Genomic DNA, 144,179 nt, shown 5'->3' with positions numbered 1-144,179 from the left:
ATTATGTAGAACATGACTGCCATTTCCGCTATGTTAGTCAGGAACAGACTCACAAAGACGACTTCTTCATATAATGAAGGCAGATGATTGCTGCAGGTCCGGCTTCTTTTTCCGGGGCGATCAGATGTTTTTGCAGGTTGGAGCATTAGCTGGGGACATAGAAATGGACCATTACATGGAGTGTAGAGATGAGGGAATCTCTCTAAATTCGTTTTCAGCAGATTTTCTTGAATTGGTTGACAGATTTGGCTCATCCCAAATCAAATTTGGACCAAATCAAAATGGTCCAGACCCTAAAGCATAAGGAAGAGAAGAAGGCCTTTCCTTAACCCTGAATCAACTAAAGTGCTAGTGCATGCCCTCATCATCTCCTGCCATAAAGTGCTAGTGCGCGCCCTCATCCTCTCCTGCCATAAAGTGCTAGTGCATGCCCTCATCATCTCCTGCCATAAAGTGCTAGTGCACGCCCTCATCATCTCCTGCCATAAAGTGCTAGTGCATGCCCTCATCCTCTCCTGCCATAAAGTGCTAGTGCACGCCCTCATCCTCTCCTGCCATAAAGTGCTAGTGCACGCCCTCATCATCTCCTGCAATAAAGTGCTAGTGCACGCCCTCATCATCTCCTGCTATAAAGTGCTAGTGTACGCCCTTGACGCGCCCAGGGGATGGGGATGACTCAGTACCCGGGCCTTTACCTGGTTTGGGGATGTCGCAGTGGTCGGCTCCCGGGCCCGTACCCTGGGGTCACTCTTGAAAAAGGGGATTGGAACTTGGATAAAATAAATAAACAGTTTGTGACGCCACCTGTGGTACCTGGTAATGATTACCAGCGCTGCTTCAGACCTCCGGAGGGTGTTGGGATGGCAGCTGAGGTGTTTCTGCTCCCCACAGGCAGAGCGGGCCCCCGGGGCAGGGATGGTGTGAAGGGATGCAGGAGAGAGGGGACCCAGCCAGGTCAGAGGAAGAACAGACACACACACCGGGGCTAGTTTCAGTACCTTTACTGCAGATGGTAGTCAGGTACGGTCCGGGGTACTTGTAGGTGGTGTGCACTTCTGGTCTTGCTTCCCAGTGAGCGGGTGTAAGGCCGCCTTTCCGTATCTTCCTGTCTCTCTCCCTGGAGCTTCTGACCTGCCTGGAACAGGGTCTAGCTCCCTTGATGTTTCTCTCACCCATCTTGCTTGGCAGCGAGGGCTTTCCCACTGGTTACCACGATCCCTGGACGCTGGGGCCTTCGTGGTACCTAGTCCTCTGAATGTGCGGTATTCACGGGTGGACTGAGGGATATGAAGTCCTCCTCAGTATGCCGGATTCCCTACTGGGCATAGAGATCCCAATAGGCTCGGGCCGGGTGCCCGGCTTGCAACAGGGGACGAACCCTCTGTGATTCCTCTGTCACTTATGGCTCTTCTCCTCTCCTTGTCTTCTGGCCCACTCTAGGCTCTCACTGGCCAGACTAGCCCGCAGCCTGGGGCCTAGCTTGGCCTTCAGCCACACAGACTTCTGCTTGTCTGGTGCTACAGCATCGTGTCACACTCACTGCTTCCCACTGACTGACTTCCTGAACTCCACCCCCCAGTATATATATACCTGACAGGGCTCCATCTAGTGGACTTGGGTGGAGGTGTCTGCATGTATTGAGGCCACTGGGGAGAATCCATCTGTGCAACACCCAGGAGTTCTGTGACAGCCTGCAGCCGCAGGGCATCACACCCTCATCATCTCCTGCCATGATTACTACAATATCCTCCTCTGTGGCCTCCCAGATAACAATCTCGCACCTCTCCAGTTCATCCTTAACTCTGCTGCCTGACTAATCCACTTCTCTCCTCGCTACTCCTCCACTTCTCCCCTCTACAAATCTTTTTATTGGCTCAATGTATCCAGTTCAAACTGCAAACATTGACCTACAAAGCCGTCCATAATCTGTCTCCTCCATATATCTCCGAACTAATCTCACAATATCTTCCAACACGTAATCTCCGGTATTCACAAGTCCTCCCTCTCTCCTCTACACTCATACGTTCCTCACCCAATCGCCTTCAAGACTTCTCCAAGATGTGCGTCTTGTAGTAAGTTTTTAAGCCATATATGACCTGCCCCCTTTTTGCTAAGCCCCACTTACTAATTATTGCGCAAATATGGTGATCGCTATAATTTGTATCTTTTTTATGCCAGAAAACTGGAATAGAGAAAATAATAAATTCCCTCTATTGGGTCTGTCAAAGAAGAGGTCATTCTTACAGAGTTGCTCTCTGTTCTGGTTTATAAAGGGGTGGTCTTAAATTAGGGGTCCACTCTATAAAATCCATTCATCTTAAAGTCTTTCTACAAGATTTTTGCATGTGTTAGTGTTTTCAGTATGCAATCTTCATTCAGTCATTCTTCAGACCCCCTTGATATGCAATTTGCAACCTAATTCAAGTTTCAGATTTTGTCTTGCTAGAGCGTTTTTCCCAATAATATAGGCTGGATCTGATCTCTGTGTGTCTATACGTGTATTATAGGCTGAATTTGAGCTCTCTGTCTCTCTTTCCCTGTAATATAGGCTAAATGTGAGCTAAGTGTGTCTCTTCCAGTACTGTGGGATGGATGTGAAGTGTGTATTCCTATAAGTGATATAGGCTGGATGTGATGTATGTGTGTCTCTCTCAGTAATATAGGCTGGATGTGAGCTCTATGTGTCTCTCCCAGTAATACAGGCTGGATGTGAGCTCTGTGTGTCTCTCCCAGTAATATAGGCTGGATGTGAGCTCTGTATGTCTGTCCCAGTAATGTAGGCTGGATGTGAGCTCTGTGGGTCTCTCCCAGTAATATAGGCTGGATAAGAGCTCTGTGTGTCTCTCCCAGTAATATAGGCTGGATGTGAGATATGTGTGTCTCTCCCAGTAATATAGGCTGGATGTGAGCTCTGTGTGTCTCTTCCGGTAATATCGACTGAATGTGAGGTCTGCGTGTCTCTCCCAGTAATATAGGCTGGATGTGAGCTCTGTGTGTCTCTCCCAGTAATGTAGGCTCGATGTGAGCTCTGTGTGTCTCTCCCAGTAATACAGGCTGGATATGAGCTCTGTGTGTCTCTCCCAGTGATATAGGATGGATGTAAGGTATGTGTGTCACTCCCAGTAATATAGACTGGATGTGTGCTCTGGGTGTCTCTCCCAGTAATATAGGTTGGATGTGAGATCTGTATACCACACCCAGTAATGTAGTCTGGTTGTGAGGTCCGTGTTTCTCTTCCAGTAATACAGCCTGAATGTGAGGTCTGTGTGTCACTCCCAGTAATATAGACTGAATGTGAGGTCTGTGTGTCTCTCCCAGTAATACAGTCTGGATGTGAAGTCCGTGTTTCTTTCCCACTAATACAGGCTGGATGTGAGCTCTGTGTGTCTCTCCTAGTTAAGTAGGATGGAAGTGAGGTCTATATCCCTTCAGTAATAAAGGTTTGATGTGATGTATGTGAGGCTCCCTCACTAATATACTCTAGATGTGAGGTCTGTTTGTCTCTCCCAGTAACATAAGCTGGATGCGAGCTCTGCATGTCTCTCCTAGTAATATAGGATGGATGTGAGGTCTGTGTGTCTCTCCCAGTAATATAGGCTAGATGTGAGCTCTGTGTGTCTCTCCCAGTAATACAGGCTGGATGTGAGGTATGTGTGTCTCTCCCAGTAATATAGGCTGGATATGAGCTCTGTGTGTCTCTCCCAGTAATATAGGCTGAATGTGAGCTCTGTGTGTCTCTTCCAGTAATATAGGATGGATGTGAGGTATGTGTGTCACTCCCAGTAATATAGACTGAATGTGAGCTCTGGGTGTCTCTCCCAGTAATATAGGTTGGATGTGAGATCTGTGTACCACACCCAGTAATGTAGTCTGGTTGTGAGGTCCATGTTTCTCTTCCAGTAATACAGGCTGAATGTGAGGTATGTGTGTCACTCCCAGTAATATAGACTGAATGTGAGGTCTAGAAGAAAAAAACACTGGAAAACTACACAGATATGAAAATGTATTGGAATCTAGTCTCCGGCATGAAATCCAAATTATGGAAGTCAGCACAAGGACCACGGAATGGCAGACCATTCGGTAAGGATACATAAAAAAAGAGAACAACCGAACATGCAGTCCCTAAATCAATAAAAAACAATTGAAAAGTAGCTAAAAATAAAATACCTTTATAAAATATGTAGAAACAATGGTACACCATACAAGAGAAGAGTACGTGTGCAGCACGTGACATGTGCTACATTAATAATTGGTAATGCATGTTCAACATTATGATATCACAGGGCAGGCAATTGATATAGTAATCTAAGCTATACCATAATGCCTAGATCTCACTCCACTACTCCACAAAAAAGGGGGGGTAATATGTGCTTGATATGGATCCGGATTAGTGTCACCAAACGCAGAGAAAAGAGGGGACAGGTAGATGCACCACAGGCTAATAAGATTTGAATGACCTCTAAATAAAGGACAACCTATATAAACCATAATATGTATGCCTAACAGATGTGTGCATAGCCCTTATCTCCAATTGTATCCATGCCGGATCAACAATCAAATGAGTATAAAAAGAGAGAGGGAATGGAATCAATAATAACCAGTATATCTAGATGTGCAATGACATACCTGTGTATCAGCAACCCACTGCGCAGCGTACACCCCGACGCGCGTTTCGGACCGCCGTCCTTCGTCAGGGGGTAGCGTCCATAGAATGTGCAATGTTTAAAAAGGAAATGGTGTGTAGCGTGGGAGAGGGGAGGGTCATGATGTCACATCCGGATCAAATCTCATTATGCGTTGCAAATACCGGAACACAGCGTTCCGGCTGGGCGGAAGGAGGTGTGTCAAAGTAGCAGTGCAATAGTATGTTGAATATGGGTAATGACCGCGCATGCGTCCTGCTATTAAGATGTCTAAGAGGTATCTATGGAACAGGGGTAGATGGCGCATGCACCGTCAGGAGAAACAGGGGGCTGCAACCCCAGCAAAGGGAGGTATGTCAATGATAACAGCGCATTTATATGCCGGTTAATTATTAGTGAAAGGCACATACTCGCAACAGACCTGAATGTCTAAACGATGATTCTGGAACGGGGAGAAAAGGCGCATGCGCCGTCAGGAGGGACCGGAGGCTGCAACCCCTGCGTCAAAGGACCGACGGCATCGGATGAACATCCGAGTGACCGGTCACCATGAGATACAGAGGCAGCAGCCAACCGGACCGCAGACGAGGCATGCGCACAACCCGATCCAGATCATCAGACATATATGTCAGTCAGGACCGATAGACAAAAAAAACCCCACAAAAATGGAGATAACATAAGTTAAGTATAATTAATATTAGCCATACAACAAGAGCCTAGTTAATAGACATAGAGATGCAGACAATTAAGATGAAATACCCATCATGGTACCATAAGGTGCAATGTGCTAAAATGATTGTGTCAATAAATGACACAAACATGCTTCAAAAAGAGACACCAAGTAAAGAAGAAATATATATTAAGAGGTATTAACAACCCTGAGAACATGTGTAAAGGTAAAGTGCTAGTGCGAAGTGCAAGGTGCAAAGCGCAAAAAAAGAAAGTGACACAATATATCAGATCATACAGAGGTGATTAGTGACAGGGAAAACAACATAATTAAATACATCTTAACAAATTATAGACATATATATATATCCATACCATAGCCAAAATTGCTGGTTAATCACAAGGATAGTATATATAGATATATAAAAATGCTATACAAAATCTATAAAAAAGAGGTGGATAAAAAAGATCCTGACTAGGTATAGGAGTTATATATTGTCATAGCATAACTAGAGATAATAATATGATAGTAATAAAATAAATTAAATTGTTCATCTTCCTCCAGGTCCTGAATCCAACTCTTCATCACCAATATGGAAACGCAATCACATTCATATCGTCAGAAATAGTCCGAAGAAGGCCCAACCCTCAGACCGACCACCAAAACAGTCGGTAAGTACTAAAAGAAACAAATTAACCAAACATTAAAAACAAATCTAAAAAGATTACAAAAACATAGGCTCAGTTGATTCAAAGAAAAGGCGCGAAACTCAAATTCTCATTTAGGCCTAAAGGGGAAACCGTCTTCAGAGTCCAAATCCATCTAGCCTCCAATTTAGCTAGAGGTATACTGACTTTACCACCCCTAATGTGTGGTGCGATCCTATCTATCCCTATCACATATAGAAGTGAAGCATCACAATTATGATGTACCTTAGAGTGACGGGGTATAGTTTTTAAAAGCGATACATCCACATTTTATTTCGCTGCAGAAATCCCCAATACGTGCTCTCGTACACGTATTTTCAACTGACGTGTCGTTAGCCCAACGTAAATAAGTCCACAAGGGCACGTGGCGAAGTAGATCACTGCATTTGTGTTACAATTAATAGCATGTTTGATCATAAATGTCTTTACACCATCAGAGCTGACAAATGAGTCGGCCCATCCAATGTTGGGGCCCTCGTCCCTGAGTGCAACGTCTTTGTGCTCACCCATGTGGCAGGCCGCTCGGGCCTTGATGATGCTTCGCTCCCATGTGGCGGTGCTGGGCCCTGTGGTGCTGCTGAGCCTCCGGGCGTCTGATGGGGCCAGGAGACCTGCAGTCTCCTGCCCTCCGGTTTCTGCTGCTGGGCCTTCAGTGCCCCACAGCCTCGGACTCCGGTGTCTGGTTACTCTGTGTTGGTTCCTTCTGTCGTGAACTGCCGCGCAGCTCCACTTCCCAGCTCCTCTCGTTGAGGTCCTCACTTCAACTCCTCACACTAAGTCTAACTAACCCTGCCCCCAGATCCCAGTTGCTAAGGGGAGGTGCTCCCCTTGCTGGTCTGGAGCCAGGAACGTGTTGCATGTTAGTATATCCTGATTAGGGGACCCTTCCTTGCTTCCAGGCATGGCATCACCTCTTGTAAGGGAGGCAATGCCACTGTGGCAACCAGACCCCTGGGGTGTCACATTCCCCCCTAGTTAACTTCAGTACTCCCGGACTGAGGATACCTTTTAAAATTAACAAATAATGTGGCGCCCCTGAGGGTTCAGTCGCCACAGGGGTACAGCACCTCAGTTTGAGGTGTGGTATCTCCTCTTCCAGGTAAGGATGGAGCATCTCTCAGGACACCACTTCACCATTCAACACTACACCACTCCTGTCCTGTAGGGGGCCTAAATGCACCAGGGTGCTGCCCCGGCCCGGGATAGAGGAGATGGGGGGAACCAAAGATAGGGGGAACCATGTAGTGGGTGAGGGTGGAGGACACACTTTTAGGAAACACCTATTCATTCATATTTAATCTGCGGCCATCTTAAGTTCAAGGTCTTTGATTGTGATCTTCGTCTGTGATTGTGGTCTCCGTCTCTGATTGTGGTCATCCGCCAGAGTCCAGCAAAAGGCTGCAGCCGACTGAAGATACACGGTCCTCGTTCTCTGGCCTTGAGACGAGGAGCGGGTCAGAGTTAACCACTGCCTCTACCCGGTCAAGGTCCTTACCTAAGAAGGCCTGGAGGGGAGCAGAGGAGATAGGCTCCACAGGCAAAAGGATCCCAGGGGGATGCGGACAGAGCGGCCTACGCCACCTGTATTCTTTACTCTGGCCTAGTCAGAGGGATTCCTGCTGCAAGAGGGGTGACCGGCCCCAGATATCTGACTTTGTTACTCCACGTCTCAGTCAGAAAAGCCCGGAGGCTTAGTGGATGCCAGGGGAATACGGACGGAGCGGCATACGCCACCTGTATCACCTACACTGCGTTTATCCAGTGGGACCCAGCCTTACTACACGTTCGTACCACACACAGTCAGGAGAAGACTTAGTGGGAGAACTTACCAAGGAGAGGAACACACACCAGCGGGGTCTCGACAGGTGCTCCTGATCTACCTGGAAAGTGCTGTACCCCCTTCCCGGTGGCCGCAGTACGCCGTGAGTAGCAGAGGGAAGCTTTGCGGCTAAAGTTCATCTGAATGTGAGTAAAAACCCTGGATGACTTCACACCCCGCTTCAGCCTGTTATTTCCTGCGCGGCACTGCACCCACCATCCATCCTCATACTGCCCTGAGGCCCGCTCTGCCTGTGGGGAGCCGTCCCATCTCAGCTGCCCGTGACACCGGCCTCAGTGGACTGAAGCAGCGCCGGTGCCCATCACCGGAAACCACAGGTGGCATAGTCGGAAAATACCACTCTTACTTGAAAGCCCATTATTTTTATGTGACAGCCCTGGGCACGGGACGGGTCCAGGCCACGACTGCATCCCCCCCTTACACCGACCCGGCTCCGAGTAACCCCATTTCCCAGGGAGGGCTAAGAGGTGTCACAATAACAATTCACATTACAAACAGGTTACAAATAGTGTTGAGCGAGCACTAAAATGCTCGGGTGCTCGAAGCTCGGGCCGAGCTCACCGTGATACTCGGGTGCTCGACCCGAGCAACGAGCCCAATGTTAGTCTATGGGAGACCCGAGCATTTTTGCGGCGGCACCCCCGGCAGTCTGTAGAAAGCCTAAAAAGTGCCCAAAACTATAGTGACAGTGCTCAAAAGACATGGGGGCAGCTTGGGCATCGCCCCAGGAAGCATTTCTGACTCCCAGGTCACTGCTGTCAACAACGTGGTCAGAGGTATTAAGCCACTTTTACGGGCTCACAATAAAACGTTCAAAAGCGAAACTGAAACGGTTTTCCTGTGAAATATGTTAAGGAACTTCCTTTCCAGGGTAAAGACTTGTGTATAAGGTAAAATAAATAACCAAAAACAAAAATACTCCTCCACACCTTGGGCTATGTTCACAAGTAGCATTTTTTATGCGTTTTTGCCCTTTTGTATTGCTTTCAACCGTGACAAATGCATTCACCGGGTAATGTCATTTTAACATTTTACAACCTTATCTGGCCATGTGCTGTGTGACACATGCATACAGTGCTGAAAAGACATGGGAACAGCATGGGGATGACCACTGGAAGCATTTCTGACACCCAGGTCACTGCCTAAAAGTGTGCCCATCAGAAGTGATCCTTGCCGCATCAGAAGATGCAGACTTGCAACTATCCCCGTGCAAGTCCTTGTCCCAGCGCAATGTTCAATTGTACCTTTCCCATTACTTGCAATGCAAGCGTAAGTAAGCAGCCTGCCACTCACCCACCCCCAGGCTGCAATATCATACTGCTAGCTTTCTTGCACTTGAAATTGGGCCTTTTAGGCATGTGGAGGCAGACGCCGGCCACCATGTCATGGCTGCGTCGGCGGCCGGGTGTCCACGCTCGGTCCATAGCTGCCAGGGGGCGGCCGGGTGTCCATACTCGGTCCCCAGCCTCCCCGCGGCGGGTGTCCACACACGGTCCCCAGCTGCCAGGGGGCGGCCGGGTGTCCATAAATGGTCCCCAGCCGCCCTGATTTCTCCTGGGAACTTCCCCTACACTTTTCTTAGCCTGGCCTGCTTTAGGGCAGCATTGGACGAGCCCACCAGAGAACCAGACTCCTCCGATGGGCCCTGGCTTCTCCATCAGGGGAGTTGAGAGTGCCAAGGTGAGGAGCATGATGATGATGACAGAAGTTAGCGTCTGCTTTGTTTTCTTGGAATGCAAGCGCATGTATGTAGTAGCGGCTAGGCCTGAGGTGGTCAGCGTTTTGACGCATATCCTACCTCCTCCGAGGATTGCTGGATGTTTTCCTGCTACTATCCCAGTTCTATAACTCTCGTTAAAACAAAGCTTCAGGTGATGAATGATGGATGAGGTGGTGGCAAAGGAGAAAGAGCAGGAGGAACAGGGACCATTCACATCAATATCAGGCCAGTCAACCACACATGTCTTGTAGGCAGGGCCGGCGTCAGCACCCGGCGCACCCGGGCAAATGCCGGGGCCCTGAGCAGGCAGAGGGGCCCACTGGCGGTCGTGCACCCCGCTGGGCTATGGGCGGAGGAGAGCGGTGTCAGCGCCCGCCCTTCACCGCCGCTTGCTCAGGGTCCCGGCAGCTGGATACTTACCTCTCCCCGTGCCTCCGCAGATCAGCTGTCTTCCTGCTCTGCGCTCCCGGTGACGTCTCAGGTCAGAGGGCGCGGTGACGTCTTTACACCGCGCCCTCCCCTGAGCCGTCACAGGGAGCGCTGAGCGGAAAGACGCCGACAACGCTGGAGTTCGGACCCGAGCAGCGGGCAGCAGGTAGCAGGTGAGGAGAAGGGAGGTGAGTATTTGATTTTTTTTTTTATGTATGGAGGCATGGGGCAGTATAAAGAGAAGGGGGGGGGCATCCGGCATGGGGCATTATAAAGAGAGGGGGGGACATCCTGCATGGGGCATTATAAAGAGAGGGGGGGACATCCTGCTTGGGGCATTATAAAGAGGGGGCGGTGACATCCTGCATGGGGCATTATAAGGTGGGGAACAGCCTGCATGGGGCATTATAAAGGGGGGGGGCAGCCTGCATAGTGCATTATGTGGGGGGGGAACAGCCTGCATGGAGCATTATAAGGGGGGGGCAGCCTGTATGGGGCATTATGTGGGGGGGGGACAGCCTGCATGGAGCATTAAAAGGGGGGGGGCCTGTATGGGGCATTATGTGGAGGGTAACAGCCTGCATGGAGCATTATAAGGGGGGGACAGCCTGTATGGGGCATTATGCTGGGGGTAACAGCCTGCATGCAGCATTATATGGGGGCCAGTATCCTGTATGGAGCGTTATAAGGGGACCGGTATCCTGTATGGAGCATTATATGGGGGCCAGTATCCTGTATGGAGTTTTATAAGGGGACCAGTATCCTGTATGGAGCGTTATATGGGGGCCAGTTTTCTGTATGGAGCCTTATATGGGGGCCAGTATTCCGTATGGGGCCTTATATGGGGGCCAGTATTCCGTATGGGGCCTTATATGGGGGCCAGTATTCCATATGGAGCCTTATATGGGGGCCAGTATTCCGTATGGAGCCTTATATGGGGGCCAGTATTCCGTATGGAGCCTTATATGGGGGCCAGTATTCCGTATGAAGCCTTATATGGGGGCCAGTATTCCGTATGGAGCCTTATATGGGGGCCAGTATTCCGTATGGAGCCTTATATGGGGGCCAGTATTCCGTATGGGGCCTTATATGGGGGCCAGTATTCCGTATGGGGCCTTATATGGGGGCCAGTATTCCGTATGGAGCCTTATATGGGGGCCAGTATTCCGTATGGGGCCTTATATGGGGGCCAGTATTCCGTATGGAGCCTTATATGGGGGCCAGTATTCCGTATGGAGCCTTATATGGGGGCCAGTATTCCGTATGGAGCCTTATATGGGGGCCAGTATTCCATATGGAGCCTTATATGGGGGCCAGTATTCCGTATGGAGCCTTATATGGGGGCCAGTATTCCGTATGGAGCCTTATATGGGGGCCAGTATTACGTATGGAGCCTTATATGGGGGTCAGTATTTCGCATGGAGCCTTATATGGGGGTCAGTATTCCGTATGGAGCCTTATATGGGGGCCAGTATTCCGTATGGGGCCTTATATGGGGGCCAGTATTCCTTATGGGGCCTTATATGGGGGCCAGTATTCCGTATGGGGCCTTACATGGGGGCCAGTATTCTGTGTGGAGCGATTCACCGGTTTCTGAGCTATTGTGGAATTTACAATAGATATCACTCATGTAATGTAAGAAGTGAAATCTTTGCATTGTACTATATATATATATATATATATATATATATATATATATATATATATTTCTATGCCGTATCTCTGCATCATGAATCGTGGTATGTGTTAAAGGGGCCCACTGAGACTCTTTCGCCCGGGGCCCAGAAAAACCTGGAGCCGGCCCTGCTTGTATGATATGTTTCTGTACCAAAAGGAGCGGTTCAGCTACACAGTTATAGGGCATGCAGTGAGTGCAATGCCTGCCAAAAATTTCGAGGCACTCGAATGCCCCTTGGAAGTGACATGGAGGTCAGAGGGCCTTAACTAAACCGTTTTTTCCATTTATAGCAACGGGGTCTCCTGTGCACTGTTGGCCTAAGCAGTGAATGGAAGGCTTTCCAAAAATTATAAGGAACTGCAATGCCCCTTCAAACAGACGTGGATTACAGCATACTAAAAACCTTCTACCCATTATTGGGGAGTGGGTCTCTCTTAGTGTTCGCCTATGCATTGAAAAGCAAAAGCTGACTAAAATTAGGAGGAAATGCAATGCCTGTTGGAAGAATGGTGGAGGTCGCAGTGGAACAAAAAGACAATATCAATGCCCCTTGGAAAAGTGGTGGAGGTCGCAGTAGCTTAACAAGATGGTTTTAATGCCCCTTGGAAGAGACAAGGAGGTCGCATTAGCTTAACAAGATGAATTTAATGCTCCTTGGAAGAGACGTGGAGGTCGCAGTAGCATAACAAGACGGTTTTAATACCCCTTGGAAGAATGGTGGAGGTCGCAGTGGAACAAAAAGACAATATCAATGCACCTTGGAAAAGTGGTGGAGGTCGCAGTAGCTTAACAAGACGGTTTTAATGCCCCTTAGAAGAGACGTGGATGTCACAGTAGCTTAACAAGACGGTTTTAATGCCCCTTGGAAGAGACGTGGAGGTCGCAGTAGCTTAACAAGACGGTTTTAATGCCCCTTGGAAGAGACGTGGAGGTTGCAGTAGCTTAACAAGACGGTTTTAATGCCCCTTTTAAGAATGGTGGAGGTCGCAGTGGAACAAAAAGACAATATCAATGCCCCTTGGAAGAGAAGTGGAGGTCGCAGTAGCTTAACAAGACAGCTTTAATGCCCCTCGGAAAAGTGGTTGGGGTCGCAGTAGCTTAACAAGACGGTTTTAATGCCCCTTGAAAAAGTGGTGGAGGTCGCAGTAGCTTAACAAGATGGTTTTAATGCCCCTTGGAAGAATGGTGGAGGTTGAAGTGCAATAAAAAGACAATATCAATGCCCCTGGGAAAAGTGGTGGAGGTCGCAGTAGCTTAACAAGACGGTTTTAATGCCCCTTGGAAGAGACGTGGAGGTCGCAGTAGCTTAACAAGAGGGTTTTAATGCCCCTTGGAAGAGTCGTGGAGGTCGCAGTAGCTTAACAAAATGGTTTTAATGCCCCTTGGTAGAGACGTGGAGGTCGCAGTAGCTTAACAAGACAGTTTTAATGCCCCTTGGAAGAATGGTGGAGGTCGCAGTGGAATAAAAAGACAATATCAATGCTACTTAGAAAAGTGGTGGAGGTCGCAGTAGCTTAACAAGACGGTTTTAATTCCCCTTGGAAAAGTGGTGGAGGTCGCAGTAGCTTAACAAGACACTTTTAATGCCCCTTGGAAGAGACGTGGAGGGCACAGTATCTTAACAAGAAGGTTTTAATGCCCCTTGGAAGAGACGAAGAGGTCGCAGTAGCTTAACAAGGTGGTTTTAATGCCCCTAGGAAGAGACGGGGAGGTCGCAGTAGCTTAACAAGATGGTTTTTATGCCCCTTGGAAAAGACGTGAAGGTAGCAGTAGCTTAACAAGACGGTTTTAATGCCCCTTGGAAGAATGGTGGAGGTCGCAGTGGAATAAAAAGACAATATCAATGCCCCTTGAAAAAGTGGTGGAGGTCACAGTAGCTTAACAAGACGGTTTTAATGCCCCTTGGAAGAGACGTGGAGGTCGCAGTAGCTTAACAAGATGGTTTTAATGCCCCTTGGAAGAGACGTGGAGGTCGCAGTAGCTTAACAAGACAGTTTTAATGCCCCTAGGAAGAATGGTGGAGGTCGCAGTGGAACAAAAAGACTATATCAATGCCCCTTGGAAAAGTGGTGGAGGTCGCAGCAGCTTAACAAGATGGTTTTAATGCCCCTTGGAAGAGACGTGGAGGTCGCAGTGTCTTAACAAGATGGTTTTAATGCTCCTTGGAAGAATGGTGGAGGTCGCAGTGGAACAAAAAGACAATATCAATGCCCCTTGGAAAAGTGGTGGAGGTCGCAGTAGTTTAACAAGACAGTTTTAATGCCCCTTGAAAGAGACGTGGAGGTCGCAGTAGCTTAACAAGACGGTTTTAATGCCCCTTGGAAAAGTGGTAGAGGTTGCAGTAGCTTAACAAGACGGTTTTAATGCCCCTTGGAAGAATGGTGGAGGTCGCAGTAGAATAAAAAGACAATATATATGCCCCTGGGAAAAGTGGTGGAGGTCGCAGTAGCTTAACAAGACGGTTTTAATGCCCTTGGAAGAATGGTGGAGGTCGCAGTGGAATAAAAAGACAATATCAATGCCCCTTGGAAAAGTGGTGGAGGTCACAGTAGCTTAACAAGACGGTTTTAATTCCCCTTGGAAGAGACGTGGAGGTCGCAGTAGCTTAACAAGATGGTTTTAGTGCCCCTTGAAAGAGACGTGGAGGTCGCAGTTGCTTAAGAAGATGGTTTTAATGCCCCTTGAAAGAATGGTGGAGGTCCCAGTGGAACAAAAAGACAATATCAATGCCCCTTGGAAAAGTGGTGGAGGTTGCAGTAGCTTAACAAGACGGTTTTAATGCCCCTTGGAAGAGACGTGGAGGTTGCAGTAGCTTAGCAAGATGGTTTTAATACCCCTTGGAAAAGTTGTGGAAGTCGCAGTAGCTTAACAAGACAGTTTTAATGCCCCTTGGAAAAATGGTCGAGGTCGCAGTGGACTAAAAAGACAATATCAATGCCCCTTGGAAAAGTGGTGGAGGTCGCAGTACCTTAACAAGACGTTTTTAATGCCCCTTGGAAGAGACGTGGAGGTCGCAGTAGCTTAACAAGACGGTTTTAATGCCCCTTGGAAGAGACGTGGAGGTCGCAGTAGCTTAAGAAGATGATTTTAATGCCCCTTGGAAGAGACGTGGAGGTTGCAGTAGCTCAACAAGACGGTTTTAATGCCCCTTGGAAGAGACTTGGAGTTCGCAGTTGCTTAACAAGACAGTTTTAATGCCCCTTGGAAGAATGGTGGAGGTCGCAGTGGAGTAAAAGGACAATATCAATGCCCCTTGGAAAAGTGGTCGAGGTCGCAGTAGCTTAACAAGATGGTTTTCATGCCCCTTACAAGAGCCATGCAGTACAACATATTAAAAACATTATTCCCATTAATCGGGAGTGGGTCTCCCATAGTCTTTGCCTATGCCTTCCAAGCAAAAGCTGCCAAAAATTAGGACAGAGGAACTTGCAATTAGTGTTGAGCCACCCCCGTAGTGTTCGAGTTCGGTTCGGTTCGTCGAACACCCGTGTGTTCGCCGAACTGTTCGTCGAACTGTTCGTCGAACACCTTCGAACACCGTTAAAACCAATGGCAGGCAAACAAAAACACATAGAAACACATAGAAAACACCTTCAAAGGTGTCCAAAAGCTGACAAACTGCTCAGAAGACACAACTAACACATGGAAAAGTGACAAGTACATATAGTCATGCGAAAAGAAAAGAGGTGGAGGAGTAAAAGGAGGGGGAGACACAGATATAGGCATGTCATGCCCTTCTAAAATCCAAAAAGTGAGAAGCCGAGACGGCCAGTCCGCTCCTGCCCGTGCCACCTCCGTGTCGCCGGGTTTGTGCCAGAGCCGCGGTGAACCCTGACGGCCAGCCCCCCTCTCCCAATACTGGTGCCTGTCCGCTGGTGGGTCGAGAGAGCCCCCCTGTGGTGGAGGCAGCTCTAAGCTTTTTAATTTAAATTGTCCCTCTAATTTGAATGAATACACTTTAAATCCATTTACAAGGATCTATTGGAGGGCAAGTCTCATGCCAGCAGCCGCGTAATTCCAGCTCCAGTAGCGTCCACTAAAGCTGCTGCAGTTAAAAAGCTTTTATAAGGATCGAGCTCGGCTGTCCACTGCAAGGCATCCTAGTGCCAGTCCCAGCCCCTATGCCTTGGGGTGCCTCCTGATGCTCTTCACTAAGTATCCCGTGGTCCCGAAGCATTTCCTTTGAAAAAATTAAGTGTTCAAACTACAGGTGGTGTAGCTTGCTTAACAGCCGGGATAATCCGCTGACTAGCAGACACTGCTACTAGGCACAAAGTATTTCCTGGGCTAGATGCAGTTAAAAATTTGTAAGTAGATACTCTCGTTGGATGCTGAGAAAGCATTCCATAGAGTCTCCTGGCACGCCATATATGATTCTCTTAAAAAGCTTGGGGTAGGGGTCTAGGGGACCCTTTTATAGCCAAAATCACGGCCCTGTATCACAATACGTCACCTAGGCTGAAGATAAATGGAACTGTAGCACCGAGGGCTCGGTTGCTACAGACGTATTGCACCTCACCCAGAGGTGTGATATCTCACTCTCAGATAAGGATGGAGTGTGGATCAGGACCCGACACCTGCATGCATTACACCACATTGCCGTGGGGCAGGGCGACCAATATGCCCCTGAGATGGGCACGACAGTCCCTGTCCCTGGCTGGAGTGGGGGGAGGGAACACTGAGGAAGGGGAACCCTGCAGTGCAGGAGCAGGGAGGAAGCAGTTCCTGGGTGCATTGAGAAGGGAGTATAAAAGGTGGGCACCATCTTAGTTCAGTGCAGAGAAGTCTGAGCAGAAGTGGCAGGGAGCAGGGGCTCTGCATGAGCTCTGCTCCGGAGGCGGGCCTAGTAACAGAGGCCCAGGCCTGCAAGAGGGAGAAGGAAGGAAGAGGAGCGGAGAAGGCTCCAGGAACGAGGAATGAAGGGATCCCAGGGGTGCGGACGGGCGAGTCGCCACCGCACGCCCGAATCCACCTGCGTGGAGGGGTCAGGCCAAAGGGGGAGACCGGTCCCCGAACTAGTGGAGGCAGGAAACGACCCTCAGCTAGAAACCGGAGGCTCTGACATTTTATGTGGCGCAGCCCCTCGCTACACCCGCTAGGAAGGCACCACATAGGGTCAGGGAAACTGGCGCCAAGTTTACCAAGAGGAGGCCCGAGGCAGCCGGACAGAAGTGTTGGTAAGAAAGGCCAGACAAAGGACACACAAAGGGGGTCCTGTGAAGCGCTCCAAAGTTATCTGGGAGTTGTCTGAGCCCCTCACCTGGTGAGCACAGTACGACGTGGGCAGCCGTTACCTGCAGACGTGGTCTGGATAATAAGAACTGTGAGTAAAGGCCCTGAACTGCATCACTGACTCCGTGTCGTTACTGCTGCTGCCCTGCATCATCACCCCCATCCTCCGCATACACTGCCCTGAGGCTATACTCCTCCCGTGGGGAGTTATGCTACGCTCTGCTGCACCCACAACACCAGCCTTAGCGGTCTGCCCTGTAGCGGCGGTTCACTCTGACCGCAATCCACGGGTGGCGTAGTCGGACATTTAAACATCAAAACCACATAAATAGTTCCGCCACTGGTTTGACCGCCCTGAGCCACGGAACCGGATCGCCGCCACGAAGACTACAACCACCAGCATCCACCAAAAAGGGTCCGGCTCCGGGTGTCCCAAGGCCCAGGGGGTGCGTCAGAACATTTTCATCACCTTTCACAATCACCAATGGGACAAGGCAGGGATGTCCTCTGTCCCCTCTCTTATACATCCTAGTGACGGAGCACCTGCTCTCATCAATTTGCCATAACCCCAATATTAGGTGGATTGAGGTGGGAGGCACCGAGTACAAGTGCTCTCTATTTGCTGATGATGTCCTAGTATATATCACTCAATCACATATATCCATCCCTGCTGTTATGGCTGAAATAGATCACTTTGTTACATGGTAAAATTTTAAAATCAATGCAGCGAAGTCTGAGGCCCTCGATGTCTCCCTCCCTAAATCCATATAGGATTCCATCCAGTCCAACTTTCCCTTTGCCTGGCCCTCACAGGGTATCAAATACTTAGGAATTCCTATTCATAGAGACCTCTCCCATCTATGTTATCTTAATTTTGGGCCCTTTATTGAACAATTCCATACAGACCACGGTTGGCAAGTTGGAACTGTGAGATTCACTATGTGCACCACTGGTATTTTGTGGAAAAGCACATGTAAGATTCTGCAACAGTCTCTGCTGATACTCCTGCATGCGTGCATCCCTTTCTATGGCAGGAATAATTTCTGCAAATTTACTTTTGTACCGGGGATCTAACAGTGTGGCAACCCAGTAGTCAGGATTATTTCTAATTCTCACAATTCGAGGGTCATGTTGCAGGTAGTGCAGCAAGAAGGCACTCATGTGTGTTGCGCATCCAGGAGCACCAAGTCCCTGTTGTGTTGGTGGCGAGGTAGCAATCATGCTTCCTTCCTCTGTCCTCTCCCCCCAACCTCGCACAACAGAAATGTGATCAAGGTCTCCCTCATCTGATGAGTCTTCCATCAGTTCGTCCTCCACTTCTTCCTGGACTCCTGCACCTTCCTCACTAGTTTGGCTGCTACCATGCGCCCTGGTAAAATCATCTCCCCCACCCTCACATGCCTGCCGCCCTGGTGCTGCCGACCGTCTGGACCTTGCAGATGTTAGCCCTTCCGCATACAACTCCTCCTCCTCTACTTCCTCCACCTCCTCTTGTGCCACCACCTGACTCCGAATTCTGTTTAACATGTGCTCCAGCATGTAAATCACCGGAATAGTCATGCTGATAATGGCATCGTCAGCACTAAACATCTTCGTCGCCATTTCAAAACTGTGCAGAAGGGTGCATAGGTCCCTGATCTGAGACCACTCCTCCAGCGTGATTTGCCCCACCTCTGAATCTCGTTGGCCCAGGCTATACGTCAGAACGTATTGCACCAGGGCTTGTCGGTGCTGCCACAGTCGCTGCAACATGTGCAGAGTTGAATTCCACCGGGTAGGCACATCGCATTTTAGCCGGTGAAGTGGCAGGCCCAACGACTTCTGTAGAGATGTAAGTCGCTGAGCTGCGGGATGCGAACGGCGGAAGTGAGCACACAGCGACCGTGCCCTCTGCAGAAGGCCATCTAGTCTGGGATAGTGGGCTAAAAATTGCTGGACAACCAGGTTCAACACGTGAGCCATACAAGGCACGTGTGTGACATTGCCCCGGCGAAGGGCCGCACCCAGGTTTGCAGCATTGTCGCACACGGCCTTCCCTGGTTTCAGGTCCAGTGGAGACAACCATTCATGAAATTGGTTCTCCAGAGCTGACCACAACTCCTCAGCTGTGTGACTCACATTTCCCAGACATTTCAATGTAAAAACCGCCTGATGACGTTGAGCCCTACTGCCAGCATAGTAAGGAGGTGTGCAGGATCCCTTCTGCGCAGTTAGAAAGCTTGTGGCATGACCAGACAGGCTTTGGGTGCAGGTGGAAGACCGAGAGGAGGTTGAGGAGGCAGAAGCAGTGGAGGAAAAATGACATAAAGAGGATTGACGCACAACTCGTGGGGACGGCAAGACTTGGACAGCAGCCCCTTGTCCTGCTGTCACCATAGTTACCCAGTGCCCAGTCAGCGACATGTAACGCCCCTGTCCATGCCTACTCGTCCAAGTGTCTGTGGTGAAATGCACCCTGTCACACACAGAGTTTCTCAAAGAAGCGGTGATGTTGTGTGCGACATGCTGGTGGAGCGCAGGCACACCTTTCTTTGAGAAGTAGTGCCGACTGGGCATCTGGTACTGGGGCACTGCGACGGACATAAGGTCTCGAAAATCCTCTGTGTCCACCAGGCGGAAAGGCAGCATTTCTGTAGCCAAGAGCTTGCAGATAGTGAAATTCAACCTCTTAGCTTTCTCATGGCTAGGAGGAAATGGTCTTTTACTTGTCCACATCTGAGGGACCGAGGGCTGGCTATTGTGCTTAGACGGGGTTGATAAGGGTGTCCCCGGCAAACTGCCGGTCTGTGAGGAAGATGCAGGCGGACATGTTAGGTTGCCTTGATCCAAAGGTGGTGCTATCGATGTCGGACAGCGCTCAAGACCAGCTGGTGTTACCACCTCCAAAGAAAATGATGACCTGCCAATCACGCTGGCTGTTGCGGGTAAAGAGGTGGCAGGTCTGCGCCCCAAAACAGGTGTGACTGCTGTCCCCCCAGTCACAGAGGATGAAGAGGCCGCGGATGCACAAGATATGGCAGACGGTGGTTGGCCCGGCCGGCTAGACCGCATTGTAGCACACTGAGCTTCCCACTGCAACTTATGCTTCATGTCCATGTGCCGGTTCATGCATGAAGTACTCAAACTATGTATTTTTTGGCCTCTACTTAGCTTTTGCTGACAAATGTTACAGATAACACGAGTTGGGTCATCTTTATCGATCTGAAAAAATGCCCAGGCTATGCAAGGCTTAGCACCCATGCGACCTGAAGAGCCACCACGACTTGTGGTGAGAGGCAGAGTTGTGTTTGAGGATGCAGTTGTTGACGTGCTTCCAGTACTACGTCTCTGTCCAGGAAGGCGCAACCTGACCTCGTCGTCACTAGCATCTTCCTCCACCTCCTCTGCTGACCTCATTTCTTGGCTGACTGTGGGTTGACAGTAAGTGGGATCTCCGACCTCATCATCATCACCCTGTGCGTTATCACACCCGTCGTCCTCAGAGCCAACCTGTTCCTGCCCTGACAAAAAACTAAAGTTGTCGCTCCAATCAGGTATTTGAGTCTTATCATCGTCTTCCTCATTGTCTCCACCAACAGGAGTTACAGTTTGGGAATGAGGGTCTACATTATGGTCAGAACCTTCTGCGTCTGGTCCTGGATCCGACTCATAAAGATTCTGGGCATCAGTGCAGATCATTTCCTCGTCTGGATTCACAGAAGCGCTGGAGTCGACCTCTGATTCCCAGGCTATAGTATGAGTAAACAGCTCTGCAGACTCAACCATCTGTTCTACCTCATACTCAGACGGGCAGCTGGAGATTTGGGAGCTGTGAGGAAGCAAGTGCGATTTGGGTGACACCTTTGAGGACTGGAGTATTTGTGATGTTGAAGTTGATGTGGAGGAGAGCCCACTTAAAGGAGCACTTGATATCCGTTGATATCCGTTTTTGTGCCTCATCTGGAATTTGTAGCGATTGGCGTGGCCGTAAGAAAGGGATCTTATCACATTGTCCGCTAAAAGAAGTAGACATTTTAGTTTGGCTGGAAGATGGTCTTTCTTCTGCACCTACCCCACGGACACAACCTTTTTTCCCCTTCCCAACACGCCTATTCCCCTTTCCACCAGCAGCAGGCCTTTTTCCACTCATTTTGGTGGTTAACTAATTCACAACTCTGGAGTTGTTTCCACAAAAAAACAATGGATGGTAACCGAGCAGAGCTGAGTGGCCAAACTGTGGTATTAGGCCAAAACTATTGGCTGGGTTAGATGCAGAAAAAAATTATATTCAATTTGCAACCTGATGGAGGTCAGTATAGATGGACTAATAGACCAAGTCCCACACACCGCTAGAAGCCCAAATATTTTTTCAGAGCTAGATGCAGAAAATTTTTTTATTCAATTTGCAACCTGATGGAGGTCAGTATAGATGGACTAATAGACCAAGTCCCACACACTGCTAGAAGCCCAAATATTTTTTCAGAGCTAGATGCAGAAAAAAATTATTTTTAATTTGCAACCTGATGGAGGTCAGTATAGATGGACTAATAGACCAAGTCCCACACACCGCTAGAAGCCCAAATATTTTTTCAGAGCTAGATGCAGAAAAAAATTATTTTTAATTTGCAACCTGATGGAGGTCAGTATAGATGGACTAATAGACCAAGTCCCACACACCGCTAGAAGCCCAAATATTTTTTCAGAGCTAGATGCAGAAAAAAATTATATTCAATTTGCAACCTGCTGGAGGTCAGTATAGAAGGACTAATAGAACAAGTCCCACACACTGCTAGAAGCCCAAATATTTTTTCAGAGCTAAATGAAGAAAAAAATTATTTTTAATTTGCAACCTGATGGAGGTCAGTATAGATGGACTAATAGACCAAGTCCCACACACTGCTAGAAGCCCAAATATTTTTTCAGAGCTAGATGCAGAAAAAAATTATTTTTAATTTGCAACCTGATGGAGGTCAGTATAGATGGACTAATAGTCCAAGTCCCACACACTGCTAGAAGCCCAAATATTTTTTCAGAGCTAGATGCAGAAAAAAATTATTTTTAATTTTCAACCTGATGGAGGTCAGTATAGATGGACTAATAGACCAAGTCCCACACACCGCTAGAAGCCCAAATATTTTTTCAGAGCTAGATGCAGAAAAAAATTATATTCAATTTGCAACCTGCTGGACGTCAGTATAGAAGGACTAATAGAACAAGTCCCACACACTGCTAGAAGCCCAAATATTTTTTCAGAGCTAAATGAAGAAAAAAATTATTTTTAATTTGCAACCTGATGGAGGTCAGTATAGATGGACTAATAGACCAAGTCCCACACACTGCTAGAAGCCCAAATATTTTTTCAGAGCTAGATGCAGAAAAAAATTATTTTTAATTTGCAACCTGATGGAGGTCAGTATAGATGGACTAATAGACCAAGTCCCACACACCGCTAGAAGCCCAAATATTTTTTCAGAGCTAGATGCAGAAAATTTTTTTATTCAATTTGCAACCTGATGGAGGTCAGTATAGATGGACTAATAGACCAAGTCCCACACACTGCTAGAAGCCCAAATATTTTTTCAGAGCTAGATGCAGAAAAAAAATATTTTTAATTTGCAACCTGATGGAGGTCAGTATAGATGGACTATTAGACCAAGTCCCACACACTGCTAGAAGCCCAAATATTTTTTCAGAGCTAGATGCAGAAAAAAATTATTTTTAATTTGCAACCTGATGGAGGTCAGTATAGATGGACTAATAGAACAAGTCCCACACGCTGCTAGAAGCCCAAATATTTTTTCAGAGATAAATGAAGAAAAAAATTATTTTTAATTTGCAACCTGATGGAGGTCAGTATAGATGGACTAATAGACCAAGTCCCACACACTGCTAGAAGCCCAAATATTTTTTCAGAGCTAGATGCAGAAAAAAATTATTTTTAATTTGCAACCTGATGGAGGTCAGTATAGATGGACTAATAGACCAAGTCCCACACACCGCTAGAAGCCCAAATATTTTTTCAGAGCTAGATGCAGAAAAAAATTATATTCAATTTGCAACCTGCTGGAGGTCAGTATAGAAGGACTAATAGAACAAGTCCCACACACTGCTAGAAGCCCAAATATTTTTTCAGAGCTAAATGAAGAAAAAAATTATTTTTAATTTGCAACCTGATGGAGGTCAGTATAGATGGACTAATAGACCAAGTCCCACACACTGCTAGAAGCCCAAATATTTTTTCAGAGCTAGATGCAGAAAAAAATTATATTCAGTTTGCAACCTGATGGAGGTCAGTATAGATGGACTAATAGAATGATGCTATGCCCAAAAGATTTTACTTCACTAGGTGCAGTAAAAAAATTGGTATTCTATACACAGGTGGTATATCTTGCAACACAGATAGGCTACTCCACTGACTAACACACTCTGCAATAGGCCAAAAAGGATTAGCTTTGCTAGATTCAGCCAAATGCTGTGAAAAAAACTTGCACAGCACTGGCACAGACCTGCCTGGCAAAAACTGATAGGAACTGATGTAACCTAGTCCTGAAAAGGACTCCAATTACAATTAGTCTTTACTCCCACAATCTATCTATTTAAGAGCACAGACCTGCCTGATAAAAGTCGTAGGAAATGCTGTAACCTAGTCCTTAAAAGGACTGCAATCACAACTATTCCCTACTCCCAAGCTATCTGTATATTTGTGCGAAAATTGGCTTGAAATTAACAAGGTATAGCGCACACAGCAACAGCGGTGCCGTCTAACACGCAGCTGCAGCAGTGAGAAAATGGTGGCGACGGGGAAAATGGCTTGGTCTTATAGGGCAAGGACATGTGACATACACTGCCAATCACACATGCCCTTGCTTGTGTGAAAAAAAGCACTTCGCTCCGTGTGTGCGCTGCTGATAGGCTGACAGATTGCACCTCCCCACTGCAAATGCGGGAAAGAGAAAAAAAAATGGAGATCTTCATTGTTCCTGCAGAGATCCATCCCCTGCCCCTCCCCCCGCCCCGCTGTACACTCAAACTGCGTATTAACATTAATTTTCATCATTACTGAGAAAAAATCCAGTTATGATTTTGGTGCACGAACAGTTATCGAACATAACCTCGAACAGCCGAATTTTTCTCAAATTGTTCGTGTTCGCCGACCGGCTCGAACACCACCCAAAACAGCTCGAATTTGAGATTGGCGAACAGTTCGAGTAGAACAACGCTCATCTCTACTTGCAATGCCCCTTTCAAGAGCCATGCAGTATAGCATATTAAAAACATTATTCCTCTTATTGGTGAGTGGGTATCCCACAGTCTTTGCCTATGCCTTCCAAACAAAAGTTGCCAAAAATTAGGACGGAGGAACTTGCAATGCTGGCAACACGGACCACGGTCACCCTGGTGGTATAGTGGTGGTGGAGGCTGAGGATAAGGAGAAGAGCAAAATACAGCTGAAATGAGGAAGCGTATACCCATGTTTGGGTGTGAAGCGGTACATGGGAATACACCTCCAGAAATAAGACAGTGGATTTGACTTTATGTTACTCTGCTGTCATTTGGTGGTGATGAGAAGTTTGGCCCAATCCAGCCCTTGTTCATTTTGATAAGGGTCAGCTTGTCAGCATTGTCAGTTGACAGGCGAGTGCACTTATCAGTTATAATTCCCCCAGTGGCACTAAAAACACGCTCCGATAACACGCTAGTGGCAGGGCAGGCCAGGTCCTCCAAGGCGTTCAGAGCGAGTTCATTACAAGTGTTCAGCTTGGATACCCAATAATTAAAAGGCACAGAGGAATCACGGAGGACGCTGGTATGGTCGGCAAGGTACTCCCTCACCATCTTTTGAAACTTTCCACTCCTTGTGAGAGTACCCCGCGCCTCAGGGCCTGTAAGCTGGGCGGGTGTCAGAAAACTGTCCCAGAACGTTGACAGTGTTCCCCTGCCTCTGCTGGATTGGAGTTGCATCTCTCTCGCCTGTACGCCATGGTTGGTCAACGAACTGTGACCTCTGCCGCTAGCGTGTTCAGATGGGAATTTTTTTAACAGTTCTGCAGCAAGGGCCTTCTGGTACTGCCACATTTTTGTAGACCTCTCCACCTCAGGAATAAGAGAGTGAAAGTTCTCCTTGTAGCGGGGGTCTAAAAGTGTCACCAACCAGTAATGACTGTCACCCAACATTTTGACAACGCAAGGGTCACGGTTAAGGCAGTGTAACATAAAGTCAGCCATGCGTGCCAGACTGGTAACGGGCAAGACTTCCGTGTCCTCACCAAGATGACGATTGACCATGCTCTCCTCCTCCTCCCCCCTGTCCTCAGGCAACCCACGTTGGACCGACTGTATGGCAGTTGTACAGGTGCTACCGTCTACAGCGCATGATACCAGCTCCTGTTCTTCCTCCTCCTCCTCCTCTCCCTCATTGTCCCATAATGCACGTTGGGATGAGATGAGGCTGGGCTGTGTGTAATCGCCCATTACGGCTTCTTGATCCATCTCATCATACTGTGGCTGCAATGCCTCCTCTTTAATTCTCTGCAGAGAGCATTGCAAAAGACAGACAAGTGGGATGCTGACGCTAATGATGGCGTCATCGCCACTCACCATCTTGGTGGACTCCTCAAAGTTTATCAGGATGGTACATATGTCAGACATCCAGGTCCACTCCTGAGTAGTGTTGAGCGAACATGCTCGACACTGCTCGGTACTCGCCCGAGCATCACGCTACTCGGGATGTTCGGCGAGCACCGAGCATTTCTGGGTTACTCGGGCGGGAGCTCGGGTCTCCGCCCTGCATGTTTGGCGCTCTTTACAGAGCCAATGAACATGCATGGATTGCCAGCCAGTCACTGTAATGCCGCAGCCATGTTGTTTGTGGGCATTACAGTGATTTGCTGGCCGTACAGCGTCACCTCGAGTATTTAAAACTGGGCGCCGCCATCTTGGACACAGTCGCTCCGGATCAGACAGTGTAGGGACAGCGCTGCTGATTTAGGGAGAGATATATCCTGCAAAATAGTTAGTGTAGGGTCTGTAAAGACTGCCAGATCAAACAAACAGTCCTTCTCAGGACTAATATCCATCCCAGGTATATCAGGCAGGCAGGCAGGCTGTATAGGAGACGCAGTGGTTATACCAGCAAACGCTGCATTACAGTCCTGTGTGCTGCTCCTGTTGCTGAAATTGCTGGACTTAGCTCCAGGTCCCGGGGGCCAGGAAAAATCCTTTTTTTTTATCTAAATCCTCTTTTTTTTTCCTTCTTCACAATGTACAAATACCCATCTTATTAACCTTTTGGTGCCCCCCCCCCCCCCCCAAAAAAAAAGCGTGCCTCTGATTTTTCAGACACAAATATATCTGTTGAAAATAGTCTGGTGTAGGCCAGAGAAATAGAAGTGTGGTTTTGCAGTTCTATGGGCCATTTGTATCTAAAAAAAACAGTTTGAGTGTGTCGCTCACTGTTCAGCCGCAAATATATATATATTTTAAAAAGCCTGGTATACACCAGTAAATTATTACTGTGGTTTTGATGTTCCACGGTAAAACATCTCTATTATCCTGTTTTTGGCATTTTTTGCTGTATAAAAATAATAATAGTGTCTCCCTGATTTTTCAGACACAAATATATCTGTTGAAAATAGTCTGGTGTAGGCCAGAGAGACAGAAGTGTGCTTTTGCTGTTCCACGGTAAAAAATCTCTATTATCCTGCTTTTTGCATTTTTTGCTGTAAAAAAAAAAAAAAATAGTGTCTCCTTGATTTTTCAGACACAAATATATCTGTTGAAAATAGTCTGGTGTAGGCCCGAGAAATAAAAGTGTGGTTTTGCAGTTCCACGGTACAAACCTCTGTATTATCCACTTTTGGGCCATTTGTATCTAAAAAAAACAGTTTGAGTGTGTCGCTCACTGTTCAGCCGCAAATATATATATATTTTAAAAAGCCTGGTATACAGCAGTAAATTATTACTGTGGTTTTGATGTTCCACGGTAAAACATCTCTATTATCCTGTTTTTGGCATTTTTTGCTGTATAAAAATAATAATAGTGTCTCCCTGATTTTTCAGACACAAATATATCTGTTGAAAATAGTCTGGTGTAGGCCAGAGAGACAGAAGTGTGCTTTTGCTGTTCCACGGTAAAAAATCTATATTATCCTGCTTTTTGCATTTTTTGCTGTAAAAAAAAAAAAAAAATAGTGTCTCCCTGATTTTTCAGACACAAATATATCTGTTGAAAATAGTCTGGTGTAGGCCCGAGACATACAAGTGTGGTTTTGCAGTTCCACGGTACAAACTCTGTATTATCCACTTTTGGGCCATTTGTATCTAAAAAAAACAGTTTGAGTGTGTCGCTCACTGTTCAGCCGCAAATATATATATATTTTAAAAAGCCTGGTATACACCAGTAAATTATTACTGTGGTTTTGATGTTCCACGGTAAAACATCTCTATTATCCTGTTTTTGGCATTTTTTGCTGTATAAAAATAATAATAGTGTCTCCCTGATTTTTCAGACACAAATATATCTGTTGAAAATAGTCTGGTGTAGGCCCGAGAAATACAAGTGTGGTTTTGCAGTTCCATGGTACAAACCTCTATATTATCCACTTTTGGGCCACTTGTATCTAAAAAAACAGTTTGAGTGTGTCGCTCACTGTTCAGCCGCAAATATATATATATTTTAAAAAGCCTGGTATACACCAGTAAATTATAACTGTGGTTTTGCTGTTCCACGGTAAAAAATCTCTATTATTCAGGTTTTGGTATTTTTTTCCGTAAAGAAAAACAGTAGTGTCTCCTGACTGTTGTGACACAAAAATATATCTGTTGAAAATAGTCTTGTGTAGGCCCGACATCCCAGTGTGGTTTCGCAGTTCCACGGGTCAAATCGCTGTACTATCCAGTTTTGGGCCTTTGGTATCTAAAAAAAAAGCAGTTTGAGTGTGTCGCTCACTGTTCAGCCGCAAATATCTCTATTTAAAAAAGTGTGGTATACCCCAGTAAACAATAACTGTGGTTTTCCTCTTCCACGGTTCTAATCTACTCTTTATTACCCTTTTTCCATTGATAGTGCAAGTGTAAGCTATTTTACTTCATTTACAATGGGCAAGGCGCGTGGCAAGGGACGTGAAAGTGGACGTTCTGGTGATGGTTCGTGCAGAGGACGGGGCCGTGGCCAAGGTGAAAATGTGCCACAACCAACAGCCACATCTTCTCGCTCCCACTTCTTGACCGAATTACTAGGGAAGCACAGAACAACACCAGTATTGAGAACTGATCAGTGTGAACAGGTTATTAATTGGATAGCAGACAATACTTCCAGTTACCTGGGCACCACCACCTCCGGTCTGTCTTCCACACGGTCAACTTTTAGTAGCCGTGAGTCTCGACCGCATTCTCCTCCTCACCCTGATGCTCCTTCCTCCCACCATGCCGAGTGTCGTCAGACAGCAAGTGATCCCACACTTGGACACTCTGAAGAGCTGTTCACTGGTCCATTTCCATATTTGGGCCCCTCGCCTGATACGCTTGAAGTGGTAGAAGAGGAGATCCCATGTTGCTATGCCCAAATATTTGAACAGCCATGGCCACAGGAAGTCGACGTTGGCAATCTGTCACAAGAGGTGGACGATGACGAGACACAATTGCCAGGAAGTGAGGAGGAGGATCGTGGTGCGCAAGTGGAAGAGGAGGAGGTGGTGGATGATCTAGTAACTGACCCAACGTGGAAGGAGGACATGCAGAGTGAGGCCAGCAGCACACAGGGGGAGGGAGGCAGAGTACCCCAACAGGCAGGAAGAAGCAGTGTGGTGGCCGCAGACAGAAGGCAGGCAACCGTTCCCCATAACACCAACACGAGGGACGTTGCCAGTACAAGCGGTAGGTCTTCCAGAGTCTGGAATTTTTTTAAAGACTCTGCTGATAACCCCAAAAAGGCCATATGTTCCACCTGCCATGCCAGCATCAGCAGTGGTGACAAAACTACCAGCCTGACCACCACCAGCATGATCAGGCACATGGCAGCAAAGCACCCGACTTTGTGGGGCGAAACCCAGGGTCCACGACCAGTGTCAGCGGGTGTCACCACTGCTTCTTCCACTGTTGTGCATGCAATAGAACCCCCTGTTGTGTGTGCAAGGCAATCCCCTGTCCATGCTGCATGTAAAGATGCCCCCTCCTCTCAGTCTTCACTTGTTATGGCAGTTTCTCAAGAAACAGCATCAACGTCCACGTCCACGTCCCACCGCAGCGTTCAATTGTCCATATCCCAGACCTTTGAATGAAAGCCGAAATTCGCAGCTAACTCCCCACTGGCCACAGTCCTAAATTCGCACATTTCACGACTGCTTGCATTGGAAATGCTGCCTTTTAGGCTGGTGGAGACAGAATCCTTCCGCAATCTTATGGCGGTGGCCGTCCCTCGGTACTCGGTCCCCAGCCGACACTATTTTGCCCGGTGTGCCATCCCCGCACTACACAAGCACGTGTCCCAAATCATCTGCCGTGCCCTCAACAACGCAGTTACTGGGATAGTCCACCTGACAACGGACACGTGGACAAGTGGTTGTGGCCAGGGACGGTACATCTCTCTGACGGCACACTGGGTAAACATAGTGGAAGCCGGGACCCAGTCGGACCTTGGGACGGAACACATCCTCCCCACACCGAGGATTGCGGGCCCTATGTCAGTCAGAGTTGCCCCCACAGTGTACAGCTCCTGCACATCCTCCTCCTCCTCCTCATGTTCAGCCTCCATCTCAGATATCACCACATCAGTTACAAGCTGGAAGCATTGCAGTACTGCCTCCGCCAAGCGGCAACAGGCTGTGCTGAAACTCATAAGCTTAGGTGATAAACCTCACACTGCTTGTGAGTTGTGGACAGCTGTGAAAGAGCAGGCAGATCTCTGGCTGAGACCGCTGAACCTACATCCCGGCATGGTCGTGTGTGACAATGGCCGTAACCTGGTGGCGGCTCTGAGGTGAGGTGAGATCACACACGTACCATGCCTGGCTCATGTGCTTAACCTCGTGGTTCAGCGGTTTCTTAAATTGTACCCCGAGTTGCCAGATCTGCTCGTGAAAGTAGGCCGCCTGTCAGCTCATTTTCGCAAGTCGGCTACAGCTTCCGCTGCCCTTGCTGTGTTGCAGCAGCGTTTGCAGCTTCCGGCACACCAACTGGTGTGTGATGTCCCCACACGTTGGAACTCTACCCTCCACATGTTGCAAAGGATTTGTGAGCAGAAGAGAGCAGTTGTGGAGTACCAGCTGCAACAAGGCCGTCGATATTCAGGTCAGACTCCACACATAAGACCTCAGGAGTGGACCTGGATGTCTGACATATGTACCATCCTGACAAACTTTGAGGAGGCCACCAAGATGGCGAGTGGCGATGACGCCATCATTAGTGTCAGCATCCCACTTGTCTGTCTTTTGCAACGCTCTCTGCAGAGAATTAAAGAGGAGGCATTTCAGCCAGAGTATGATGAGATGGATCAAGAAGCCGTAGCGGGCGATTACACACAGCCCAGCCTCATCTCATCCCAACGTGCATTGGGGGACAATGAGGGAGAGGAGGAGGAGGAGGAAGAACAGGAGCTGCTATCATGCGTTGTAGACGGTAGTACCTGTACAAGTGTCATACCGTCGGTTCAGCGTGGGTGGCCTGAGGAAAGGGGGGAGGAGGAAGAGGAGGAGGAGGAGGAGAGCATGGTCAGTCGTCATATTGGTGAGGACACGGAAATCTTGCCCGTTACCAGTCTGGCACGCATGGCTGACTTTATGTTACGCTGCCTTAACCGTGACCCTCGCGTTGTCAAAATGTTGTGTGACAGTCATTACTGGTTGGTGACACTTGTAGACCCCCGCTACAAGGAGAACTTTCACTCTCTTATTCCTGAGGTGGAGAGGTCTACAAAAATGGGGCAATACCAGAAGGCCCTTGCTGCAGAACTCTTAAAAAAATTCCCATCTGAACACACTAGCGGCAGAGGTCACATGCTGACAAGCTGACCCTTATCAAAATGAACAAGTGCTGGATTGGGCCAGACTTCTCATCACCACCAAATGACAGCAGAGTAACATAAAGTCAAATCAACTGTGTTATTTCAGGAGGTGTATTCACATGCACCGCTTCACACCCACACATGGGTATACGCTTCCTCGTTTCGGGTGTTTAATCTTCTTCTCCTTATCCTCAGCCTCCACCACCACTATACCACCAGGGTGCCAGCATTGCAAGTTCCTCCTTCCTAATTTTTGGCAGCTTTTGCTGGGAAAGCATAAGCAAATACTATGGGAGACCCACTCCCCAATAATGGGACTTATGTTTGTAATATGCTGTACTGCATGGCTCTTGTAAGGGGCATTGCAAGTTGCTCCGTCCTAATTTTTGGCAGCTTTTGCTGGGAAAGCATAAGCAAATACCATGGGACACCCACTCCCCAATAATGGGACTTATGTTTGTAATATGCTGTACTGCATGGCTCTTGTAAGGGGCATTGCAAGTTGCTCTGTCCTAATTTTTGGCAGCTTTTGCTGGGAAAGCATAAGCAAATACTATGGGAGACCCACTCCCCAATAATACTGTAACGTTTCTGGGAGGTGGAACCTCTGAGCAACTATACAAGGGGGCGGTCCTTGTAAGGAAGCGGGTGGCTCCCGGGGAAGACGGGCAGGTAGTCACGGCAAGTGACAGGGACAGTCTCTGGGTAGAAGGACAGGTAGTCACGGCAAGTGACAGGGACAGTCTCTGGGTAGAAGGGCAGGTAGTCACGGCAAGTGACAGGGACAGTCTCTGAGTAGAAGGATGGGTACTCACGGCAAGTGGCAGGGACAGTCTCTGGGTAGAAGGACAGCAGGCAGGTGGCTGGTGAGCGCTCCCAGGTGAGCGGGCGAGAGTCTTTGGACAGGCAGGTGGTCACGGCAAGTGACGGCAGAGCCTCCAGGTAGGCTAGCAGGCAGGGAGCAGGTGAGAGTCTCTGGACAGGCAGGTGGTCACGGCAAGTGACGGCAGAGCCTCCAGGTAGGCTAGCAGTCAGGTAGCAGGTGAGCGCTCCCAGGTGAGCGGGCAAGAGTCTCTGGACGGGCAGGTTGTCACGGCAAGTGACAGCGGAGCCTCCAGGTAGGCTAGCAGGCAGGTAGCAGATGAGCGCTCCCAGGTGAGCGGGCAGGCTGGTCCATAGACAGACTGACAGGTGTCGGAAGGCAGACCGTCGGACCGCAGGCTTTCAAGCAGGTAAACGGATATCAGGCAGGTATCAAGCAGGAATCTGGCAGGTGACTGGCAGGAAACTGGTAACGGGACCTGAGGGCTGAAGCAGAGTGAAGGCTTTGCCACAACATTGCTCGGGCACCTCCATTTTGGAGGAGGTGCCTTATATATGGTGAGGTCCTCCGGCCATTGGCCGGGGACTCCTTAGGACGGCGCGCGCGGCCCCTTTAAGAGAGGGGGAGCTCGCGCGCGCGCGCCCTAAGCACAGTGGCCGGGAAGCAGCGCACGCTGCCAGCAGAGCGGGAGGAGGACGCTGGGCACGGAGTCGAGAGGTGAGGGGAACAGCGTCCCTGCCTAGCAGGAGGCAGGGACGCTGACGCTACAGTAACCCCCCTTTAGGCCCCCCCTTTTTTAGGCCAGACAGAAATTTATCAAGGATGAGAGGGGCATGGATGTTCTCCCGGGGCTCCCACGTTCTCTCCTCAGGACCAAACCCCTTCCAATCTACCAGAAAAAAGGTTTTTCCTCTTACCCTTTTGGTGGCCAGAATGTTCTCTACCTCAAACTCGTTTTCAGCGGAAACCGGAGCAGGAGGCGTACCTGTAGACTTGGAAAAAGAGTTAAGTACCACGGGTTTGAGGAGAGATACATGGAAGGAGTTAGGGATCCGCAAGTTGGCCGGGAGTTTCAATTTATAGGCCACTGGGTTCATTTGTTTGATAACTTCTAGTGGGCCGATGAACCGAGGCCCTAACTTGTAGGAAGGAATCTTGAGCCGGACATACTTGGACGAGAGCCAGACTTTATCTCCAGAACGGAATTGTGGAGGATCCAGGCGTTTTTTGTCAGCGTGTTTTTTCATCCGCTCGGACGACTGAAGGAATGCGGATCGGGTACTCTCCCAAATGGAGGAAAATTTGCTAACGAGAGATTCCGCAGCCGGATTGTCCACCGAGGTGGAGACGGGAAATGGGATCCGAGGATGCTGACCGGAGACTACAAAAAACGGGGATCTGGAGGAAGATTCGCTCTCGTGATTATTGTAAGAGAATTCGGCCCATGGCAGGAGATCCACCCAGTCTGAATGGTGGGCATTAACGAAGTGCCGGAGGTAACTGGTCAGGATCTGATTGATCCGCTCCACTTGACCATTGGACTGTGGGTGGTATGCGGAGGAGAAGTCCAGGGTGACGTCTAGCAGCTTACATGTGGCTCTCCAGAAGTGTGAGGTGAACTTAACCCCACGATCCGACACGATGTGGAGGGGCAGGCCATAGAGACGGAAGATGTGGCGGATAAAGTCTTTAACCAGCTCGGGTGCAGACGGGAGGCCTGGCAGGGGAATGAAATGAGCCATTTTGGAAAAGCGGTCAGCGACCACCCAAATGACCGTACAACCGGCAGAGACAGGGAGATCTGTTATGAAGTCCATAGCTATATGCTGCCAGGGGGCAGCAGGTACTGGAAGAGGAAGGAGGCGACCGGCTGGCAGGTGTCTCGGAACCTTGTTGCGGGCGCAGGACACACAGGCAGAAACAAAGTCTATTATGTCCTTGTGCAGGGTAGGCCACCAGTAGTGCCGGGTGATAAGCTGGAGGGTCTTTTTCTGACCGGCATGGCCAGCAAGCTTAGACGAGTGACCCCAGTGTAAGATCTTCTCCCGATCAGGTACCGTTACGAACGTCTTACCGGGAGGGAGACGATTTAGACTCACGGGGGCCACCTGCATTACTCTGGCGGGATCGATGATGTGTTTAGGTTCCTCCTCAAGATCAGACACCAGGAAGGATCGGGACAAGGCGTCAGCTTTGATGTTTTTGTCAGCCGGGCAAAAATGAAGAACAAAATCAAAGCGAGCAAAAAACAAGGACCACCTGACTTGGCGCGGGTTAAGTCTCTGGGCACTCTGGAGGTAAGCCAAGTTCTTGTGGTCCGTGTAAATTATTACCGGGTGAAGAGCCCCCTCGAGCAGGTAACGCCACTCCCCAAATGCCAGCTTAATGGCCAATAATTCTCGGTCTCCTATAGAATAGTTGCGCTCGGAAGAGGAGAAGAGTTTGGAGAAGAAGCCGCAAGTTACCATTCTCCCGGAAGACGATTTTTGGGTAAGTACCGCTCCGGCTCCAGAGGAGGAGACGTCAACTTCCAGGAAGAATTGCTTGTTGCCGTCCGGGCGATGCAGCACCGGGGCGGAAGAGAAAGCCTGTTTTAAGGAAAGAAAGGCTTCCTCAGCTTCGGGCGGCCATTCTCTGGGATTAGTGCCCTTACGGGTGAGCGCAGAGATTGGGGCAGTCCGGGAAGAGAAGTGCGGTATGAAAGGCGGTAGTAGTTGGCGAAGCCCAGGAACCGCTGAATAGCCTTCAACCCCTCTGGTCGAGGCCACTTCTCGATGGCAGACAGTTTCTCAGGATCCATTCGTAGGCCGGTCTGAGAAATTATGTAGCCAAAAACGGAAGCGAGGTCTACTCAAAGAGGCACTTCTCATATTTAGCGTAGAGGTGGTTCTGCCTGAGCCTGAGCAGAACCTGACGAACATCCCTCCGGTGTGTGGGGAGATCCGGAGAGAAGACCAAGATGTCGTCCAGGTACACCACTACGCAGGAGCAGAGAAGGTCCCGGAAGATGTCATTGACCAACTCTTGAAAGATGGCGGGAGCGTTACACTTCACCATGATCTGGTTAAGGCCTCTATAGTCTATACAGGGACGAAGTGAGCCATCCTTCTTTTTGACGAAGAAGAAGCCTGCTCCCGCCGGGGAAGTAGATTTCCGGATGAATCCCCGGGCTAGATTCTCCTCAATATATTCTGACATGGATCGGGTCTCAGCAGCGGACAAAGGGTAAATGCGCCCATGGGGAGGAGTAGCGCCGGGCATCAGGTCGATTGGGCAGTCGTATGGTCTATGAGGGGGTAATGTCTCTGCCTCTTTTTTATTAAAGACGTCCGCATACGACCAATAAGGAGCCGGAAGATCAGGTAGATTGGCTGGAGTAGGAGAAGGACGGACAGGATGGACGGGAACTAAACAAGTCTTATGGCAGTCCTGTCCCCAGCGAAGGACTTCTCCGGTCTGCCAATCAAGCACGGGTGCATGTTTCTGAAGCCAAGGCAGGCCTAGCAATAGGGCGTGAGAGAGTCCAGGCAGAACATGAAAGAAGATGCTCTCAGAGTGCAGCATTCCCACCTGCAGGGTTATGGATTCGGTGATGAGTTGGATGGGATGTGGTAAGAGGCCCCCATCCACGGCAGCGACAGATAAGGGTACAGCTAGAGGTTTGGTGGGAATGCGGTATTTCTCTACCAGAGACTGAGAAATGAGATTTCCGGCAGCTCCAGAGTCAAGTTGGGCTAGTTCAAAATAACGGTTCTCCCCGCAGATGATAGAGACCGACAGCAACAGAGATGGAGAGGGTTTACTCTTGTCTAGGACGACCTCTCTGAGCGATCCTAGACACAGACGTTTCCCGACCTCTCCGGGCAGGAACGGATCCGGTGCTCCTTACTGCCACAGTAGAAGCAGCTCCCCTCGGCACGGCGTAACTCTTGACGGGTTTTGACCATCTTGGTCTGGTCGACCTGCATAGGCTCGGGTGAGTGCGCCTGGGGAGTAGCGGGAGAAGGGACAGGTTTCTGAAAGGTAGGGGCTAGACGTGGAAACCTCCTCTCACGGGTGACCTCTTTGGCGCGTTCCTGGAACTGGATGTCAATCCGGGTGGCAAGAGTTATTAAGTCGTCGAGAGTGGTAGGTATGTCCCGACCGGCGAGTTCATCTTTAATACGGCCGGACAGGCCCTCCCAAAAGACAGACACCAGGGCGTCGTTATCCCAGGCCAGCTCCGAAGCAAGGGTACGGAACCGTATGGCATATTGGCCCACGGTGAGATTTCCTTGATGGAGGCGTAGCAGAGATGATGCGGATGAGGTCTTCCGTCCGGGTTCGTCGAAGACTTTCCGGAAAGCCGTGAGAAAGGCTGGCAGGTTGGACACCAGGGGGTCTCCTCTCTCCCATAGAGGATTTAGCCAAGCCAGTGCCTCCCCCGTGAGATGGGACATGATGAAGGCTACTTTGGCCCGGTCGGAGATAAACTGGTGGGACAGGAGTTCAAAGTGCAGGGTGCACTGGTTTATGAAGCCCCGAGCTTGAGCGGGGTCGCCTCCGAAGCGAGGAGGTGCAGAAAGCCGGGGTCCGGGGCAGGATGCCATGGTATTGGTGGGCAGCGGCGCTGCCGGGCTGCGAGTCATGACACTAGCGGTGGTTGCTGGTAGAGCAGTCAGAGTGTCCAGGCGAGAGTTGACATTCCGCAGATGACTCAGGATGGACTCCGGTTGGGACCTCTGACGGGACAGTTCATGACATAGGTTCGAGAGCGAGGGAGCTTGGGTGCCACCGGGTTCCATGGCCCGAGCAAACTGTAACGGGTCTGGGAGGCGGAACCTCTGAGCAACTATACAAGGGGGTGGTCCTTGTAAGAAAGCGGGTGGCTCCCGGGGAAGACGGGCAGGTAGTCACGGCAAGTGACAGGGACAGTCTCTGGGTAGAAGGGCAGGTAGTCACGGCAAGTGACAGGGACAGTCTCTGGGTAGAAGGGCAGGTAGTCACGGCAAGTGACAGGGACAGTCTCTGAGTAGAAGGACGGGTACTCACGGCAAGTGGCAGGGACAGTCTCTGGGTAGAAGGACAGCAGGCAGGTGGCTGGTGAGCGCTCCCAGGTGAGCGGGCGAGAGTCTTTGGACAGGCAGGTGGTCACGGCAAGTGACGGCAGAGCCTCCAGGTAGGCTAGCAGGCAGGTAGCAGGTGAGAGTCTCTGGACAGGCAGGTGGTCACGGCAAGTGACGGCAGAGCCTCCAGGTAGGCTAGCAGGCAGGTAGCAGGTGAGCGGGCAAGAGTCTCTGGACAGGCAGGTGGTCACGGCAAGTGACAGCAGAGCCTCCAGGTAGGCTAGCAGACAGGTAGCAGGTGAGCGCTCCCAGGTGAGCAGGCAAGAGTCTCTGGACAGGCAGGTGGTCACGGCAAGTGACGGCAGAGCCTCCAGGTAGGCTAGCAGGCAGGTAGCAGGTGAGCGCTCCCAGGTGAGCGGGCAAGAGTCTCTGGATGGGCAGGTGGTCACGGCAAGTGACAGCGGAGCCTCCAGGTAGGCTAGCAGGGAGGTAGCAGATGAGCGCTCCCAGGTGAGCGGGCAGGCTGGTCCATAGACAGACTGACAGGTGTCGGAAGGCAGACCGTCGGACCGCAGGCTTGCAAGCAGGTAAACGGATATCAGGCAGGTATCAAGCAGGAATCTGGCAGGTGACTGGCAGGAAACTGGTAACGGGACCTGAGGGCTGAAGCAGAGTGAAGGCTTTGCAACAACATTGCTCGGGCACCTCCATTTTGGAGGAGGTGCCTTATATATGGTGAGGTCCTCCGGCCATTGGCCGGGGACTCCTTAGGACGGCGCGCGCGGCCCCTTTAAGAGAGGGGGAGCACGCGCGCGCTCTAAGCACAGTGGCCGGGAAGCAGCGCGCGCTGCCAGCAGAGCGGGAGGAGGACGCCGGGCACGGAGTGGAGAGGTGAGGGGAACAGCGTCCCTGCCTAGCAGGAGGCAGGGACGCCGACGCTACAAATGGGACTTATGTTTGTAATATGCTGTACTGCATGGCTCTTGTAAGGGGCATTGCAAGTTGCTCCGTCCTAATTTTTGGCAGCTTTTGCATGCAAGGCATAAGCAAATACTATGGGAGACCCACTCCCCAATAATGGGACTTATGATTGTAATTTGCTGTACTGCATGGCTCTTGTAAAGGACATTGCAAGCTGCTCCGTCCTAATTTTTGGCAGCTTTTGCTTGCAAGGCATAAGCAAATACTATGGGACACCCACTCCCCAATAATGGGACTTATGTTTGTAATATGCTGTACTGCATGGCTCTTGTAAGGGGCATTGCAAGTTGCTCCGTCCTAATTTTTGGCAGCTTTTGCTGGGAAAGTATAAGCAAATACTATGGGAGACCAACTCCCCAATAATGGGACTTATGTTTGTAATATGCTGTACTGCATGGCTCTTGTAAGGGGCATTGCAAGTTGCTCCGTCCTAATTTTTGGCAGCTTTTGCTGGGAAAGCATAAGCAAATACTATGGGAGACCCACTCCCCAATAATGGGACTTATGTTTGTAATATGCTGTACTGCATGTGACGTGCCCCCTGGGCCGTGTGTACACGTGTGTGGGATACCCGGTGCCGGGTCTCTGGGGTCTGTAGTCTCCGTGGCGGTGACCCGGTCCCGTGGCTCAGGCTGGTCAAACCAGTGGCAGTCTTTCTTACGTTTTGAGGTTAATTGTCCGACTGCGCCACCCGTGGATTGCGGTCAGGGAGTTCCACCGCTGCGAGGCAGACCGCTGAGGCTGGTGTTGTGTGCGCAGCATAGAATGGGATAACTCCCCTCGGGAGGAGTATAGCCTCAGGGCAGTGAGTGTGGATGGTGACTTGGGGCCTTCTGTTAGCCTCCGCTCCACGACGGCAGTGCTGGTCCCTTGCTTGTGACTGAGCCTCCGGGCTTCTATGGCCAGAGGACCTGAAATCCCCTGCCGGCTGGTTTCTGCTGCTGGATATATAAGTCCTCACAGCTTCGGACTCCTGTGTCCGGTTCCTGTTGTCTTCTGCCAGGGCGAGCTCTGCTCAGCTTCCAGCCCCTGGTCTTTAGCTCCTAGCTCCTACAGAGCTCCTTGCTGTTACTTTCCCTTGCTCTCACTCTGACTCTGACTGTTCTCTGACTCACTCAACCCCGCCCCAGATCCAGTTTATAAGGGAAGAATTCTCCCCTCCCAGGACTGGGGCAGGAGGATGTTGCATGTTTAAGGGATCCTGACCAGGAAACCTCCCACTTGCTCTCCGACGTAATATCTCTATTACTGTGGTGACCAGACCCCTGGGGTGCCACACATGGCTCTTGTAAGGGGCATTGCAGTTCCTCATAATTTTTGGAAAGCCTTCCATTCACTGCTTAGGCCAACAGTGCACGGGAGACCCAGTTGCTATAAATCGAAAAAAAGGTTTAGTTAACCCCCTCTGACCTCCATGTCATTTCCAAGGGGCATTGGAGTGGCTCGAAATTTTTGGTAGGCATTGCACTCACTGTATGCCCTATAACTGTGTAGCCAACCGCTCCTTTTGTTACAGAAACATATCCTACAAGACATATCTGGTTGACTGGCCTGATATTGATGTGAATGGTCCCTGTTCCTCCTGCTCTTTCTCCTTTGCCACCACCTCATCCATCATTTATCACCTGAAGCTTTGTTTTAACGGGAGTCATAGAACTGGGATAGTAGCAGGAAAACATCCAGCAATCCTCGGAGGAGGTAGGATATGCGCCAAAACGCGGACCACCTCAGGCCTAGCCGCTACTACATACATGCGCTTGCAATCCAAGAAAACAAAGCAGATGCTAACTTCTATCATCATCATCATGCTCCTTACCTAGGCACTCTCAACTCCCCTGATGGAGAAGCCAGGGCCCACCGGAGGAGTCTGGTTCTCTGGTGGGCTCGCACAATGCTGCCCTAAAGCAGGCCAGGCTAAGAAAAGTGTGGGGGAAGGTGAAAGCAGAAATCAGGGCGGCTGGGGACCGAGTATGTACTCCTGGCCGCCACCTGGCGGCTGGGGACCGAGCGTGGACACCCGGCCCCCGGGCGGTTGGGGACAGAGTATGGATACCTCGCTGCCGAAGCGGCCATGAGGTAGTGGCCAGCTTCGGCCTCCTCCAAACTAAAAGGCCCCATTTCAAGTGAAAGCTAGCAGTATGGTATTGTAGCCTGCGGGTGGGTGGGTGGTTGGCTGCATATTTTCGCTTGCATTGCAAGGAATGGGGGAGGTACAATTGAACACTGCCCTGGGACAAAGACTTGAACGGGGATAGTTGCAAGTCTGCATCTTCTGATGCGGCAAGGATCACTTCTGATGGGCACACTTTTAGACAGTGACCTGGGGGTCAGAGATGCTTCCAGGGGTCTTCCCCATGCTGATCCCTTGTCTTTTCAAGCACTGTATGCATGTGTCACACAGCACATGGCCAGATAAGGTTGTAAAATGTTAAAATCACATTTCCCGGTGAACGCATTTGTCACGGTTGAAAGCAATACAAAAGTGCAAAAACACATGAAAAATGCTACTTGTGAACATAGCCCAAGGTGTGGAGGAGTATTTTTGTTTTTGGTTATTTATTTTACCTTATACACAAGTTTTTACCCTGGAAAGGAAATTCCTTAACATATTTCACAGGAAAACCGTTTCAGTTTCGTTTTTGAACGTTTTATTGTGAGCCCGCAAAAGTGGCTTAATACCTCTGACCACGTTGTTGACAGCAGTGACCTGGGGGTCAGAAATGCTTCCAGGGGCGATCCCCATGCTGCCCCCATGTCTTTTGAGCACTGTCACTATCTTTTTGGGCACTTTTTAGGCTTTCTACAGACTGCCGGGGGTGCTGCCGCAAAAATGCTCGGGTCTCTCATAGACTAACATAGGGCTCGTTGCTCGCGTCGAGCACCCGAGTATCACGGTAAGCTCGGCCCGAGCTTCGAGCACCCGAGCATTTTAGTGATCGCTCAACACTATCAGTCGTCATCTTGGTGAGGACACGGAAGTCTTGCCCGTTACAAGTCTGGCACCCATGGCTGACTTTATGTTACGCTGCCTTAACCGTGACCCTCGCATTGTCAAAATGTTGGGTGACAGTCATTACTGGTTGATGACACTTTTAGACCCCCTCTACAAGGAGAACTTTCGCTCTCTTATTCCTGAGTTGGAGAGGTCTACAAAAATGGGGCAGTACCAGAAGGCCCTTGCTGCAGAACTATTAAAAAAATTCCCATCTGAACACGGTAGCGGCAGAGGTCACAGTTCGCTGCCCAACTAAGGCATACAGGCGAGAGAGACGCAACTCCAATCCAGCAGAGGCAGGGGAACACTGTCAATGTTCTAGGACAGTTTTCTGAGACCTGCCCAGCTTACAGGCCCTGAGGCGCAGGGTACTCTCACAAGGAGTGGAAAGTTTCAAAAGATGGTGAGGGAGTACCAGCGTCCTCCGTGATTCCTCTGTGCCTTTTAATTATTGGGTATCCAAGCTGGACACTTGGAATGAACTCACTCTGTATGCCTTGGAGGTCCTGGCCTGCCCTGCCGCTAGCGTGTTATCGGAGCGTGTTTTTAGTGCCGCTGGGGGAATTATAACTGATAAGCGCACTCGCCTGTCAACTGACAATGCTGACAAGCTGACCCTTATCAAAATGAACAAGGGCTGGATTGGGCCAGGCTTCTCATCACCACCAAATGACAGCAGAGTAACATAAAGTCAAATCCACTGTGTTATTTCGGGAGGTGTATTCCCATGCATCGCTTCACACCCACACATGGGTATACGCTTCCTCATTTCGGCTGTTTTTTGCTCTTCTCCTTATCCTCAGCCTCCACGACCACTATACCACCAGGGTGACCGTGGTCCATGTTGCCAGCATTGCAAGTTACTCTGTCCTAATTTTTGGCAGCTTTTGCTTGGAAGGCATAGGCAAAGACTATGGGAGACCCACTCCCCAATAATGGGAATAATGTTTTTAATATGCTGTACTGCATGGCTCTTGTAAGGAACATTGCAAGTTCCCCCTTCCTAATTTTTGGCAGCTTTTGCTTGGAAGGCATAGGCAAAGACTATGGGAGACCCACTCTCCAATAATGGGAATAATGTTTTTAATATGCTGTACTGCATGGCTCTTGTAAGGGGCATTAAAATCGTCTTGTTAAGCTACTGTGACCTCCACGTCTCTTCCAAGGGTCGTTAATATTGTCTTTTTATTCCACTGCGACCTCCACCACTTTTCCAAGGGGCATTAAAAGCGTCTTGTTAAGCTACAGTGACCTCCACGTCTCTTCCACAGGGCGTTGATATTGTCTTTTTATTCCACTGTAACCTCCACCACTCTTCCAAGGGGCATTGATATTGTCTTTTTATTCCACTGCGACCTCCACCACTCTTCCAAGGGGCATTAAAACCGTCTTGTTAAGCTACTGTGACCTCCACGTCTCTTCCACGGGGCATTGATATTGTCTTTTTATTCCACTGTAACCTCCACCACTCTTCCAAGGGGCATTAAAACTGTCTTGTTAAACCACTCTGAACTCCACGTCTCTTCCACGGGGCATTAAAACCATCTTGTTAAGCTACTGTGACCTCCACATCTCTTCCAAGGGGCATTAAAACTGTCTTGTTAAACCACTCTGAACTCCACGTCTCTTCTAAGGGGCATTAAAACCGTCTTGTTAAACCACTCTGAACTCCACAGCTCTTCCATGGGGCATTGACATGTTGTTTTTAATTACCTCTAACCTCCACGACTCTTGCAATGGGCATTGCATTTCCTCCTAATTTTTGTCAGCTTTTGCTTTTAAATGCATAGGCGAACACTAAGGGAGACCCACTCCCCAATAATGGGTAGAAGGTTTTTAATACGCTGTAATCCACGTCTGTTTCAAGGGGCATTGCAGTGCCTAATAATTTTTGGAAAGCCTTCCATTCCCTGCTTAGGCCAACAGTGTACAGGAGACCCAGTTGCTATAAATGGAAAAAACGGTTTCGTTAAGGCCCTCTGACCTCCATGTCACTTCCAAGGGGCATTGGAGTGCCTCGAAATTTTTGGTAGGCATTGCATTCACTGTATGCCTTATAACTGTGTAGCTGAACCGCTCCTTTTGGTACGGAAACATATCCTACAAGACATGTGTGGTTGGCTGGCCTGATATTGATGTGAATGGTCCCTGTTCCTCCTGCTCTTTCTCCTTTGCCACCACCTCATCCATCATTCATCACCTGAAGCTTTGTTTTAACGGGAGTCATAGAACTGGGATAGTAGCAGGAAAACATCCAGCAATCCTCGAAGGAGGTAGAATATGCGCCAAAACGCTGACCACCTCAGGCCTAGCTGCTATTACATACATGCGCTTGCATTCCAAGGAACAGAAAGCTAATGAGGTGGATGGCCTCATGATCATGAATAATTTACTCATGTAGGAGGCCGACCACTGCTGCTGTCTACCTTCTGAACTTTGTGTTGAAGCCTGATTGACCCAGGACCCGCAATCCTCTATGTCTGGAGGACGTGTTGCACGCCAGTGTCCAACTGTGTCCCGGCTTCCACAATATTAACCCAGTGTGAAGGCATCAGTGAGATGGACCATTCCTGGCCACATTCACTTGTCCACGTGTTTGTGGTTAGGCTGTCCTTCCCACTAAATGCACTGGGGAGGGCACAGGTAATGTTTTGGTATGCGCGCTTGTGTATAAGGCGTACCGGGACAAATAGGGGCGGCTGGGGACCATTTATGGACACCCGGCCACCCCCACGCGGCTGGGGACTGTGTGTGGGCACCCGGCCGCGGGGCGGCTGGGGACTGAGTATGGACACCCGGCCGCCCCCTGGCGGCTGGGGACCAAGCGTGGACACCCGGCCGCTGGGCGGCTGGGGACTGAGTATGAATACCAGGCTACCGACGCAGCCATGACGTGGTGGCCAGATTCCACCTCCACATGCCTAAAAGGCCCAATTTCAAGTGCAAGCAAGCTAGCAGTATGGTATTGCAGCCTGGGGGGTGGGTGGGTGGCAGGCTGCATACTTGCGCTTGTATTGCAAGTTATGGGGGAGGTACAATTGAACACTGCCCTGGGTCAAGGACTTGCACGGGGATAGTTGCAAGTCTGCATCTTCTGATGCGGCAAGGATCACTTCTGATGGGCACACTTTTAGGCAGTGACCTGGGTGTCAGAGATGCTTCCAGGGGTCTTCCCCATGCTGTTCCCATGTCTTTTTTAGCACTGTATGCATGTGTCACACAGCACATGGCCGTATAAGGTTGTAAAATGTTAAAATGACATTTCCCGGTGAATGCATTTGTCACGGTTGAAAGCAATACAAACGTGCAAAAACGCATAAAAAATGCTACTTGTGAACATAGCCCAAGGTGTGGAGGAGTATTTTTGTTTTTGGTTATTTATTTTACCTTATACACAAGTCTTTACCCTGGAAAGGATGTTCCTTAACCCCTTTCCGACCTGGTCAGTAATAGTACGCACCAGGTCGGGAAGGTCGGTTCAGCAGAGGCTCCGGCGGTGAGCCCGCACTGAAGCGAGCACATGTCAGCTGATTATTGGAATCGCAATCCACCCGCGGCTGTTAATATGTTAAATCTCTGACAGTGGCATTTAACTCGCGCTTCCGGGAGTCCTAAGCCCCGCCCATCAGTGACCCCGTCACGTGATCGCGGGTCACCAATGGGTGGGCATGACAACTCAGGGTCTGCAGCAGACGCCTGTGGTTGTCATGTCTCAATTGCTATGAGCGCCACCTAGTGGTCAGCGCTCATAGCAAGTGAGCATTTCTCCTGCATACAAGCGATCTGCTCATCGCTTGTATGCAGTAGAAGCAATCAGACAACTGCTGCTTCTAGTCTCCTCTGGAGACTATAGAAGCAAGCAGAAAGTGTAAAAAAAAGTTTTTAAAAAAATAAAAAAAATAAAAAATATATAAAAGTTTAAGTCACCCCCCTTTCGCCCCATTCAAAATAAAATATATATATATAAAAAAAAAAAACACACACACATATTTGGTATCGCCGCATTCAGAATCGCCCGATCTATCAATATAAAAGAAGAATCAATACAATCAGTAAACGGCGTAACAAGAAAAAAAATTTAAACGCCAGAATTAAGTTTTTTTTAGTCGCTACAACTTTGCTCGGGTCGAGCACCCGAGTATCACAGTGAGCTCGGCCCGAGCTTCGAGCACCCGAGCATTTTAGTGCTCGCTCAACACTACTCCTGAGGTCTTATGTGTGGAGTCTGACCTGAATATCGACGGCCTTGGTGCAGCTGGTACTCCACAACTGCTCTCTTCTGCTCACAAATCCTTTGCAACATGTGGAGGGTAGAGTTCCAACATGTGGGGACATCACACACCAGTCGGTGTGTCGAAAGCTGCAAACGCTGCTGCAACACAGCAAGGGCGGCGGAAGCTGTAGCCGATTTGCGAAAATGAGATGACAGGCAGCATACTTTGAGAAGATCTGGCAACGCGGGCTACGATTTAAGAAACCGCTGAACCACGAGGTTAAGCACATGAGCCAGGCATGGTACGTGTGTGATCTTGCCTCGCCTCAGAGCCGCTACCAGGTTACGGCCATTGTCACACAAGACCATGCCTGGATGTAGGTTCAGCGGTCTCAGCCACAGATCTGCCTGCTCTTTCACAGCTGTCCAAAGCTCACAAGCAGTGTGAGGTTTATCACCTAAGCTTATGAGTTTCAGCACAGCCTGTTGCCGCTTGGCTGAGGCAGTACTGCAGTGCTTCCAGCTTGTAACTGATGTGGTGATATCTGAGATGGAGGCTGAACATGAGGAGGAGGAGGAGGATGATGCGCAGGAGCTCTACACTGTGGGGGCAACTCTGACTGACATAGGGCCCGCAATTTTCGGTGTGGGGAGGATATGTTCCGTCCCAAGGACTGACTGGGTCCCGGCTTCCACTATGTTTACCCAGTGTGCCGTCAGGGAGACGTACCGTCCCTGGCCACAGGCATTTGTCCACGTGTCCGTTGACAGGTGGACTCTCCCAGTAACTGCATTGTTGAGGGCACGGCAGATGTTTTGGGACACTTGCTTGTGTAGTGCGGGGATGGCACACCGGGCAAAATAGTGTCGGCTGGGGACCGAGTACCGAGGGACGGCCACTGCCATAAGGTTGTGGAAGGATTCCGTCTCCACCAGCCTAAAAGGCAGCATTTCCAACGCAAGCAGTAGTGAAATGTGCAAATTTAGGACTGTGGCCTGTGGGGCATTGGCTGCGAATTTGCGCTTTCATTCAAAGCTCTGGGATATGGACAATTGAACGCTGTGGTGGGACGTGAACGTGGATGTTGATGCTGTTTCTTAAGAAACTTCCATAACAAGCGAAGACTGAGAAGAGGGGGCATCTTTGCATGCAGTATGGACAGGGGATTGCCTTGCACGCACAACAGGGGGTTCTATTACATGCACAACAGCGGAAGAAGCAGTGGTGACACCCGCTGACTCTGGTCGTGGACCCTGGGGTTCGCCCCACAAAGTCGGGTGCTTTGTTGCCATGTGCCTGATCATGCTGGTGGTGGTCAGGCTGGTAGTTTTGTCACCCCTGCTGATGCTGGCATGGCAGGTGGTACAAATGGCCTTTTTGGGGTTATCAGCAGAGTCTTTAAAAAAATTCCAGACTCTGGAAGACCTACCGCTTGTACTGGCAATGTCCCTCGTGTTGGTGTTACGGGGAACTGTTGCCCGCCTTCTGTGTGCGGCCACCACACTGCTTCTTCCTGCCTGTTGGGGTACTCTACCTCCCTCTCCCTGTGTGCTGCTGGCCTCGCTCTGCGTGTCCTCCTGCCACGTTGGGTCAGTTACTAGATCATCCACCACCTCCTCCTCTTCCACTTGCGCACTATGATCCTCCTCCTCACTTCCTGGCAATTGTGTCTCGTCATCGTCCACCTCTTGTGACAAATTGCCAGCGTCGACTTCCTGTGGCCGTGGCTGTTCAAATATTTGGGCATCGCTACATGGGATCTCCTCTTCCACCACTTCAAGCGGAGCAGGCGAGGGGCACAAATAAGGAAATGGACCAGTGAACGTGAACAGCTCTTCAGAGTGTACGAGTGTGGGATCAGTTGCTGTCTGATGACACTCGGCATTGTGGGAGGAAGGAGCATCAGGGTGAGGAGGAGTATGCGGTCGAGACTCACGGCTACTAAAACTTGACCGTGTGGAAGACAGACCGGAAGTGGTGGTGCCCAGGTAACTGGAAGAATTATCTGCTATCCAATTAATAACCTGTTCACACTGATCAGTTCGCAATACTGGTGTTGTAGTGTGCTTCCCTATTAATTCGGTCAAGAAGTGGGAGCGAGAAGATGTGGCTGTTGGTTGTGGCACATTTTCACCTTGGCCACGGCCCCATCCTCTATACGCACCATCACCAGAACGTCCAGATCCACGTCCCTTGCCACACGCCTTGCCCATTGTAAATGAAGTAAAATAGCTTACACTCGCACTATCAATGTAAAAAGGGTAATAAAAAGGAGATTAGAACCATGGAAGAGGAAAACCACAGTCCTATTTCTCTGGCCTACACCAGACTCTTTTAAACAGATATATTGGTGTCTGACCAGTCAGGGAGACACTATTACAGTTTTTTTACGGCAGAAAATGCCAAAAGCAGGATAATACAGAGATTTGACCCATGGCACTGCAAAACCACAGTTCTATTTCTCTGGCCTACACCAGACTCTTAAACAGATATATTGGTGTCTGACCAGTTAGGGAGACACTATTACAGTTTTTTTTACAGCAAAAAATGCCAAAAGCAGGCTAATACAGAGATTTGACCCGTGAAACTGCAAAACCACAGTTCTATTTCTCTGGCCTACACCAGACTCTTTTAATCAGATATATTGGTGTCTGACCAGTCAGGGAGACACTATTACAGTTTTTTTTACGGCAAAAAATGCCAAAAGCAGGATAATACCGAGATTTGACCCATGGAACTGCAAAACCACAGTTCTATTTCTCTGGCCTATACCAGACTCTTAAACAGATATATTGGTGTCTGACCAGTTAGGGAGACACTATTACAGTTTTTTTTTTACAGCAAAGAATCTCAAAAGCAGGATAATACAGAGATTTGACCCGTGGAACTGCAAAACCACAGTTCTATTTCTCTGGCCTACACCAGACTCTCTTAAACAGATATATTGGTGTCTGACCAGTCAGGGAGACACTATTACAGTTTTTTTTTACGGCAAAAGATGCCAAAAGCTGGATAATACAGAGATTTGACCCGTGGAACTACAAAACCACAGTTATATTTCTATGGCCTACACCAGAATCTTTTAAACAGATATATGGGTGTCTGAACAGTCACAGACACACTCAATTTTTTTTTTTAAGGGGGGGGGGGGGATACCAAAAGGTTAATAAGACGCATATTTGTACAGTCTGACTGAGGAAAAAAAAAATACAGAATTTAGATGAATAAAAAAAGAATTTATCCTGGCCCCTGAGACCGGGGGATAAGTCTAGCAATTTGACCAACAGGCGCACACAGGACTGTAATGCAGCGTTTGCTGGTATAACCACTGTGTCTCCTATACAGCCTGCCTGCCTGATATCTGGGATGGATATTAGTCCTGAGAAGGACTGTTTGTTTGATTTGGCAGCCTGTAGATACCCTACACTACCTATTTTGCACTATATATCTCTCCCTAACTCAGCAGCACTCTCCCTACACTGTCTGATCCGGAGCAACTGTGTACAAGATGGCGGCGCCAGGTTTTAAATACTCGAGGTGACACTGTGCGGCCAGCCAATCACTGTAATGCCCACAAACAACATGGCTGCGGCATTCCAGTGACTGGCTGGCAAACCCTGCATGCTCATTGGCTCTGTAAAGAGCGCCAAACGTGCAGGGCGGAGACCCGAGCTCCCGCCCGAGTAACCAGGAAATGCTCGGTGCTCGCCGAACATCCCGAGTAGTGAGATGCTCGGGCGAGTACCGAGCAGTGTCGTGCATGCTCGTTAAACACTAGTTACAAAGTCAAAAATTACAAAAACCAAACTAGAATTGAAAACAGCCATTGCAGCGCTTAGTCTTTACACCACAATCCGGGCAACTGTAATTTGGCTGGTGGGAACTGCATCAACCCACTTTGTGCATTGTCCCTGGGCGTGGCTTCAGGGCACTCTTTCGTTGGGCCTGGTCTTCAGCCACGCCTGCGGTTTATTTTCTAGGCCGATTAGTAACTATTTTCAATATTGTCCTGACCACACCTAGTCCTGTGGCCCAATTGTCCATAAATTCAACAAATATATATATATATTTCTAGCATTATTTATCGATTACTACTATATATAACATACCCTTTAGTATCTTACACTTTAGTTCCTCCAGCGGGCAGAAAGCTGACCTCTCGTACTCTGGGTCGACCTACGTAGTACATTTGTTGTCACTGTCCTACCCTGGTCCCTATTGTCTACCCCTGGTGTGGTGGGTTCACTATCCTCTACATTTCTCTTGGACCTACTCCGTACTGGTATACTGGACTGCCTTCTCTGGACTCCTAAACCCACCCTGGGACTGACAGGTTCACTGCTAGCAGAGGGTAGATTCTCCTGATCTGCTGCTGCTGAAACATCTGTCTCTGGGGTCGGCTGGTCTTCCAGATGTTCTGGGGCCTCTGCAGTTTCCGGTGAGGCCGCTTGGAGAAAGGTCAGGACCGGTACCACAATCGCTTTGTTCACCTGCGTCCAAGACCGGGGAAATTCTCCGAGGACTGTCTGAACCGTTTCCTCCACTTTTTCCGTGGGCCGAGGGCTGTCTTGATCTTCTTCTGTGTGTTTCAACTGTTCAGGACATATCTTCAAGTGGTCTCTTGAGACTGCCGCTGAAGTTTCCCCTCCATCTTTGCTGATGAGGCACACTTTGGTGTTGTCGTTATTCTAGGGTAGGACGGTGTATGGCTCATCCTCCCACTGGTCATCTAACTTGTGGACTCGTCTTTTCCTCTTAAGTACCTGTTCTCCAGGTTATAAGGGAACGGCAGGTGCGTGCTGATTATAAGTTTTCTCTTGCTTCTGTCTCGCCTGGGACAAACTTTTCTCAACACACTCTTGCACCTTGCGGTATTGTTGCTGCCGCTCTGCATCCCAGTCTGCATCTGGTGATGTCATCTCTGGTGTTAAGACGCCCATGTCTAAGTCGATGGGTAGCTTACCAGGTCTTGCTCTCATCAGGTAAGCGGGTGTACAGTTGGTGGAGTTCACTGGGATGTGGTTATATAGGTCCACCAAATCTGGTAACTTCTCTGGCCACAGGCTACGTTCTTCCAGGGGCAACGTCTTCAACAGGTCTATTACCACCTGGTTCATCTTCTCACACAGCCCATTGGTCTGGGGATGATACGGCATTGTCCTTATTTTCTTACAGCCGTACAAGTTACAGAATTCCTGGACCACCTCTGCTTCAAAGGCTGGACCTTGGTCGGTAAGCACCCGTTCAGGGTAACCGTGCGGGCGACAAAAGTGCTGTTGGAATGCTTTGGCTGCCGTCTGAGCCGTCTGGTCTTTCACTGGCACAACTACCAAGAACCTGGAGTAGTGGTCTACTATGGTGAGAGCGTAGACATAGCCTGACTGGCTCGGAGCTAGCTTCATGTGGTCCAAGGCTACCAGTTCAAGTGGTTGTTTGGTGATTATGGGCTGCAGGGGAGCCCTCTGGGTTTCACTATCTTTCCATCTCAGGTTGCATGGACCACATTCTCGACACCATCTCTCGATAGCTTTCCTCATGCCAATCCAGTAGAATCGCTCACGTAGCAGGACTTCCAACTTCTTCCACCCGAAGTGTCCTGCTCCATCGTGGTACGCTTCTAAGACCATTGGCGCATCCCGCCTCGGGACCACCACCTGCCAGACCAGTTCGTGTGTCCGGGAGTTGATACTTCTTCGACACAGCTTTCCCTCGTAGATGAACAGTTTGCCCTTCTTCTTCCACAACTGTTGGATCTCCTGTGGAGCATCTGGATCAGGGTGTGAGTCAGCTTGTGACAGCAACTCCTTTACCAGGCGGACAGCTGGGTCGCTATCCTGCGTCTCTGCCCATCCATGATGGGGCAATGGGTTGAACATGACCTCTCTGCTGGCGGAGTGCTTGTCCCTCACACAGTGGGAGCACTGGGTCACCCAGTGATGATGGAAAGCGGGTAGCTCTATCTCCTCCAGCTCTTCTGGGTCTTCTCCCCCATCTGGCGAGTTGGGCATCCTGGATAGCGCATCAGAATTTGTGTTCTTATGCCCCGCCCGATACTTGATGGTAAACTCATAGTTAGACAGTCGGGCCATCCATCGTTGTTCTAGGGCACCAAGCTTCGCAGTCTCCAGGTGCGTCAGCAGGTTGTTATCTGTGAAGACTGTAAATCTGGAGGAGGCGAGATAGTGTTTGAAGCGCTCTGTTACAGCCCAGACTATGGCGAGAAACTCCAACTTGAAGGAACTGTAGTTGTCTGGGTTCATTTCCTTAGGATGGAGCTTCCTGCTGGCGTAGGCAATCACTCTCTCTCTGCCTTGCTGTACCTGGAAAAGCACCGCTCCCAATCCCACGTTGCTGGCATCTGTATGAAGTATAAAGGGTTGGCCATAGTCGGGGTAGGCCAGGACTTCGTCTCTGGTGAGAACCATTTTCAGTCGGGTGAAGGATTCGTCTTCCGGTTTACCCCATTTGAACGGAGGTTTCTGGTTCTTGGCCTTCTTTGACTGGCCCACTAGGAGGTCCTGCATTGGTGCCGCTATCTTGGTGAAACCCTTGATAAATCTCCTGTAGTAGCCTACCAGCCCGAGGCACTGCCGCACTTCCTTAATAGTGGAGGGTCTTGGCCAGTCTTTGATCACGGTGACTTTTTCTGGGTCTGGTGCTACACCTTCGGCGCTTACTACATGACCTAGGTACTGCACCTTGGGCTTCAGCAGGTGGCACTTGGACAGCTTTACCTTCAGGCCAAAACCAGATAGGGCTTCGAACACCTCGGCCAGGTGCTACAGGTGGTCTTCATATGTCTTTGAGTAGACAATTACATCATCTAGGTACAGCAGGACGGTTTCAAAGTTCTTGTGTCCTAGACAGCACTCCATTAACTGCTGGAAGGTTCCTGGGGCGTTGCAGAGCCCGAATGGCATGCAGTTGAACTCGCTGAGGCCCATTGGTGTTGTAAACGCTGTCTTTTCCTTGTCCGCCTCTGCCACAGGAACCTGCCAGTACCCACTGGTGAGATCCAGAGTGGAGAAATAGTTAGCTGATCTCAGTGCTGCTAATGATTCCTCAATTCTGGGTAATGGGTAGGCATCCTTATGTGTAATACGGTTAATCTTCCTGTAATCAACACACATCCTCATTGTACCATCCTTCTTTCTAACAAGAACTAATGGAGCTGCCCAGGGGCTACAACTATCTCTGATCACCCCAGCCTCCTTCATCTCCCGTAACATTCCTTTGGCACATTGATAGTGAGCTGGGGGAACAGGCCGGTACCTCTCTTTAATGGGCGGATGATCTCCTGTGGGGATGTGATGTTGGACCCCTTTTACCTGTCCAAAGTCTAGTGGGTGTTTGCTGAAGACTCGCTCATATTCTTGGACCACCCGGTATACTCCATGCTTTTGGTGCAAAGGGGTGGAGTCAGTGCCCACTTGTAGCTTCTGACACCAATCCTCCATCTGCCCCTTGGAGCCATTATCCTCCGTCGGTTTAGATGGAGGCAAGGGTTCCACTGCCTTTATTGCATTGTTACTGACAGTGAACAGCTTAGCAAGGGTAGCATACCGGGGTAAATGGACCTCTTTCTCCCCACAATTCATGATGCGTATCGGTACTCTCCCTTTGCAGACATCGACTACCCCCCTGGCTGTCAAGATGGTGGGCCTACTGTCAGAGTATACGGGTTCTACCAGGGCCTGATAATCTTGACCCCTGAGACCAATTGCTGCTCGACACAATATCAACATTTCACTCCTAGGGGGCATTGCAATGGGGAACGGATCACTCATCCTGACACTGCCAATTTCCCCACCAGACAGTTCTACCTGTTGTCTTTTCATCAGGGCTCTGATTTCCTTCTGCAGAACTCGCTGCTGACTGCAACTGGCAGTCTCTGCGACCTGTTGCAACAAAACAATAATTTCTCCAAGACAATTTTCTATCACATTGGTGCCTAAGGTTATCATGGGATGACTTTCTCGGCGATCAATATCAACAATAATCATTCCTTGTGATGGCATTTCTACTTTGCCAACTTTTATGGTCACCTCTTTATACCCCACCTGAGGCAAGGGCTGACCATTGCTGGCATAGATACTAAGATGTTCATCTGGATGGCGGGTAATGTCTGAATAAGTCCAGTATTGTTTATAAAGGATATATGGCATCGTGGTCACCTGGGACGAAGTGTCCAGCAACACGTTCATTGGGATGCCATCAAGCATGACAGGTAGGACCGGTCGTCCTCCCACGTACTTGTCTCGCCAGCTTTGTGGGACTGGTCGCCTTACTCCTGGGGGTTGGCCCTCTGTCCCAGGGGTTGCTCGTTTAAATTACAGAATCTTGCGTAGTGCCCCGCCTTTTGACAGTGGTGGCAGATGGGTTGTCCATCCTGGTCGTAGCGATCGCTGTTCCTCCCTCTGGTCGGTGGAATTCTTCTCTGTCGTCGCCACGGGACGTCATCTGGACTGGAAGCCAGCTGGATCTTTTCCTTTGGAGACACTTGCATGGCCTGCACGGTTTTAGTTAGTGTAGCCACACTTTTGGTCAGCTCCTGGACCTGAAGGCGCAGGTCTGAAGATGGGTCATCGTCTAGAGTCTGCGCGTCAGCCACCACAGGTGCTGGGGGAAAGGATGCCACCTCCTGGTGGTATGTGATAGCTGGGCGCCGGAGGGATGCAGTGCCACTTGGGATTGATTCTCGCAGCACCCGGATGGCTCTGTCTTTAAATTGTGCAAAGTCCAGATCAGGGTTTTGCAGAGCCATAATGCGCAGCTGTGTCCTGTGAGCGCCAGACAGGAGCCCCTCAATAAACTGCTCAGTTAGCAATCTGTCCTCATCATGCACACTGTCGGGGTGTCAACCTGTTTGATGGCCCGCAGCGCCTCCTGCAGGTTTAGAGCATAGTCCTGTACACTGTCCTGCACCCTCTGTTTGCACCCGTAGAACTTCATCTTTATTTCTGCTGCGGTGCGGGTGTCAAAGGTATCCTTCAACCGGGCCAGTATTTATTTTACAGTGCCTTTGTCTCTGCCCGGCCAGGACTATAGATGAGCGGTGTTCGACTAGAACTGTTCGCCAATCTCAAATTCGAGCTGTTTTGGGTGGTGTTCGAGTTGTTCGACGAACCCGAACGATTTGCAAAAAATTTGGCTGTTCGAGGTTATGTTCGATAACTGTTCGTGCACCAAAAGCGTGTCCTGCATGTCTGGCGCTATTTAGAGCACCAATCTTGCAGGGATTGTCTGCCACTCACTGTAATGCCACAGCCATGGTGGTTGTGGCATTACAGTGATTGCCCAAATTGATGGGAACATTGCTCACAGTGAAACATGAAAAGCCGGCAATTCAGCAGCGGCATACACCGGTACCGACAATTTAGAACCGAAAGAATAGAGCTTCACACATAGATTAGATAGATAGAAACATGTCAGTCACATATATATGAAGTACAGTGACAGTGTTGCTTACTGTACTTGTCATTTAGTGTAAAGGATTTATTAAAAAAAATAATAGTGTTTTCATGCACTGTCTCTTTAAAAAAGCCGGCCGGCAATTCAGCATCTGTACCCAACAATTTAGAATAGAAGGAATAGAGAATCACACATAGATTAGATAGATAGAAACATGTCAGTCACATATATATGAAGTACAGTGATAGTGTTGATTACTGTACTTGTCATTTAGTGTTAAAATAAAGTATTTATTTAAAAAAAAATTGGCGTGGGGTTCCCCATAATTTTAGGCTCTAGCGGAGGTTAAGCAGACGGCTGGGGCAGATGTTTGAAGCCTGGGAAGGGGGTAATACCCACGGAGCTTCCCAGGCTACTAATATGAACCCCCAGCTGAATACCTAGCCTTTACTAGCTATTAAAATGGGGGACCCCCCCAAAAAAATGACGTGGGGTCCCCCCTAATTTAATAGCTAGCAAAGGCTAGGCAGACAGCTGGGGGCTGACATTAATAGCCCAGGAAGGGTGCCATGAATATTGGCCCCCTCCCAGGCTAGAAACACCAGCCGTCAGCCGCCCCAGAAATGGCGCATCCATAGGATGCGCCAATTCTGGCACTTAGCCTCGCTCTTCCCACTGCCCTGTAGCGGTGGCAGTGGGGTAATAGGGCTGGGGTTGATGTCAGCTTATAATGCCAGCTGACATCAAGCCCAGGTTAGTAATGGAGAGGCATCTATAAGACACCCCCATTAGTAACCCCATAGTCAAAGTTAAAAAAAAACACAAACACCCAAAACAAAGTCCTTTAATTGAAATAAAGACACAATTCTTTATTGTTCTAAATTAAACCATACTTACCATCACGCCCATTCCAGCTGAAGCCAACGATCCCCTGCAATAAAAGAAAAATAATAAAGCAACATCATCCTTACCTTTCCATGGTTCCCACGACAGCTTCAGCTCTGCTACATCGAGATGACAAGCTGGACCGCAGCAGAACGCTGCCATCCAGCCTGTCATCCTGCAGACAATGAGAAGCGCAGGCATGCTTGCGCTCCTCAGTGTCTCTCTGTGACGGCATAAAGATGAGCCGAGGTCATGTCCAATGAACTCGGCTCACCTCATGCACGTCACTGACAGCGTGGGAAAATTCTCCTGCACTCAGCGCTTCAGCGTGAGAATTCTCCCACGCTGTCAGTGACATGCATGAGGTGAGCTCATGTCCAATGAACTCAGCTCACCTCATGCACGTCACTGACAGCGTGGGAAAATTCTCCTGCACTCAGCGATTCAGCGTGAGAATTCTCCCACGCTGTCAGTGACATGCATGAGGTGAGCTCATGTCCAATGAACTCAGCTCACCTCATGCACGTCACTGACAGCGTGGGAAAATTCTCCTGCACTCAGCGATTCAGCGTGAGAATTCTCCCACGCTGTCAGTGATGTGCATGAGGTGAGCTGAGTTCATTGGGCATGAACTCACCTCATGCACGTCACTGACAGCGTGGGAGAATTCTCACGCTGAAGCGCTGAGTGCAGGAGAATTTTCCCACGCTGTCAGTGACGTACATGAGGTGAGCCGAGTTCATTGGACGTGAACTCGGCTCATCTGGATGCCGTCACAGATAGACACTGAGGAGCGCAAGCAAGCCTGCGCTTCTCAGTGTCTGCGGGATGACAGGCTGGATGGCAGCTTTCTGCTGCGGTCCAGCCTGTCATCTCGATGTAGCAGAGCTGAAGCTGTCGTGGGAACCATGGAAAGGTAAGGATGATGTTGCTTTATTATTTTTCTTTTATTTCAGGAGATCGTTGGCTTCAGCTGGAATGGGCGTGATGGTAAGTATGGTTTAATTTAGACCAATAAAGAATTGTGTGTTTATTTCAATTAAAGGACTTTTTCTGGGTGTTGTGGTTTTTTTAAATACTTTACTAGAAATTCATGGTGGTCATGTCTAATATTGGCGTGACTCCATGAATTTCGGGCTTAGGGCCAGCTGATAATGCCAAGCTTGCCCTAACCCCTTTATTACCCAGTGAGCCACCGCACCAGGGCCCTGGATGAGTTGGGTACAGCGCCAGAAGATGGCGCTTCTATGAACGCGCCATTTTCCGGGGTGGCTGCGGACTGCAATTTGTAGCGGGGGGGGCCCAGAAAGCTTGGGCCTCCCTGCGCTGCAGATTCCAGCCCCCAGCTGCCTAGTTGTACCTGGCTGGACACAAAAACAGGGCGAAGCCCCACGTCAATTTTCTTTAAGTTATTTCATAAAATAATTAAGAAAAAAAGTACTTCCCTATATTGTTGTGTCCGGCCAGGTACAAATAGGCAGCTGTTGGTTGGGGGCAGCCCGTTCCAGCCTGCTGTACCTGACTGGACCCAAATATAGTGCGAAGCCCCACGTCAATTTTTTTTTAATTATTTCATGAATTTCCTGAAATAATTGAAAAAAATTGAAGTGGGGCTTCGCACTATATTTGTGTCCAGCCAGGTACAACTAGGCAGCTGGGGGCTGGAATCCGCAGCGCAGGGAGGCCCAAGCTTTCTGGGCCCCACCCGCTGCAAATTGCAGTCCGCAGCCACCCCGGAAAATGGCGCGTTCATAGAAGCGCCATCTTCTGGCGCTGTACCCAACTCATCCAGGGCCCTGATGCGGTGGCTCACTGGGTAATAAAGGGGTTAGGGCCAGCTTGGCATTATCAGCTGCCCCTAAGCCCGAAATTCATGGGGTCACGCCAATATTAGACATGACCGCCATGAATTTCTAGTAAAGTATTTAAAAAAAAACACAACACCCAGAATAAAGTTCTTTAATTGAAATAAAGACACAATTCTTTATTGGTCTAAATTAAACCATACTTACCATCACGCCCATTCCAGCTGAAGCCAACGATCTCCTGCAATAAAAGAAAAATAATAAAGCAACATCATCCTTACCTTTCCATGGTTCCCAAGACAGCTCCAGATCTGCTACATCAAGATGACAGGCTGGACCTGCAGAACGCTGCCATCCAGCCTGTCATCCCGCTGACACTGAGAAGAGCAGGCATGCTTGCGCTCCTCTGTGTCTGGCTGTGACGGCATCCAGATGAGCCGAGTTCATGTCCAATGAACTCGGCTCACCTCATGCACGTCACTGACAGCGTGGGAAAATTCTCCTGCACTCAGCGCTTCAGCGTGTGAATTCTCCCACGCTGTAAGTGACGTACATGAGGTGAGCTGAGATCATTGGACATGAGCTCACCTCATGCACGTCACTGACAGCGTGGGAAAATTCTCCTGCACTCAGCGCTACAGCGTGAGAATTCTCCCACGCTGTCAGTGACGTACATGAGGTGAGCTGAGATCATTGGACATGAACTCACCTCATGCACGTCACTGACAGCGTGGAAAAGTTCTCACGCTGAAGCGCTGAGTGCAGGAGAATTTTCCCACGCTGTCAGTGACGTGCATGAGGTGAGCCGAGTCCATTGGACATGAACTCGGCTCATCTGGATGCCATCACAGCCAGACACTGAGGAGCGCAAGCATGCCTGCGCTTCTCAGTGTCTGCGGGATGACAGGCTGGATGGCAGCTTTCTGCTGCGGTCCAGCCTGTCATCTCGATGTAGCAGAGCTGAAGCTGTCGTGGGAACCATGGAAAGGTAAGGATGATGTTGCTTTATTATTTTTCTTTTATTGCAGGAGATCGTTGGCTTCAGCTGGAATGGGTGTGATGGTAAGTATGGTTTAATTTAGAACAATAAAGAATTGTGTGTTTATTTCAATTAAAGGACTTTATTCTGGGTGTTTGTGGGTTTTTTTTAACTTTGACTATGGGGTTAGTAATGGGGTTGTCTTATAGACGCCTCTCCATTACTAACCTGGGCTTGATGTCAGCTGGCATTATAAGCTGACATCAACCCCAGCCCTATTACCCCACTGCCACCGCTACAGGGTAGTGGGAAGAGCGAGGCTAAGTGTCAGAATTGGCGCATCCTATGGATGCGCCATTTCTGGGGCGGCTGACGGTTGGTGTTTCTAGCCTGGGAGGGGGCCAATATTCATGGCACCCTTCCTGGGCTATTAATATCAGCCCCCAGCTGTCTGCCTAGCCTTTGCTAGCTATTAAAATAGGGGGGACCCCACGGCATTTTTTTGGGGGGGTCCCCCATTTTAATAGCTACTAAAGGCTTGGTATTCAGCGGGGGGCTGATATTAGTAGCCTGGGAAGCTCCATGGGTATTACCCCCTTCCCAGGCTTCAAACATCTGCCCCACCTGTCTGCTTAACCTCCGCTAGAGCCTAAAATTACGGGGAACCCCACGCCAATTTTTTTTTAATAAATCCTTTATTTTAACACTAAATGACAAGTACAGTAACCAACACTATCACTGTACTTCTTATATATGTGACTGACATGTTTCTATCTATCTAATCTATGTGTGATGCTCTATCTTTCTGTTCTAAATTGTCGGGTACAGATGCTGAATTGCCGGCTGGCTTTTTAAAAGAGACGGTGCATGAAAAAACTAATATTTTTTTTAATAAATCCTTTACACTAAATGACAAGTACAGTAAGCAACACTGTCACTGTACTTATTATATATGTGACTGACATGTTTCTATCTATCTAATCTATGTGTGATGCTCTATTCCTTCTTGTCTAAATTGTCGGGTACCGGTGTCTGCCACTGCTGAATTGCCGGCCGGCTTTTTTAAAGAGAGTGTCTTCTGAGCAGTTTGTCAGCTTTTGGACACCTTTGTTTTCTATGTGTTTCTATGTGTTTTTGTTTGCCTGCCATTGCTTTTAACGGTGTTCGACGGTGTTCTAAGGTGTTCGACGAACAGTTCCTCGAACATCCCGGTGTTCGACGAACCGAACCGAACCCGAACACTACGGGGGTGGCTCAACACTAGCCAGGACTTCACCTCTCTCTGGGCTGCACCAATTAGCTGTCCTATGAGGATGCTGACTTTTTGCTCCTCAGACTGGGGGTACACTTTAAATAAACTGCGCAGTCTCTCCTCAAAGTCGTTCAGGGTGTTCGACTCCCCTGAGTACTGGGGCAACCACACCGCCCCCGGTATGTATGGCATTGATAACGGCATTACAGTGGCGGCTGCGCCCTTGGCTGAATCCTCTCCCTTGTTGGGCATCTTCCTCCCCCCTAGTGTACCCCAGCCAGGTCCTGGGCGTCTGCTGACGTACTAGTATGCTGCTCTGCAGGCGGAGGGATCCCTTACCCGGTGGTTCCGGATCGGGGCTTCTTTCTTCCCCCTCGGCGGGCGGCAAACCACGTGATAACACCGTTTAGCAAAGTCTATGGCACACAGGACCCGATTATACCGGGCTTCGTGAATCCTGTTTGTGACGCCAAGTTGACACGCCCCCTGGGCCATGGGGTACTCGGTGCCGGGCCGGTCGTTGCTAGGGGAGATGTCACAGTGGCGGAGACCCAGTCCGTGACCCAGGACGGTCAGTAAAAAGGGGATTTTATAGTTTTTATGTACAAAGTTTGTGACGCCACCTGTGGTATGCGGCTATATGGAGCCGCCGCTGCGGAGCAGGTGCTCTGGAGCTGATGTTAGTGCAGCAAAGCTGGTTTGGCTCTCCACAGGTAGAGCTTTGGTCCAGGGCAGTGTAGATGTTATAGGTGATGCTGTGCGTTGTAGTGCAGGGGTTGATGGCGCAGCAATAATCAGTCCACAACTTAATGGCAGTTTCCTCTTATCTTTACTGGCGGTGATTAGGCAAATCGGGACTAGGGTACTGGCTAGAAGTGGAAGTCCGGGCAGCCTGGAAGCAAGTAAGGAATCCACCTCACCAGGTGAAGTTGGAGGCCTTCCCTTTCCACTAATTTCTTTGGCCCTGCTGCTTATAGCTGTGTGGTGGCCCTCGTCCCTGAGTGCAATGTCTTTGTGCTCACCCATATGGCAGGCCGCTCGGGCCTTGCTGATGCGTCGCTCCCTCGTGGCGGTGCTGGGCCCTGCGGTGCTGCTGAGCCTCCGGGCGTCTGATGGGGCCAGGAAACCTGCAGTCTCCTGCCCTCCGGTTGCTGCTGCTGGGCCTTCAGTGCCCCCCACAGCCTCGGACTCCCGTGTCCGGTTCCTCTGTGTTGGTTCTTTCTGGGGTGAACTGCCGCGCAGCTCCTCTCCCCAGCTCCTCTCTCGTTGAGGTCCTCACTTCAACTCCTCACACTAAGTCTAACTAACCCCACCCCCAGATCCCAGTTGCTAAGGGGAGGTGCTCCCCTTGCTGGTCTGGAGCCAGGAACGTGTTGCATGTTAGTATATCCTGATTAGGGGACCCCTGCATGCTTCCAGGCATGGCATCACCTCTTGTAAGGGAGGCAATGCCACTGTGGCAACCGGACCCCTGGGGTGCCACATTTCTATCATACTGAAAGGTAATATGGATGTTGAGATCGTTCTTATTTAGGGAATCCATAAATTTACGGAGTTCATCCTCAGACTCCTGCAAGATCATAAATATGTCATCAATGTACCGCATCCAAAAAAGGACGCAGTCCATTGATGCATATCGATCCGTCAGGAAAAGGTCCCTCTCCCACAGCACAAGGAACAGATTAGAATATGCTGGTGCGAATGACGCCCCCAATAGCTGTCCCCTGGAGCTGCAGGTAGAAGGACCCCTTAAACAGAAAAAAATTGTGTGATAAAGAAAATTGAAGCAATTGAACAATTAAACTGGTCATCATTGGTGTAGTCTTAGATGAAGTTTCAAGAAAAAACTTTGTAGTCTGTATCCCATCAGTGTGTCGGATATTAGTGTACAGTGCCTCAATGTCCCAAGTGTTCTCATCAATATGTAATCCATCTACCTTTTTCAAGAAGTCTCTGGTATCCTTAGTGTATGAGGGAATAGATTCCACAACACTTTGTAAATTGTAATCAATAAAACGATTAATGTTTTCTAAGTAACTACCACAACCAGAAATAATGGGTCTTCCCGGAGGTACATGGCAATTTTTGTGAACTTTGGGTAGAAGATACAAAGTAGGGATGGATGGCTCACAGACCTGTAGGGCAACATGTAAATCTTTCGTAATAGTACCTTCATCTCTCGCATTTTGAAGAATCTCTGATAGTGCTGTCTGAAATTTTGTAAGGGGATTGAAGGTCAACTTTTTGTAGCACTTCTCCACATCCAATTGACGAAAAGCCTCGGCCTCATACATGGCCTTAGGCCAAACCACCACATTCCCCCCTTTATCTGCAGGCTTGAATACTACATCAGATAAATCCCGCAGTTTCTGCATGGACTGCCTTTCTTGTCTCGTAAGATTATCATACGATGAATAGTATGGGATATTTTCAAAATCCCTGCTCACCATCCTCACAAAGATGTCAATCGTAGGACATGCAGACAAAGGGGGAAATCTCTGAGATTTTGACTAATTGACACTGGTATCTCACCTCCTAATGGAGTATTATGTTCAACAGCCAATTCCTCGAGGATCCCTAACGCCTCCTGTTCCGTCTCTGTAGGAAATAAACGAGAGGTAGTCTCATCATGGAAATATTTCTTAAAGAGTAATTTTCTAGCAAAAAGATGAAGATCTTTGATAGCGGTAAACCTATCAAAATGTGCTGTTGGACAAAACATAATTACCTTCAGACTGTTTTTATTTTCAGGTGAATAGTTATGCTTGTTTGGAAGGAAACGCAACTCACGTTTATGTTTGGGTGTAACAGAGACTGAGGTAGAGGCAGAAGAGGAGACGTCAGAAATATCACTTCTGGAAGGGTTAGAGGTAATAGAAGATGCCCGATTCCTGTCTTCACCCAATTGCATATTTCTTTTCCATTTATAGACCTTGCCCGATGCAAAGTCTTTTTATGTCACGATTAAGTTTATTGGTGTGATTGCCCTGAATTTCCTTAACCCAAGTATCCAGTGATTTGTTCACAACTGCGTCAATCGAACCCACTTGTTCTGTTGTTAACTCAATTTTGGCATTCAAATATGTCATCTCAATTGTTTTATCAAGTTCCAATATGGTTTTCTGATCACGTTTGATGAGTAATTCCATAAGTTTCCATGATGTCTCATTACATATAGTCTCACACTCCTTGATAAAATCCTCATCCTGAACAACAAAAGAAGGTGTAACCATAATTCTTAGACCCCTCGGGATTAATTTCCTAAGAGTATAATTCTCCAAGAATGTGAGGTCTATATGTCTCTCCCAGTAATACAGGCTGGATGTGAGCTCTGTGTGTCTCTCCCAGTTAAGTAGGATGGATATGCGGTCTATATTCCTTCAGTAATAAAGGTTGGATGTGATGTATGTGAGGCTCTCTCACTAATATACTCTGGATGTGAGGTCTGTGTGTCTCTCCCAGTAATACAGGCTGGATGTGAGGTCTGTGTGGCTCTCCCAGTAATACAGGCTGGATGTGAGGTCTATGTGTCCAGGGTGCTGCTGTCTTCTCTTGCTTTCATGTATCCGTACAGCTCTAGTCCTATACTGCCCTATCATGTGCTTTCCTCCTTGACAGTAGTCTTTTTTCTGTGTCCTTATTATTAAATGAACAAAGTGATAGAGTGATAAATCATCAGTAGTTTATGAGAAGTCCAATGCGACAATTAATACAACTGCTCTTCGTTCTGCCCCTTTTCCAAAATGCCCGCCGCAACCGAGACAGAAAAGACACAATCTTTGTAAGTAAAAAAAAACATTTTTACCAAATTTTGACTCCTACCTCAACTTATGGTTTACTAGTATATGTATAATTTTACATTTTGGTGGGAAATTCTTTGTAATTTATAATATCAGGAAATAAATTTCTTGGATGTCAGTGATATGATTTTTCATGCTACTTATGTCCTTACATAAAGACAATTTTTGTGTTAGTACAAAAGAACTTTGGACCTTTTTTTTTTTTTTTTTGCTAAGACGACCTTTTATATGTTGTTATCAAGTTATTGTGTTATAACAAATGACTTTATTCTAGGAATCCTCCTCCGGAGAGTGTGAATCAGAAGTCCCTTTTGTCATCTGTGGGTTTCAGATAGATGTCAAACATAGAGAAATTGTATAACTTTGTCAGGGTTACTGCAATTTTTGGAGTGACACATTTTTTCTATTCTTTTCACTGTGGGTCGGATTTACTGACTCCCATTATAATGGTCATATCGAGTGTAGACTATAATCAGACTCTAATTTCACCATCTTTTGTCCATCTTTTATGTGTAAAGCCCCCCAGTGGCTGCAAAGTCATCTCTTGTGGTCAAGGAAAAGAAAGTTTAATTTCACTTTGTGATAAGAGATATTTACTAGAATAGCTGCACTGCCAAGGCTGGCAAAAGACCACATAAGAATCTTCTCATCTTTCTTTTTGTCTTCCTTTTCTTTCATTTCTTTCTTTCTGCCTTTCTTTTCTTTTCTTTTTTTCTTTCTTCCTTCCTTTTCTTTCTTTATTCCTTCTCTTTCTTTCTTTCTTTCCTTCTTTTTTTCTTTCTTTATTCCTTCCTTTTATTTTCTTTCTTTCTTTATTTCTTCCTTTTCTTTATTTCTTTCTTTCAATATTCATTCCTTTTCTTTCTCTTTCTTTCTTTCTTTCCTTCTTTCTTTCTTCCTTCCTTTTCTTTCTTTCTTTATTCCTTTTTCTTTCTTTCTTTCTTTCTTTCTTTCTTTCTTTCTTTCTTTCTTTCTTTCTTCCTTCCTTCCTTCTCTTTCTTTATTCCTTTCTTTTCTCTTTCTTTCTTTTCTTTCTTTCATTCTTTTCCTTTCTTTCTTTATTCCATCCTTTTCTTTCTTTTTTCTTTCTTTTTTTCTTTTTTTCTTTATTCCTCTTCTTCCTTTATTCCTTCCTTTTCCTTCTTTCTTTATTCCTCTTCTTTCTTTATTCCTTCCTTTTCCTTCTTTCTTTATTCCTTTTCTTTATTTCTCCCTTTCTTTCTTCGTTTCTTCCTTTCTTTCTTTCTTTCTTTCTTTCTTTCTTCCTTTCTTTCTTTCTTTCTTCCTTTTCTGAGTTTCTACATGGAGGATGCATTAAAATCGCTGTAAATCTGAGGGCCACCTGCTATTTCCAAATACAAGTCACACTGTTCTGTATCGTTGGTGTGACGATGCCTTCATGCTTCATTCCCTTCCTAAAAGCCCAATTTCCATAAACTTTGGTATTACAATGACTTGATTGGATGGAGCACCTGCGCAGTCTACAGACAAGAGTGGCGCTGTTTGTCCAAAATAAGTAGATCCTTTTTTCTTTGCTTTCAAACAGACACCCCTTTAAAGGAACTGTCCACCCTCTTTAAAAATATTAAATATAACAACGGGACCAGTATGGACTTAAAATTAAAAAATATGTTTATACTCTGATACCTCTGATAAAACTACCAGTTCTTCTTCCCTTCCCCCAGGAATGGTGCGGTGTCATTGTCACTGGCGGTGCACCGGGCAGCATTATTGAGGATGGCCAATGAGAATAGATTATTTTTTATTCTTAGACAGGGCCGGGCCGGGTTTTTCATTTATTTATTGTTAAAATGTTGGACAACTCCTTAATCTTGGAACACTAATAATAATACATTGTTTACTTGAGTACAAAATTTCTATTCATCGTGTAAATCTTCCTCCAAGGGCGCGATGGTCTAACAGAAGCCAACAGTGAGGAGCCATAATGCGTCTTCAATACATAAACACTAACGATGAAATATTTCACTCCTACATTAGTATACATCCTCAAGGAATTCAATTAACTCATTAAATCATTCACACTATGTTGTTTTCTTCCCAGAACTGTGCAATTAATTGGACCCGTTTTCAGGGAACATTTTGTTTAATTGTATCTGAACCGTTTCTTTTTTTCCTCGGCGCAGCATTTTATTTGAAGACTCTGCGGTAATTTTGAAAGAATTATTAATTATTAACGGCTCTCAGGGCTGGTTAACAAAGGAAAGTAATGTTGTATCTGTTGTCTGCGAGCGCGAATGAAAGGAGGAAAACCGTGTTATCAGTAGAGGATCATCGTCTTCGGTGGTTTCAACGGTGAAGGTCAAGTATCAAGATTCTGGAGGCGAGCTGATGAAATCTACAAGCCGATGGTTCCTCTGGATATAAATCTTAAATTGATGTTCTGCATAAATCTAAGGTTTTGAATTGGACTTAAAGAGGTTATCCAGGGTCTCATACTTTAGTATCAGGTGGTAATCAACACTACTGATGTGGTGTTGGTAATCCATTTGCCAGAACTTGGGTATGGCCGTTAGGAAGGACGCTTTGACAATACCAGACATGTATGAGTTGAGCAAAAAGATTTGCAGGACCCTGGTACAACTGCCACATCGGTAGTCCTTAACTGTTGGACTTGAGTCTTAAAAATCTCTGACTACCACCTACTACATTCCTAGTGCCTCTTCTGAGTAGTACGCCCAGTGTGACACCGTGTTTACGTTACGCCGCAAGGGTAGCATGGCACCGGCTCTACGGCTCTACTAATTAGAAGAGGTCCCGGTGACAATTAGTAAGAGGTTTTCAAAAGTTAGGCACACTGGACAACTCCTTTAACTTTTTTTTTATGAAATTTTCTCTTTAATGTGCTCCATGTAAGAAAATAACAATTATATTTTTAATATGTTATGGGGGTCGGAAAAATCTGCTCCTTCTTTAGTCCATTGTTTCTTCCGATGTCATGCTGAAGATGAAACATGTGAGTGCAACGCTTCATTTACAAGAGGTTTTCTTTTCTGAAATGTTGCCAATTTTCTTTCTTTTCTATATTTGATGCAGGAAAATAACAATAATATTGTTAATATGGTATCAGGGTCGGAAAAATCCACTTCCACTTTGGTCCATTGTTTCTTCCGATGTCATGCTGAAGATGAACCATATGAGTGCGGAGTTTCATTCACATGATGTTTTTTTTCTGAAATGTTGCCTCTTTAATGTGTTCCATGTAGGAAAATAACAATAATATTTTTAATATTTTATCGGTGTCGGAAAAATCTGCTTCCACTTTAGTCCATTGTTTCTTCCGATGTCATACTGAAGGTGAACCATGTGAGTGTGCGGCGCTGAATTCACAAGAAGTTTTCTTTTCTGAAATTTTGCCAATTTTCTCTTTACAGCAAATCATTTAGGAAAATAATACTATTTTGAATATGTTTTGCACCATATTTACAAAAGCCTTTTTCAGTCCTCATCATTTTACATGCGTGTTCACCAATGTTGAGCACGGTTTTCATTATCCAAATATTTTTCATTAAATTCATCATTGTCAACTTTTTTAAAAGTGGCAAAACATTTTGTGCAATGGTTCTCCGGTACCCGAGTGGAGTGTAAAATCTGTTTAATTTTTTTTATGGCGCAATTGAAGAATAACGTGCGATATTTTAAGACTTATTGAAAAGATAGTAATATTTTTCTCTAAAACGGCTAAAAAATGCAAAGAATAAAAGAGTCTTTAAATTTGTGCCAAATTGAATAAACCTTATTCTCCATTTAGAGGAATTTGGCACAAGGTCTACGAGCGAAAACAGAAAGACAAGACAGAAAAATAACAGAAAAAAACCCACAAATAATAATGAATCCAAGCCAATATCTTTATATGGCTGTCTTCTTTAATTATGGTATTTGGCAGCATTTATGTACGAATGTAGGTTTAAAGCATTGTACCATGTGCATAGTTTATAGCAGTATTATTTATGTGCAAACTATATGGCAGAATTATTTATATACACAGTTTATGAAGATAGCATATATATATATATATATATATATATATATATATATATAATGTTGGCACTAGCATATGTAAACTACCCGGATGCAACATGAGGGCTAATTGTAATGGCCTCCTAAGTGGCTTTTTATCTCCAGTCACATCCTTGCAGCTTTCATTTCCAGTTAATTATAGAGTTTAGAAAATAGCCCAAGGACTTCACGTTATGAAAAGTTGAGATTATTTTTAATAATTCAATCATTTATTGAAGCGACTTTACATCTTTGACTCCATGGTGGGGAATATCACCCCGGGGGTAGCCTCACATATGCATTTACTCTTCTCGTTGCTTGTTCAGTTGCTTTTGGAATCTTGTCAAAGCTCCATAGGTGCAATACACGGACCCATATTTGCAATGGCTGCATTCTGGAAGCCATCACAAGCCCAGAATATATTTGCACCAGAATGATATCTAGACTTTGCTCCTGGAACTACCCTATAAAAGCATGTAAAGAGAAGGAAATGTGCATGAGATTGGCAAAAGTTTGGCCACACAATAATCGTGTCCGGGAGGTCAATCACTTCCTTGGTAGCAGATGCCAAAAATTCCCAAAAAGTTGCATGAAGCCTATATAGCATAAGGCCTCCTCTTATAGGACAGGAGATAAATTCTGGATCCATGCAGATCTGACCACTATTAGTTATGAAAACTGTTCTGAAATGCCATGTTGGAATGAAGCAGTGGCCGTGGAGCACTGCAAGACTTAAAAGTCTCCTCACCTTGGCATGCCGGGCTTGACATATCACTCTTCACAAGGAGAAACATTATCCCTTTGGTCTTGGTCATACGCCTCTCAACCAGCCAGATCTCATACTTTGCATTGATGAGGGGCAGTACCCAGAAACACAGCGTATCACTTTGCACTGATGAGGGGCAATACCCCGAAACACAGTGTCTGTAAAATGAGACTCTGGATTGACTTTTATCCTAAGTCATGTGACAAGTATCATTAATGGAATGATATTGACTTTTAGGATTGCTACTTTCAATAGAGTTCTCTGAAGAAACAATTTGCATATTTAACTTATCCTATAGACAATTAAAGGGATGGTGGCACTTTTACATAGGTGTATAACAAACAAGTCAAGAAGAAACTTTTAAAGGGACACACACTTTCACAAAAGCTGAGAAAAAATATTGGCTTTGCCCTTATGCGCACTTGAGCGCTCGACATCCTCAGTAAGGCTATTTACAGTGTCATCAGTGGCTGATAATAATTATGACGCTCATTGAAAAATATACAAACCATAGAATGCAAGTGCTAAGATATATGCAAACATTAAATACATGAAATATGGACGGCATTACTGCTAGATAGAATATACTTATAAAATGAAGGTACTTGGTGCATGAATTGGGCAATTCATTTGAGCCCATCAACCACGGCAAGGTGACCGCTCTCTGATGGTAGCTCAATCCTAATATTTCCTCCATATTTGGCTGATCTCGTCCTCCCATCAGCGTAAGCTTGTTTTTAAATAATGCTGGATCCGACCTGTCCATTATATTTGTAGGCTTTTAGCGCTAAAGAGACATGTATGATAAATATTAGAAAGAAAGAAAAGGTCAAAGAAAGGTCACCTTGTCGCAGCTGGTGGGCCCTCTTGAATTGATCAATTTGTGCACTAAGTATCTTCACTAACCTAGGGCGATTTTCCTATTTTGCGCTTTTATTTTTTCCTCCCCTTATTCCAAGAGCCATAAGTTTTTTATTTTTCTGTCCACATAGCCTTATGAGGGTTCTTTTCTTGTGAGACAAGTTTTACTTTTGAATGACACCATTGATTTTATTATGTGATGCACTGGGAAACTGAAGAAAAATTTCAAGTGCATTGAAATTTCAAAAAAAAGTACTATACCACAATTGTTTTTTGGGTTTTTTATTTACTATGTTCACTATATGGTAAAAATGACCTGGCAATATGATTCTCCAGGTCAGTACGAGTACGCGGGTATCAAATACGTATAGTTTTTTTTATTTAAGTGGTGAAAAAAATTCTGAAATTTGTAATAAAAAAAAATTTAGCTTATGTCGCCATTTTATGAAACCCATAATGTCTCCATTTTTTGGGATCTGAGGTCGGGTGAGGGGTCACTTTTATGCGCCCTGAGCTGATGCTTTTATTGATGTCATTTTGGTGTAGATTAATTTATTTTATATTTTGATAGTTCGGACTTTTACAAACACATTAATACCAAATCTGTGTATTTTTTAATTGTTTTATATAATGGGGCAAAAAGGGGGTGTTTTGAACTTTTGCGCAGTTTTTTTTTTTTTTCATATCTTCAAAAACTTTTTTTAGCACTTTTTACTGTATTGAATAATCTAGGGGACTTGAAGCTGTGATCGTCCGATCGCCTGTGCTACACATATCAGGGCTTCATCACTGCTATGTATAGAAAAAATCATGATCTCCTATGAACGCTGGCTTACAAATAGTGATATAAAATGCTGACCAAATACTGAATATGTAACTTAAGGATGTTTTTAACTAATGCTGGATCCTACCTGCCCTTTAAATTTACATATTTTAGCCCAGGAGAGACATGTCTGCTAAATATTAGGCTTAGGTGAAAAAAGGTCACCTTGTCGTGGTTGATGGGCTCTCATGAATTGACCAATTTGTGCACTAAGTATAAGTACAGTCCAAAGCTCATGTATTCAATGTTTGCAGACTTCTGTTATTCTATTCGGAGGTACAAAAAAAATTATTCAACCTAATCATTTTGCTTTTTAGCAGAACACTCATTGAATAATAATTAGCAAGTGACAGCAATGACAGCATTGTAATAGGCGACATCAGTAAGCTATGATGACATCACTACTTATAGGAATACAGGATACTTTACAGACATTATTATATACTCAGTATATTATACACCGTGAGTCATCAAGGCAAGGCTGAATTACTGCTGCTTCACGTACAGATCTTCCTGCCCCAGAATCCTCGTCTGCGGTGCATCCCTATATCTTGATTGACAATGTATTTAACATGCAAGGCTGGCTACTAATTTGCTTGTCAGACAGAAAAATGATTGATATTAAGATTATATTCCCACAATGGACACGGGAACATCGCCATATCCCAGACAGACATATTGTACAATGATGCCACATAGCTTGAATTTAAATAATTTCCCAGATCTCCGGAGAGTTGAGACCATTGACGTGGCGCACTCCCTGCTCCGGCTGTGCAAGGAGAAGAGCTTTAGTTATCACCGAAAAATTATTAATTGCTAAAGTTATTTGTCTTGAATTCGTAGTTTTACTTCCATGTTATATGCTTCTCATTTTAAATGATGTATTTCACTCTTCTCAGTGAGCATGAGCTGCAATACCAGTTAAAGCCTATGAACAAGAGTGGCGCTGTTTCTGGGAAATATTTCATCACCAGAAGCCTAATGTGGGTGCTAAGCAATGGCTACCCCATATCAAATAATCAAGACTGTCATTGATCCCAGAATGTGAATGGACTGTCATAAAATAACTGCAAACTGTACATGATCTTAAAGGGGTTGTTCAGGACTTATCAACTTCTATGATCTCAGCTGCAGTTCCCTAGAACAGCCACTACACAGAGTATGGCGCTGTGGTGCTCCAGCTCTGTACACAATGCAGGACCTGCAAGGAACTGATTGATGGGGGTGCCAGGTGTCGGACGCCCAAGATCAAGTACTGAGATAAGTCATCAGCATTTAATTCATGGATATCCTCTTTAAGTTGATGCGAACCAACAGTTGTGACATTACACAATCCTTTAGGTTTAATGTGTTATGTGCTTACATATTTTTTGTGAAAATTTGTTTTACATGTGAATAGTGTAACACTTTATTATATATCCTATTCCTAATCCTCCAGTAGACGGCACGTCCACTTTTTCTCCCTAATGGATCTATGTAAGGCTATGTTCACACTAGGCGTTTTTTCAGCATTTTTTTCTGCAGCAAAACCTGATCTCTTGGCAGGAAAGAAGCAGGGTCAAAAATGCAGGTTTTGATGCATTTTTGGTGCGTTTTTTTGTGGTGGTTGTTGGTGCATTTGTGGTGCGTTTTTCAGGATCCCAAAGTTCAGCTTTGCTACTACCACAGTAGCATGAACACAGGTCACCACTGCAAAACATATGTTCCTGAAAAATACATATTACAAATGTAAGCTGGGGAGGTGATTTTTTCAGAAATAGTTTACCTAAGACACTGAGTTTGTAGGACACACTATTTACTTTCACACTTTGGTCTGCCATTGAGTTGCTCAGGTATTGTTCAATTTCACACCTTGGTCAGACAATGTTTACTTTATATGCATCACTAATTTAATTAAACTGTCTTATTCCAAACTGCCATCTCAGGTGACAAAGACAAGATGTTAAACTTGGGAAAATCACAAAAGTAATGGGTTTCACATACTGCTGTACTTGCTTTTTTTCACTAAGAGCGCAGCAAAGCGTTCACACTAGGCGTTTTTTCACCGTTTTTTTGCACTACCCATTGCTTTCAATGTGAAAAAATGTTTTTCTATTGTGCAAAAAAAACATGTAAAGCCCAAAATACTGAGGGCAAAAAAACAATGTGTGTGCATGAGATTTCTGAAATCTCATAGACTTTGCTGGTACTGTAAAACACAGCTGAAAATTTGCATAAAAAAACACTGAAAAAACGCTTAGTGTGAACATAGCCTTAATGTTCAAAATGTCCTCAGTCTAATGTGTAACAGTAAATGCTAGACACAGGAGAGAAGAAGAGAGTAGAGTAGAAGAGGTGAGAGGAGAGGCGAGGAGAAAAGATGAGAGGAAAAGGGAGGAGAGGAGAAGGGAGTAGAGAAGAGGAGAAGAGATGGGACAGAGCAGGGGGAATAGATTAGATTAGAAAAAGGGAGAGGAGAGAAAAATATAGGAAAGGAGAAGACAGAACAGAGAGAAGAGAAGTGAGTGGAGAGGATAGGAAAATGAAGAGAATAAAAGAGTAGAGAAAGGGAGAGGATAAGAGAAGGAGGGGAAGGGATTTGAGTTGAGTTGAGGGGAGAGGAGGTGGAAGAAAGGTAGAGGAGAGAAGAAGAGCAGAGCAGAGAGGAGACCAGAGAAGAGCGGAAGAAACAAGAGGAGAAGAGTAGGGGGGGGGGGGGCAAATGGTAGTGGAAAGGGAAGGGAGGTGAGATAAGAGGAAGGTAGAGAAGAGAAGACATGAGAGGAGGGGATGGGAGAGGAGAGGGAAGGAGGAGAGAGGTGGGTATAAGAATGGAAAGGAGAGAAAAAGAGAGGAAAAGAGAGCAGAGGAGAGGAAGGGAAGAGAGAGGAGAAAAGAGGAGAGGAGAGAGGAGGGTATAGGAGTGGAGAGGAGAGAAAAGGAGAGGAGAAGAGAGCAGAGGAGAGGAAGGGAAGAGAGAGGAGAGGAGAAAAGAGGAGAGGAGAGAGGAGGGTATAGGAATGGAGAGGAGATAAAAGGAGAGGAGAAGAGAGCAGAGGAGAGGAAGGGAAGAGAGAGAAGAGGAGAAAGGAGAGGAGAGAGGAGGGTATAGGAGTGGAGAGGAGAGAAAAGGAGAGGAGAAGAGAGCAGAGGAGAGGAAGGGAAGATAGAGGAGACAAGAGGAGAATAGAAGAGAGGAGAGGAGGGTATGAGAGTGACGCGCCCCTGGGCCTGTGTCGCGCTGCGTTGCGCACGCGGGAGCTTACCCGGAGCCGGATCTGTTTAGGGTTGTAGTCTCGTGGCGGCGACCCGGTCCGTGCCCAGGGAGTCAAACTGGACGGCAGTCTGTTAGCGGTAGAAAATGGTTGATGACTACGCCACCCGTTGAATGCAGCCAGGGGGCTGCTGCTGCAGGGCAGACCGCTGAGGCCGGTGGAAGGATGGTGCAGCGTGATAGTATAACCCCCAACGGGAGGGGTATGGCCTCAGGGCAGCCGACGTGGATGATGGGGGTAGCAGGAACCACTCAGAGACGGTATGGTAGCGTTCAGGGTCTTTACTGGTAACAACGATAGACCCTCCCGGAGTACTTGCTAGCGAACGGGGCCTGGTCAGTCCTTGAGCAGATGGGATCTCCCCTGGCCAGGCGTAGTTGTAGGCCTCCCAAGCTGACTGTACTCTTCTGGCTACCTTGCTAGAAGCTGATGTAAGTAGCCCACGTCCCTGAGTGTACCGTGTGGTGCTCACCCGTATGGCCGGTGACTCGGGGCCTTCTAATGGCTTCCGCTCCACGCGTGTGACCGGGCCTTCGGGCTTCTGGGCCAGGGGACCTGAAATCCCCTGCCTGACGGATTCTGCTGCTGGGTAGAAGTTAGTCCCCACAGCCTCGGACTCCGGGTCCGGTAAAGAATCTTCTTAGTCAGGGCGAGCTCTTTAGCTGCCAGCCCCTGACTCCTTGTGACTCTGCTGCTTCCTATGCTGCTCTTGTCTCTACTCTTCCTGGACTCACTAACCCTGCCTCAGCCCCGGGTTTATACAGGGGAAGTTCTTCCCCTCCCAAGGCTGGGCAGGAGGTGTGGCATGCACAGGATCCCTGACCAAAGGACCTCCCACCTGCTCTCAGACGTAATATCTCTATCACTGTGACAACCAGACCCCTGGGGTGTCACACTCCCCCCTAGTGAAATTTAGTACTCCGGGACTAAACACTTTTTAGAAAAATATAACAAGGTATATCAAAGAACAATAAAATACAATAAGGAAACACAATAAGATGGTCACGGATGTCCGCAACCGGGTGCAGTCTTTGAAGAAAAGCAAAGGTGTCCATTTCACCAACACAGGGAGACGTAACCAGGTAGGGGTCTGTCCTACCCCGAGTCCTTAACAGTCTCTAGTCCATCCTGGGTTACGCTCCAACTATATACAAAGGATTCCCGGTAAATCCACCGAAGACTCCTAAAAACAACTAGAAACACAAAATTACACACAAGCAACAATAAACAGGTAAACATTGTAAAACAACTTAAACATTTAGATCCTCCAACGTGCGGGTAACTGGCCTCTAGTGGCCCTAGTGGACCTACGGAGCTGACTGGCTGGCCCTGAACTACAGGGTGTAGGAGCTGTCAAGGGTAAACTGGGCAGCTGTCTACCGGCTCTTTGTCTCACTAGGGGTACGGCAGGCTCACTATAAGCAGAGGGTGGATTCTCCTGTTCCGCTTGGGTGGAGTCTTCTGCCTCCTGGACCGGCTGCTCTTCCAGCTCTACCCGTTGCTCCGTAGGTTCTTGGGATGATGGTTGGAGGAAGGTGAGTACGGGTACCACAACTGCACCATTGACTTGAGTCCAAGACCGAGGGAAGTCCCCGAGCACGGTACTAACCATATCTTCCCTTTCTTCCACGGGTCGATGGTCTTCCTGTTCCTCCTCAGGGTTCCTCAGTTGTTCGGGGCACTTCTTCAGGTGGTCCCGGGATACAATGGCTGTGGTTTCCCCTCCGTCTTTACTGATGGTACAGACCTTCGGGTTCTCGTGGCTTGAGGGCAGTACGGTGTACGGGTCCTTCTCCCACTGGTCGTCCAACTTGTGGAGCCGTCTCTTCCTCTTCAAGACCTGCTCTCCGGGTACCAGGGGAACAGCGGGAGCATACTGGTTGTAAGTCTTCTCTTGTCTTTCCCTAGCCTGACAGAGACTTCGCTCCACGCTCTCCTGTACTTTCCGGTACTGCTGCTGCCTCTCTGTGTCCCAGTCCGTTTCTGGTGAAGTGTCCTCGGGCGTCAGGACTCCCATTTCCAGGTCAACAGGTAACTTACCAGGTCTTGCCCTCATTAGGTAAGCCGGGGTACAGTTGGTGGAACCTACCGGGATGTGGTTGTATAGGTCCACCAGATCGGGCAACTTCTCAGGCCACAGACTGCGTTCTTCCAGGGGCAACGTTTTTAGAAGATCCATTACCACCTGGTTCATTTTCTCACAAAGTCCATTAGTTTGCGGATGGTAGGGTGTCGTCCTTATCTTCCGGCAGCCATACAGATTGCAGAATTCCTGGAAGACCTCCGCTTCAAAGGCAGGTCCCTGGTCCGTCAGCACTTGGTCCGGGTACCCGTGTGGACGGCAAAAGTGCTGCTGGAAGGCTCTAGCTGCTGTTCGAGCCGTTAAGTCCTTGACGGGGACGACAACCAGAAACCGGGAGTAATGATCCACGATGGTTAACGCGTAGACGTAGCCACTTCTGCTGGGGGTCAGTTTTACATGATCCAAGGCTACCAGTTCCAACGGTTGCCGGGTGACGATGGACTGCAGGGGAGTCTTCTGGCTGGCCCGGTCCTTCCTTCTCAGATTGCACGGGCCACAGTCTCTGCACCACTTCTCGATGGTTCCCCTCATGCCTACCCAGTGGAACCGCTCGCGCAGCAGGAACTCCAGCTTTTTCCACCCGAAGTGTCCAGCTCCGTCGTGGTATGCCTCCATCACCATGGCTGCGTCTCTTCGTGGCACCACTACTTGCCAGAGTAGCTCATGCGTCCTGGAGTTAACCATTCTGCGGCACAACTTCCCCTTGTAAAGGAACAGTCGACTCTTCTCTGCCCATAGTTGTTTGGCTTCCTCTGGAGCGTCTGATTCCAGGCTAGCCTCCGGGCGAGTCAGCATCTCCTTCACCAGTCGGACGGCAGGGTCGCTGTCTTGCGTTTCCGCCCAGTTGTAGTGAGGTAAGGGGTTCAACGTAGCAGCCTGCTTACTCCTTACCCGGTGGGAATACTGGATAGTCCCATGACGGTGGAACGCAGGGAGTTCAACTTCTTCCAGTCCCTCCGGATCTTCTCCTCCGTCCGGCAGGTTGGGCATCCTGGACAGGGCGTCCGCGTTGGTATTGGAGCGCCCTGCCCGGTATTTAATTGTGAACTCGTAGTTGGACAGACGGGCCATCCACCTCTGCTCCAGGGCACCGAGTCTTGCCGTGTCCAGGTGTGTCAGCGGGTTGTTATCCGTGTATACGGTGAACCGGGAAGAAGCGAGGTAATGCCTAAAGCGCTCGGTGACTGCCCATACCACGGCCAGGAACTCTAGCTTAAATGAGCTGTAATTTTCGGGGTTCCTTTCGGTGGGTCGCAGTTTTCGGCTGGCATAGGAGATTACTCGTTCTCTCCCCTGCTGAATCTGGGACAGTACGGCTCCTAGCCCGATGTTACTGGCGTCGGTGTAGAGGATGAAGGGCTGGCTATAGTCCGGGTACGCCAAGATTTCATCCCCCGTGAGGGCCATCTTCAGCTGGCGGAAGGACTCTTCTTCTAGCTTTTCCCATTTGAAGGGCGGCTTCTGGTTCTTGGCCTTCCGGGACTGGCCTATCAGGAGGTCCTGCATAGGTGCTGCCTTTTTGGTGAAACCGGGAATAAACCTTCGGTAGTAGCCTACCAACCCTAGGAACTGCCGCACTTCTTTTACGCTGGAGGGGCTTGGCCATCCCTTAATTGCGGTGATCTTATCGGGGTCGGGAGCCACTCCGTCAGCGCTCACCACGTGTCCCAGGTATTGCACCTTTGGTTTCAGGAGGTGACACTTGGAGGGTTTCACCTTTAGGCCGTAACTCGCCAGAGCTTCGAACACCTCCGCCAGGTGTTTCAGGTGGTCCTCATAAGTTTTGGAGTATACGATGACATCGTCCAGGTACAACAGGACCGTCTCGAAGTTTCTGTGGCCCAGACAGCACTCCATTAATCGTTGGAAGGTTCCTGGGGCGTTGCAGAGTCCGAACGGCATGCAGGTGAACTCGCTAAGTCCCATCGGGGTGGTGAATGCGGTCTTCTCCCGGTCCGCCTCTGCTACAGGAACCTGCCAGTACCCGCTAGTGAGATCCAAGGTAGAGAAGAAGTTAGCAGATCTTAAAGCAGCCAATGACTCCTCTATCCTTGGTAAGGGGTACGCATCCTTGTGTGTGATACGGTTGATTTTCCGGTAATCTACACACATCCTCATGGTGTTGTCTTTCTTTTTGACTAAAACTAGTGGGGCTGCCCAGGGGCTACAGCTATCCCGGATTACCCCAGCCTCCTTCATGTCTCTAAGCATCCCCTTGGCGTGTTGGTAATGTGCAGGGGGTACGGGTCGATACCTCTCTTTTATGGGAGGATGATCTCCCGTGGGGATGCGGTGTTCTACCCCCTTGACTCGCCCGAAGTCTAACGGGTGTTTGCTAAACACTCTCTCATACTCTTGAACCACCCGATAGACTCCTTGTTTCTGGTGTGAGGGAGTGGAGTCAGTACCCAGATGTAGTTGCTGACACCAGTCCTCCATGTCTTTCTTAGAGCCGTTACCTTCCTCCGGGTGAGATGGAGGCAAGGGTTCCACAGATTGTATAGAATTTTGATTAGTGGTATATAATTTGGCTAGCGTGGCATACCGGGGCAGGTACACTTCCCTCTCCCCGATATTTATTATGCGAACGGGCACCCTCCCATGGCGTACATTGACCACCCCCCGTGCTGTCAAAATGGTGGGCCTACTGTCTGAGTAAACTGGTTCTACCATTGCCTGGTAATCTCTACCTCTCAGACCAATAGCTGCCCGGCACCAAATCATCATTTCACTTTTTGGGGGCATGGCAATAGGAAAAGGGTCACACATTCTTACGCTACCAATCTCACCGCCGGAGAGTTCCACTTGTTGCCGTTGCATCAGTGCCCGGATCTCTTTCTGGAGCACCCGCTGCTCGCCGGAGCTGGCATTCTTGGCAACCTGCTGTAAAAGGAAAATCACCTCTGCAAGACAATTTTCAATTACATTAGTTCCTAGAGTTATTTTTGGGTGACTCTCATGTTTGTCAATATCTACAATGATCAGTCCCTGTGCGGCCAGTTCGACTCTACCAATTTTGATGGTCACCTCTTTAAATCCGATCTGTGGCACGGGCTGACCATTGCTGGCGATGATACTCAAGTCGTCGTCAGGGTAGCGGGTAATATCCGAGTCATTCCAGTACTGCTTGAAGAGCACGTACGGGATGGTGGTGACCTGTGACCCGGTGTCCAGTAGGGCACTCATGGGAATGCCATCCAGTACCACAGGCAAGACTGGACGTCCTCCCACATATCTGTCGCGCCAGTTCGATGGGCCTGGTGATCTTTTTCCTGGGGGTTGGCCCTCTACCCCAGGTTGTGCCCGTTTAAAGAACAGTACCTTTCCATATGTCCGGGTTGATTGCAGCGGCGGCAGATGGGTCGTCCGTCCTCGCTGTATCGGTCACTGGGTCTTCCTCTGGCCGGTGGGGTCCTCCTTGGTCGATGCCACGGGATGTCCTCCGGTCCGGATGCCAGCTGGATCTTCCCTGGAGTGGAAACCTGTAAAGACTGCACAGTTCGGGTTAGCGCAGCAACGCTTTTAGCTAGCTCTTGGACCTGATGGTGTAGGTCTGGAGCCGGGTCATTGTCCAAAGCCTGCGCATCAGCTCCCACAGGCCCTGCTGACAAGGGCGCCGCCTCCTGGTAGTAAGTGGTAGTGGGGCGTCTGTGGGTCACAACGCCACCCGGTGCCGGTTCTCGGAGCACCCGGATGGCTCTGTCCTTGAACTGTGCAAAGCCCAGATGGGGATCCTGTAAGGCCATTGCCCGCAACTGGGTTCGGTGGGTATTACAATACAGTCCCTCTATAAACTGTTCGGTCAACAGCCTGTCCTCGTTTCCCACTCCATCAGGGTCGGTCTGCTTAATGGCCCTCAGGGCCTCTTGTAGGTTGAGTGCATAGTCCCTTATACTCTCATGCGCTCGCTGCTTGCACCCGTAGAATCTAAGTTTAATCTCGGCTGAGGTGCGGGTATCAAAGGTGTCCTTCAGCCGGGTTAGTATCCCTGCGACAGTCTTCCTCCCAGGTGGCCAGGATTTTACTTCCCTTTTGGCTGCCCCAGTTAGTTGGGCCACCAGGATGCTCACTTTTTGCTCTTCTGTGAGGGGGTACACCTGGAAGAGGCTATCCAGCTTTTCTCTAAAGTCATGCAGGGTATGTGACTCCCCTGAGTACTGGGGTAGCCAAGCTGCTCCCGGGATATAGGGCATGGTGAAGGGCATAACTGCAACAGCGGTAGCGCTGGCGGGGGTTGAGGCAGTGGAGCTCTCCTCCGTATCCGACATCTTCCTCCCCCTAGTGGACCGTGGCCTACCTTGCGATGATCCTGTTCCGTAGGCCGCGGCTCCGCAGTGGATCGTCAGGGTTGAGGACCTTCCGTCGCGCTCCTGTGACGTCGGCGTCTGCTGGGCTCCTTCCAGGACCTTACGCAACGTCCGGACGTGAGGCGGGGCTTCAGTTCTCGCGCGCTTTCGGAGTCCACGCCCCTCTTCTTCCCGCGCGGCGTCCTCAAGATGGCGTCCAATGGCGGGAAAACTCCACGGATGGCGGGAAGAAGGCTGAAGATGGCGCCGGATGGCGGGAAACTTCACCGATGGCGGGAAGAAGGCTGAAGATGGCGCCGGATGGCGGGAATCTTCACCACTGGTAAGTTTGAACAGTCTTTGCTTTTCAGGCACGCAGTACCCGGTGGTTGCGGGCACGTGATCCTGCCGACTACGCCAAAGTTGACGCGCCCCTGGGCCTGTGTCGCGCTGCGTTGCGCACGCGGGAGCTTACCCGGAGCCGGATCTGTTTAGGGTTGTAGTCTCGTGGCGGCGACCCGGTCCGTGCCCAGGGAGTCAAACTGGACGGCAGTCTGTTAGCGGTAGAAAATGGTTGATGACTACGCCACCCGTTGAATGCAGCCAGGGGGCTGCTGCTGCAGGGCAGACCGCTGAGGCCGGTGGAAGGATGGTGCAGCGTGATAGTATAACCCCCAACGGGAGGGGTATGGCCTCAGGGCAGCCGACGTGGATGATGGGGGTAGCAGGAACCACTCAGAGACGGTATGGTAGCGTTCAGGGTCTTTACTGGTAACAACGATAGACCCTCCCGGAGTACTTGCTAGCGAACGGGGCCTGGTCAGTCCTTGAGCAGATGGGATCTCCCCTGGCCAGGCGTAGTTGTAGGCCTCCCAAGCTGACTGTACTCTTCTGGCTACCTTGCTAGAAGCTGATGTAAGTAGCCCACGTCCCTGAGTGTACCGTGTGGTGCTCACCCGTATGGCCGGTGACTCGGGGCCTTCTAATGGCTTCCGCTCCACGCGTGTGACCGGGCCTTCGGGCTTCTGGGCCAGGGGACCTGAAATCCCCTGCCTGACGGATTCTGCTGCTGGGTAGAAGTTAGTCCCCACAGCCTCGGACTCCGGGTCCGGTAAAGAATCTTCTTAGTCAGGGCGAGCTCTTTAGCTGCCAGCCCCTGACTCCTTGTGACTCTGCTGCTTCCTATGCTGCTCTTGTCTCTACTCTTCCTGGACTCACTAACCCTGCCTCAGCCCCGGGTTTATACAGGGGAAGTTCTTCCCCTCCCAAGGCTGGGCAGGAGGTGTGGCATGCACAGGATCCCTGACCAAAGGACCTCCCACCTGCTCTCAGACGTAATATCTCTATCACTGTGACAACCAGACCCCTGGGGTGTCACAAGAGTAAAGAAGAGAGAAAAGGAGAGGAGAAGGGAAGTGAGAGGAGAAGTGAGGAGAGGAATCAAGAGGACAGATGAGGGCAGGAAAGGAGAGAAGGGAAGAAGATGATGCAGTTGAAGTATCTAACTCAATGTTTGCCCTTTGCTGGCCTGGAAGATCTCTGTAAATGTAAAGTCATGTCCTCAGTCTACTATAAAACGATATAAACTAGAGAATGTAGAGGGAAAGAAGAAGTGAGGAAAGGAGAAGAAAGAAGAGAGTATAGGAGGCTTCAATGATAGTTTCTTATTCCTTTTTTGCCTGTTCCTGCTTATAAGATCTCTGTAAATGTTCAGAAATGTAAAATGGTAAATACTAGACAAAGAGAAGTAGGAGGAGAGGACAGGAGGGAAGAGGGGGATGCAGCGGCACTTTTTTTTTACGTAATTTTGCCCTCTTTCCTGTCAGCAAGATCTTTGTAAATGTTTGTAAAATTGCTCAATCTACTGTAAAATGGTAACTGCTAGACAGGATAAAGAATGGAGAGGAGAGGAGGGAGATGCAGCTGCAGGTTGGTACTCAATATTTCAGTGAAAGAGCATAAGACCAGCCTACTCTCTGCTGCAGGATGGACAGCAGCATTGTCCGAGGTTCTGGTCCATACCACACCAATGATCCAGCTTCGGATGTGCGGATCGCACATTCCACATCGCTTCCCATGCCTTTGCCTTTGTAGTAGCCATTTTGTAGATAAAGACAGGGTACTGTTATCAGAGAAAAATAAAATACAAGACCAGATTGGCTGCTGAGATGCTTCGGGACCCTATGACAATACTGAGCTGCCAATGCAAAGTGTCAGTAAGTGTTATCTTGGGAGCGGAGACGCAGAACTCTTCTCTCAAGCAGACTTCAAACTCTGGAAATCTTGGCGTTTTCCTTATTCTCCTTTAAGATTTTATTTCAAGGCTCAGTCTTTTAAAAAAAAAATAACCCTAAATTATTCTCCTTCTTAGTCATAGCGGAGAATGATAAGTGACATAAAACAAAGCTGCTCCCCCAGCCCCTGCACCACACATCTCTCCGGCTTAATAAATAATAAACCCCCGATGATTGATTCGTATTGTATTATTCAGCATTGCGGGGAGACGAGGTTGTCACAAAGAGATTTATCTTAAATGTCACGCCGGGAGAAGTAACATTTTTATCTATGATGTGGCACGGGGACTCTTTGCTCCTCCTAATGCAGACAGATTCACTTCATAGCCGGTTAATCTCTGGACATGTTTCTATGTAATAATGGACAATTAACAGCAAATCAATAGTATCCGGTATCTGCCCCCGGAACAATAGATCCTCTGGATTTATCATCTATCATAGGGACAACTATAAATAATCTATAAGGGTTGTCATAGGGTTTAACTATTTTCCAGCTGATACAATTCAATATAGCTATATTAAGAAACAGCTAAAGGTCAGATCGTGATTTATGGCCAACCAAGCATCAGGACTAGAGGCATTTAAAGGGATTGTATGAAATTTAAAAAATATGGCCGTTTTCTCAAAAAAAATAGCACCAATCTCCTAAATAATTGGGTCTTGTATAGCAAGTCAACCTCATTCACCTAAATTTTACCTATAGCCCATGGATAAAAGTGGTTCTTTTGCTAAAAGCAAGGCAGCCAGGTTTTTCTAATTTCACACACTAGCTTTCTAGCAAGTTTTTAGAGACTAATCAACATTCACATACAGTGATAAGTATTAAGACTCACATAATAACTTGAAAAGACTGGTGTAAAACTGATTCAAAGGTTGCAATACTTTTACACATCTCATAGTTGGCCGAACGAGTCAGACAAATTTATCATATTTAAGACAGAAATATATGCCAGTTCCTGATTGGCTGACGTACATATTTTCCGATAGTGCACGGCAGCTGAAAGACACGCCAAAATTGTTAAGAGGAGCGCACAACTTAATATGGTGCATCTCATGCCCCTAATTCTCAGAATTGTGGGATCTGGATACTTCATGGTAGAGGCCATGATGGTTTTTCAGTACAAAATTGCATTAAGAATCAATAAAAATAAACCTGGACACTTTCTTTGTAGCAAGGGAAACTGGCAGTGATGTAGTATGAGTTGTAGTAGTGCCCTAACCCTTGGAGCATTAACATTCTCTGAGTCCGTTCCACCAGTTCATTATTGAACCTCTTACTCTCCAAGTACATGTATTGTACGTTAACAAATTACTGATATAATGATAGTTTGCTTTTTGACCCCCTAGTTATTTTCTGCTTTTCGCTGAAATAAAATTTTAAAAATAAAAAATTATTCATTGATATTTTTTTACTTTAATTACTCTAAGTTACATTTTTCTGTTTTCTAAAGTAACTATTTTATTACTCTAGACCTAAACATAACCCTATCGCTAACCCTACAACTAGATCTAACCCTTGTTCGAGACATTACCTTGGTCCTAGCCCTAACCCTAGTCCGAGCGGCTTCCCTACTTCTAGCCCTAACTCTAGTCCAAGCCGTTACCATAGTCCTAGCCCTAATCCTAGTCTGAGCCATTACCCTAGTCCAAGCCCTATCCCTAGTTCGAGCCATTGCCCTAACCCTAGTCTGAGCCATTACTCTAGTCCTATCCCTAGTTCGAGCAGTTACCCTAGCACTAACCCCAACTTTAATCCAAGACATTACCCTAGTATTATCCCAACCATAGTGCAAGCCATTATCCTAATCCTATCCCTAACCCTAGTCTGAGCCATTACCCTAGTCCTAGCCCTATCCCTAGTTCAAACTGTTACTCTAATCCTAGCCCTAACCATAGTCTGAATCGTTACCCTGGTCCTTGTCCTAACCCTAGTCTGATCCATTACCCTTGTCCTATCCCTATCCCTAGTTCGAGCCCTTACCCTAGTCCTAACCCAAACTCTAATCCAAGACATTACCCTAGTATTATCCCAACCTTAGTCCAAGCCATTAGCCTAATCCTAGCCCTAAACCTAGTCTGAGCCATTACCCTTGTCCTATCCCTATCCCTAGTTCGAGCCCTTGCCCTAGTCCTAACCCAAACTCTAATCCAAGACATTACCCTAGTATTATCCCAACCTTAGTCCAAGCCATTAGCCTAATCCTAGCCCTAACCCTAGTCTGAGCCATTACCCTAGTCCTAGCCCTATCCCTAGTTCAAACTGTTACTCTAATCCTAGCCTTAACTCTAGTCTGAGCCATTACTCTAGTCGTATCCCTATCACTAGTTCGAGCCATTACCCTAGTCCTAATCCCAACTCTATCCATAGCCATTACCCTACTATTACCCCAACCCTAGTCCAAGCCATTATCCTAATCCTAGCCCTAACCATAGTCTGAATTGTTACCCTAGTCCTAACCCTAGTCTGAGCCATTACCCTAGTCCTAATCCTTACCATAGTCTGAGCCGTTAACCTTGTCCGAGCCCTTATCCTAGTCCTAGTCTTAATATTATTTAGATTTAAGAAAAAGTATAGTTTATTATAATATTAGTGTTAGGGCTTTTTTAGGGCACATTTTTTAGGGAACATTTTACAGCTTCCACAGCAAATTTCTATCTCTAATCTCACAAAATTAGGAGTAAAAGCGAAAAGCTCTGTGACAGCACAGTCATCTCAGTCACTGTAGGACAGGTTGGGTGACCCCACCACAGGACACCGGATCCCCTAATTCCCCCCTATTGAGAGGTCTGGCTATTTGACAATATGCCCTTAGAAGTTTATTTTTTTATTCAGCCTGAATTAAATTAGTATAGTAATATTAGGTCACTTTGGACTTCAAAGCATAATAAAAGAAGGGCTGGGAAAGAGTGAAAAATAATAAAATTGTAAAATTGTTTATCTGTCTTGTCACTGTAGCTCCCTGACCGTTCCCCCGTTTGCTCTCTCCAGTCACTTTTTGCTCTTCGGATCTTCTGCCACTGACTAGTCCTCATACGGCCATGTTAACGAAACACACGGGAGAGGATCTGAAGGGCGAAGAGTGACCGGAGGAACCGAGGGTAGGAATGAGCAGGGAGTTGCGGCAGTAGGACAGGTGAGGGGCAGGCTAGAAATATTAGCTGGAAAACCCTTTCAAATTGTTTCCATGGTATCAACTTTGGCTACTTTTCGTTTTTTTGGTCCGGATAGTAAAGGAGGAGATATTGTTGCAACCTTGTGTTTGGAAGCCATATAAAAGTATCTGTAGAAACTTCTGCTCCTTAAAGCTGAAATAAATGTACGTTATGGGGACTTATCGGCAGAAGATAAACCGTTTTTCCGATCTCCGCTGCCTCGCGGTTACTTTTGAAAATGGATAAAGTGTTAAAAGTTTATTGCTCATTTCAGACCAGAAACTACCGGTACAGTACGAGATTTAAAGGGGGGACCTAAGATGGTTTTTCCGTCAATGGCTGTGACTAAATTAGTTAAGCGCCCGAGTCTTCTGGAATTTAAGATTCCGACCGGCTGCCGTTTGCAGGGAGAAAGACTCGGGACATCATGTTTTTATACCTCTCTTCCATTTACAAACTTCATAAAATCATTGCCCATGACTGCCGCCCGTGTAAGGGACTTAAATCTGTGAAAGTAGCAATTTCTCTGCAAATAGAAGCTTTTTATTTATTTTTTTTTAACTTCTTCTTATATTTTATTCCTCTTGTTAGTATGAGTTTTATTCAGAATTTCGAGGGCGCTGAGTGCTCGGTTTGTGGCTGAGTCATCAACATGTGGAGAGCGGATCTGGAAAGTGGAAATGTATTTCATTTAGGCATCTTTGGATTTACGGCGGCATCGCACAATATTTCAGGTAATGTGCGTATAAACTCCACCATCCGCTCTGCATCTTTAATTTTATTTTATTTTTTTTCATTTTCAAAAAAAGAGAACTAAAGGGAGGAGGGTCTCAAAATAAAAGTTTTGATCTGTAAAGAAAATGTGGTATCAAAAAAAAAATGATCTATTGTTTACATGAGGTTTTGGGTTACATTTGTATTTTTATATTTTTTTTTAAAACATTTTTTGATATTTTTCCATATCACAATCTATATTGAAAAAAATAACATTTTGAATTCTTGCAGTTTCCACACCGGCCACTGGGGCTTTTTTAGACTCTAACTTCCTGTTGTTTCAGGAAATAAGACATGTACATTAGCAGCAATAAGCAGACCCTGCCCCTGTCTTTTGTATTAAGGTGTCTAATGATTGTGTGCAAAGGTCATTGTGAAGGAAAGGGGAGGAGGTGAGCTGTGACATCACCTATTGTGAATGGTGGATCCTGTGTTATCTACTGTATATAGAGGTGTTATCAGTCATTGTACAGGAGGAGGAGGAGGTGAGCTGTGACATCACCTATTGTGAATGGTGGGTCCTGTGTTATCTACTGTATATAGAGGTGTTATCAGTCATTGTAGAGGAGGAGGAGGTGAGCTGTGACATTATTGTGAATGGTGGGTCCTGTGTTATCTAATGTATATAGAGGTGTTATCAGTCATTGTACAGGAGGAGGAGGTGAGCTGTGACATCACCTATTGTGAATGGTGGATCCTGTGTTAACAGCTGTGTATAGAGGTGTTATCAGTCATTGTACAGGAGGAGGAGGGGGTGAGCTGTGACATCACCTATTGTGAATGGTGGATCCTGTGTTATCAGCTGTATATAGAGGTGTTATCAGTCATTGTACAGGAGGAGGAGGTGAGCTGTGACATCACCTATTGTGAATGGTGGATCCTGTGTTATCAGCTGTGTATAGAGGTGTTATCAGTCATTGTACAGGAGGAGGAGGGGGTGAGCTGTGTCATCACCTATTGTGAATGATGGATCCTGTGTTATCTACTGTATATAGAGGCGTTATCAGTCATTGTACAGGAGGAGGAGGAGATGAGCTGTGACATTACCTATTGTGAATGGTGGGTCCTGTGTTATCTACTGTATATAGAGGTGTTATCAGTCATTGTAGAGGAGGAGGAGGTGAGCTGTGACATTATCTAATGTGAATGGTGGGTCCTGTGTTATCTAATGTATATAGAGGTGTTATCAGTCATTGTACAGGAGGAGGAGGTGAGCTGTGACATCACCTATTGTGAATGGTGGATCCTGTGTTATCAGCTGTGTATAGAGGTGTTATCAGTCATTGTACAGGAGGAGGAGGGGGTGAGCTGTGTCATCACCTATTGTGAATGATGGATCCTGTGTTATCTACTGTATATAGAGGCGTTATCAGTCATTGTACAGGAGGAGGAGGAGATGAGCTGTGACATCACCTATTGTGAATGGTGAATCCTGTGTTATATATTGTATATAGAGGTGTTATCAGTCATTGTACAGGAGGAGGAGGAGGTGAGCTTTGTCATCACCTATTGTGAATGGTGGATCCTGTGTTGTACATAGAGGTGTTATCAGTCATTGTACAGGAGGAGGAGGAGGTGAGCTGTGACATCACCTATTGTGAATGTTGGATCCTGTGTTATCAGCTGTATATAGAGGTGTTATCAGTCATTGTACAGGAGGAGGAGGTGAGCTGTGACATTACCTATTGTAAATGGTGGATCCTGTGTTGTACATAGAGGTGTTATCAGTCATTATACAGGAGGAGGAGGAGGTGAGCTGTGACATCACCTATTGTGAATGGTGAATCCTGTGTTGTACATAGAGGTGTTATCAGTCATTGTACAGGAGGAGGAGGAGGTGAGCTTTATCATCACCTATTGTGAATGGTGGATCCTGTGTTATCAGCTGTGTATAGAGGTGTTACCTGTTATTGTAATCCTTCCTCTGCTGATAATAAGATGGCTGAAAACAGGAGACCGCTTTAAAATTCAGCCTTCATGATCACAATAAACTTTGTAATTTACTTACATTAGCAAAAAGTGCTTGCTCTGCCCGCTTCTTTATAACGGTCACGTGACCCCATCCCGTCGTGTGTACCCGTCACATGGTATATAGGCACATTACACCAGCCCGTAGTTACCAATGACTTCTCGACTATGGCTGCAATTTTCTGCTCTTCCTTTAGCACATGAGACTCTACGGAGCTAAAATAATGAGGACATTACAAGGGTATTCTGTGATTGGAATATTGATGACCTATCCTTAGGATATCCGATTGGTAGAAGGTCCTTCTTTCGACAGCCCAGGTTACAGAGGTGGTTGCGCTCCTGAGTGCTGTGGCCGCTTCAGGTTCAGCTCTGTAAATGTTGTCATGGCCGTGCTTGGAATTGCCGGTATTGTAGCTCAGTCCCATTAACTTGAATAGGACTTGGCAGCAAACAGCTGCAGTACCAGCCACAGCCACTGCAAATGTACGGCGCTGTGCCTGGTGACAATGAAGAGATGGCAGCGCAAGACCCCTTCACTCAGATGATAGGTAGGGGTGCCGGGAGTCAGGACCCCAATAATCTGACATTGATGACTATACTAAAGGTAATATTAAAGTCCTGAAATAACCCCTTTAATATCAGTGACTGGAGCTGCTCTTTATGATCCCTTCCTCCATTCCTGGTGTTTATTAGCAAAGGAGAAATAAACTGCCATCATTTCATGAACTATAAACCTAAATGGGCAGCAGTATAGCTGATGAGAAAATAATATAGAAAATGACTTTCCTTATGATGTCAAACAATTAATATGGAAATAGCATTTTATGACTTATATATGGTAGGAAATATGTCTGCCAATTAAGGAGAAGAGGTTTGACCTCTGCAGTCGTACGTGCCGATAAATCCACGGGCGGAGGACAAACATCGCTCTATGCACCTATGCTGCATGTTAAGAGATTGCTACGATGGCTGTGGCTGGTAGTATGGGGGCAGCTGTGGCTGGCACTATGGGGGTCTCTGCTGCTAGCACTATGGGGATCTCTGCTGCTAGCACCTTGGGAGTCTCTGCTGCTAATATTATTGGGAAATCTGTAGCTGGGACTATGGGGGTCTCTGCTGCTAGCACTATGGGGATCTCTTCAGCTAGCACTATGGGGGTCTCTGCTGCAAGTATTATTGGGTCATCTGTGGCTGGCACTATAATAATAATAATAATAATATTTTTTTATTTTTATAGTGCCAACATATTCCGCAGCACTTTACAAATTTTAGGGGGGACTTATACAGACAATACAGAATAAGCATAACTCATCGAAAGGAGTGAGGGCCCTGCTGCTCGCAAGCTTACAGTCTATGAGGAAATGGGGGAGACACAAAAGGTAGAATGAACATATATTGTATAATGCAGCCTTGATATACTAAATAGGATAAATAATACATGGACTGGTCGCCTACCAGTATGTGTGCAGTCCTGACCGAGGCTATTAAGTGCATGGTTGGTATGAACCTGAAATTAAAGAAGATTTTAATATGGGGGAAAACTGGGACGGACAGATAGTGTGTTGAGGCGATACGCCAGTCTAAAGAAATGGGTTTTTAGGGTTCGCTTGAAACTGTGGGTATTGGGAATTAATCAAACTGTCCTGGGTAGTGCATTCCAAAGAATTGGCGCAGCACGCGAGAAATCTTGGAGATGGGAGTGGGAAGTTCGGATTATGGAGGATTTTAGTTTTAAGTCATTGGCAGAACGGAGGGCACGTGTAGGGTGGTAGACTGAGACAAGGGAGGAGATGTAGGGGGGTACTGAAGCATGGAGCGCTTTGTGGGTAAGCATGATAAGTTTAAATTGAACTCTATATTGGATGGGTAACCAATGCAATGACTGGCACAGGGAAGAGGCATCAGTGTAGCAGTTGGCGAGGAATATGATCCTGGCTGCTACATTAAGGACGGATTGGAGAGGGGAGAGTTTAGTAAGAAGGAGCCCGATAAGTAGAGAGTTGCAGTAGTCCAGATGGGAATGAATAAGAGCTACAGTAAGAGTTTTTGCCGAGTCAAAGGTGAGAAAAGTCCTGATTCTTGAGATGTTTTTGAGGTGTAGATGACATGAACGAGCGAGTGATTTGATGTGAGGAGAGAAGGAAAGATCTGAGTCAAAAATGACCCCAAGACAGCGGGCTTGTTGCTGGGGAGTAATGGTGGAGCCACAAACAGGAATGGCAATATCGGGCACAGGTAGGTTAGTGGAGGGAGGAAAGACAAGTAGTTCAATTTTTGACAGATTCAGTTTTAGACAGAGGGAGGACATAATGTTAGACACAGCAGAAAGACAATCACTGGTCTTTTGTAGTAATGCAGGGGTGATGTCCGGAGCAGAGGTGTATAATTGGGTGTCATCAGCACAGAGATGGTACTGAAAACCGAATCTGCTGATTGTTTGTCCAATGGGAGCAGTGTATAAGGAGAAAAGAAGGGGGCCTAGGACTGATCCTTGAGGAACCCCGACAGTAAGGGGAAGGAGAGAGGAGGAGGAGCCGGCAAAAGACACAGAGAAGGAGCGGTCAGAGAGATAGGAGGAGAACCAGGAGAGAGCAGTGTCCTTGAGGCCTATAGAGCGGAGCATAGAGAGAAGGAGCTGGTGATCCACAGTGTCGAATGCTGCAGAGAGATCCAGGAGAATCAGCAGGGAGCAGTGACTATTAGATTTAGCTGTTAGTAGATCATTAGAGACTTTGGTGAGAGCAGTTTCAGTAGAATGTGAAGAGCGGAAACCAGATTGTAAAGGGTCAAGAAGAGAATTATCTGAGAGATAGCGGATTAGACGGGAGTGGACCAGGCATTCCAGGAGTACTATGGGGGTCTCTGCTGCTAGTATTATTGGGGAATCTGTAGCTGGAACTGTGGGGGTCTCTGCTGTTAGCACTATGGGGGTCTCTGCTGCTAGCACTATGGGGGTCTCTACTGCTAGTATTATTGGGGCATCTGTGGCTGGCACTATGGGGTTCTCTGCTGCTAACACTATGGGGGTCTCTGCTGCTAGTATTATTGGGGCATCTGTGGCTGGCACTATGGGGGTCTCTGCTGCTAGTATTATTGGGGAATCTGTAGCTGGAACAATGGAGGCCTCTGCTGTTAGCACTAGGGGGGGTTTTGCTGCTTGCGCTTTGGGGGCATCTGTGGCTGGCACTGCGAGGGGCCTCTGTTGCTTGTACTGTGGGGGCATCTGTGACTGGCACTGCGAAGGACCTTTGCTGCTTGTATTATGGGAGCATCTGTGCCTCATAGTGTTAGCCGCAGAGACCCCCATAGTTCCATTCACAGATATCCCCATAGTACAAGCAGCAGAGGCTTTACACAGTGCCAGCCACAGATGCCCCCACAGTACAAGCAGCAGAGGCCCCACACAGTGCCAGCCACAGATTCCCCCACAGTACAAGCAGCAGAGGCTCCACACAGTGCCAGCCACAGATGCCCCCACAGTACAAGCAGCAGAGGTTCCTCCCAGTGGAAAGTGTCTGCTGCTAACACTATGGGGGCATCCGTTTCCCAATAGTGATAGCCAAAGAGACCTCCCCCATAGTTCCATAGATGCCTCCACAGTACAAGCAGCAGAGGTTCCTCACAATGGGGGGTCTCTGATTCTTGTACTATGGGGGAATCTGTGACTGGCACTGTGTTAACAGCAAAGATTCCCATGGTGCCAGCCACAGATTCGCCAGTAATACTAGCAGCATAGACCCCCATAGTGCTAACAGCAGAGACCCCCAAAGTGCCAGTCACAGATGCCTCCATTGTACAAATAGCAGAAGCTCCACACAGTGCCTGTCACAGATACCCTGATAGTACAAGCACCAGAGCCCCCTTCCCCACACTGTGAGGAGCCTCTGCTACTTGCACTATGGGGGCAGCTGTGTTTGGCACTGTGAGGGGTGTCTGTTACTACCACTAAAGCTCAATATCTGATTACATTTTGAGATTTTGACTTGTCACTTCTGCTAGTATCATAGAAGCAACTGTGACTGAGACTTTGAGAGCATCTGTGACTGGCACAGTGAGGGGTCTCTGCTGCTAGCACCATGAGGCATCTGTGTCTGGCAGTAGCTTGGCTTTCTTGCCTAGTGCTCTGCATGGTATCAGCGTCTGACTCTCTAAAGGGACATATTATGTCTTACTTTTTTGACTTTGGAGAGTTGTACTGCTTTTTAATTTGCCAATAATGTCAGGTATACTCCAGTGTAACATCTAGGGGACCCAATGCCTCTAATAAAACAAAAAAACATCCTCTGTGTACGGCCCGGGGTTTGGGCTATAAGGGAGCCTGACGATACTTTTTTCCATAGTAAAATCAGTAACACCTCTTTATTATGCCCCTAGATTGTTCGGCATACTTTGAAAGAAAACATTTTGAAGTTGCCCCATGCTGTGTGATAATGATCATGGAAAAGTCCAATAGGCCTCCTCTGGGATTGATAAAGCCACCGCTCCATTTCTCATTGGTCTGGATGGCATTTCATTCAAACAGTTTCTGAAATCTTGCGCCGGTACGTCGTTGGAAGACAAGTGCATGCGCGACCACTCTGTTCTGTTCAACACAGCTATCTCTTGCGCATCAATTTAAAGGCAGAGGGTGGTACGATGGGGGTTCTCTGCTGCTGGTATTATGGGGGTATCTGTGGATGGCACTATGGGGGTTCTTTGCATCAATCAGGGGCATAGGGGTGGCATTAGCGAGCACAGAGGAGGCACCAGGCATGGTCTGGAGAACTGTTCGACACCCATCACGGGACAAAATCAAAGTGTTTTTTGCAAAATATACCATTGAGGGGTTGTTGGAAAGTTATCACAAGGCATAAAAATCAAATGGCGCCAGTGGGAACCGATAAATGGTCCCCTTTAATTTGTATGGCTCCCTGTTTCTGCCTTTCCTTACCCCCTAGGCAATAATAGATTGCTTGTATCTAAATACCTTGGCCAAGGCAGAGTAGTATTGGTGCCCCCCATGGCACCCATTCCCCAGTGCACATGCGTCCCCTTTACTATGTCCCTGACCTAAGTTGCCATTTGGAAGGTCATTAAGAGCGGGCAATTATTAGGTCATCCTGCCTTAGTCAGAGAGAAGTTTTCCTAGGGGCAGATTTATTTTTCATGCATTTTATATACTTTGCATTAATGATTATTTGAGATTTATTCCTCATTAGAAAAAAATAAAATCATTTTTGCAGAACTTTGCTTAACTCAGAAAGGATGGAGCTGTGCACGCCGCGGCTTCATTTTAACTCTTCCTGGGGGATAGGCAGTGTTATACGGTCTGAGCCTGAGAACAAAACATATTGATGGGAACATAAATGTCTGTTCTTTAGCATTAGTCATAAAAAGGTTTTAGAAGAACAGAAGACCCCGTCAAGCAATAACTTTAATGATGTAAAAATGGTTTCACTGCAAGAGGCAGTAATCGTCCGCGCGGAGGTTTGGAGGAAGATGTGTGCAATTTGGAGATGGAGAAATTATTTCAGCTCAGAAGACAAAAGGGTAAATGTTCTCGAGGCTTTTTCAGTTGAGTTGCCGACAGTTTTGTACGAGTTGAGATACTTTTTCATTTGGTTTATCGTGGTTAGAGGAACACACGGGAAAAACCTGCGGCAGGAGTAGGTACTTTAATGCGGCGTCACAATCACAATACTTGGGATTATTGACGAGCGAATCTGTCGAGAGTCCAAATGATTCAATGCGAATCGAACTTTCCTCATTAGGTTTGAGGGTTTCACCAGACCCCAAAGCGTAAAAACAGGGATTAAAAAATCAAAAGAAACAATATCTCTTCTCGCCACTCACCTCTCTTACTGCCACAGTCTTCTTCTGGTTCCCTCTGGCTCAAGTCTCGGCAAGGTCTTCATGGCAGGTGATGTCTTCTTTTGTGTCTTCTTTCATTCTGCGCCGGGCTGAGAAGGTCTTGGGTGACAAATGTCATGAAGTCTCGTGAGGACATCAACACGAGCGCATCGATGTCATGACGTGCATTGCCCGGTGCCATCTCAGTTGGCACTCACGACGTTGCCTGCCGTCAAGACCAGAAGAGACTGGAGACAAAGAAAGACAGTGAAGAACCAGGTGAGAAACTGTGGCGGTGGGACAATTGATCGGTGAAATTAGTACATTTTTTTTTTTTTTTAGCCTCTTTCCCAGCCCTCTAGAATCCAACAAAATGGCAGTCCCCCGGCAGACTTTTTTTCTGTATTTGCACGAAGCAAATAAAAAAAAATCCTTTTTCAGTTGAACCCGAATATTTTTTGTGAAATTCATTCACATCAGAACGATTCTCTCATCTCTACTTGGGACCCATGATTGCCATGGTGTTACGGGTGTGTCGGGTTTGACAGTCAGTCATTCTGGATCTGGCTGTAGAAGGTCACTGCGCTTGGCTTTGCAGACACCTTCTTGATCCTTCCCTCTCTAGGACCCAGCAGTAAGCTCTCCTTTTTGCTGCTAATTGACACACCCTTGCTGGACCTTTAAATAACACCCAGTCTCTCCAGAGTATCGCTGGTGATAGCTCTATTTTCCTCTGTTCAGGCCAGGAGTTCTAGCAGTCTAGTTTCTTCTTGGAGTTCCTTTGTGATCGTTGTCATGATCTCTCTCGTGTCTTCTCAACGCTAAGTGTATCTGACGCGCCCCCTGGGCCAGTGCTGTAGGGGATACCCGGAGCCGGATCTCGATGGGGGTAGTAGTCCTTGTGGCGGTGACCCGGTCCGTGCCCAGGGTGTCAAACTAAGTGGCAGTCTATGGCAACAGATGTTAACTTGATTGTCGACTACGCCACCCGTTGAGTGCGGCTTTGAAGCCGCCGCTGCAGAGCAGTCCACTGAGGCCGGTGGTATATGTGCAGCAGTGATGGTATAACCCCCAACGGGAGGGGTATGGCCTCAGGGCAGAAGGTGTAGATGATGGGGGTTGTGAAGATGCAGAAGGGAAGACTCAGAGTCAGGAGATGCAGTTCAGGGCTTTTACTTACTGGTGTTCTTTTGGTCACTCTGGCCTTGAGTGACCACCCGAGCCGTGCTGCGTCCACCAGGTCCTGGACTCGGCCAACCCCCAGGCAATTCTGGAGCGTGGTCCTGAGCTCCTTTCTGACTCTCCCTTCCTCTGGCCGTTCCCACCAGGGATCCACTTTTGGCCGGCTCCCTCGGGTCTCTTGGTGGTCAAGCCTCCTCTGGGCTCCCTGACCCTATGCTCGGTGTGCCTTTCTAGTGGATTTGGTGAGGGTCGTGGCAGATCCTGCCCACAACCTCCGGTTCCTGGTTAAGGTTCGTTTTGGCCTCTGCCAGCTTGGGTTCCGGTACCCTTGTGCGCCAACCCTTCACCCTTCTGTCCTTATTCTGGGATCTTGGGGTTCCTTCTTGTTTCCTCTCTGGGTCCTTCTCACTCCTCTCTCTCTCTCTGCAGGCTCTGTTCTGGAGCTGGGCCCAGCCGGAGCCACAGCTCCCTGTCAGCCCTCCTGGCTGAGCTCCTCTGCTCTGCTCCTCAGGCTAAACTCTCACTGACTGACCCTGTTCTAAGATGGTGCCCACCTTATATACTCCCTCTATGTGTGAGCTCAGGTGACCAGCACCCAATGAGCTCCTATCTTTACCCAGACTACTCCCCCTATCTGCCCCTACACTACTGGGATGTTCCACCCCCCTCCCACTCCAGCCAGGGACAGACGCTGTCGTACCTGCACATAAACTGGTGGGAGTACCGTCGATCTGTCCCCCGGAAATGGGATGTATGTAGTGCATGCAGCCTACTAGCTCAGTTCCACACTCCATCCTTACCCGGGATTGGAATACCACACCTCTGGCTTGAGGTGTAATACCCCTGTAGCAGCCGAATCCTCAGGGTGCTACATTCCCCCCTGGTAAATCACAGCACGTCCTCGGGCTGTAAAAGAATAAAAACATCCACAAACATACAAATTTTCTTTCAAAAACATCATAAACATAAAAAACATTATATATATATCATCAGCATAAAACTTTTCATATAAAACTTTTCATAGTAAACATTCTTGTTCCTCCGGCCACGGTGCAACTTGTGACCGGGTAAAGTGCAACAGTCTCTTGTAGTAAAAACAACAGTTTCCTATAAAACCGGTAGGGGGCGCCTTAGAAAGCGCAACTATATACAAGGGAAGGTATGGCCGCTCTCAGTCCTCGGCCAGTGGGGAAAAGGGATGGCTGCTCACAGTCCTCAGCCTGTGGGGAGATGGGACACACTGGAACAGTTCACTGGTCCCAACGGGGACTATATTTTAACTAGCAGCAGTACTTATAACAGTTCTCATACCGTACTCTAATAACGGCGTCCTCCTGCGGGGTCCCACTCAAACTGTGCCTCCTCTAACGAGAGCGGGGTCATCTTGACGGGCGCCGGAACCGGGATTAGGGGCTCATCCAGGGGTCTTTCTTTCCGGAGTCGGGGATGGTGGTACTCCGGCGGCCACACAAAGGGCTGCCCATCCGGGCAAGTGTGCTGGGCAAACAAGTCCTCACCCAGGTGCGGCACAGTGGACGTTGAGGGCGCTGTTGTGGTGGCGGCGCCCGGGTTCACCAGGCCTTGCGACCAGGCTTGGGGCACCCTGAATGTAAAGGGCACCGTGAAGACGGCGGCGCCCGGGGTTACTTGGCCCAGCGACCAGGCCGGTGGCTCAGTGGAGGTAGAGGGCGCTGTTGGTACTGCGGCGCCCGGGGGTACTCGGCCTTGCGACCAGGCCGGTGGCGTCTCCTGCTTGGCCGCGCTCAGGGTTGAGGCGCGTGACGTCACAGGGGGCGTGGTCGCGGCTCCTGCCGCTTGAGGCCTAGCTTGGAGCGGTGACGATGCAGCAACGTGAGTGGTGAGTGGGGTCTCGGGCTCTGCGACGGGGAGTTGGGGCAGGCTTGCGACCATCGGGCACGGGATGTTGTCGTCCCCATTACCTGCTCCCTTTTCTTCAACTCCCTCCGCGGCGTCGTCTCCGGCCGTCGTCCCTCCTGCACCGTCCTCAGAGGCGGACATGCTCCTTGTTGTGGGTGGCGTGCTTCGCTGGCGGGTTCCAGCCTGCTGGGCCATCTCTCTGCTCCATGCGGCCAGTACGTCCCGCTGCACTTGGGCCATCCTCTGAGCCAAGCCCTCCAGTGCGGTCCATGCATGCTCCCGATCTCTGGGGAGCTGCGCCAGGATCTCCACCAGGCCTTCTGGGGTTGTCGCTTGCAACAGGCTACTGACCACTGGGTCGGTGCTGCCTGCCTCTCCCTCCATCTCCGGGTACGGCTCCTCCAGACTCCTCCAGGCTGCACCCATCTTCGCTCTTTTGTTCTGTATCCGCCCACATTGAGGGTGGTCCCGGGGCAACTTTGTGATTGTCAGTTCCAGGGGCAGTTCCCTCACGCTGATGGACACTTCTATCATCACAGTCTCTGTTAGTGGGGGCGGTTTCCACTTTTGGCGCCATTCCTTGACCTGGCCCACGATGGGAGGTGGCCTCTTGCCACCCTCTGGCACGCCCATAATGGCGTCTGCTCTTCCAAGGCGGGAAATCTTCTCAAAATGGCGGGAATCGTCTCCCAGTGGCGGGAAACTCTGTGGATGGCGGGAAAAGACTGCAGATGGCGGGCAAATGGCGGGAAACGATCCGAGATGGCGTCCGATGGCGGGGACCCTCCGGAATTGGCGGGAGACTTCTTTTTACGGTACAGATAAACTTTTCTTCAGGCACGCAGTACCCGGTGGTTGCGGGCACGTTATCCTGCCGACTACGCCAAAGTTGACGCGCCCCCTGGGCCAGTGCTGTAGGGGATACCCAGAGCCGGATCTCGATGGGGGTAGTAGTCCTTGTGGCGGTGACCCGGTCCGTGCCCAGGGTGTCAAACTAAGTGGCAGTCTATGGCAACAGATGTTAACTTGATTGTCGACTACGCCACCCGTTGAGTGCGGCTTTGAAGCCGCCGCTGCAGAGCAGTCCACTGAGGCCGGTGGTATATGTGCAGCAGTGATGGTATAACCCCCAACGGGAGGGGTATGGCCTCAGGGCAGAAGGTGTAGATGATGGGGGTTGTGAAGATGCAGAAGGGAAGACTCAGAGTCAGGAGATGCAGTTCAGGGCTTTTACTTACTGGTGTTCTTTTGGTCACTCTGGCCTTGAGTGACCACCCGAGCCGTGCTGCGTCCACCAGGTCCTGGACTCGGCCAACCCCCAGGCAATTCTGGAGCGTGGTCCTGAGCTCCTTTCTGACTCTCCCTTCCTCTGGCCGTTCCCACCAGGGATCCACTTTTGGCCGGCTCCCTCGGGTCTCTTGGTGGTCAAGCCTCCTCTGGGCTCCCTGACCCTATGCTCGGTGTGCCTTTCTAGTGGATTTGGTGAGGGTCGTGGCAGATCCTGCCCACAACCTCCGGTTCCTGGTTAAGGTTCGTTTTGGCCTCTGCCAGCTTGGGTTCCGGTACCCTTGTGCGCCAACCCTTCACCCTTCTGTCCTTATTCTGGGATCTTGGGGTTCCTTCTTGTTTCCTCTCTGGGTCCTTCTCACTCCTCTCTCTCTCTCTGCAGGCTCTGCTCTGGAGCTGGGCCCAGCCGGAGCCACAGCTCCCTGTCAGCCCTCCTGGCTGAGCTCCTCTGCTCTGCTCCTCAGGCTAAACTCTCACTGACTGACCCTGTTCTAAGATGGTGCCCACCTTATATACTCCCTCTATGTGTGAGCTCAGGTGACCAGCACCCAATGAGCTCCTATCTTTACCCAGACTACTCCCCCTATCTGCCCCTACACTACTGGGATGTTCCACCCCCTCCCACTCCAGCCAGGGACAGACGCTGTCGTACCTGCACATAAACTGGTGGGAGTACCGTCGAACTGTCCCCCGGAAATGGGATGTATGTAGTGCATGCAGCCTACTAGCTCAGTTCCACACTCCATCCTTACCCGGGAGTGGAATACCACACCTCTGGCTTGAGGTGTAATACCCCTGTAGCAGCCGAATCCTCAGGGTGCTACATATCCACTTGTCTGTTTATCTTGTTTGTCTTTAGTTGCAGTGGGGCTGACTAGTGCTCATCCCTTTCCCTCCCTACCTAGGGCCTAGCTCTAGGGTCAGTAGGGATTAGGTATCCTGCCCAGCGATAGGTGAGGAACCTATTTAGGGACGAAAGGGGAGACAGGGTGTTGTAAGATCTACCTAGGGTTCTCCACTCCCCCTTTCCCTACTTGCTGGTCTTCCCTCCCTTTTCCCCTTGTCGTATGCTGGGTCCTTCCCATACCTAGCATGACACATGGATGAACCAACGAAAGTCATAGCCTAGCCCTGGGTACAAAAAACATGGACAAACTCTAAGATAAAGTACATTTTTGTATTTTTGTAAACATAATATAAGTAGAATAAAATGACAGAACACGGAATTGTTACGAAATAGTATTGTGTGCCCCTCTGTGGAACAAGAGGAGGAACAAAGGGGCAGGCACCATTAGGGGAATATATGGATAACATGACAGAGGAGACCGTCCTACGTTCATGTTGAACTTCAGGGACTGTTTATTCTCCATTGATAAAGCCACATTAAGTGGTGATACGCATGCGGTGCTATTCTACACTGCCCCTTTGTCTACTTCTACGTAACCATTTCTTTTTGTGCATGGTATTTACCATTATTGTTAGGTTTTGTGACTGCATGAGGATTTGATATGTGGTTGTAGCCTACAAAGGGTCTTTTGCATAGACTATGATTCCTATTCATCCAAGTGTTTTTGCTAGAAAACACTTTGCTAAGTCACAAATTTTTAGCGCAACTCAAAATTTTAGAGTTCTCACAATTTCGCCCAGTATGCCATACTGTGTGCGTCTGGGTATGGAATGGGACGGAACATCACAGCTAGTCTTATTTGTGATGAGCTGTGTCGTTCCTTATGCCACAAATCTTACTCCAGTCTTTGACTGGAGTAAAGATTTTGGTGAAGCGTTCAGAAGCGCACGCCACTAAAATGTTGTGACAAATTGAAGAGTGTCGGTCTTAATGAATCATTCTGGACCTATATTTCTATATGTACATGACGCGCCCCCTGGACCATATTCTTTAGGGGAATACCCGGAGCCGGATCAGATGGGGGTTGTAGTCTCCGAGTGGCTGTGACCCGGTCCGTGCCCAGGGTGTCAAGCTCAGAGTATGTGGCAGTCCTACAGATGTTACAAAGTTCGTTATGTCGACTACGCCACCCGTTGGATTGCGGTCACTACGGCCGCCGCTGCAGCAGGGTCCGCTGAGGCTGATGGTGTTGGTGCAGCTTTAGATAGTATAACCCCCAACGGGAGGGGTATGGCCTCAGGGGGTCAGGTGCAGAGGATGGGGGTTGTGGTGGTGCAGCGTAGATGGTAATTAAAGACAGAGTCGGGTTGTGCAGTTCAGGGTGTTTACTTACTGCAGATATTCCGGTCACTCCGGCCTTGAGTGACCACCCGAGCCGTGCTGCGTCCACCAGGTCCTGGATTCAGCCAACCCCCAAGCAAGTCCGGAGCGTGTCCCTGAGCCCTCCTTCTTGTCCTTTCTTCTGGCCGTCCCCACCAGGGATCCACCTAGGTCCAGCTCCCTCGGGCCTTCTGTTGGGAGACCCTTGGCCTTGGGTTCCCTGACCCTACACGTGGTTTGCCTTCAGGGTGGATTTAGTGGGTGGCCGTGGCAGATCCTGCCCACGGCCTCCGGTCTCTGGCTGAGGTGTGCTTTAGCCCCCACCAGTTTGGGATCCGGTACCCTATTGCCAACTCTTCACCCTAGGTTTGTATATGGGTTCTCAGAGTTCCTTTTTGTTTCCCCCTCTGGGTCTCTCTTTCTCTCTTCTCTCACTCTTGCTCTGGGGCTGCTCTGCTCTCTTCCTCTGACTTCTCACAGACTGACTCCTCTGCAAAGACTGACTGACCCTGATCTTAGATGGTGCCCACCTTAAATACTCCCTCTATGTGTGAGCTCAGGTGACCAGCACCCAATGAGCTCCTATCTTTACCCAGGCTGCTCCCCCTATCTGCCCCTACACTACTGGGATGTACCACCCCCCCTCCCACTCCAGCCAGGAACAGACTCAGTCGTACCTGCACATTTCTAAGTGGGAGTACCGTTGGTCTGCTCCTCGGAAATGGGATGTGTGTAGTGCATGCAGCTTTCTGAGCTCAGTTCCACACTCCATCCTTACCCGGGAGTGGAATATCACACCTCTGGGTTGAGGTGCAATACCCCTGTAGCAGCCGAATCCTCAGGGTGCTACATTCCCCCCTGGTAAATCACAGCACGTCCTCGGGCTGTAAGATATAAAACAACATCCAAAACATACAATTTTTTTTTTTTCATAAACAACATAATAAAACATATAAAACATATATTAGCAGCATCATAAAACTTTTTCATAAATAGCATTCTCGTCTTCTGGTTCCTCCTCCGGACACTGTGCAACGTGTGCCCGGGCAAAGTGCAACAGTTTCTCTTAGAAAAATGGTCTTCCTATAAAACCGGTAGGGGGCGCTTTAGGAAGCGCAACTATATACAAAAGGGGTAGTGGCCGCTCTCAGTCCTCGGCCAGGTAATGGGAATAGGGATGACCGCTCTCAGTCCTCGGTCAGTGGGATTAAGGGAAATACGGGTAACAGTTCAATTCGCTGGTCCCAACGGGGACTACATTAGCAACAGTTCACTGTGCCCCGACGGGCAACTATATACAGCCTGTACTCTGCTGTACTTAACGACGACGTCCTCCTGCTCTTTCTTTGTGATTCACTTTAGCTTCAGACCCGTCCGGGTCCTCTTGCTCCTCCTCACACCGCAGCTCCTCCTCCGTCAGGCGATGCACATGGAGGGCGTAGGGTCCTTTGGCACACTTGTGCCGGGTAAAGGTGACCTCGTCCCCTATATACAGGTCACGTCCTCTGTGTCCCTCCGGTAGGTGGGACTCAACGTCTCTTCTTGTCACGAAGACGTCGCCTGGGGTGCGGTGATCTCGGATGAAGCCCCACCCGTGCTGCATATTAAACTTGATCACAGTCCCGGTGGAAGGGGGACCATGAGCTGCACGGGGACTCCTCCTGGCCCGGCTCTTCTGCTCCGCGCTCTTTATTTGGGCTTGTTGTTCCTGGACCCGCCTCTCTCTCCGCTCCCTCTCAAAGACCTCGAGCTGCTGCCGGCAGCACTCTGCACGCTCCGCTGCAGCTGCCCGGGTCTCCTGAGTGAACCCCATGAGATCTTCTCCGGTGGGGTCCCACTCAAACTGTGCCTCCTCTAGCGGGGGCGAGGTCCTTTTTACGGGCTTTGGAACCGGAATCAGGGGCTCGTCTAGGGCTCTCTCTTTCCGGAGTCGGGGATGGTGAAACTCCGGTGGCCATATAAAGGGCTGCCCATCCGGGCACGTATGTTGGGCGAACAAATCTTCTCCCAGATGCGGCACTCTTGGTTTTATGGGCGCGGTGGTGGTGGCGCCCTGGTTGCCCAGGCCTTGCGGCCAGGCCTGGGGCACCTGGAAAGTGAAGGGCACCGTAAGAACGGCGGAGCCCTGGGCTACTTGGCCCTGCGACCAGGCCGGTGGCTCCGCGGAGGTAGGGGGCGCTGTTGGTATTGCGGCGCCCGGGGGTACTAGGCCTTGCGACCAGGCTGGTGGTACTTCCTGCTTGGTCACGCTCGGGGTCGAGGCGTATGACGTCACAGGGGTCGCGGCTGCGGCTTCCGGTTGAGGCCTAGTCTGTGGCGGTGACGTTGCAGCGACGGGCACGGCAGGGGATACTTCGGGCTCTGCGACGGGGAGCTGGGGCAGGTACGCGGTTTCCCGGCTTGGGGTAGAGACGTCCCCTTTACCTGCCTCCTTTCGTTCGGCTCCCTTCTCGGCGCCGTCTCCGGCCTTCAGTCCTCCTGCGCCATCCTCAGAGGCGGTCTGTCTCCTCGTCTCGGGTGGCGTGCTCCGCTGACGGATTCTTGTCTGCTGGGCCATCTCTCGGCTCCACTCCGCTAACGTCTCTCGCTGCACCCGGGCCATCCTCCGTGCGAGGCCCTCCAGCGCAGTCTGTGCACACTCCCGATCTCGGGGGAGCTGTGCCAGGACCTCCACTAAGCCTAGTGGGGTCGTTGCTTCTAGCAGGCTCCTGACCAACGGGTCGGTGCTGCTCTGCTCTCCTTCCGTTGTCTCCAGCAGGCTCCTGGCCAGCGGGCCGGTGCTGCTCTGCTCTCCTTCCATCTCCGGGTAAGCTTCTTCTGGACTCAGCTCTAGGCTTCTTGTCTCCGGGTGCGCTCTCTCCAGACTGCTCCAGGCGACACCCATCTTTGCTCTCTTGTTCTCAGTCCTCCCACTTCGAGGGCGGTCCCGGGGCCACTTGGTGATTGTCAGCTCCAGGGGCAGTTCTTTCACACTGACAGACACCTCTAGCATCACAGTCTCTGTTGGTGGGGGCGGTTTCCACTTTTGGCGCCATTTTCGGTCCTGGCCCACGATGGGAGGCGGCCTCTTGCCATCCTCTGGCACGCCCATAATGGCGTCCGCTCTGACAAGGCGGGAAACCTTTGGAAATGGCGGGAATCGTCTCCCAGTGGCGGGAAACTCTGCAGATGGCGGGAAAAAGCTGTTAATGGCGGACAACCGGCGGGAATCGACCTGTGATGGAGTCCGATGGCGGGGACCCTCCGGAACCGGCAGGAGACTTCTTTTTGAGGTAAACTTGTTCTTTTCTTCAGGCACGCAGTACCCGGGTGTTGCGGGCACGATATCCTGCCGACTACGCCAAAGTTGACGCGCCCCCTGGACCATATTCTTTAGGGGAATACCCGGAGCCGGATCAGATGGGGGTTGTAGTCTCCGAGTGGCTGTGACCCGGTCCGTGCCCAGGGTGTCAAGCTCAGAGTATGTGGCAGTCCTACAGATGTTACAAAGTTCGTTATGTCGACTACGCCACCCGTTGGATTGCGGTCACTACGGCCGCCGCTGCAGCAGGGTCCGCTGAGGCTGATGGTGTTGGTGCAGCTTTAGATAGTATAACCCCCAACGGGAGGGGTATGGCCTCAGGGGGTCAGGTGCAGAGGATGGGGGTTGTGGTGGTGCAGCGTAGATGGTAATTAAAGACAGAGTCGGGTTGTGCAGTTCAGGGTGTTTACTTACTGCAGATATTCCGGTCACTCCGGCCTTGAGTGACCACCCGAGCCGTGCTGCGTCCACCAGGTCCTGGATTCAGCCAACCCCCAAGCAAGTCCGGAGCGTGTCCCTGAGCCCTCCTTCTTGTCCTTTCTTCTGGCCGTCCCCACCAGGGATCCACCTAGGTCCAGCTCCCTCGGGCCTTCTGTTGGGAGACCCTTGGCCTTGGGTTCCCTGACCCTACACGTGGTTTGCCTTCAGGGTGGATTTAGTGGGTGGCCGTGGCAGATCCTGCCCACGGCCTCCGGTCTCTGGCTGAGGTGTGCTTTAGCCCCCACCAGTTTGGGATCCGGTACCCTATTGCCAACTCTTCACCCTAGGTTTGTATATGGGTTCTCAGAGTTCCTTTTTGTTTCCCCCTCTGGGTCTCTCTTTCTCTCTTCTCTCACTCTTGCTCTGGGGCTGCTCTGCTCTCTTCCTCTGACTTCTCACAGACTGACTCCTCTGCAAAGACTGACTGACCCTGATCTTAGATGGTGCCCACCTTAAATACTCCCTCTATGTGTGAGCTCAGGTGACCAGCACCCAATGAGCTCCTATCTTTACCCAGGCTGCTCCCCCTATCTGCCCCTACACTACTGGGATGTACCACCCCCCTCCCACTCCAGCCAGGAACAGACTCGGTCGTACCTGCACATTTCTAAGTGGGAGTACCGTTGGTCTGCTCCTCGGAAATGGGATGTGTGTAGTGCATGCAGCTTTCTGAGCTCAGTTCCACACTCCATCCTTACCCGGGAGTGGAATATCACACCTCTGGGTTGAGGTGCAATACCCCTGTAGCAGCCGAATCCTCAGGGTGCTACATACAACTTTAGATTTTAACAATTACAGTGGGGCTATGTAGGTCTGAAACATGTTGCCTGGGATATTTCTTTTCTGCCTTTTTAATTTTTGTTCTGTTGTGTTCAACCATTGTTTGTGCCTTTTATACTACTGGATCAATAAAGCAATTCTTTTAAGAAGATGTGAGTGCCGGCCATCGTTTGGACTGCTGCTGTTACTGGGGTGTTTTGCCGTGCACCCATATTTTGCTCCTTTTTTACATTTTCTACAGTTTTGCGAGGCAGAACGCTACATCGTAATGCAGAACGCTATTTTGTAACACCAAATCCCATCTTGTAATACTTAGCACTTTTTCACGACACAGAAATCTACTTTGTAACACAGACTAATATTTAGTAACACTGAAGACTATTTTGGAGAACAGAATTCTATGTTGTAACGTTTCGTAGCATTGAACGGCATTTTGCGTCATATAATGCTATTGTAGAACACGGGATGATATTTTGGGATTTAAAAAAATGACATCTTTGATTGCGAAAAGATCCAGAGTGTCATAGCTAGACAGTGGATACTTCTAGATGGCTACTTGAGAAGTCTACGGTGGTCAGGAGAACCATTGATGAAGCTGATGGTAGGACTGATCGCACAATTCATACCTCCTGGCGAGGTGATCACCCGGGTACTACAACGTCAGTCCTGATATTTCTCGCACATCCCTTGATACAATTGGGCAGAACTCCAGAGCAGAAAGCCAAACCTATAAAATATGGAGCTTCAAACATCGGTGTTAGGAATTAAAAATATGAGATGAGAATTTTCTTTATTTCTACAGATTTTACTGCTGTAGCCACATATGTGGGTAGTGTGAATTTCACACTAGAAGTATCTGTCACTCGGGATTTGGATGAATGTATTCTGCTCTGTACTATGGAGCGTATTAACATTTACTGTAACAGAATTCTTAGCAAAGAAATATCATAAATCCATGTAGACTCCACAAAATGGAGAACTGCCCGAATCACTGCCGTAGGAAACCTCTGTCCCAATGATCTGGGGTTGTTGGGTCCTCTTTGCAACCCAGATCATTAGTGCTGGGGGGTTAGTCCTTCACATTCTGGGACTAAGATGGGCGGTATGGGACGATAGCAGCTCACCTAATATAGATAGATATACAGTATATATTTTATTTTGTTATGGGGGGGGCTGTCATCCCACCTCAGATATTTATAGGATATCCATATGATATGCGATGAGGGTCTGACAGCTGGAGGTCCAACCTCTGGGGACTGTGTCTGTACCCAAAACAGGGCTCCCCCAACTCTTGTCCCACATGGTCAAATGTTGGCCAGTGTCAGGGAGATGTGGTAGAGCTGGTCTGTCCATTCACCTTTACAGCACTTAAAGGGGTATACCCATCTCCAAGATCCTATCCCAATATGTAGTAGGTGTAGTAATAATAATAATAATAATAATATTAGCAAATACCTCCAATTAGAAATATAGTATAGTATTGTTGATTCGCTATGTCGCTTACCCCATGTGCAGGCAATACAGGACCTTAGGTATCCATGGTTACGACCACTAGCAGCTAGCTAACTGTCACTTTACCAGTAGACGTAACCATGGATACCTAAGGTCCTGCAATGCCTGCACATGAGGAAAGAAAGATAGCAAATCAAAAATACTATACTACATTTCTAACTGGAGGCATTTGCTAATATTATTATTATTACACCTACTACATATTGGGATAGGATCTTGGAGATGGGTATACCCCTTTAATCATCAATCTATAGATCTATCTATCTATCTATTATCTATCTATTATCTATCTATTATCTATCTATCTATTATCTATCTATCTATCTATTATCTATTATCTATCTATTATCTATCTATCTATTATCTATTATCTATCTATCTATCTATATATTATCTATCTATCTATTATATATCTATATATCTATTTATCTATTATCTATCTATTATCTATCTATTATATATCCATTATCTATCTATCTATCTATCATCTATCCATTCATCTATTATCTATCTATCTATCTATCTATTATCTATCCATTATCTATTATTTATCTATTATCTATCTATTATCTATATATTATTTCTCTGTCGTATCTATCTATTATCTATCTATTATTATTATCTATCTATTATATATTATCTATCTATCTATCATCTATCTATTATCTATCTATTATCTATCTATCTATCTATTATCTATCTATCTATTATCTATCTATCTATCATCTATCTATCTATTATCTATCTATTATCTATCTATTATCTATCTAATATATATCAGTTATCTATCTATTATCTATCAATTATCTATTATTTATCTATTATCTATCTATTATCTATCCATTATCTATCTATTATTTCTCAGTCGTATCTATCTATTATCTATGTATCACCTATCTATTATCTATCTATTATATATTATATATCCATCTATCATCTATCTATTATCTATCCATTATCTATCTATCCATCTATAAATCTATCTATATCTATCACAATCAGCCCATTCATCCCTATAACAATAATGGATTATCCGAAGTGATGAAACCCTTTCCTATATTTCCCGCTGCTGTTTCTCTCTATGGATATTGATAAATTGGACTTGTCCTTTAAGATTTCAGTATTGCGATCTGTACATGGCGTCGGCCTGTGATGATGCGCTTTAATGCGCTTTTTCAGAGTTTAATACATGAGTGAGGTCTAATTACCTGCAGATGTCTGTTTTATTTCTCTTCTCCATTGTTCGGAGGCTTTTTAGCACCTGTTCTCTGTTTAACACAGTGTAAGCCGCACCAAATGCTGGGTGTAAATTTCTCTATTTTGGAGTGTTTTGTGCCGGGCTGAATTGTCTTTTGTACATTTTGTAATGACAGATAAACTCCCCAGCTGAAAACAATTAAAAACGCCACGTTTCATCCTCCCACTGTTTATCAGTCATCTACCGATACGCCTCTGTCGAGCGCACATAGACATCACGGTTTATTTAATTAGGATTAAAAAAAACTTTAATTAATTTAATGAACATTTTCTGTTATTTTTCTTTCTTAATATTAAAGCGCAAATCAAGGAATAATTTATCCAGAGGGGATTTGTCTCTCTGCTGCCATCTATAGGAAACCACCTGTAAGTTAAAGCCATCTGTAGGTGGCACTAGAGAGACAGAGACGATCCTCCTTCTGTAGGGGATCTATTTTTCACACAATTTCCCAGGTGACATTTCCCTAATTACTCAGGATCACCTCAAGGAAAAGGTTATGCCTCACCTGATTCTTGAAGCCTTGGACTGGAAGAGTAGTTCTCATGCAGCACGGACAGATGGTGTTGGCGCTGCAGAACAATCCAGTTGGAACAATCAAGGATGATGCTGCAGAACAGTAACTGAAGGGGCAGAACTGAAGCCATTGGAACTAAAGAAGTCACTTCTGCGGAGTAAAAATATGGCACCTGGTGTACCTGAAACAGGAAGCTTAACAGCAAAACCAGACCTGCGGTATAGCAGTCATAACCCAATGATGTACCAGAGCTGAGTTTGTAACAGAGTCCAAAATGGAGATGTTATTCCTGTAAGGCAATGTTAACCAGTGATATAACAGAGCTGAGTTTGCCACATAGTCCAATACTAAGCTATCTAGTGGTGTACCAGAGTTCCCAAGTGATAAATAGCAGAGCTTTCTTTGTCACAGCAACCAAGGCAAAGCTGACCAGAGGTAAAGCAGAGTTTCCAAGAAATATAGCAGAGCTGGGTTTGTCACAGAGTCCAAGGTTGAGCTGACCAGCGGTGTACCAGAGATGCTAAGTAATATAGCAGAGCCTAATATGTAACAGAGTCCAAAGCAAAGCCAGTTAGTGCTACAGAAGAGTTAACCAGAAATGTAGCAGAGCTGGGTTTGTCGCAAAGTCCAAGTTCGAGCTGACCAGTGATATAGCAGAGTTATTCAGCAATGTAGCAGAGCTGGGTTTATCACAGCGTCCAAGGCAGAGCTAGCCAGTTGTAAAGTAGAGTTAACTAGCAATGTAGCAGAGCTAGGTTTGTCACAGCATCCAAGGCAAAACTGGCTAGTGGAGTAGCAGAGTTTTCCATCAATGTAGCAGTGCTTGGTTTCTCATAGAGTACAAGGCAGAGCTGGCCAGTGGTGTAGTAGAGTTACATAGCAATGTAGCATTGCTTGGTTTGTCACAGAGTGCAAGGCAGAACTGGCCAATGGTGTAGCAGAGTTATCCAACAATGTAGCAGTGCTTGGTTTGTCACAAAGTGCAAGGCAGAGCTGGCCAGTGGTGTAGTAGAGTTACCTATCAACGTAGCTTTGCTTGGTTTGTCACAGAGTGCAAGGCAGAACTGGCCAATGGTGTAGCAGAGTTATCCAACAATGTAGCAGTGCTTGGTTTGTCACAGAGTGCAAGGCACAGCTGGCCAGTGTTGTAGCAAAGTTACCCATCAATGTAGCAGTGGTTGGTTTGTCACAGAGTGCAAGGCACAGCTGACCAGCGGTGTGGCAGAGATGCGCAGTGATGTAGCAGAGCTGGGTTTGTCACAGAGTCCAACTCAGAGATGGCCAATGGTGCAGCAGAGTTACCTAGTGATGTGGAAAGAACAGGGTTTGTCCTAAGGTTCTAGGAAGAACGTGAAGGCAATCCATGGAAGCAGTATGGGCACCAACCACCAGAATACTTAAGCGCCATTGCAATGCCTGAGTCAGCCAATATGAACTCATTGATGAACTTTGGGTAGCCATTTCAACCCAAGGTGCAGAAGAGCAGAGTGAGCCAGCTGAGGCAGGAAGAGGATGCAGCGCCAGACACTGGATCCAGGAGAGAAGAGTAACAAAGGATCAGTATCTTTCAAAAGAATATATTAGTATAGAGAAAATATTCCAGGGGCTAGGGCTGATGGCTTCCTCTTCACCCGCCTGTATTCACTGAGAATTACATTGACGTGGATGCGGATAAGGAGTTTGTATTATGAATAGGAACAATAGGGATCAGTTGGGAAGGTTCAGGAACATTGGGGAAATAAAAAGATCTATCTCGAAAATGGGGCTCATTGTGTCCCAGCGAAAAGGTGGTTGCACAAATGCGGCTCTCTCCATTCTTTTGTATGGGAGTTATGAGTGCAAGAGCCCCCATCTATCATACATTGATGGCATAGTGTACCAAATGGGAATCCTCCTTTCAGCGAATGACTATGCTGAACTTCACGATCTGAGAGAATCTGAAACCCTGTCCAAGGTGCCGAGAGACATTGTCATGACCCTGTGTGCTGCCATATGGTGCAACTAAAATCTGTAGGAACATGCCAGCAGCATAGGATTTTATATCTTTTCTTTTTTTACAAATCTTAAAATCCAAAATCTGTGATCGTCAACTCGCCACTGCTGCTCTGGTTTCTATGTATTGGCCACAATCACACATCGTCACACATCACCACTGCAGCCAATCATTGAGCCCAGCTGCTCTGGACCTGGGGAGGGTGAATACAATGTGTGTATGATGAGAAACGAAAAACCCATATCATTATAGTGGGTCCACAGCATCATGAATAGACGCTGTGGCCCATGAGGAAAATCACACCAGATAGAGACCCAGTTAAGGGTTAAAATATATCCGAAAAAACGGCACTAGAAGGTATACCGATGGAGACAAACACCAAGGGAGCAGCTCAGAATGAAATCAAAATACATGTATAATATTTGTGCCAAGTGGCAAGTAGAGCAATATTAACTGAGCATTCTTACCCGGGTGCAAGCAGGATTAGGATGAGAAAACCAGATGGGGAAGAGCCACCATGGGACCCCCGACGCGCGTTTTGAGTGATATGATCTTTGCTTTCTCACGGGGAGATGTGTATGATGTTTAAAATGTTTTTAATCGTTTGGGGAAAAAAAGTATTTTTGTAACAACCATTAATGACCTCTGGAACTGCTTAAAAAAAGAATCCGTAAACTAGAAAGTTTAAGTACGTAAGTAAAATTGACCGAAAAATAATTATTGTCAGATTTGATACTAATATTCTCTTATCAACTTTTTACAGAAATTCCTTCTTAGATCCATGAATTTTTTCCCAAGGAAAAATAAAAATATCCTGTAATGAAATGATAATACTGCACAGATAATTGCGTTCATCTTTTTAATGGAAGTAAAGCTGCAAATTAATAGGGAGCATTTAATTGGGAAAGCAGCACAGGCTCGGTAATCCGGGAGCCGTGGCGTCTTCTGTGTGTTTAGGGTTCTCTTCTGTAAAGTAATTACCCAGCGGTCACCGCAGAATGTGATTAATCCTGAGCGCGCGGGTGAAAAAGTCATTTTCTACAAACAAGTGCAAAATTAAAAAGACAAAAAGCCTTTTGATAAAATTGTGATGAAACAAGCTGATTTTATATCTTTTATTTTTATCTCTTCTTTCTTTCTTTTCTTTTTTTTTTCTTCATTTTTAGAAATTGCTTTGTCTTTCGGATTCATAATGAACTGTATTTTGCACAGACGGCGGCTCTCGGCAAATACGTTCCCTCTGTATTTTGGCTAAAAATATTTATACGCTCAATATTTTATTGTTAGAGCCATTACATCCAAGGACTGAGGAAAAGAAAAGAACTATTGCACAAAGCCGTATTATAGATCTGTGTTGGATCGATCTTTAAGGGATGTGGGTACTTTTTTTAGGGACACTTTTTTTTACTTAAATCTATGTATTTTGGCCAAAAAATAAAAAGGTTTCATTAAAAATGTCTGACTTTTACTGACTCTGTTTCCTTGCATATTGCTGAGTTAACTTAGAATCTATCAGTGAGCTTGTGGGGGCCAGGGATTTTTGTAACTCTTTTGTATGTCCTTTCATAAGCTTCTTTGTGCTAATTTATGACCACAGACCACATCAAAGTTGAACTGAACTCTAAAGAACATTGATGTGGTCATGTATTAGCAAAGAGGAGTTCAGAAAATGACTCAATTTCAGAACCAGCTCGCTGACAAAAAAGTGCCTAAAACAGCAAGCAACAGCTATTTCTTTGCGTAGAGTCCCGTTTTTCATAAAACTGGTTCCACATTTGTGAATACTATACAGGGTATACTATGGATGCATCATGTAATCCCTTTAACTTTCTCCCACCAAAGGACATATTATTACATTCTAATTTGTTATTCATCTGTCCCAGCTCCTTTGCCGGGTTTTGATTCCTCCTTTCCCCAACACTGGCTCTGTTTTATCTCATACAAGTCGAGTTGCCTGAACACTCAGTTCTGCTATTCCAAGGTGCCTTTTTGAATTCTCAGATTTGCTGTACCTAAATGACTGTCGGTATACTTGGCTCTGCTGCTTCACGTGCTGTCCACCATATCCTGGTGAACTGTTCCACATTTTTCCACATACCATCCATAAATCCTGCTCTGCAGTTCCATACTGCTTTGTGTGCCAGCCTGCTAACTCTGCTGTTCTACTTGCCGTCCAGCATATCCAGCTCTGATGTTGCATGCCGTACAGTCGTAGAGGTCAGACATCCAGTGATAATTGAAGGCTATGGCCACGTTTGCAATGGACACTAAAAATGGGCAAATTTAATTGTGGTGAATGTAAGTTTATATATAAAAAAAAAGTGTGAAAAAGTGTTTGCCCCCTTCCTGATTTCTTATTCTTTTGCATGTTTGTAACAGTTAAATGTTTCAGATCCAAAAAACAAATGTAAATATTCGACAAAGATAATAGAAGTAAACAAAAAATGCAGTTTTTAAATGAAGGTCTTTATTATTACAGGATAAAGAAATCCAAACCTACAGGGTCCTGTGTGAAAAAGAGCATTGTAAAAGACTCATAGCCAGTTATCGCAAACGCTTGATTACAGTTGTTGCTGCTAAGGGAGGTCTAACCAATTATTAGATTTAGGGGGCAATCACTTTTTCACACAGGGCCCTGTAGGTTTGGATTTCTTTTTCCCTCAATAATAAAGACCTTTATTTAAAAACTGCATTTTTTTGTTTACCTTGTGTTATCTTTGTGTCATATTTAAATTTGTTTTGTGATCTGAAACATTTAAGTGTGACAAACATGCAAAAGAATAAGAAATCAGGAAGAAGGACAAACACTTTTTCACACCACTCTATATATATATATATATATATATATATATATATATATATATATTTATATATTTCCCAATTTTTTTTATTCAAATTCAGAAAAATGGTGGGCAGCTGGGAGGACTGAGGAAGGGTTAAAGAAAACAAACAATAATAATGCTCCCCGTGTCGCTCACAAGTTCTGCCTCTGGTTCTACGCTTGCTCCGATCTCCTCTATCCTCCATCCTCTTCTCCCCGACATTCTCTTTGACCATCGTTCCTCTACAACCGTCTCAGTCGCTGTGCCACATGTTGTGATGTTACAACATAATGTCATAATGTGTGTTGCAATGTCATGAGGTTTTGTTGGCAGTGGAAGCTCCACCTCAGAGTCAAGAAGGCCAAAGAGGATGTCACAGAGAAGAGGACGGCAAAAAGAAGAGTCTGAACCACACAGATAACCATGAGGGGCAATGGAAAAAGTGTTTGGCGAGATAAGTATTTTTTTTATAGTATGCAGTTATTATACTTTGATTGTCTGTAGAGACCCCAGAACATTCAATTTGTTTCTAACAACTTCAATGTGAAACAAATTTACTTGCTAGATTCAAGCGATTTGCCAAATTCAATTCTTGGCAGATTCGCTCATATCTATTGGACACATTTACATATGATAGTGGTTACTTATTGTTAATAAGATTGAACTAGGTTTTGGTCTCTACTTTCCATTCCTTTATTTATTTTCAAACCCTCTCATGTTCAGTTTCCTAAGTGACCCAAATTTCAGATTTTTCTCTTGTGGGACCATCTCTCCATGTAATATAGGCTGGATGTGAGGTCTGCATGTCTCTTCAAGTAATATACGTTGGATGTAATGTCTGTGTGTTTCTCCCAGTAATATAGGCTGGATGGGATGTCTGTGTATCTCCCGGTATTATGGCCTGGATGTGAGGTCTGTGTGTCTCTTCTAGTAATATAGGCTGGATGTAAGGTCTGTGTGTCTCTCCTAGTAATACAGGCTGGATGTGAGCTCTGTGTGTCTCTCCCAGTAATGTAGGCTGGATGTGAGGTCTGTGTGTCTCTCCCAGTAATATAGGCTGGATGTGAGCTCTGTGTGTCTCTCCCAGTAATATAGGCTGAATGTGTGGTCTTTGTGTCTCCCAGTAATATAGGCTGGATATGAGCTCTGTGTGTCTAGTCCAGTATTATGGGTTGGATGTGAGATCCATGTGTCTCTCCCAGTAATATTTGCTGGATACGAGCTCTTCATGTGTCTCCCAGTAATATAGGCTGGATGTGAGGTCTCTGTGTCTCTTCCAGTGATATTGGTTGCATGTGAGGTCTGTGTGTCTCTCTCAATATTATGGGCTGGATGTGAGGACTATGTGTCTCTCTCAGTAATATTAGCTGGATATGAGGTCTATGTGTGTATCTCCCAGTAATATAGGCTGGATGTGAGCTCTGTGTGTCTCTCCTGAAAATATAGGCTGGATGTGAGGTCTGTGTGTCTCTCCCAGTAATATAGGCTGGATGTGAGCTCTGTGTGTCTCTCCCAGTAATATAGGCTGCATGGAGGCTCTGCATGTCTCTCTTAGTAATATAGGCTGGATGTGAGCTCTGTGTGTCTCTCCCAGTAATATAGGCTGGATGTGAGCTCTGTGTGTGTCTCTCCCAGTAATATAGGCTGGATGTGAGCTCTGTGTGTCTCTCCCAATAATACAGGCTGGATATGAGCTCTGTGTGTCTATTCCAGTATTATAGGTTGGATGTGAGATCTATGTGTCTCTACCAGTAATACTTGCTTTATACGAGCTCTAATATAGGCAGATCTAAGGTCTGCGTTTATATGTATCCAGGATGCTGCTGTCTTCATTAGCTCATATATTGCACAGCTTCTATCCTGCACTTATCTCATCTTCAATTGCTTTCCTCTTTATCTACAGCCTGTTTTCTCTGCCTTCTCTGAGAGTGCAGATACTTTTCCCCTCTCTCTAAATGGTGGAGATCTGTGTACAAACCCCTTTTCTACCCTGCTGCTGTATTTAACACTGAGAAAACAGAGGGAGGAGCAGAGATCTATCACTTTTGCAGAACACTCTTCAGTTAAAGAACTTAAAGACACTCTGCAATAGAAAAATGGTAGATTTTTATATTTATTCATTTATTTTCTAATGAAGATTATTTTAAAAGTTACTTAACTTTTCATTTAGGAAGAAAATGAACAATACAAAAATGTGGAAAGATGTGCGGCAATGTAATGAAGCACAAGGTCCGGATCACTCCCAGTCTGAACCATAATTTGCACACCTTCACTTTTTAAATACTTTTGCACTCAATTAACCAACTATTGTTTCTAGATTGAATTTTTTGTAAAAAAAAAGAAAAAAATGTAATTATAAATGAATGCAAAAAAAATAATAATAATAAAAAAAAAAAACAATCTGCAATAACTTAATTATGAGCGAGCCTGTCGGCTTTCTAATCTCCTTTCGAAACAAGATTTCTTTGTTAGAAACTTTCAGCTACAGAGCGGAATTGTAAAGAGTGGAATGAAAGTGTCATAGTCTTCTAGTTTGTAACAACTTCTGCAATTGCATGATAAGAATGACAAAATACAAGAGATGTGAGCGGCACCTTCATTCTAATACCTGCATTTTGCAGTCCCGGGAAGCTTTGTCTTGGAGCGGCGGGTGCATTGTTGATTCTAGAACAATGTGCGGCACAATGCGGCGTACACTGTACGGGAATGGCTGCCCGCTGGGTCTGATTACAGAGGCTGCTGTTTCTGTTGAGACTTCACTCTCTGCTCCATTGAGTTTTATTCGTATTTATTCCATTTCTCATCAGCAGCCGCCTATCGCAAACTTATTTCCTACTTTTGGCCTTTTGGGTGCTGTGGCACAAAAATTATCTTTTTTGCAGAAGTGTTGATTTAATAACACTGTCGAGAATTGTCTTCCCCGGGATTCGGAAAGAATAGAAATGCCGACTCGGAGATGAATTGTTGTGGATTTTAATTTTTTTTTTTTTTTGTATATTTTCTTCTAGGGGCATTACAGAAACACAAATATATTGAAAACTTTTGCCGCAATGTGAATTTCCTGGGAAGGAATACAATGTAATTGTATTTTTCCCCTTTGAGTTATAGTAGAGTTACCTTACTCGACGAAGAGAAGGAATAAAATATTCCGGAGAGTATTACGACTTTATTAAATAAAAGTCTTGGAAAATAATTAGAAGCAGATGGGATATAATTAGGCAATATGTTTTCTGGAGGTCTTAAAGGGACCCAGAACAGACTCACGGCTCCCATGTGCCGCCATACTGGGCTGTACTGTGTGCCGTATGGATGGTGCTTTCTCTTGCCTCAACAATGCTCCTAGGAAGGGAGAACCGCGGCTCATCTAGTATTCAATGGAGGACTGCAAAAAAGTTTTGGGAAGAAATCAGAGGCTTATGGAGATGTGGGTCCAGACATTTGTAATGTGAGGGCTTCAAAAATTTGCATAAAAAAACTCTAAAAACAATACAAAATTTGCATAGTATACGGATCTGCAAAATATATAGATATCTGTGGAAGTGCTGCTCTTCTGGAGGTGACAGTGACACTTACATGGAGCCGTTCTGGCACCCATCGACCCTCTGACATAAGTGTGGGGTGATGGCTTCATAATAGTTTCTTATTTCTTCAATATACTGAAACACTGTAGTATTGCAGTATATAGAAGATGCGATTGAACAATCACAGGTTCCAGTCCCCTAAGGGGACTAAAAAAAAAAACAAAGTAAAAGGGCAGAAAAATTGTACTTAAAAATATCAAAAAATAAAAACAATAGTATAAATCTCTCTACTTTTCCTAGTTCAAAAATAAATTAAGATAAAAATGACAACATATTTGGTGCCGCCAAGTCTATAAAATTCCAATATAGGAAGATGAAATATCGAAATGCCAAAATTACCATTTTTGGGGTTGCCGCACCTCTCCCGCAAAATGCAAAAGGTTCAACACATCGGACAAACCACAAAATCATACCAATAAAAAACTGTAGCTTATGATGCAAAAAAAATAAACTTGCTAAAAAAAAAAATAAATAAAAGTGACAGATCTCAGGAAATAGACACAAACCCGAAATCTTTCTTTACAAAGTTCAGAAATGTATTACCCACTATATATTAAAAAAAAAAAAACAATATAAATTTGGTATTGGCAAATCACACTTACCTGAAGAATCATGTTACCGGGTTATTTTCACGGGAAAATGAACGTTGTGTATTTATTATTTATTTATTATGCTTTGCTTATATAGTGCTGTTGTGTAGGTGAAAGTCAAAAATATAATGGTGGAATTGAGAGGTTTTTTTTTTACTTTTTCAATTTTTTTCAATAAATTATATGTTAAAATGAATGGTATAATTCAAAACTACAACTCGTCCTGCAGAATAAGAGCCCTTATATGACTCTGTTTTTGGAAGAAGGGGTGAAAAAAAAAAAAAAAAGCGAAAAAAAGGAAAATCGCCCTATTGGGAAGGGGTTAATATGATATGGAGGTGTACAGATTTTTCTGCTAAATACATATGGATCTGTGCTTTGTAGCATACTATAGTTCTGAGTGATTGAAATGTTAGCGAGCATGTGCAGACGTTGCTCTATTAACCGCCCAAAAACCCATATATGGAAGCACAGCTGCACATGAGCATGTGCAGACATTGCTCTATTAACCACCCATAATCCAATATATGGAAGCACCGCTGCACATGAGCATGTGCAGATATTGCTCTATTAACCGCCCATAATCCCATATATGGAAGCACAGCTGCACATGAGCATGTGCAGACATTGCTCTATTAACCGCCCATATATGGAAGCACAACTGCACATGCTCAGTAGCACTTCATTCCCAGGAATTTTAAATCCCTTTTTTTCGGGATCAGTGGGCCTCTAAACAGTCAGCAACCCCCGAGTAATCATACATTTACATACATTTATCACCTATACTGTAGTTAGGTGAAAAATGTTGTTTTTGGGACAACCACTTTAAGGATAAATCCACACAGGAAGGAAGTGCTTTGGACTTTGCCTACCGATACGTCCACATTTAGGGTGGGCTTACATAAACCCTTCCCCTTTGACTTGAAATGTATCTGAATTTTCCTGGATTATTTCCAATATTCAGGTAAATCCTGGCAGATTTGGGATCCCTAAAGTGATTATGACTCCTGTGAGTTTTATAAGAATTCAGGGTCTTTTTCATTTCCCCAATATATGGAAATCGTTGGCAGCAGAAAAATGAACAAAAGCAGATTTTAATATTTTATTAATTCGTCTTTGTGTATAAATAGGGAATAATAGACGTCTGGAGCAGCAGAGAGTCGCTCAAGCCGACATTTAATAAAGATATGCATGATTTATCTCTAATCCCTCCCTATAAACAGCCCGCGCTCCTCCGGTTTCCCTCTATTGCTTTGATTTACTATGTCCTGTCATGGCTTGTGTATCTCCCAATTGATGAATATGACACACTCCTGACAACATTGGAAATTTATGTCTTTATTCTTTTTTTTTTTTTTTTAGGCGCCTTGTATAAGCGATAATTGTGTGGGAAGATTAGATCCGTTTACAAGGTACCGCGGCTTCTCTGCATTTATTATGTATAGTGCCGGTCATAGGGACCTGGTGAATGTACAAAACGTAAAAAAAAAGACCAAAAGGACAAATTACTTATGTATCCAGACTATTGGAGCCCAGGTCCAAAGCCAATGTAATTCTGATGTTTTTATTTTTTTCACATCACGCCGTTTCCCGATCGGGTTAATCTATTTAATAATTAGATAGATCGGATTTTTACGAATGCAACGATACCAAATATGTGGATTTTTTTTTTGTTCTTTATCTTTAATGTGGGAGAAGGAGGGTGATTTGAACTTTTATATATTTTTTAAATTTTTCATACTTTAAAAATCACTTTTTTACACTTTCTACTGTACTTGTTAGTCCCCTTAGGGGACTTACACCTCTCATCATCTGATCGCTTCTATTATACACAGCACTGCCAAAGTATTACTATGTATAGTGAAAATCACAGTCTTCTATGACCACCAGCTAAACACTGGCTTTCACAGGATTACAATCGTTATTGTTACAGGGGTCTTCAGCAGACCCCAAGCCATCATGGCAACGCATCGACTTCCAGTGATCACTAGTGTTGAGCCACCCCCGTAGTGTTCGAGTTCGGTTCGGTTCGTCGAACACCCGTGTGTTCGCTGAACTGTTCGTCGAACTGTTCGTCGAACACCTTCGAACACCGTTAAAACCAATGACAGGCAAACAAAAACACATAGAAACACATAGAAAACACCTTCAAAGGTGTCCAAAAGCTGACAAAGAAGCTGCTCAGAAGACACAACTAACACATGGAAAAGTGACAAGTACATATAGTCATGCGAAAAGAAAAGAGGTGGAGGAGTAAAAGGAGGGGGAGACACAGATATAGGCATGTCATGCCCTTCTAAAATCCAAAAAGTGAGAAGCCGACACGTTCAGTCCGCTCCTGCCCGTGCCACCTCCGTGTCGCCGGGTTTGTGCCAGAGCCGCGGTGAACCCTGACGGCCAGCCCCCCTCTCCCAATACTGGTGCCTGTCCGCTGGTGGGTCGAGCGAGCCCCCCTGTGGTGGAGGCAGCTCTAAGCTTTTTAATTTAAATTGTCTCTCTAATTTGAATGAATACACTTTAAATCCATTTACAAGGATCTATTGGAGGGCAAGTCTCATGCCAGCAGCCGCGTAATTCCAGCTCCAGTAGCGTCCACTAAAGCTGCTGCAGTTAAAAAGCTTTTATAAGGATCGAGCTCGGCTGTCCACCGCAAGGCATCCTACTGCCAGTCCCAGCCCCTATGCCTTGGGGTGCCTCCTGATGCTCTTCACTGAGTATCCCGTGGTCCCGAAGCATTTCCTTTGAAAAAATGAAGTGTCCAAGCTACAGGTGGTGTAGCTTGCTTAACAGCCGGGATAATCCACTGACTAGCAGACCCTGCTACTAGGCACAAAGTATTTCCTGGGCTAGATGCAGTTAAAAATTTGTAATTAGATACTCTCGTTGGATGCTGAGAAAGCATTCCATAGAGTCTCCTGGCACGCCATATATGATTCTCTTAAAAAGCTTGGCGTAGGGGTCTAGGGGACCCTTTTATAGCCAAAATCACGGCCCTGTATCGCAATACGTCACCTAGGCTGAAGATAAATGGAACTGTAGCACCCTGAGGGCTCGGTTGCTACAGAGGTATTGCACCTCACCCAGAGGTGTGATATCTCACTCTCAGGTAAGGATGTAGTGTGGATCAGGACCCGACACCTGCATGCATTACACCACATTGCCGTGGGGCAGGGCAACCAATATGCCCCTGAGATGGGCACGACAGTCCCTGTCCCTGGCTGGAGTGGGGGGAGGGAACACTGAGGAAGGGGAACCCTGTAGTGCAGGAGCAGGGAGGAAGCAGTTCCTGGGTGCATTGAGAAGGGAGTATAAAAGGTGGGCACCATCTTAGTTCAGTGCAGAGAAGTCTGAGCAGAAGTGGCAGGGAGCAGGGGCTCTGCATGAGCTCTGCTCCGGAGGCGGGCCTAGTAACAGAGGCCCAGGCCTGGAAGAGGGAGAAGGAAGGAAGAGGAGCGGAGAAGGCTCCAGGAACGAGGAACGAAGGGATCTCAGGGGTGCGGACGGGCGAGTCGCCACCGCACGCCCGAATCCACCTGCGTGGAGGGGTCAGGCCAAAGGGGGAGACCGGTCCCCGAAACTAGTGGAGGCAGGAAACAACCCTCAGCTAGAAACAGGAGGCTGTGACATTTTATGTGGCGCAGCCCCTCGCTACACCCGCTAGGAAGGCACCACATAGGGTCAGGGAAACTGGCGCCAAGTTTACCAAGAGGAGGCCCGAGGCAGCCGGACAGAAGGGTTGGTAAGAAAGGCCAGACAAAGGACACACAAAGGGGGTCCTGTGAAGCACTCCAAAGTTATCTAGGAGTTGACTGAGCCCCTCACCTGGTGAGCACAGTACGACGTGGGCAGCCGTTACCTGCAGACGTGGTCTGGATAATAAGAACTGTGAGTAAAGGCCCTGGACTGCATCACTGACTCCGTGTCATTACTGCTGCTGCCCTGCACCATCACCCCCATCCTCCGCATACACTGCCCTGAGGCTATACTCCTCCCGTGGGGAGTTATGCTACGCTCTGCTGCACCCACAACACCAGCCTCAGCGGTCTGCCCTGGAGCGGCGGTTCACTCTGACCGCAATCCACGGGTGGCGTAGTCGGACATTTAAACATCAAAAACACATAAATAGTTCCGCCACTGGTTTGACCGCCCTGAGCCACGGAACCGGGTTGCCGCCACGGAGACTACAACCACCAGCATCCACCAAAAAGGGTCCGGCTCCGGGTGTCCCAAGGCCCAGGGGGTGCGTCAGAACATTTTCATCACTTTTCACAATCACCAGTGGGACAAGGCAGGGATGTTCTCTGTCCCCTCTCTTATACATCCTAGTGACGGAGCACCTGCTCTCATCAATTCGCCATAACCCCAATATTAGGTGGATTGAGGTGGGAGGCACCGAGTACAAGTGCTCTCTATTTGCTGATGATGTCCTAGTATATTTCACTCAATCACATATATCCATCCATGCTGTTATGGCTGAAATAGATCACTTTGTTACATGGTCAAATTTTAAAATCAATGCAGCGAAGTCTGAGGCCCTTGATGTCTCCCTCCCCAAATCCATATAGGATTCCATCCAGTCCAACTTTCCCTTTGCCTGGCCCTCACAGGGTATCAAATACTTAGGAATTCCTATTCATAGAGACCTCTCCCATCTATGTTATCTTAATTTTGGGCCCTTTATTGAACAACTCCATACAGACCACGGTTGGCAAGTTAGAACTGTAAGATTCACTACGTGAACCACTGGTGTTTTGTGGAAAAGCACATGTACACCGCGTTCCAAATTATTATGCAAAAAGTGTTTAGGAGTGATAAGGGAAGAATTTGTTTGTTTGTCAGTTAAACTCATTGATGGTGATGTGTGTCAGGGCTCTTTATATCACTGTAAGCAATTGCAGACACCTGTGCTAATTAGTTTGGCAGGTGTGTCCAATGAAAGGCAAGACTACTTAAGAAGGCTGTCTCACATTATTAAGCAGCCTACATTTTCTGCCAAAATTGGAAAGAAAAAGGATGTGTCGGCTGCTGAGAAGCAACAAATTGTGGAGTGTTTAGGTCAAGGTATGACTACAATCAACATTGTGCGATGATCAGGATGAAGTGTCTTGGCAATCAAGAAGTATGTAGCTGATTCACAGTACACACGTGTGCGTGCTGATAAGGGCAAATTGAGGACTCTTTCCTACAGGCAATTACGTCAGGTTGAAAGAGCAGCGGCAAAAAAGCCTTGTCATAGCAGCAGACAAGTTTTTGAAGCTGCTTGTGCCTCCAACGTCCCCCGAACAACAAGATGCAGGGTCCTTCAGAGGTTTGCAGCTGTGCATACGCCATCCTGTCGACCTCCTCTATCCACTTCACACAAGCAGAAACGGCTCCAGTGGGCCAAACATTACATGAAGACTGATTTCAAAACTGTTTTGTTCACGGATGAGTGCCGTGCAGCGCTCGATGGTCCAGATGGATGGAGTGGAGGATGGCTGGTTGATGGACACCCCACGCAAACACGGCTACAGCGCCAACAAGGAGGAGGTGGAGTAATGTTTTGGGCTGGAATCATGGGGAGAGAGATTGTCGGCCCCTTTAGGATCCCTGAAGGCGCTAAAGATGAACTCCATAATGTATGTGGATTTTCTCAAACAGCACTTCCTGCCATGGTTCAAGAAGAAGAACCGTGTATTTCACAGCAAGATCATTTTTCTGCATGATAATGCACCATCTCATGCTGCACATAAAACATCTGCATCTCTGGCTGATATGGGCATAAAAGGGGACAAACTTATGGTGTGACCCCCATGCTCCCCTGACCTCTACCCCATTCAGAACCTTTGGAGCATCATTAAAAGGAGTGTCTATGATGGCGGGAGGCAGTTCACATCTAAGCAACAGCTCTGGGAGGGTATTCTGTCCTCATGCAAAACAATTGAAGCAGAAACCATCCAAAACCTGACAAATTCAATGGACGAGAGAGTTCAGAAGCTCCTTTCGAACAAGGGGTCCTATGTGAAAATGTAACATCACTTAGAATAAAGTTTTGAGTTGAAAACTGTTTGATTTCAGTTTCTAACAACCTGCTAATGCTTATAATTTCAAAAATGACCATTTTTTTAGTCTTTATTAAAATGAAAAGGTTGATCGAAAAGTTTGGGAGATCTAAGAGTGTGGCAACCCAGTAGTTATGATTACTTCGAATTCTGACAATATGAGGGTCATGCTGCAGGTAGTGCAGCAAGAAGGCACTTATGTGTCTTGCGCATCTCGGAGCCCCAAAATTATTTTCCGGGCTAGATGCAGCTAAAAATTATTATTAATTTTAAATCTGGTGAAGCTTTAGTATAGATGGCCTAATAGGATCAGTGCTGCACACTGCTACAAAGCCCAAATTATTTTCCAGTCAAGATACAGATAAACATGATTAGTAATTTTAAATCTGGTGGAGCTTATTATAGATGGCCTAATAGAATCAGTGCTGCACACTGCTACAAAGCCCAAATTATTTTCCAGCCAAGATACAGATAAACATGATTAGTAATTTGAAAGCTTAAAACGGTTGGTAGGGTGATTTTAACCAATCATCAAGCTTTTACTCTCCCCAGGATGACACAGGGGTAGAAAAGTCGTTTCGGATCCATGATTTGTTCATCTTTATGAACGTGAGTCTGTCTACATTATCAGTGGAGAGCCGCGTGCGCTTATCTGTCAGCACACCACCAGCAGCGCTGAACACACGTTCAGACAGAACGCTGGCTGCGGGGCATGACAAGATCTCCAAGGCGTAAGTGGCTAGCTCCGGCCATTTATCCAGATTGGAAGCCCAAAAAGAGCAAGGGTCCAGTGACACAGTCGTGGCTTCAATGTTTACTTGGAGATACTCCTGTACCATCGTCTCTAGGCGTTGACTATGCGCCAGACTTCTTGTCTCCTGTGGCCTTGCAAAGGATGGGCTAAAAAAGTGGTGAAATGATTCCGCAAAATTGATGTTACCAGCAGATACTGTGGTTCTGTTACGGTTTGAGTGCTGAACACTTGACGGTCCCACGGTTGGCAAGTTGGAACTGTGAGATTCACTACGTGCACCACTGGTATTTTGTGGAAAAGCACATGTAAGATTCTGCAACAGTCTATGCTGATACTCCTGCATGCGTGCATCCCTTTCTATGGCAGGAATAGTTTCTGCAAATTTACTTTTGTACCGGGGATCTAACAGTGTGGCAACCCAGTAGTCAGGATTATTTCTAATTCTCACAATTCGAGGGTCATGTTGCAGGTAGTGCAGCAAGAAGGCACTCATGTGTGTTGCGCATCCAGGAGCACCAAGTCCCTGTTGTGTTGGTGGCGAGGTAACAATCATGCTTCCTTCCTCTGTCCTCTCCCCCCAACCTCGCACAACAGAAATGTGATCAAGGTCTCCCTCATCTGATGAGTCTTCCATCAGTTCGTCCTCCACTTCTTCCTGGGCTCCTGCACCTTCCTCACTAGTTTGGCTGCTACCATGCGCCCTGGTAAAACCATCTCCCCCACCCTCACATGCCTGCCGCCTTGGTGCTGCCGACCGTCTGGACCTTGCAGATGTTAGCCCTTCCGCATACAACTCCTCCTCCTCTACTTCCTCCACCTCCTCTTGTGCCACCACCTGACTCCAAATTCTGTTTAACATGTGCTCCAGCATGTAAATCACCGGAATAGTCATGCTGATAATGGCATCGTCAGCACTAAACATCTTCGTCGCCATTTCAAAACTGTGCAGAAGGGTGCATAGGTCCCTGATCTGAGACCACTCCTCCAGCGTGATTTGCCCCACCTCTGGATCTCGTTGGCCCAGGCTATACGTCAGAACGTATTGCACCAGGGCTTGTCGGTGCTGCCACAGTCGCTGCAACATGTGCAGAGTTGAATTCCACCGGGTAGGCACATCGCATTTTAGCCGGTGAAGTGGCAGGCCCAACGACTTCTGTAGAGATGTAAGTCGCTGAGCTGCGGGATGCGAACGGCGAAAGTGAGCACACAGCGACCGTGCCCTCTGCAGAAGGCCATCTAGTCTGGGATAGTGGGCTAAAAATTGCTGGACAACCAGGTTCAACACGTGAGCCATACAAGGCACGTGTGTGACATTGCCCCGGCGAAGGGCCGCACCCAGGTTTGCAGCATTGTCGCACACGGCCTTCCCTGGTTTCAGGTCCAGTGGAGACAACCATTCATGAAATTGGTTCTCCAGAGCTGACCACAACTCCTCAGCTGTGTGACTCACATTTCCCAGACATTTCAATGTAAAAACCGCCTGATGACGTTGAGCCCTACTGCCAGCATAGTAAGGAGGTGTGCAGGATCCCTTCTGCGCAGTTAGAAAGCTTGTGGCATGACCAGACAGGCTTTGGGTGCAGGTGGAAGACCGAGAGGAGGTTGAGGAGGCAGAAGCAGTGGAGGAACTTTGACATAAAGAGGATTGACGCACAACTCGTGGGAACGGCAAGACTTGGACAGCAGCCCCTTGTCCTGCTGTCACCATAGTTACCCAGTGCCCAGTCAGCGACATGTAACGCCCCTGTCCATGCCTACTCGTCCAAGTGTCTGTGGTGAAATGCACCCTGTCACACACAGAGTTTCTCAAAGAAGCGGTGATGTTGTGTGCGACATGCTGGTGGAGCGCAGGCACACCTTTCTTTGAGAAGTAGTGCCGACTGGGCATCTGGTACTGGGGCACTGCGACGGACATAAGGTCTCGAAAATCCTCTGTGTCCACCAGGCGGAAAGGCAGCATTTCTGTAGCCAAGAACTTGCAGATGGTGAAATTCAACCTCTTAGCTTTCTCATGGCTAGGAGGAAATGGTCTTTTACTTGTCCACATCTGAGGGACCGAGGGCTGGCTTTTGTGCTTAGACGGGGTTGATAAGGGTGTCCCCGGCAAACTGCCGGTCTGTGAGGAAGATGCAGCCAGACATGTTAGGTTGCCTTGATCCAAAGGTGGTGCTATCGATGTCGGACAGCGCTCAACACCAGCTGGTGTTACCACCTCCAAAGAAAATGATGACCTGCCAATCACGCTGGCTGTTGCGGGTAAAGAGGTGGCAGGTCTGTGCCCCAAAACAGGTGTGACTGCTGTCCCCCCAGTCACAGAGGATGAAGAGGCCGCGGATGCACAAGATATGGCAGACGGTGGTTGGCCCGGCCGGCTAGGCCGCATTGTAGCACACTGAGCTTCCCACTGCAACTTATGCTTCATGTCCATGTGCCGGTTCATGCATGAAGTACTCAAACTATGTATTTTTTGGCCTCTACTTAGCTTTTGCTGACAAATGTTACAGATAACACGAGTTGGGTCATCTTTATCGATCTGAAAAAATGCCCAGGCTATGCAAGGCTTAGCACCCATGCGACCTGAAGAGCCACCACGACTTGTGGTGAGAGGCAGAGTTGTGTTTGAGGATGCAGTTGTTGACGTGCTTCCAGTACTACGTCTCTGTCCAGGAAGGCGCAACCTGACCTCGTCGTCACTAGCATCTTCCTCCACCTCCTCTGCTGACCTCATCTCTTGGCTGACTGTGGGTTGACAGTAAGTGGGATCTCCAACCTCATCATCATCACCCTGTGCGTTATCACACCCGTCGTCCTCAGAGCCAACCTGTTCCTGCCCTGACAAAAAACTAAAGTTGTCGCTCCAATCAGGTATTTGAGTCTTATCATCGTCTTCCTCATTGTCTCCACCAACAGGAGTTACAGTTTGGGAATGAGGGTCTACATTATGGTCAGAACCTTCTGCGTCTGGTCCTGGATCCGACTCATAAAGATTCTGGGCATCAGTGCAGATCATTTCCTCGTCTGGATTCACAGAAGCGCTGGAGTCGACCTCTGATTCCCAGGCTATAGTATGAGTAAACAGCTCTGCAGACTCAACCATCTGTTCTACCTCATACTCAGATGGGCAGCTGGAGATTTGGGAGCTGTGAGGAAGCAAGTGCGATTGGAGTGACACCTTTGAGGACTGGAGTATTTGTGATGTTGAAGTTGATGTGGAGGAGAGCCCACTTAAAGGAGCACTTGATATCCGTTGAAGCACCTGCTGTTTTTGTGCCTCATCTGGAATTTGTAGCGATTGGCGTGGCCGTAAGAAAGGGATCTTATCACATTGTCCGCTAAAAGAAGTAGACATTTTAGCTTGGCTGGAAGATGGTCTTTCTTCTGCAGATGTTACTGTTGCTTTAACACCTACCCCATGGACACAACCTTTTTTCCCCTTCCCAACACGCCTATTCCCCTTTCCACCAGCAGCAGGCCTTTTTCCACTCATTTTGGTGGTTAACTAATTAACAACTCTGGAGTTGTTTGCACAAAAAAACAATGGATGGGAACCGAGCAGAGCTGAGTGGCCAAACTGTGGTATTAGGCCAAAACTATTGGCTGGGTTAGATGCAGAAAAAAATTATATTCAATTTGCAACCTGATGGAGGTCAGTATAGATGGACTAATATAGAAAGTCCCACACACTGCTAGAAGGCCAAATATTTTTTCAGAGCTAGATGCAGAAAAAAATATATTCAGTTTGCAACCTGATGGAGGTCTGTATAGATGGATTAATAGAACAAGTCCCACACACAGCTAGAAGCCCAATATTTTTTCAGAGGTAGATGCAGAAAAAAATATATTCAGTTTGCAACCTGATGGAGGTCTGTATAGATGGACTAATACAACAGGTCCCACACACAGCTAGAAGCCCAATATTTTTTCAGAGGTAGATGCAGAAAAAAATATATTCAGTTTGCAACCTGATGGAGGTCAGTATAGATGGACTAATACAACAAGTCCCACACACAGCTAGAAGCCCAATATTTTTTCAGAGGTAGATGCAGAAAAAAATATATTCAGTTTGCAACCTGATGGAGGTCAGTATAGATGGACTAATACAACAAGTCCCACACACAGCTAGAAGCCCAATATTTTTTCAGAGGTAGATGCAGAAAAAAATATATTCAGTTTGCAACCTGATGGAGGTCTGTATAGATGGATTAATAGAACAAGTCCCACACACAGCTAGAAGCCCAATATTTTTTCAGAGGTAGATGAAGAAAAAAATATATGCAGTTTGCAACCTGATGGAGGTCAGTATAGATGGATTAATAGAACAAGTCCCACACACAGCTAGAAGCCCAATATTTTTTCAGAGGTAGATGAAGAAAAAAATATATTCAGTTTGCAACCTGATGGAGGTCAGTATAGATGGACTAATACAACAAGTCCCACACACAGCTAGAAGCCCAATATTTTTTCAGAGCTAGATGCAGAAAAAAATTATATTCAATTTGCAACCTGATGGAGGTCAGTATAGATGGACTAATAGAATGATGCTATGCCCAAAAGATTTTACTTCACTAGGTGCAGTAAAAAAATTGGTATTCTATACACAGGTGGTATATCTTGCAACACAGATAGGCTACTCCACTGACTAACACACTCTGCAATAGGCCAAAAAGGATTAGCTTTGCTAGATTCAGCCAAATGCTGTGAAAAAAACTTGCACAGCACTGGCACAGACCTGCCTGGCAAAAACTGATAGGAACTGATGTAACCTAGTCCTGAAAAGGACTCCAATTACAATTAGTCTTTACTCCCACAATCTATCTATTTAAGAGCACAGACCTGCCTGATAAAAGTCATAGGAAATGCTGTAACCTAGTCCTTAAAAGGACTGCAATCACAACTATTCCCTACTCCCAAGCTATCTGTAGATTTGTGCGAAAATTGGCTTGAAATTAACAAGGTATAGTGCACACAGCAACAGCGGTGCCGTCTAACACGCAGCTGCAGCAGTGAGAAAATGGTGGCGACGGGGAAAATGGCTTGGTCTTATAGGGCAAGGACATGTGACATACACTGCCAATGACACATGCCCTTGCTTGTGTGAAAAAAAGCACTTCGCTCCGTGTGTGCGCTGCTGATAGGCTGACAGATTGCACCTCCCCACTGTAAATGTGGGAAAGAGAAAAAAAAATGGAGATCTTCATTGTTCCTGCAGAGATCCATCCCCTGCCCCTCCCCCCACCCCGCTGTACACTCAAACTGCGTATTAACATTAATTTTCATCATTACTGAGAAAAAATCCAGTTATGATTTTGGTGCATGAACAGTTATCGAACATAACCTCGAACAGCCGAATTTTTCTCAAATTGTTCGTGTTCGCCGAACGGCTCGAACACCGCCCAAAACAGCTCGAATTTGAGATTGGCGAACAGTTCGAGTAGAACAACGCTCATCTCTAGTGATCACATCATGGACACGTCGATCAGCAGATAGAAGGTCGCTCCCCCCTAGCAGTGCAGATTGACAGCAGGCTAAAATGTTAGATGCAGATGATGGTTGAATAATTCAACCATCATCTGCCTGGAAAGTTGTGAGATCAAGATTGTGAGCCCAGATCAATGTCAGAGATGCCAGCATTTGACATAACTGTATGTCAAATGTCGGTAAGGAGTTAAAGAGATTGTACAGGATTAGAAAGCCCCATTCTAGAAACAGTGCCACCTCTGTCATCTCATTGCAGGAGACAAGGCTGAAGTGGATGTGTGGCACCCCAGGAGTCTGGTTTCCACAGTAATAGCAATATTACGTCTGAGAGCAGGTGGGAGGTCTCCTGGTCAGGAATCCTATGCATGCCACACCTCCTGCCCAGTCCTGGGAGGGGAAGAACTTCCCCTATATAAAACTAGGGCTGAGGCAGGGTTAGGGAGAAGAAGAGGAGTCCCAGACAGAGACACAGTCTGGTCTGGAGTGTAGCAAAAGCAAGGAAAGAAAGATCAGGAGCTCAGTGGGAGCAGTGCTAAAAGGAGTCAGGGGCTGGAAGCTGTAGAGCTCGCCCTGATTGAAGAGTTCTCACCGGACCCGGAGTCCGAGGCTGTGGGGACTATTCCTTACCCAGCAGCAGAAACCGACCGGCAGGGGATTTCAGGTCCTCTGGCCCAGAAACCCGAAGGCACGGTCACACGCAAGGGACCAGCACCGCCGTCGTGAAGCGGAAGCTACCAGAAGGCCCTGAGTCATCGGCCATACGGGTGAGCACCACACGGTACACTCAGGGACGTGGGCTACTTTTACCCGCCTCTAGCAAGGTAGCCAGAAGAGTACAATTAGTTGGGGAGGCCTACAACTCCGCCTGGCCAGGGGAGATCCTATCTGCTCACAGACTGACCAGGCCCCGATCGCTAGCCAGTACTCCGGGAGGGTCTACCTTTGCCACCAGTAAAGACCCTGAACTACACCGCACCGTCTCTGAGTGGTTCCTGGTGCCTGCGTGCAACTCTGCTAACCCCTTCATTCACGTCGGCTGCCCTGAGGCCATACCCCTCCCGTTGGGGGTTATACCATCCACGCTGCACATCCGTACCACCAGCCTCAGCGGTCTGCCCTGCAGCGGCGGCTTCATAGCCGCATTCAACGGGTGGCGTAGTCGAACACTCTAACATCTACTGCTAAAGACTGCCATTTAGTTTGACACCCTGGGCACGGACCGGGTCACCGCCACGAGGACTACTACCCCCAACAGATCCGGCTCCGGGTATTCCCCGCGTGCGCAACGCTGCACCACAGCACAGGCCCAGGGGGCGCGTCAACTTTTGGCGTAGTCGGCAGGATTACGTGCCCGCAACCACCGGGTACTGCGTGCCTGAAAAAGAAACTTTTAAACTTACCTGTGGTGAAGATTCCCGCCATCCCACGCCATCTTCTACCTTCTTCCCGCCATCCGTGGAGTTTTCCCGCCGTTGGACGCCATCTTCTGCCTTCTTCCCGCCATCCGTGGAGTTTTCCCGCCGTTGGACGCCATCTTGAAGACGCCGCGCGGGAAGAAGAGGGGCGTGGACTCCGAAAGCGCGCGAGAACTGGAGCTCCGCCTCACGTCCGGACGTTGCGTAAGGTCCTGGAAGGAGCCCAGCAGACGCCGACGTCACAGGAGCGCGACGGAAGGTCCTCGACCCTGACGATCCACTGCGGAGCCGCGGCCTACGGAAGAGGATCATCGCAAGGTAGGCCACGGTCCACTAGGGGGAAGGAGGATGTCGGATACGGAGGAGAGCTTCACTGCCACAGCCACCGCCAGCGCCACCGCTGCAGCGGTCTTGCCTTTCACGATGCCCTATATCCCGGGGGCAGCCTGGCTACCCCAGTACTCAGGGGAGTCACATACCCTGAATGACTTTAGAGAAAAGCTGGATAGCCTCTTCCAGGTGTACCCCCTCACAGAAGAGCAAAAAGTGAGCATCCTGGTGGCCCAACTAACTGGGGCAGCCCAAAGGGAGGTAAAGTCCTGGCCACCTGGGAGGAGGACTGTAGCAGGGATATTAACCCGGCTGAAGGACACCTTTGATACCCGCACCTCAGCTGAGATTAAGCTTAGATTCTACGGGTGCAAACAGCGAGCACATGAGAATATAAGGGACTATGCACTAAACCTACAAGAGGCCCTGAGAGCCATTAAGCAGGCCGACCCTGACGGCGTGGGAAACGAGGACAGGCTGTTGACCGAACAATTTATAGAGGGACTATATTGCAATGCCCACCGAACCCAGTTGCGGGCAATGGCCTTACAGGATCCTCATCTGGACTTTGCACAGTTAAAGGACAGAGCCATTCGGGTGCTCCGAGAACCGGCACCGGGTGGCGTTGTGGCCCACAGGCGCCCTACTACCGCTTACCACCAGGAGGCGGCGCCCTTGTCGGCAGGGCCTGTGGGAGCTGATGCGCAGGCTTTGAACAATGACCCGGCTCCAGACCTGCACCATCAGGTCCAAGAGCTAGCTAAAAGCGTAGCTGCGCTAACCCGAACTGTGCAGTCTTTACAGGTTGCTGCTCCAGGGAAGATCCAGCTGGCATCCGGACCGGAGGACATCCCGTGGCGTCGACCAAGGAGGACCCCACCGGCCAGAGGAAGACCCAGCGACCGATACAACGAGGACGGACAACCCATCTGCCGCCGCTGCAATCAACCCGGACATATGGCAAGGTACTGTCCTTTAAACTGGCACAACCTGGGGTAGAGGGCCAACCCCTAGGAATAAGATCACCAGGCCCATCGAACTGGCGTGACAAATACGTGGGAGGACGTCCAGTCTTGCCTGTAGTACTGGATGGCATTCCTATGAGTGCCCTACTTGACACCGGGTCACAGGTCACCACCATCCCGTACGTGCTCTTTAAGCAGTACTGGAATGACTCGGATATAACACGCTACCCTGACGACGACTTGAGTATCATCACCAGCAATGGTCAACCCGTGCCACAGATCGGATTCAAAGAGATGACCATTAAAGTCGGTAGAGTCGAACTGGCAGCACAGGGACTGATCATTGTAGACATTGACAAGCGCGAGAGTCACCCAAAGATAACTCTAGGAACTAATGTGATTGAAAATTGTCTTGCAGAGGTGATTTTCATTTTACAGCAGTTTGCCAAGAACGCCAGCTCCGGCCAACAGCGAGTGCTCCAAAAAGAGATCCGGGCACTGATGCGGCTGCAACAGGTGGAACTCTCCGGTGGTGAGATTGGAAGCGTGAGAATGTGTGACCCTTTCCCTATTGCCATGCCCCCAAAAAGTGAAATGATGATTTGGTGCCGGGCAGCTATTGGTCTAAGAGGTAGAGACTACCAAGCAATGGTAGAACCCGTCTACTCAGACAGTAGGCCCACCATTTTGACAGCACGGGGGGTGGTTGATGTACGCCATGGGAGGGTGCCCGTTCGCATAATAAACATCGGGAAAAGGGAAGTGTACCTGCCCCGGTATGCTACGCTAGCCAAATTGTATACCATCAATCAAAATTCTGTACAGTCCGTGGAACCCTTGCCTCCATCTCATCCAGAGGAAGGTAACGGCTCTAAGAAAACAATAGAGGACTGGTGTCAGCAACTACATTTGGGTACTGACTCCACTCCCTCACACCAGAAACAGGGAGTCTATCGGGTGGTTCAAGAGTACGAGAGAGTGTTTAGTAAACACCCGTTAGACTTCGGGCGAGTAAAGGGGGTAGAACATCATATCCCCACGGGAGACCATCCTCCCATAAAGGAGAGATACCGACCCGTACCCCCTGCACACTACCAACACGCCAAGGGAATGCTTAGAGACATGAAGGAGGCTGGGGTAATCAGGGATAGCTGTAGCCCCTGGGCAGCTCCACTGGTCTTGGTTAAAAAAAAAGACAACACCATTAGAATGTGTGTAGATTACCGGAAAATCAACCGTATCACACACAAAGATGCGTACCCCTTACCAAGGATAGAGGAGTCTTTGGCCGCTTTAAAATCTGCTAACTTCTTCTCTACTTTGGATCTCACTAGCGGGTACTGGCAGGTTCCTGTAGCAGAGGCGGACCGGGAGAAGACCGCATTCACCACCCCGATGGGACTTAGCGAGTTTACCTGCATGCCGTTCGGACTCTGCAACGCACCAGGAACCTTCCAACGGTTGATGGAATGCTGTCTGGGACACCGAAACTTCGAGACGGTCCTGTTATACCTGGACGATGTCATCGTCTACTCCAAGACCTACGAGGACCACCTGAAACACCTGGCAGAAGTGTTCGAAGCCCTGGCAAACTACGGCCTAAAGGTGAAACCCTCCAAGTGTCACCTCCTGAAACCAAGGGTGCAGTACCTGGGACACGTGGTGAGTGCTGACGGAGTGGCTCCCGACCCTGATAAGATCACCGCGATTAAGGAATGGCCAAGACCCTCCAGCGTAAAGGAAGTGCGGCAGTTCCTCGGGTTGGTAGGCTACTACCGAAGGTTCATTCCCGGTTTCACCAAAAAGGCAGCTCCTATGCAGGACCTCCTGATAGGCCAGTCCAGGAAGGCCAAGAACCAGAAGCCGCTCTACAGATGGGAGAAGTTGGAAGAAGAGTCCTTCCGCCAGCTGAAGATGGCCCTCACGGGGGATGAAATCCTGGCGTACCCTGATTACAGCCAGCCCTTTATCCTCTACACCGACGCAAGTAACATCGGGCTAGGAGCCGTACTGTCCCAGATCCAGCAGGGGAAGGAACGGGTAATTGCTTACGCCAGCCGAAAACTGCGACCCACCGAAAGAAACCCTGAGAATTACAGCTCATTCAAGCTAGAATTCCTGGCAGTGGTGTGGGCAGTCACCGAACGCTTTAAGCACTACCTCGCCTCTTCCCGGTTCATCGTGTACACAGATAACAACCCGTTGACACACCTGGATACGGCAAGACTCGGTGCCCTGGAGCAGAGATGGATGGCCCGCCTGTCCAACTATGAGTTCACGATCAAATACCGGGCAGGACGCTCCAATACCAACGCGGATGCCCTGTCCAGAATGCCAAACCTACCGCACGTAGGGGAAGATCCAGAGGAATTGGAAGAAGTTGAACTCCCCGCGTTCCACCGTCATGGGACTATCCAGTATTCCCACCGTGTAAGGGGTAAGCAATCCGCTACGTTCAACCCCTTACCTCATTACAACTGGGCGGAAACGCAAGACAGCGACCCCGCCGTCCGACTGGTGAAGGAGATGCTGACTCAGCCAGATGCCCGCCTTGACCCAGACGCTCCGGAGGAGACCAAGCAACTGTGGGCTGAGAAGAGTCGACTGTTCCTTTACAAGGGGAAGTTGTGCCGCAGAATGGTTAACTCCCGGACGCATGAACTGATCTGGCAAGTAGTGGTGCCAAGAAGAGACGCGGCTATGGTACTGGAGGCATACCACGACGGAGCTGGGCACTTCGGATGGAAGAAGCTGGAGTTCCTGCTGCGCGGGCGGTTCCACTGGGTAGGCATGAGAGGAACCATCGAGAGGTGGTGCAGAGACTGTGGACCGTGCCACCTAAGAAGGAAGGACCGTGCCAGCCAGAAGACTCCCTTGCAGCCCATCATCACCCGACAGCCACTGGAACTGGTAGCCCTGGACCATGTGAAACTGGCTCCAAGCAGATCTGGGTATGTCTACGCCCTCACAATCGTAGATCATTACTCCCGGTTCCTGGTGGTGGTCCCGGTCAAGGACTTAACGGCTCAAACAGCAGCTAGAGCCTTCCAGCAGCACTTCTGCCGTCCACACGGATACCCAGAGCAGGTGCTGACGGACCAAGGACCTGCCTTTGAAGCGGAAGTCTTCCAGGAGTTCTGCACTCTGTATGTCTGCCGGAAGATAAGAACAACACCCTATCATCCGCAAACCAATGGACTCTGTGAGAAAATGAACCAGGTGGTGATAGACCTTCTGAAAACATTGCCCCTGGAAGAACGCAGTCTGTGGCCTGAGAAACTGCCTGATCTGGTGGACCTATACAACCACATCCCGGTAGGTTCTACCAACTGTACCCCGGCTTACCTGATGAGAGCAAGACCTGGTAAGCTGCCTGTTGATCTGGAGATGGGAGTCCTGACACCCGAGGACACTTCACCAGAAGCAGACTGGGACACAGAGAGGCAGCAGCAGTACCGGAAAGTACAGGAGAGCGTTGAGCGAAGTCTCTGTCAAGCAAGAGAAAGACAGGAGAAGGCTTACAACCAGTATGCTCCCGCTGTTCCCCTGGTACCTGGAGAGCAGGTCTTGAAGAGGAAGAGACGGCTTCACAAGTTGGACGACCAGTGGGAGAAAGACCCGTACACCGTACTGCCCTCAAGCCATGAGAACCCAAAAGTCTGCACAATCAGTAAGGACGGAGGAGAAACCACAGCCATTGTCTCCCGAGATCACCTGAAGAAGTGTCCCAAACAGCTACGAAACCCTGAAGAAGAACAAGAAGACCCTCGACCCGCAGAGGAAAGGGAAGAGATGGTCCGTACTGTACTCGGAGACTTCCCTCGGTCTTGGACACAAGTGAATGGCGCTGTTGTGGTACCCGTCCTCACCTTCCTCCAACCAGCATCCCGAGTGCCTACGGAGAAACAGGTAGAGCTGGAAGAGCAGCCGGTCCAGGAGGCAGAAGACCCCACAAAAGCAGACCAGGAGAATCGATCCTCTGCTTATAGTGAGCCTGCCGTACCCCTAGTGAGCCAAAGAGCCCGTAGACAGCTGCCCAGTTTACCTTTGACAGCTCCTACATCTTGTAGCTCAGGACCAGTCAGTAAGCTCCGTAGGTCCACTAGAGCCACTAGAGGCCAGTTGCCCGTACGTTGGAGGATCTAAAGTGTTCAAACTGTTTTATTTGTATTTACCTGTTTATTGTTGCTTGTAAATAATTATGTATTTCCAGTTATTTTATAGGTGTCAGTTATGGATTATCCGGAATCCTTTGTATACATGTTTGGAGCGTAACCCAGGAAAGGACTAAGACTGTTAAAGACTCGGGGTAGGACAGACCCCTACCTGGTTACGGCTCCCTGTTCCTTGGTGAAATGGACACCCTTGTTTTCTTCAAAAACTGCACCCGGTTGTGGACACGCCGTGACCATCCTAATGTGTTTTTCTTTATTGTACTGTTTCTGTTTATAACTTGTTATGTTTACAAAAATATGTTTAGTCCCGGAGTACTAAATTTTACTAGGGGGGAATGTGGCACCCCAGGGGTCTGGTTTCCACAGTAATAGCAATATTACGTCTGAGAGCAGGTGGGAGGTCTCCTGGTCAGGAATCCTATGCATGCCACACCTCCTGCCCAGTCCTGGGAGGGGAAGAACTTCCCCTATATAAAACTAGGGCTGAGGCAGGGTTAGGGAGAAGAAGAGGAGTCCCAGACAGAGACACAGTCTGGTCTGGAGTGTAGCAAAAGCAAGGAAAGAAAGATCAGGAGCTCAGTGGGAGCAGTGCTAAAAGGAGTCAGGGGCTGGAAGCTGTAGAGCTCGCCCTGATTGAAGATTCTCACCGGACCCGGAGTCCGAGGCTGTGGGGACTAATCCTTACCCAGCAGCAGAAACCGACCGGCAGGGGATTTCAGGTCCTCTGGCCCAGAAACCCGAAGGCACGGTCACACGCAAGGGACCAGCACCGCCGTCGTGAAGCGGAAGCTACCAGAAGGCCCCGAGTCACCGGCCATACGGGTGAGCACCACACGGTACACTCAGGGACGTGGGCTACTTTTACCCGCCTCTAGCAAGGTAGCCAGAAGAGTACAATTAGTTGGGGAGGCCTACAACTCCGCCTGGCCAGGGGAGATCCTATCTGCTCACAGACTGACCAGGCCCCGATCGCTAGCCAGTACTCCGGGAGGGTCTACCTTTGCCACCAGTAAAGACCCTGAACTACACCACACCGTCTCTGAGTGGTTCCTGGTGCCTGCGTGCAACTCTGCTAACCCCTTCATTCACGTCGGCTGCCCTGAGGCCATACCCCTCCCGTTGGGGGTTATACCATCCACGCTGCACATCCGTACCACCAGCCTCAGCGGTCTGCCCTACAGCGGCGGCTTCATAGCCGCATTCAACGGGTGGCGTAGTCGAACACTCTAACATCTACTGCTAAAGACTGCCATTTAGCTTGACACCCTGGGCACGGACCGGGTCACCGCCACGAGGACTACTACCCCCAACAGATCCGGCTCCGGGTATTCCCCGCGTGCGCAACGCTGCACCACAGCACAGGCCCAGGGGGCGCGTCAGATGGATAGTAATGGCTGCAATTCCACACATGACCCATCGGCAGGAATGGCGCTGTTTTGGAAGAAAACAGCCATGTTTTTCTAACCCTGTATAAAATCTTTAAGCTCAGTCAGAGTTTGCATTCATTGTTGCCTCCCGAAATGACAGGGTAGCTGACAGGTAGTGCTACCATTGGGCTCAGTTACCTCGAAGGAATGTTTTTTTACCTCCTTCCTACAAAGGGCTCACAGCTTGGAATAGTTAGGATAACTTTCCATGCAAAATTGGAGACATAGAGGGTGGCTACAAAAAGTATCTCTCTCAGTGCTACGTGCTCATAGATTCCAGTGTAAAAGGTGCAATTCTTCGTTTTTCCTGCGGGAGTGCTGTAGGGATATTGAACACTTGCTGCAATTTAAGGGGATTTAAGGCTGTATTGTTAACATTATAATATATGTTATAATATTATTATTAATGATTACGTCGGGTCTTCAGAAGTCACTAATATAAATATAGAGTCATCTGGGGATTTCTCTCTTCTCGTCTGCTCCGACTTGAGTGACCTTGCCAGAGTTTTACACGGCAGGAGTAGACTGTCAGTGTAATCAGCAATCTAAATAAAGCTTGAAAAAATCAAAGTGAAGCCAGCGCATTAAATATTCTGTTTACAGAGATGCGGAGTCTGTCCTTGGCAATGAATATATACATGCAGATATATTCCCTTCCCGCTGGTGAAGTGTTTAACTCTCAAATTACCTTCGGCCCCAGGGATATACTAATAATTAAAAGTGGTTTTACATTTTCCTACTCTGATTTTAGAGATTTTGACTTGTTTTGTTTTTTTTTGTTTTTTTTATGGGTTTTTACATAACTCAAAATTTATTTAACAAAAAACTGTAGAAATAAAAAAAAAACACAGGAACAAAAATAATATATTCTTTTGAGCTTAATTTAAACTGTATTTAGATGCAAACATAATTGGAAATAAATATGGAATATTTACACCCAAATTAAAGGGGTTATCAGGCCACTTAAAATATAACAAAGTGAATAATACTGATCTTACCGATCTCTACTGCTCCTCTCTGGCCTCTTCCCATTTTACCCTAGTCTTTATGATTCCTGCTCCCTTTAAATGCAGACATTGATTTGAGTAATACTCACCTTACCGATCCTTTCCGCTCCCATGCAGCCACATTCCTGGCTCTATCCTGCTGCAGCCAATCACTGATTGGGGGGCGTGACCTTAGGGTGTCAGCTGAAGCTGCTCATTGGCTGCAGCAAGATAGAGCCAACAATGTGGCAGTGTGAGAGAGTAAAGGATCAGTAAGGTGAGTATTTCTCAGTTTGTTATTTTGTAGCATTCTACAATTTAAAGAGGTTGTCTATTACTTTTTGATTAATGACCTATCTTTAGGATAGGTCATCAAGGTCTGATCATCCGGGGTTCAACACCCGGCACCCCTGCTGATCAGCTGTTATCAGGTGGCGGCCAGAGATACTCACTTACGGAGCTGGCGTCTTCTGGCCACTGACACCAATAACAGCTGACCGGCGGCTTTGCCGGGTGTCGGACCCTGGCCAATCAGACATTGATCACCTATCGTAAGTATAGGTCATCAATAAAAAAGTAGTGGACAACCTCTTTAAAGGGACTGGAAACCCCTTTAAAGGTAATTGTATTACGTAGACTACTAATGTCCATATTCCATTGCCCAAGCTCAGGAGGAAGCATTAATCAGTGTGCGAAACTTTTGATTGAATGGACAAAATGCAATTTTAAATTTGCCTTTTAGTCGCCTTTATAGGGTAAATACGCAGAGACCCTCACCGTTTCATACTCGAGGTTACGTGTCAACTAGTTTCTCATCTTCTTTTATTAACAGTGCATTGAGCGAAACAGGAAAAGTTGCAAGTCGGTATGTGAACGTAAGTTTAGAAATTGCATACTGGGAGCCATGTGACAACCGTTTGAGCAAGCAAAAGCACTGAATTTTGATAGTGTTCACACGTCACACTGTCAGGATTCTGCAATCTGCAGTCAAATAGAGTGACTGCAGAAATTTAGCTGAAGCCCGGAATACTATCAAGATCTTGAAGTGTACATACAGTTTACACCTTTTTTTATATAGTGTACGTCTATAAATGTCCTCTACATTGGTAGCGGTCTGAGTCCTTATACCCCTACTGATCACACAAAATATTACCCCAGAACACTCACTTTAAGAAGTGGAAGAGCTCAGCTCATGCATATGAGTGTACACAGAAAGGGCTGATAGGGTGACAAATCAAAAGGAATCAAAGAAAGGCAAAGAGACAAATAGTGCAGCTTTCTAGTAAGTGTTCATTTCACCCTATAGCTGGATTCACAGCTACACTGCTCGGTACTGCGGTATCTTATCCTCGATGCATATGAGCGTGCACAAAAAGGGCTGTTGGGGAGACAAATCAAAAAGAATAAAGAAAGGCAAAGAGACAAAAAGTGCAACTTTCTAGTAATCGTTCATTTCACCCTATAGCTGGATTCACAGCTACACTGCTCGGTACTGCGGTATCTTATCCTCCATGCATATGAGCGTGCACAGAAAGAGCTCAAAAGGAAGACAAATCAAAATAAATCAAAGAAAGGCATAGAGACAAATAGTGCAGCTTTCTCATAAGTGTTCATTTCACCCTATAGCTTGATTCACAACTACACTGCTCCAGTACTGCGGTATGATATTTTCCCCACATATGAGCGTGCACAGAAAGAGCTCATAGGAAGACAAATCAAAATACATCAAAGAAAGGCAAAGAGATAAATAGTGCAACTTTCTAGTAAGTGTTCATTTCACCCTATAGCTTGATTCACAACTACACTGCTCCAGTACTGCGGTATGATATTTTCCCCACATATGAGCGTGTACAAAAAGAGCTCATAGGAAGACAAATCAAAATAAATCAAAGAAAGGCATAGAGACAAATAGTGAAACTTTCTAGTAAGCGTTCATTTCACCCTATAGCTGGATTTACCTCTACACTGCTCGGTACTGCGGTATCTTATCCTCCATGTATATGAGCGTGCACAGAAAGGGCTGATGGAGAGACAAATCAAAAAGAATAAAGAAAGGCAAAGAGACAAATAGTGCAACTTTCTAGTAAGCGTTCATTTCACGCTATAGCTGGATTCACAACTACACTGCTCAGTACTGTGGTATGATATCCTCCATGCTGCGGCTTCTGAACGAGTGCTACATTGAGACAGGAGACGTGCTGTGTATGGGAAACATTGTAGCAGCTAGTTTCCACCCACTAGCTCAGAGACAACTGAAAATTACACATAGAAATAGACCCTGCAGAGGGGAACCTGGTGAAAAATACAGGATGCAAGTTACATAATGGCCAGAAACAGTGTTATTCCTTTTGCACAAATACAGAACAGATTAATCTGAAAAAATCACCTGGAATGACAAATACTTCATTAGAAAAAAAAAAAATTACTTAGCGCTCCCTATAGAAGAATTAGATTGGAATACACAAGTTTTTACCTTTCTTTCCATTTTATTCTTCTCTCCTGAGAAGAATAAAACTCTATGTATAAGGTTTTGCTGAAAATGTGCGGTGACATTATAGGTTATTTATCTGAGTGATGCATATTCATCCTTATTATATTGTTCTGTGATACAATTCTAAACTCATTTCCTTCCATCCAAGAGGAACTATCCCGGCATTTATGGTAAGGGCAGATAGAGATGAACAGGATAATTTAGCAGATAGTCAAAAGCCGCTATAAATCTACGATGAAAACATTGCAGCATTCTGGGGAACAAAATACAAATCTGCGCATCAATCTTTTGATGAGAATCATGATGTGCCCCACGGTTTACACAGCGCCTGGTTGTACATAGGGATAAATGTGTTATCTCTGTTTGCACATAGCGATGCAGATAAATGCTACATTATCGAATGGTGTACAAGCGATAAATAGCAAAAAAAAAATCAGCTTTCAGACTTCCTAATGTAAAAAGTGATATAGCAATAAAAGCATAATGCACACAGCGATGTCACAAAGGTCACCCATACAGCAGTAATGTACCCCTTTTCTTGCTCATACGTCATTAACATCCAACTTTTCATGACCAAATACAGATAAAATGTCCCAAAATGAGGTCCCATACACTATCAATGGGGTCCTATACACAACTGGGGTCCCTAGTTCTGACTCCATACACTAATGTCTCCCACTGTGGTTTCATACATTAAAAGTATCCCCATTGTGGTCAAAATACAGTAATAATATCCGTCATTGTGGCCCCATACAGTAATAATGTCCCCCATTGTGAACCTCATACTGTAATAATGTCCCCCATTGTGGCCCCAAATATTAATAATGTTTCCCATTGTGGCCCCCATACAGTAATAATGTCCCCCATTGTGAACCCCATAGTGTAATAATGTCCCCCATTGTGGCCCCAAATATTACTAATGTTTCCCATTGTGGCCTCATACATTAATAATGTACCCCATTGTGGCCCCATACATTAATAATGTACCCCATTGTAGATCTCATACAGTAATAATGTCCCTCATTGTGAACCCCATACTGTAATAATGTCCCCCATTGTGGCCCCAAATATTAATAATGTTTCCCATTGTGGCCCCATACATTAATAATGTACTCTATTGTGGCCCCATACATTAATAATATACCCCATTGTGGACCCATACATTAAAAATATCCTCATAGTGGCCCTAATACAGTAATAATGTCCCCTATTGTGGCCCTCATACAGTAATAATGTCCCCCTTTGTGGCCCCTATATAGTAATAATGTACCCATTGTGGCCCCTATACAGTAACAGTGGCCAAATATATTAATGATGCTTCCGATTGTAGCCCCGTACAGTAATAACGTCCCTTATTGTGGCCCCATACATTAATAATGTTTCCCATTGTAGCCCCATACAGCAATCATGTCCCCATTGTGGCCATAATAAAGTAATAAGGTTTTCCATTGTAGCCTCATACAGTAATAATGGCCCCCATTGTGGCCCCATAAATTAATAATACTTCCTACTGTAGCCCCAAATAGTAATAGTAATAACGTCCCCACTTTGGCCCCCATACAGTAATAATGCCCCCCATTGTGCCCTCATACAGTAATAATGTCCCCATTGTGCCCTCATACAGTAATAATGTCCCCCATTGTGCCCTCATACAGTAATAATGCCCCCCATTGTGCCCTCATACAGTAATAATGTCCCCCATTGTGCCCTCATACAGTAATAATGTCTCCCATTGTGCCCTCATACAGTAATAATGTCCCCCATTGTGCCCTCATACAGTAATAATGTCCCCCATTGTGCCCTCATACAGTAATAATGCCCCCCATTGTGCCATCATACAGTAATAATGTCCCCCATTGTGCCCTCATACAGTAATAATGTCCCCCATTGTGCCCTCATACAGTAATAATGCCCCCCATTGTGCCCTCATACAGTAATAATGTCCCCCATTCTGGCCTCGTTATACTAATAATGTCTTTCATTGTGGTTCTCTTCACATAGCAATTGAAAAGTAAACCTTGCCTCTCGCCTGTTCCAGCTCCCACCACGAGCAGCTCCTTATCCCGACGTCACCTGCTGCCATTGGCTTCTGATAAATCATTGGCTTGTGTAGATATTGTGGGGCAGGGAGTCAGCGGCTCTCTGCTCCACAATAGTGTTGAGCCACCCCCGTAGTGTTCGGGTTCGGTTCGGTTCGTCGAACACCGGGATGTTCGAGGAACTGTTCGTCGAACTGTTCGTCGAACACCTTAGAACACCGTCGAACACCGTTAAAACCAATGGCAGGCAAACAAAAACACATAGAAACACATAGAAAACACCTGCAAAGGTGTCCAAAAGCTGACAAACTGCTCAGAAGACACTCTCTTTAAAAAAGCCGGCCGGCAAATTCAGCAGCGGCATACACCGGTACCCGACAATTTAGACAAGAAGGAATAGAGCATCACACATAGATTAGATAGATAGAAACATGTCAGTCACACATATAAGAAGCACAGTGACAGTGTTGGTTACTGCACTTGTCATTTAGTGTAAAGGATTTATTTAAAAAAATAATAGTGTTTTCATGCACCGTCTCTTTAAAAAAGCCGGCCGGCAATTCAGCATCTGTACCCGACAATTTAGAACAGAAAGAATAGAGCTTCACACATAGATTAGATAGATAGAAACATGTCAGTCACATATATATGAAGTACAGTGATAGTGTTGGTTACTGTACTTGTCATTTAGTATTAAAATAAAGGATTTATTATTAAAAAAATTGGCGTGGGGTTCCCCTTAATTTTAGGCTCTAGCGGAGGTTAAGCAGACGGCTGGGGCAGATGTTTGAAGCCTGGGAAGGGGGTAATACCCACGGAGCTTCCCAGGCTACTAATATCAGCCCCCAGCTGAATACATAGCCTTTACTAGCTATTAAAATGGGGGACCCCCCAAAAAAAATGACGTGGGGTCCCCCCTAATTTAATAGCTAGCAAAGGCTAGGCAGACAGCTGGGGGCTGATATTAATAGCCCAGGAAGGGAGCCATGAATATTGGCCCCCTCCCAGGCTAGAAACACCAGCCGTCAGCCGCCCCAGAAATGGCGCATTCATAGGATGCGCCAATTCTGGCACTTAGCCTCGCTCTTCCACGCTGCCCTGGTGCGGTGGCAGGGGGTAATAGGGTTGGGGTTGATGACAGAACGCTGCCATCCAGCCTGTCATCCCGCAGACACTGAGAAGCGCAGGCTTGCTTGCGCTCCACAGTGTCTCTCTGTGAGGGCATCCAGATGAGCCGAGTTAATGTCCAATGAACTCGGCTCACCTCATGCACGTCACTGACAGCGTGGGAAAATTCTCCTGCACTCAGCGCTTCAGCGTGGGAGAATTCTCACACTGAAGCGCTGAGTGCAGGAGAATTCTCCCACGCTGTCAGTGACGTGCAGGAGGTGAGCTGAGTTCATTGGACATGAGCTCACCTTATGCACGTCACTGACAGCGTGGGAAAATTCTCCTGCACTCAGCGCTTCAGCGTGGGA

Source organism: Phyllobates terribilis, unplaced genomic scaffold (genome assembly GCF_046119375.1).
Source record: "Phyllobates terribilis strain yellow unplaced genomic scaffold, ASM4611937v1 Scaffold_13__5_contigs__length_258822181, whole genome shotgun sequence".
Taxonomy (NCBI): Eukaryota; Metazoa; Chordata; class Amphibia; order Anura; family Dendrobatidae; genus Phyllobates; species Phyllobates terribilis.
Note: the sequence above shows the minus strand (reverse complement) of the source record.